The sequence below is a fragment of the Pituophis catenifer genome, unplaced genomic scaffold (genome assembly GCF_029215685.1).
Source record: "Pituophis catenifer annectens isolate HBS135680 unplaced genomic scaffold, rPitCat1.0.hap2 SCAF_1, whole genome shotgun sequence".
NCBI lineage: Eukaryota > Metazoa > Chordata > Lepidosauria > Squamata > Colubridae > Pituophis > Pituophis catenifer.
In genome coordinates, this window is record NW_027256881.1 from 21,041,722 (window position 1) to 21,185,900 (window position 144,179).

Sequence of the window (144,179 nt, forward strand, 5' to 3'; positions counted from 1 at the left end):
CTGAGACCCATGACTCCTGTGGGTTTAAATTTGGCAAAACAGTGACCAGTCCTGTGCTGTTGGGCTGCCAGGTCACTGTGCTGCCATGATCAGCCACAGCCACATAATCATCATTTCTAACACTCCCTATCAGTTTCCTGTAAGGAAAATCAGCGGGGAAGCCGGCAGGAAGTCAGAAATTACTCCTGTTTCCTATAAGGAAAATCAGTGGGGAAGTCTGCAGGAAGCCAGATGTTGCTCCTTTTTGTTCAGCCATGGTCGTTCTGTTTCTCTGTTTAGGTAAGGAAGCATTTCTGAAATGATGACCCAATGGGTCACAGATTGTCTTGTAATAAATAAAGTAATATTTGTCTTCTCCTGACACTCAGCTAATTTGATCCATTCTATTATTGAGCTCCTGATATGCTGTATTTCTGGGCCTCTACATTGCAGATGATCAATAGATGGATGCACAGAAATATAAGGAGGAAAAAATTGTTATCACCATCAAGCAGGCATTTGGGTGGTTTGAGTCCGGTTCTGTATTGTGGGATCTCAACTATTTCTGAAAGGGATGTCATAGGATGAAAGGGTTCAGGGAGTCAGACACATTTGGGCAGATAACTGGCATTCATTCTTGCTTCTGGGGAAGAACTGGATCCACAACTGAAAGATCCCTGAGCAGGAACAAGGAGGTTCAATGGTGTAAACTATTGACACCTACTTCAGCATTGATTATACTGGGGCTAGTTCTATTTACCACAATATCTTTTTAAAATATTCTAAAGAGAATGTCTATCCAGGAGGGAGATGGCCAAAGCATGTACATAATTACATGTCCATTTCAATACATCCTTTTCTATCCTTTTCTATAACCATATATTTTCTTATTCTCAAGTAGATGGGCAGTCATACTGATGTTACTGTATAAGTAAATCTTAAACTGTACAGTGTTTTTTTTTTAAATTAGGGCTGACAATCAATTTGTGGGCTGGAATGCAAAAATCAGAAATGTAACTTTTGTACATTGTACATTACAAATGATGTAATACAATAGTTCTAAAGACTAGGACTAATTATTTAACTTTATCATTGTTCTCCCAGCTCAGAAACCCAAAGTATTTCATATGTTGTGTCACTCTGTGTGTGTTTGTGCACGCACATACCTTTGTGTCAGTATTAACTGTTGGCACTTGCCTGAACGAGACTCTGCAATTTTTTATGCAAGATTTCAGAAGTATTTTGCCACTGCCATCTTCTTAGGGTGACTTGCCCAAGGTCACTTAACTGTCTTTGTGCATAAGGTGGAACCAGAACTCATGGTCTCCCAATTTCTAGCCCGATATCTTAACCACTACACCAATAGCAATAGCACTTAGGCCTATATACCACTTCATAGTGCTTTACAGTCCTCTCTAAGCAGTTTACAGAGCATATTTCCCCCAACAATCTGGGTCCCCATTTTACCGACTTTGGAAGGATGGAAGCTTGAGTGTACCTTGAGCTGGTCAGAATCGAACTGCTGGCAGTCAGCAGAATTAGCCTGCAATACTGCATTCTAACCACTGCACCACCACCAAACCAATTCTCTTTATGACATTATATTATATGAATTACATGATGATGTATATGACATTATTGTGGCTTATAAAAATTGTTTATGTTGGCATACTAGTAGTGAAGTTATAGACCTGGGAAGAAAGGGGCTTCAAGTACAAAAGCAGTTTCCAAAAATTTCTTGAAAGACGCTATTGTTTGCTGTGTGCAAGGATTAACGTTATTTTTCTTCTTACACAATCATTCAACAACATGATGCAATGAAGTTCACTGAGGCTAGAACTGGAAGAGTTGCCTTCATTCATAGACAGAAAAGAGTTTGAACAAACATTGCGTAAATAATTTATGTCTGCAGATTCTCCATTTATCACAGAAGAGATCTATCACACTATGTTTTATCTCAAGGAGTTGAGAACAAGAGATGGAAAGTCCCTGCCCCAGATTACACATAAATACCTTGGTACTAAACTGGCACTTCTGCGGTTTACTTGTATCAAATATTGCCTTCATCGCAATAAATTTGGCTGATGAGAACATTGCGAAATTCATACTTGGAAAAACCACTGTCAGCTCAGGTAGCTACCACGGTTTGACAGGAACTACAATAGATTTAAAGGTGTCCAAAGGCTTCAAACCTCCTATGTTGGCCCTAGAAGCTGTCCACACAAAATCTTTCCCTTATAATAGCAATAGCACTTAGACTTTCAGCCCTCTCTAAGTGGTTTATAGAGTCAGCATATTGCCCCCAACAATTTGGGTCCTCACTGACCTCGGAAGGATGGAAGGCTGAGTCAACCTTGAGCCTGGTGAGATTTGAACTGCTGAACTGCAGCTAGCAGTCAGCTGAAGTATCCTGAAGTACTGCACTCTAATCACTGCACCACCTCAGCGCCATATAAAACTATGATCTTCTTGAGAGTTAGTGATTTTCTAAGGGTTTCTTTACCTTTGAAATAGGTCATATTTGCTGATGGGGGAAAAGAAGACTGGTGGGTGGGTTATTGTGTGTGGGGTTTTTTTGGTTTACTTACATAATGGAACTTATAGTTTAGTGATATAAGTAAATAAAAAAACCCAATTTCTTTTCTCCCATCAGCAAAGATGACTGAGGGGACTCATACCAAAGGTAAGGAAACTTGTAAAAATACCTTACTTTCAGTGAATTCTATTCTACAGTATTTAAATGAGGCAAATATTGCAAATATCCTGTGGCTATTCAGAGTATTTTTCCCCAGAAGCCACAAATGGTAATTCTTGTCAGCTCAGGATGCAGAACAGGAAGACATCATCTCATCTCCTTCCTCTTTTCCTTCCTCTTCCTCTTTCCACCATCCGATTATGAGGCGCTCCCAAGTTTACATTTTGATTTCTGACATCTATGTCATATTCGCTTGTTCAGCACAATATCACATGAGTGTTGACAACTCTATATTGCATATCAGTGGAAGCCTTGAGTCACAATGAAGGAAAATTTTGCTCATATATCTATTATCATCATTAGCAAGAAGAGGGAATGGGTGAAATCAAGAAACAGATTTGTGGTAAATATGATTCAATATGTTTTAGGTTGGATGTGTCACTTAAAAAATTATTTATAGTAATATATATGTATATATATACACAATTTTGGGGCACGATGGTCTAAAGGTTTAATGTCTAAAGGTTAAGACATTAGGCTTGTTGGCAAGCAGTTCAAGACCCAAGTACCATGTAACAGGATATTCCGTACACCTCGGTCAGTGGAGGGTTGCCCCGGTTCGCACCGGTTCTATAGAACCGGTAGTAAAACCGGCGGGAGGCTCCACCTATCGACCCTGACATCATCTTCTATGCATGTGCAAAAGAGCGCGTGTAGTAAAGGTAAGTAGAACCCACCACTGACTTCAGTGTATAGTCATGCTGGCCACATGACCATGGAAGTGTCTTCAGACAATGCTGGCTCCCTTGGGTAGGAAATGGAGATGAGCACTGCCCCTAAAGTCCAATACAACTGGGTAGGGGAAAACTTTACCTTTTAAAATTATTTATTTATTTATTTATTTATTTATTTATTTATTTATTTATTTATTATTCAACAGTATAAAATCTTATAGTATTATTGTAGGAGCTCTTTCCTATTTTTGGTTTTTAATATTATAGTATTTCCTTTGTTTCTCATTTTCTTTTGTCTTTTGTTTTATTTTTGGTGTTGCTTCTTTAGCATTCCTTTTAAGTCAAGGGTTGGGGACAATGGCTGAGGAATTCTGGGAGATGAAGGCCACAAGTTATAAAGGGGCTATTGTTCCCCACCTCTGCTTGAAGTATATAGTTTGCTACTGAATAGCTTGAAATGTAATTAGTAACTCCTGATTTCGGCACTTATTATCCCTACTCTTTATAAAGTTCAATAACAATTATATTAAAAAAGGCATTGTTTTTACTGTAACAATCTGTTATGTAAGTGATCTGGGATTAGACCCATCCTAACCTGTCTTTTCCTCAACAATACCATCCTTGTCTTTTAGGAAACTCCTAGGGTCAATAGCAATAGCAATAGCAATAGCACTTAGACTTATATATTGCTTCATAGTGCTTTACAGTCCTCTCTAAGGGGTTTACAGAGTCAGCATATTGCCCGCAACAATCTGGGTCCTCATTTTACCGAGCTCGGAAGGATGGAAGGCTGAGTCAACCTTGAGCCAGTGAGATTTGAACTGCTGAACTGCAGCTAGCAGTCAGCTGAAGCCTGCAGTGCTGCACTCTAACCACTGCACCACCTATATATTCTATACAGCAAGAAGATCAATAGTGATCTTCCTGCTGAAGGTGAGCCTTCATAGGTATCCAATAGACCAACATAAGTCCTCGTTATCGATTGCTTTTCCTTTCATAAAATGCATTTAGAACAGATACATGGGTCACACTTGACTGATGTATAAGTGTTTATGTTAAATGCCAATTCATTCAGCAGTCATAGACATATTAGCAACCTCTGGTGGAAACTCCATAGCAACACTGTCTTCATGCCAATGCCAGCTATTTCTTTTTTTTTTTTTCCACTTTGGAAAAAAAATAATTTACTGGGCCTGGTATTATCTATCTATCTATTATGGTGATAAATAGATAGATGATAGAGATGACAGAGCACAAGTTTGCCAGCTTGTATTTGGGTTGTTGCATTCTGATGCAACAATCCAAATCTGATGCACTGACTGATATTTGCCAGTATCATCTTCCTTATAAAATATATTGTAGTAGCCCAGATGCTTGGCTAGAGAGTTGGCAGGAAAATTTCCAAACAACATGAATGGTAGGGAAAGCATCAAAATGACCATCAGAGTCTTTGTAACGTTTTCCTTCTTGCCTAAAGAGCATCCAATCTACAACTACAAGTATCATCATGTTTCCCTACTGGAGGAAGTGAAAAGAGGGAAGAGGAAATAATTTTTATCCTGAAATGCAATAGAGACAACATGAATTTCCTACATAAGGAAAGCTGATGTTCTCCAGACAAGGTTGGAAAATCAAAACAGCACCAAAGAACAGTGGGGAAAAACATTGGCAGAGCAAATACATGAGATACAGTATTTGAGATCACAGTGGAACTGAAGAACCAATTTCCAGATCTCTCTTTAGAGAATGATGGACTGACAGCTGAAGGACATGGATTGTTGTAGAAACCACTTGGGTCCCAATGGATCAAGGAAATCCAAGAAACACTTGGAGAAAGAAGAGGTATACAATGGTGGTCGTTGTTTTTCTGTTAAGAGAACTGAAATCGCTATGTGCAAATCCAGTATGACACTGCAGGAAGTGTCCTGCCTACCAGGCGTATAGGTTCTAAGTGCATGCCCACTGTAGGACATGATGAAGAAGTGATCAAGACTATTCAAACCTACCAAATTATCCTTTCCTTTTGTGCCATGTGGAAATAAATGATACTCACAGAAAAATCATAGTAACATTCTCTGGAGACTATGAGATCTTGGACCAAAACATGAGGCAGTTGAAAGCACAGGTAGTTTAAAGAAAATTCTTCCAATGGAGGGTCATAAGGCAAAAAGACAACCAAGTTCCACAAGTCAAAACATGGCCATGCAAATGGTGTCACCGAAAAAGGTTGGATATTATGACCATCCCCGCTATACATTCATGGAGGACTACTGGGAAGAGAAGAGAAATGTCTTACACACACTGGGAAGGCAGTGCTGACAGGAATCTCACCAATCTCATTAGCAGAGTATTATAACAAAAGGGGAAAGGAGGCAAAACCCCAGAACCACATATGGAGCCAAGAACTGAGGCCAAGAAAGCAGAACTTTAAGGAAGAAGCATGAGGTCAGGATGGGGACTCAAGAGTTTTATTGGACTTTACAACAGAATGTCAACAGGAGGTACAGTACTCAGAACTTCAGATGTTTCTACACCAACCTACAGAGTAGGGGAAATAAATAGGAAGAACTAGAATTGTTAATTCAGAGAGACAAATTATATGTGATAAGCATCAATGAAAGTTGGTGGAAAAATACTCATGATTGGAACACAGCAATGCAATGCTATTAGGTGTTCCCCCCCCCAAAGGAGCAGATTGAAGAAAAAGGGGGAAGGGGTATTTCACCATGCAAAGAGAAAGAAAATTTACACACACAAAAATCTAGGAATCTGAACATGGACCTCCTATTGGAAGTATTTTGGTAAGGTTAAAAGGAGAGAGAAATAAGGCAGAAGATATAGTTGAGGACTTTCCACATCAAATAACCAATGTTTTAGAGAGGGTTGCAATTGCAGTAGTTATTGTGGCATCTTGATATCCACCCAAAAGCTCATCCCTGTTTCACTGATGCCAGTCTTGAAAACCTATACTAGTATATCTTGACCTCTGTGGAAATCTGCTAAGAGTGAGTGGATCAATAATTTCTTGTCTTCTCAAAAAATGGAAGGCAGGACAAGGGGGCATGTTAGCCTGAACCCAATCCTCACCAAAAGGAAGGAAAAGCCATACATGCACATGGTCACCATGAGGTCATGAATTTCTCCATTCACCTGTTCTTATAAACATGGAAAATGAAGTTGCCCAAAGGCAAAAGAACTGTAACATCAATCTTGAGTATACAGAGAGCAGTTCAGGAAGGATGCTACTGGACAACTCAGCTGCCAGGTCACCAGTAGGATGACTAACTTGCCTTTATAAACTGTTTTGCCAAGATTGCTTATGCAGAGATAAGTGCCATTCATTTCTCGACATTTGTTAAGGCTCTAAGTCTGTTTTTGACCCAGTTGGGCAAGAGTAGAGGTCCCTGACTCATTGCCTTGCTCTTTCCTCAGACAAGATAGGAAAAGTAGAAGGTCCTTTCTGGGCTTCTGGGTTTCCTCTTCAACTCTAACTCTTGAACTCTTAACAATTGATAGTTTTCCTTGCTATCTGATTCATGTTCTCTATGACCCAAAAGTTCCTTGTCCTCAAATGTTCTCCTTTTCACTAGTTGGGTGGAGAACTGGAAGTCCCATTCACCTGATAAAACTCTACATTCTAAAGAAACATTCCAAATAAAAGAAACAAAAAATAGTTGAGCATTTTCATCATAGATTAGAATTTGCTTTTTTACTTCTCCTTCTGTTCTCAATATCAAATTTTTATTACTGTCCTATAGATCAATGTATCTCTTCCCAGGAGATTGAGTTGGATGCAAACAGAAATCACTCATCTCAGAGATCTCTCAATAGAAAGAGAGACGGTTGATCTGTTGGATTCTATAGAAGCCAGTAGGGTCTTTCTTTCTGCCAAGGAGAACCATGCTGAACTAACATTTGTGTCAAGAGAAGTATTCTGTGTCTTTCATATTGCAAACATATTACTATTAACCTTTGTTTTTGTTTTTTTAAAATAATTTTTATTCAGCATTTACATCTTTGTTACATTTTTACAGCTTTCCGATACCGGCATCTTTGGTAATATCTGTTTTATCTTTTGACCAACTATATACACATACATTTTATATATTACTTATTAATTCCTATATTCACTACAATATATACCTATCTATTACACATAAACTGTTTCATTCCTCTATAATATCTTCTCTTACATTTATACATTGATTTTAGATTCTTTCTCCAACCAGCTATACCGTCTATTCCATGTTTCGTAATAAACCGTTTCCTCTCGGTCTTTTAGTTCCATTGTTAATTTATCTGCTTCTGCACATTCTAGCACCTTCTTTATAATCATCGTATTTGATGGAGCAAATCTTTGTTTCCAATTTTGTGCAAATGAAATTCTGGCAGCCATAATTATGTGAAGTATGAGGTAATAAATTTTTTTTCTAATCTTCTCTTTTATAAATCACAACAAAAATAGTTCGGGTTTCATAGTAATTTTTTCCCATCATTTCCTCTAGCCATTTTTTAATTTTTAACCAGTATGTCTTTGCTTTGGGGCATATCCACCACATGTGGAAATATGTCCCGTGTTGATGGTTGCATTTTCAACAATTTGGTGAATTTTTTTGGGATATCTTGGCCAATCTTGCCGGGGGTAAATTCCACCTATAAAACATTTTGTAAATATTTTCTTTATAAGTGGCCAACAACGTCATCTTATAATTTGTTTCCCATAATTTTTCCCAATACTCTAATTCAATATTATACTCAAAATTTTTTGCCCAAATTATTATTATTAACCTTTGATGTATCCTTTCCCTGCTGGAATATTTGCCAAGGGGAATCCAAAACATCTTCTGAAAAGGAAAGACCTATTCTGGCAAATGTTCAGTGCTCCTTGGGGGTTTAATCTGTTTGATATCATTTCAGCATTGACATTATTTGAAAGAACATTTCAAGTTCCTATAAATGAGAAATCCTGACATTTTTAATTATTCATATCATTTATTAATGACAGATGACAAATTACATTTTGGTCATTACTCATTTAAGGAAGGGACTGAGTGAAATTTGCAAAAGCCAGAAAGCTTTTTATGTAGAAAGAAAACAGTGACGTGTTCATATATCAGGCCAAGGAATAATGTGGTCTATTTGATTTTGCTTAATCAGTTATGTGAATCTAGCTATTGCGGTTGCTTAATTATGTTTTATAATTTAGTGATTTATTTAGGTTACTACATTTTGTTCAACAAATCATGTCTTCATGTGTTCATAGGTATGTTCATCCGATGAGCTCTGAGAAGAACTTTGAGAAACAGGAGAAAGAGCTGCAGACTAGACAGCAATCAGGCAAAAGATATCTTACTCCACAGAAGAAATGAAGTATGGGAAGTGTCTCAGAAGGGACCCTCCCTAGTTCTCTAGACAGCAAAGGTGGAGCGGGAAGACTTTCAGACTTGCAAAATACTGTAACCTTCCATAAAGGTAGTGTTAGTACTAATGGTTTTAGCTTCTTGTCTGGACCGCCTCAAAGGGCTGGCAGTTCATGAAGTCACCTGGAGTTAAGCTCAACTCAAAGAAGATCTTTTTGTCACCAAACCAGGGGCAAAATACAACAAGTTCTGACAGGTTCTCAATTTCCTTATTGGAAATTTTGAGCAGTTCAGAGAACTGGCAAATAACACCTCTGGCTGGTCCCAGAGTGGGGTGGGAATGGAGATTTTGCAATATCCTTCTTCCAAAAGTGAGGAGGGAATGGGGATTTTGCAGTATCCTTCCCCTGGAGTGGGGTGGGAATGGAGATTTTGCAGTATCCTTCCCCTGTCACGCCCACCAAGCCACGCCCACAGAACCGGTAGTAAAAAAAAATTTGATTTCACCACTGCACCAAACCCAAAGGTTCTGGGTAGGTGATTGCCACTATTCACTTGCACACTTTCCTGAAATATTGGAGAAGAAAGTTCTGTATCTCTTGATGAAAGGGTTTTTTTCCCCCCTCCAATGAATAAATTCTTTCACTAGGGTCAATCATCTTGTTTCCCAACAGAGAAAATTGGTTTAGTTTCAAAGCATAGTCATACATTCTCTATAAAACAGTTAATGTGTTCGAAGGAAGATCATTTCCATTGGAAATAAAAATTTGAACTTGAGAATAACATCATGTCAGCACACACTAACAGTAAATTATTTGTTTCATTTGCTTCTAAAAACAAACTTGTACTGAGTCCAGCACATGTGTGTTGTATTTTTTTGACAAGTAAATTTGTTAACTGTAAGAATGAGAAACACAATTTAATGTTTTACAAATTTATGACATTTTTCTGTATGAGGGGTTTTAGTTTATGTAAAGCATATGAGCTATTTTTCTGTACAAATCTCAAATGACACATAAAATGGTGTATATTCTTGTTCACATTTCTCCCTGTTGGCAGATTTGCCTTTAGTACAGTTTTTGCCAGCAATTTTCCTAAATACACCAAAAGGAAACAAGAGAAACAAACACTTAAACAGCATTATTAGATTCAAAGCAATCCAAATGTAGCAGGCATTAAACTAGGGGTGAAATGCTCCCGGTTCGGACTGGATCGCCCGATCCGGTAGCGATGGAGACGGGTGGTTCGGAGAACCAGCAGCAAAAATCCCTGCCCCCCACATTGCCCAGCTGAGCCGCGCAATCATCAGAGGCTTTTTAAAAATTATTTTTAAAAGCTTTTTTTTCTACAACCTCTTTGGCCGAAAAAATGCTTTTAAAAGTAAAAAGCACCACATCTTCTCCAGCCTCCTCATTGTCCGACTCGAGTGCCAGTTGCACAGGCTGCTGGTGCAGCACCACAGCAGCCTCCTCACTGTCTGAATCAGCTACTAGCTGCACAGGCTGCGTACGGGCCACAACAGTTCCATTGTAACTTTGAACAGTCACTAAATGAAATGTTGTAAGTTGAGGACTATCTGTCTACAGTTCAGGATCAGGTTTACATCTAAGGAACTCACTTGTATTTCAAAGAAAATAGAGTATCTTTAAATAGCGGGTTGATAGTTTTACCCATTGGAAGTCATAAATTAGCAATAATAGCCTCCTTTATGAAAGTTATCATGATTCAGTTTAAGTAGAAATAGTTGGCAGCCTTCCACACAGCTGTTTTGGTCTTGGTGGCTCCTCTTCAATATGCGAATACATTTGTTGTTCTGGGACTTATGCTCAGAGAATTAACCAATTTTTAACCTGGTTCTGAATGTTAATAAAACAAAGGAGATCATTACTGATTTTAGAAAGAGCCGGCATAGTCATTCTCCATTTTGTATCAAGGCTTCAGCTGTGTCAATAGCATTAAGTATATGGGGGTGCAGATAACTAATAATCCGACTTGGTCTCTCCACATCAAGTGAAGCGTGCAAACCAGTTTTTGCATTTACTGCGTCGGATGAGTAGAACACATCTTTCTCCTTCTATCCTGGCCACTTTTTACCGAGGCATGATTGAGAGCATTTTAACAAACCGCCTTACTGTTTGGTTTGGTGGCAGCAGTGCCTCAGATAGAAGGATCATACAGAGAGTGGTAAGGACAGCTAAGAAAACCATAGGAAGCTCACTTCCCGTTATTCAGGATATTGCTAATAAGCACTTATGTGCTTAGAGCTCAAAGCATTGTTAGAGACCCCACACACTTACTTCACAGCCTGTTTCTGTTGCTCCCCTCTGGGACGAGGTTTCGAAGTATCTATAGCAGGACTGGTAGATTCTATAACGGCTTTGTTCCTTTTGCCATCCGTCTTGTAAATTCGCAGGATTCTTTTCCCCCCCCCCACGGTATACATTTGAATTCCTGTGATGTTTCTCTGTGTCGTATATGTGTGTGTGTGTGGTATATGCATAATGGTTAACTTTTGAGAGCTGAACACAATGAAATTTTGTTTTAATGTATGCTGATTAATGGATGATTATTGACAAAGATTATTGTCATTTAAAGTGACAATAGACATATTCTATTCTATTCTGTTCTGTTCTGTTCTGTTCTGTTCTGTTCTGTTCTGTTCTGTTCTGTTCTGTTCTGATATGTTACGTTACGTTACGTTACGTTGCGTTGCGTTGCGTTGCGTTGCGTTGCGTTGCGTTGCGTTACGTTACGTTATGTTACGTTATGTTACGTTACATTCTGTTCCATTACCCAGGAACTGCAGGGAACTCTGCTTTTCCAGCCTCTCCGAGTGACAGCTGTGCTAACAGCCTCTGCTGTGAAAGGCAAAGAAGAAACAGGAACAGGATCGCTGATCTCAGGTGGACCTTTGGATTGAGACCAGGGCCAAACTCAAGCAAAGAGCAAGTTTATTTATTTATTTATTTATTTATTTATTTATTTATTTATTCATTTATTTATTTATTTGGTCAAATTTATATGCCGCCCTTCTCCCGAAGGACTCGAGGCGGTTCACAAAGGATTAAAACCGTAGAACAGTAAAAAGAAATTAATCTAGATTAATTAAAAATACAACAATTAAAACCCATATTAAAACCAAACTAAAAACACCCCGTAGGTCAGGCAATTTGTTTAAAAAGCCACATCTTTAGGTCCTTGAGGAAGGAGCGGAAGTCGGGAGCCGTGCGGAGCCCGGTGGGTAAACCATTCCAGAGGGTTGGCGCGCTCACAGAGAACGCCCTCATCCTGGGCGCCATCAGCCGACATTGCCTGGCCGTTGGCACCCAGAGAGGGCTGCCCTATGCGAGCGCACTGGTCGGTGAGAGGCTGGCTCCTGCAAGTTTTCCACCATTGTTCCCCCATTTCTTTGCAAATCAGTGCTCTCAGAAATCCCCAAAGTCTTGCACCATTTTCAGATTCTGAGGCCCTAATTGAGATAAAAGTATATTTAAAAGTCTATAAACGATAAATGCTGCATACCTATCAGCTTATTTAAAAAGTGAGATATCTGTGTGAGACCAGACCTCAGAGGGCCCCTGCTTGATTTCCTACTTCCTTGCTCCTCACTCACTCACACCTTGCCAGAAAAAGCTATTCTGCTCTTCTAGCACCATTCCCATTCCCCCCCCCTGCCAGGAATGTTATTTCCAAAATCCCTGGCTCAGATGGCTTAACCGGCACTCGCTTTGTAAAGTTAAAATTCCATTTCTCTGGCAATATTTGCTTCCTCTTTCGTCCAGAGAACTGATTGTAGCAGACTTTTTTACTGTTATGTCATCATTTCTCAGATATGAAGCGTGGATTTATTCCCAGCAAATCTCCACCCTCTCTTCAACCAGTCTATATAAACATGAGAAGTTCTGCCTCTCACCATGGAGCTAGGGAGGTGCACAAGCTACCCCAACTACTATTTCTTCTCTCGTTTGATCCAAGAGCAAAGATGAACAGCTCCCTGGCTACCCTTGCCGTCTTCCTGGTTGCTGCTATGTTCTTATCCCAAGCTCAGGCTCAGTTTGGTAAGACTGCATTTTCTTCTCTTTTTCAGCATCCCAGCTGCTGGGGATTCTGAGGGCGGTTAGGTGGCTCATGGTTAAAATGCTCGACTTGTCAGCTGAAAAGCTGGCAGCTTAGGTTCAAGACCTGAGCACCAAGTGATGGGATGAGCTCCCGCCCTTGCCTCAGCTCTTGTCAACCTAGCATGAGAGCATGCAAATGCGAGTAAATAAATAGGTAAAACTTTGGTGGGAAGGTAATAGCACTCTGGGATGTCATGTTGGCCCCATGATTGCAGAAATGTCTTCTGATTGTGCTGGCTCAATGGCTTTGAATTGGAGATGAGTAGCTCCCCTATAGTTGCCAATGACTAGCAGAGTTAAATCCTCAGCGACTCCTTTACCTTTTATCTACATTCAGAATTATAACCCTTGCCATCTTGACATGGGTTCTAGATTTTGCTCAACCATCTCTCTTGAAAGTGCTGGTCATACAACAAACAACAAGGATAGTTAGGGACAGGCAATGCTGCTCAGGGTGTAAGTACAACCTCATCTGAAAAGGGAAGATCTGCAGAAGAATTAAGCCACTTGCTTGGAGCTGAATTTGAGATGAGAAGGAGAGAGCAGCACTCTATCCAACCCTTCAGAAGATGTATGTGGAGAGAATGAGCTCTTCCTTTCAGGTTTCAAAAGAGGATAGGGTAGATGAATATATGACATTTATCCTTTTTATTCTGAAACGCTTTTATAATTATCAGAAGCCATTTCAAGGATTTGTAGGAAGGGGGAATTCAGTATGAGTTGTATTAATGCATGCAAAAAGAATTATTTTCCATATTGAACATTGTCTATTGAGTGGACAAAAGAAAGTGGATTCCCTATGTAAGAGAAATCTAAAGTTCCTCTCCAAAATAAGCTTGTTTTTCTCTAGTGCCAGGTAGAATTTTTAGGAGTTAGTGCTTTGGGGCTCACATAGTCACTATCTAGCTGTAATAGATACATGCTACCCTGTTTCCCCAAAAATAAGACATCCCCTGATAATAAGCCCAATCGGGCTTTTGAGCACATGGCAATAAGGCCAAGCGCTTATTTCAGGGTTCAAAAAAATATAAGACAGGGTCATATTTTCAGGGAACACAGTAATAAGAATCCATTCCATCGTGAAGGAAGGAAGGAAGGAAGGAAGGAAGGAAGGAAGGAAGGAGGGAAGGATTCTGCCTGAGTGAGACAATTCCTGCATTTTTAATTTCTGCAGAATTCATTGTTGAATTTGCCTCTGAAATTTTCACAACTAGAAGTAAAAAAACAAATCTCCACCTCTTAAACATATGGTTTAAAAGACTTTGGCCCAAAGTTCAGCCTATCTCTAGGGCTGTGTTTGTGGGGAATATAGGAAGATAAAGCATTAGCTATGTATGCTACCTTGAGTTGTACCAAATAAAGTTGGATATAAATCTAACAACAACAACAACAACAACAACAACAACAACAACAACAACAACAATATGATCCATGGTAAGGTCAGTCCAGGGAAAATCTGCCCATATTATATGAGGGGGAATGGTAGATATTCTAAACTAGCAGGTGAGAAGTTCAGGTTCAAGACTCAATGATTGGGGAAGGGAAACCATTAAAATGACACAAGTCTCTTTTCCTGTTGTTCAGACGCCACGGTCTGTTGTTTTGACTATGTAACCAAGCCTATTCCACGGAGGAACCTGAAGTCCTATGAACATGCAAATGCCAGGTGTTCCATGCAAGCTGTCATGTAAGTATTAAAAAAAATCTATCAACTCCTAAGCGATTCCTAAATATGTTAAATGTGATGTTGGCTGCTCTTGAAACATCTACCGTGTTTCCCCGAAAATAAGACCCTATCTTATATTTTTTTGAGCCCTTGAGTGCTTTATTATTTTATTATTTATTTTATTAATTCAATTTGTATGCCGCCCCTCTCCGAACACTCAGGGCGGCTCACAATGCATTTAAAATCATTATAAAAAACATTTAAAAATTAAAAACATTAAAAACATTAAAACTCATTCACACCATTCATGGACGGATCTCCTTGGATCGCAAGAGCGTGATCCCAGGCCTGCCGGAAAAGCCAGGTCTTCACCGCTTTTCGGAAGGCCGATAGGGTGGGGATAGTCTGGACCTCAGGAGGTAACTGGTTCCAGAGAGCTGGGGCAGCCCCAGAGAAGGCCCTCCCTCACGGGCCCACCAGCTGGCATTGTTTAGCTTGACGGGACCTGGAGGAGACCAACTCTGTGGGATCTTACTGGTCGTTGGGAGTTATGCGGTAGAAGGCAGTCTCGAAGATACCCTGGCCATGAGCCATGTAGGGCTTTAAAAGTAATAACCAACACCTTGAATTGTGACCGGAGACCAATAGGGAGCCAGTGCAGCTCGTGGAGAATTGGTGTAATGTGGGTGTACCTAGGTGCACCCACGACAGCTCGCGCGGCTGCGTTCTGGACCAACTGTAGTCTCCGAACACTTTTCAAGGGTAGCCCCATGTAGAGCGCATTGCAATAATCTAACCGTGAGGTGACAAGGGCATGAGTGACCGTGAGGAGAGCTTCCCGATCCAAGTAGGGTCGCAATTGGTGCACCAGGCGAACCTGTGCAAAAGTGCCCCTAGCCACAACTGTCAGATGTTGCTCTAATCTTAGCTGTGAGTCTAGGAGGACACCCAAATTGCGAACCCGTTCTGAGGGGGACAATTTCTCCCCCCCCCCAGAACCAAGGATGGACAATCAACATGCTTGGCCTTATTTTTGGGGAGGTCTTATTATTTTGGGGTGCATGGAGGAAACCAGAGGAAATGGCAGGGACTGGCTGCACATGCATTTTCAGGGAGGGCTTATTTTGGTGCATGTGCTCAAAAGCCCAATTGGGCTTATTATCAGGGAATGTTTTATTTTAGGGGAAAGAGGGTAGTTTCTTTGTGTGACCTTTATGTAAAAGTGCACCAGCCATAATCATCATATTTTCCTACATTGACTTTATGTGAATTTGATTTAAATGTAAAATTAGTTGCATTCCCATCCAACATATCACAATGAGGCCAGAGAGTTCTTTACTCAGAAAAAAAAATATCTATTCATTTTTTGCAATAAACATTAACAAAGAGGTGGGGTTTCAATGGCAAGACCCTTGGCTGCTGTCTTGATTTATCTGTCACCCCATCTGCAGATATCCTCATACCAAAATCTAAATTTATCTCCCTCTTGCAAGGGCCTGTGTGCAGGTTTAGTTCAACATTTCGAGTCACAGTTTTCAGGCAAATCAGCCCTTTAGCTTAAATAATTAAATTAATTGAAAGATTTAGTGGACGTCTGCCCATGCACCCCCTTTCATGAAATCAATTTGGAACAGGAGCCTCTTGAGGGTAACTGATGGGAGGGGCTCTGCCCCCTTGAAAACTGTGTGTGGTGCCAATTGTAGAGAATTGCTTTCTTGCCAGCTTGTGACGAAATATGCATGTGTATGTCTCTTCTGCAGATTTATCACACATAAGAACCGACGGATATGTGCAGATCCCAATGCACCATGGGCCCAGGATCGTGTAAAATATTTGTCCAAAAACTGACAACCTACCACTTCCTTCATATTCACCTGGAGAAGCCCAAGAAGTGAAAGCTTTTAAAATGCTTCGGATGTTGGGGAAAAGAAGAACATGCGTGACTATTATTCTGACCTTGCACACTCCTAATTTAAACTTCATTGATGGAAGCTGAAATAATGTATTTTATTTAAATTATGGGCAAATATATTTTGTATTTTATATTATTATTTTTAAAAAGAAGTAGTTCCTTTTGTCTAAAGGTTCTGAAAAATATTTGAGAGAAACGTAATGTATGAATAAACCTCAGGGTTATGGAATCCATACATGTCTCTGCTTGTCTATGTTTGAAATATTTTCCGAGAGCTCCTTCAGGTTACACAACAATTCTTATTTCATTGAAAGATCGACTAGGACTCTGTCTGGGATCTGGTTCTTCTCCTTCCCTGGGAGTGGGGATTCTTGGGACCCTCCATCTGTTCCTGCACCACCATTCATAACATCCCTCCTTTTCAGACTTGAAAGATGGGTGTCAACCTTGCAAGGTAGACTAGACAGGAAACATAGTGAGATGAACTATTTTTACTTTATTGTAAGGTTCCATTAACAGAATCTTGCAAGTCTGAAAATACCTTCATCTTCCATCCCCTTATACAGCCCAAGAAACTAGGGATGGTCCCTCCTGAGTCTCTTGCCCTACTCACATTCCTGCTGCAGGCTAAATTGCCTCTTATCTGCCTCTGCCTGCCCTGACTCCCAAGGTCATTCCCAGGGGTGGGCTTCAAAAATTTAAGCAAGGAGTTCTTTGCCCGGTTGCTGGGTGGGCATGGCCATGGTGGGTGTGGCCTAGTTGGCCTCCTGCACCATAGTGGGGGGGTGCTTTTTTGCCCTCCCCAGGCTTCGGAGGCTTTTCTCGAGCCTCCGGGAGGATGAAAACGGCCTCCTCAGACTCCCGAGTCCCTCCGGAGGCCAGAAACGGGAGCATTTCCTGAACTCCCAGTAGGCCTATTTTTCACCCTCCCTGAGCCTCCGTGCACGCCCTGCACTTACCTGCATCCAAAACGGGCTGCGTGGGGACTCCTGGCAGGGGTGGGGTGGGGCCACTCAGGAGTGGGATTTGGGGGTTCTCCGAACTGCATAGAATCTTAGCTAGAGATTCTCCCAAACCCCTGCGAACCCCCAGCAGCCCACCCCTGGTCATTCCCACAGAACATTGTACCCTCCGTTGACTGTGCTGCTGGCGCGCTGGAACTTATGAGACAGGGAAGCAGCAGCATGCAAGGCAGTGGAGATACTCTGTATTCAGAGCAAAGCCTTCGAAAGCAATGAGGAAGTAGGAGTGAAAGCTATTGAAATCATCCATTGGGGCTATTTCTTTTGTCTGTTCATTATACTCACATAAGACGTGGCTCCATTCTAAAACGGCTATACTCTTGTTGGTTTTCTCTTCATTTCCAGCACTCTTATTCTTAAAAAAAAACGAAAACCGACCTTATACTGCTGTTTACGTGGTTGCATGTAGTAGGGATTTTGATGCAAGATGGATGCTGCTTTAACATTGAATGCTTACAGGTCGTCTTAGTTTGCAAGGAAGAGATAAGGGGGGGGAGGGGAGGGGAGGCTGAGGGGTTGTTTATAAGTAATCAAGAGCTTGCTTATCACAAACAGCATCTTAGCCCAGGTGACAAGAAACCTGGGAAGGAGTGTTTAAAGTCATTTAAAGAGACTGCACTTTAATTAACTCAGTACAAATGAAAATAGGAAATTCCTCTTAGCTTTGGCATTTAGCCAAGAAAAGCATTAAAGACACTGATGAAACCTCGATTGGTCTTGCACAGCTGTGTCGGGCTTAGCTGTCTTCCTGCACTATTAACACGAGTATCAACCATGTGGCATTGTAACTAATACAGGTGGGAGTTTCTGCAGATCTGGGATTTCCAAAATGAAAGCATGTGATTATTACCACCCCTACTTCGTGGACAGGAACTCTTTTCTTTTAAAATATGCCACTGAATCTGTGCACAATACTGTGATTTAAACATCGTTGGACTGAGCTGTGCAGATGTGAAAAAAGCTTGTGTGAACCTGGGGTCAGATTCTGTTTTTCTAATGCTTAAATCTGCCTGTGCTATTCTGTAGATGAGGCTCACGTTACTATAATTACTAGGATATTTTGAAACACATCCTTTAATGGATACTGTTTGTTATGGTTATTTTATGGGACATTTGCTATCGACTTTTGGCTAACAGCCCACAATTCTCTCTTTCCTTCTTTTTCATTTTAATCTATAATTTTTATTAAAACTTTTAAATAAGAAGATAAAAATTAACAAATTAAGGGAGAAAAAGAAATAAAAGGAAAACGAAAAGGGCAAGAAAAAAAAAGTTAAAGAAAGTTATAAGCACAGATATATTTTAACCTCTCTGTAAATTTACATCATAGAATAGAATAGAATAGAATTCTTTATTGGCCAAGTGTGATTGGACACACAAGGAATTTGTCTTGGGGCATACGCTCTCGGAGTACGTAAAAGAAAAGATACATTCATCAAGAATCATACGATACAACACTTAATGATAGTCATAGGGAAACAGTCAATATAAATCTTAAGGATACCAGCAACAAGGTTACAGTCATACAGTCATAAGTGGGAGGAGATGGGTGATAGGAACGATGAGAAGATTAATAGTAGTGCAGACTTAGTAAATAGTTTGACAGTGTTGAGGGAATTATTTGTTTAGCAGAGTGATGGCATTCGGGAAAAACCTGTTCTGATGTGCAGTGCTTTATAGCATTGTTTGGAGTTGAAACCGTTTATGTCCAGGATGTGAGGGGTCTGTAAATATTTTCACAGCCCTCTTTTTGACTCGTGCAGTATACAGGTCCTCAATGGAAGGCAGGTTGGTAGTAATAGTTTTTTCTGCAGTTCTAATTATCCTCTGAAGCAGTGGTGGGTTTCAAAATTGTTTACTACCGGTTCTGTGGGTGTGGCTTGGTGGGCGTTGCAGGGGAAGGATACTGTAAAATCTCCATTCCCTCCCCACTCCAGGGGAAGGTTACTGCAAAATCCCCACTTCCTCCCGATCAGCTGGGACTTGGGAGGCAGAGAATAGATGGGGGCAGGGCCAGTCAGAATTTTTACTACCTGTTCTCCAAACTACTCAAAATTTCTGCTACCGGTTCTCCAGAACTGGTCAGAACCTGTTGAAACCCACCTCTGGTGAAATGTCTGTGTCTGTCTTGTTGTGTTGTGGAACCAAACCAGACATGTATCATGTTACAATACTCTTTCTTTCTTGGTTGAGGAAAGGACAGGCCCAAAGTGACCTCAGGGAAGCAACACGCCTTTCTAGTCCAGCATTAACAATTACATATACTGCTGTCATCCCAAGTGTACATAAAAAAAACACAATGTCACACTTATATTTTTCCCCCAAAGGACATTTGTTCCTTCAATTATACTTGGGCATGCTTATGTTAAGATAACCTGTATTGCCACTTTTCTGTGTACACACTGGCACACATTGAAATTCTGATGCTCTCAAAAGAGAGAGAGAGTGAGTGTGTGTGTGTGTATGTGTGCATATAATAATAATAATAATAATAATTATATATATATATATATATATATATATATATATATAGGTCTTTGGTTATTCGGGTCTTCTCCCACGTAAAATTGGAAGTGTCTTGGCGACGTTTCGACAAAGTCTCATTCGTCATCTTCAGGCTGGTGTTCTCGGCTTCGTGCTTCCAGGAGCAAGCCGAGAACACCAGCCTGAAGATGACGAATGAGACTTCGTCGAAACGTCGCCAAGACACTTCCAATTTTACGTGGGAGAAGACCCGAATAACCAAAGACCTACATACAAACACCCGCGAAAACCTGAGAAAACATATATATATATATATATATATATATATATATATATATATATATATATAATTTTATATATATTAATCACAATCTATTTTGAACATAGCAGAATTTTTTTTAGAAATTATTAATTTTTAATTTAATTATTAAACTACCAGTAAATAAGAGTCTAGAAAATATTAAACAAGGGTTAAAGTACGGTAATCAGTATTTGCTTTACCTTTTTTTTTTCTTTTTTAAAGAGCACTAAGGGGAATTCCTCCATTGAATTTCCTTCTCTTGTTTCCTCTCTGCATAACTTTCTAAAAAATCACTAATTTCTAATCATGCCATGCTATTCAAGTGAGTCTCCCTATACAAAATAAATAAAAAACCATGAGTCAAATGAGGTTATGGACACAGCAGGGGAAAATACGCACAAAATAATTTTATTAAGGAGAGGCAAACAGCCAGCACATCATCTGGCATCTCAATTATGACTTCCAAATGACTAGCAGCAATCTTTGGAGTGGAAATTGATGATCCTGTTCTCACTTCGTTGAAAACAAAATGATTATGTCAGGCTGATTTTTAGCAACCGCATTGTTAGATCTTCTTCAGCATGATTTGTCCCAATGTGGTCCTTCAGGATTCCCAATGATGGAGCTAATAATGAACCTTCCTAGATTTAAAAACTTGGAATCCTGCTTCCAGGGCAAAAGTGTTAGATTGAAAACTACTATCAAGACTCTTGAGTAGCTGTACTGGCCAGTTATAGATTTCTATAATGGATCCTTCTCCTTAGAATAACAGAGTTGGAAGGGACCTTGGAGGTCTTCTAGTCCAACCCCCTGCTTAGGCAGGAAATCCTACACCATTTCAGACAAATGGTTATCCAATCTCTTCTTAAAAACTTCCAATGTTGGAGCATTTACAACTTTTGTAAATGCTGAGGTGGCACAGTGATTAGAGTGCAGTACTGCAGGCTACTTCAGCTGACTGCTAGCTGCAGTTCAGCAGTTCAAATCTCACCAGGCTCAAGATTGATTCAGCCTTCCATCCTTCCGAGGTGGGTAAAATGAGGACCCAGATTGTTGGGGGCAATATGCTGACTCTGTAAACCGCTTAGAGAGGGCTGTAAAAGCACTATAAAGCAGTATATAAGTGCTATTGCTATTCTGGAGGCAAGTTGTTCCACTGATTAATTGTTCTAACGCAGGAATTTTCTCCTTAGTTCTAGGTTGCTTTTCTCCTTGATTAGTTTCCACCCATTGCTTCTTGTCCTACCCTCAGGTGCTTTGGAGAATAGTTTGACTCCCTCTTCTTTGTGGCAGCCCCTGAGATATTGGAACACTGCTATCATGTCTTCCCTAGTCCTTCTTTTCATCAAACGAGACATACCCAGCTCCTGCAACCGTTCTTCATATGTTTTAGCTTCCAGTCCCCTAATCATCTTTGTTGCTCTTCTCTGCACTCTTTCTAGTCTCAACATCTTTTTTTACATCGTGGCGACCAAAACTGAATACAGTATTCCAAGTGTGGCCTTACCAAGGCCTTATAAAGTGGTATTAACATTTCACGTGATCTTGATTCCTCTTTTAATTTGATGCACTAATACAGTGCTACAGATAATCCTCAATATACAACCATTCATTTAATGACTGTTCAAGGCCACAATGGCACTAAAAAAAGTGGTTTAAAAAACCGGTTCTCACACTTTAACTGTTGCAGCATCCCCACAGTCACATGATCAAAATTCAAGCACTTGTCAAACGTGAGTTCACGTGATTACCATTTACAAGCTTCCCAGGTGGCTTCCGACAAGCAAAGTTAATGGGGGAAACTGGATTTGCTTAGTGACCATGTGATTCACTTAAGAAATATAGCTAAAAGGTCATAAAATAAGGCATGTCTCACTTAATGGTTGCATTGCTTAATGATGCCCATTCTGATCCCAAATGTGGTTGTAAATTCAAGACTACTTGAATGTATATGCATTGGAGAGGCATTCTATCCTGCTGTGAGCACAAAGTCATCTGGGTGACACAAGGCCAGTCACTTGCTCTCAGCCCTGGGAATTAAGCAATGACAAGTCACTTCCAAGCATGTTACCAAAAGAATCGCAGAGACCTGTCTAGACAATTATCAGGAGCAAAGATCCACTCCAAGAGAGACACACCTCTTTCCCACATAATCTACTGTCTTACTTCCAAAACAGCCCTGTTCAGTTTCTCGGGCTGGCTGGTCATCAAGAAATGAGTAATTAATAAGGGATAATCCCTTTCTACCTTGCATGCTGCTTAAATATATTTAAGTTGTAAAATCAAACTGACAGAACAATTAATCACAGCTTGCCTCCAAAAGTTGGGAATGCTCCCAACACTGGAAGTTTTTAAGAAGAGATTGGATAACCATTTGTCTGAAATGGTATAGGGCAGGGCTGTCAAAACTCTTGGCCCACGGGCCAGATGTGTCATGCGCTGGCCACACCCATGCCCGGTTTAGTGAAGGGGAAAAGAGCCACGATACATCACGTGACACCATTGTGACATGAGTTTGACACCCCTGGTATAGGTTTTCCTGACTGAAAATGGGTTGGATTAGAAGACCTCCAAGGTCCCTTCTAATCTGTTATTCTATTCTGTTTTGTTCAGAGGTGGCATTCAGCAGGTTCTGACCAGTTCTGGAGAACCGGTAGCGGAAATTTTGAATAGTTCTGAGAACCGCGAAATACCACCTCTGACTGGCCCTGCCCCCATCTATTCTCTGCCTCCGGAGTCCCAGCTGATCGGGAGGAAATGAAGATTTTGCAGTATCCTTCCCCTGGAGTGGGGAGAGAATGGAGATTTTACAGTATCCTTCCCCTGCCACGCCCATCAAGCCACGCCCACCAAGCCACACTATTCTATTCTATTCTAAATTCTACTCTACTCAATTCATTATCACCTCTTGCTTATTCATGGGCTTGATTTTACGTTCTTAGCTACTTGGCATAGAAAAGCAGCCCTGAAAATTTTTATGATATGAGAAGCCTAAAGCTCTCAAATATAGTGAATGTGATAGATAGGCACTAACCTCAACAAGCAACAATCATTCCTGGAAATCCAAAATGAGATTGTGTTGTTGTTGTTTTTACTCAGGAATAGGTAACTATACTCTCTCTTTATTCAGTCTCAGAATGGTTTATTTTTCCTGTATTCAAGCTTTATTGGAAACAGTAATCCCACTCTGCCATTCAATAAGCCAATGTTATTTCCCTCGTTGGTGGAAACAGTAGGCTAAAAAAGCTTGTAAGAAATACAGATAGTCCTTGACTTACAACAGTTCATTCAGTGACCGTTCAAAGTGCAAGAGCACTGAAAAAAGTGACTTATGACCAGTGGTGGAATTCAAATTGTTTTACTACCGGTTCTGTGGGCGTGGCCTGGTGGGCGTGGCAGGGGAAGGATACTGCAAAATCTCCATTGCCTCCCCACTCCTGGGGGAAGGATATTGCAAAATCTCCATTCCCACCCCACTCTGGGGCCAGCCAAAGGTGGTATTTGCCAGTTCTCCGATCTACGCAAAATTTCCGGTACCGGTTCTCCGAACTACTCAAAATTTCCGCTACCGGTTCTCCAGAACCTGTCAGAATCTGCTGAATAGCACCCCTGCTTATGACCATTTGTCACACAACCACTGCAGCATCCCCATGGTTACATGATCAAAATTCAGATGCTTAGCAATTGACTCATATTTATAATGGGTGCTATGTTCCAGGGTCATGTGAGCACCTTTTGTGACCTTCTGACTAGCAAAGTCAATGGGGAATCCAGATTCACTTAACAACGGAATTACTAACTTAACTGCAGTGAAACAACGGAGTTACTAACTTAACTACAGTGATTCACTTAACAACTGTGGCAAGAAGGGTCATAAAAGGGAGCAAAACTCACTTAACTAATGAAATTTCATTAGTGACAGAAAATTTGGACTCACTTGTAAGTTGAAGAGTGCCTGTAGTTATTTTTTTTTCTAATTTAATTGTTTCTGTTGTTTGCAATTTAAAATAAGTTGTGGGTTTATCACATTATAGAGAGTTTGTTGAACAAACTGCAGTTGACAGAATGTACACATTTCACTCTTGCGCTTAAAAGTACTTAAAGTCCTGGTGGCGCAGCAGACTAAAGCATTGTTATTAACACCAGCTGCCTGCAATTACCGCAAGTTCAAATCTCACCAGGCTCAAGGTTGACACGGCCTTCTGTACTTTCTAAGGTAGGTAAAATGAGGACCCAGATTGTGGGGGCAATAAGCTGACTTTGTATAAAATATACAAAAGTATGAAGGCTATTGCTTAACGCATTGTAAGCTGCCCTGAGTCTCCGGAGAAGGGCGGCATATAAATAATAATTTTTTAAAAAGCAGCATTTTGGCTTCGGAGGACCATAAGGGGCAGATCTAATGAAGGAAGTTAAAAGTGTACATTTTGAAAGGAGTTTGGAAATTTTAAGAGTAAAAATGGGAGCATAAGGCTCAGAGGCTCAGCACTTCAATTTCCATTTTTAATTCGATGTAAAAATCTCTAAAATGCCATTGAGAATCTGCCATTTTGTCATGGAATGTCGGTGCCATGAGGATTTTCTACCCTGTTGATTAGCCATAAAGAAAGGTTTATGAACCCCAATGAATTAATTCCCATAGCATGAAGAACACAATGAGTGAATATGGTTAATTAACTTTCGCCTTGAATGGCTGCTTGGCTAATTATTCCCCACTTAAGATCGGCATTCCCTATTTACAAATTTCAGTCCACATACCTCCCTCATCTGCAGGTTATTCCACAAAATGGAATACAGGTCAAGCCTCCATTCCCCTATCTGTTCACCCAAAACCGTGCAAGGCAGGGTGTCCGGCTCAAGGGCTTAAATCTGGCCCATGGGGCCATCCTGGAAACAGCAGAGGACCAGCCCGCGGTGCCTCTGCCAGCGAAAACAGAGCTCCATTTTTGCTGGCAGAGGGCGCACGAGGCCATTGGGGCTGAAAACGGGGCCCAGGGGGGCACGCGTAGCCCACCCAAGCTCCATTTTTGCTGACAGAGGGCTGCAGGAGGCCGTCGCAGCCAAAAACTGAGCTCAGGAGCACCGTTTTGCTGGCAGAGGGCTTGGGCCGCCACAGGCGCCCCGATGACATCACGAATGACGTCAAGCTGGCCACACCCGCCCTGGCCCCTGAGGTGAAAAACAACCCTGATCTGCACCTCAATGAAATCGAGTTTGACGTCCAATATAAGGGATTTGAAGCACATGTGGTAGCAGACAGTAAAGACTCAGTTTGATTTAGAAGTTACATTACTTTATTTCGTCTTCTGCTTGTGTACAGTCATGGTTTTGTAGAATGTATAGTGTAGGAATAGATACATTTTTTTTTCTGCATGAACCAAAGATGCACTCATGGAAACAGTAAGAATCACTAGTTTCAAACAAGAAGGTCTGGTGCTTTATTTCATCAGAGTGTTAAAACTGAGTGTTAAAACAATTAATCAAAAATCGTGGGTCCGAGCAACAGAAAAAAATACTCCCACATCAAAGAAAGAATTTAAAAAGATACATACTGAAAGGCAAAGAAAGTGCGATACTTGACATTAAGTCACATTAAGTCACTTAACTAATGAAATTTCATTAGTGACAGAAAATTTGGACTCACTTGTAAGTCGAAGAGTGCCTGTAGTTATTTTTTTTTCTAATTTAATTGTTTCTGTTGCTTGCAATTTAAAATAAGTTGTGGGTTTATCACATTATAGAGAGTTTGTTGAACAAACTGCAGTTGACAGAATGTACACATTTCAGTCTTGCGCTTAAAAGCAGCATTTTGCTTTCGAGGACCACAAGGGGCAGATCTAATGAAGGAGGTTAAAAATGTACATTTTAAAAGGAGTTTGGCAGTTTTAAGAGTAAAAATGGGTGCTTAAAGCTCAGAGGCTCAGAACCACAATTTCCATTTTTAATTTGATGTAAAAATCTAAAATGCCATTGAGAATCTGCCAAATAATGTAGGCTGGTGGCCCCCAGGGGGAGGGCCTTCTCTGTGGGGGCTCCCACCCTCTGGAATCAGTTGCCCCCGGAGATAAGGAGAATCCATGACCTCAATGCCTTCCGTCGTTCCCTGAAAACCCATCTTTTCCAGTAAGCCGGGTTGGCTTAAGAAGAAATTTTTAAATTCTTTTAATCAGTCTGTGATTTTTTAACTTTCGGGCCAAAATTTATATATATTTTTAAATGTTTTAATATTTCTATTCTATATTTTTTATCTTGGCTGTACACTGCCCTGAGTCCTCAGGGAGAAGGGCGGTATATAAATTGGAAATTAAATTAAATTTTGTCATGGATTGTCGGTGCCATGAGGATTTTCTACCCTGTTGATTAGCCATAAAGAAAGGTTTATGAATCCCAATGAATTAATTCCCATAGCATGAAGAACACAATGAGTGAATATGGTTAATTAACTTTCGCCTTGAATGGCTGCTTGGCTAATTATTCCCCACTTAAGATCTGAATTCCCTATTTACAAATTTCAGTCCACATACCTCCCTCATCTGCAGGTTATTCCACAAAATGGAATACAGGTCAAGCCTCCATTCCCCTATCTGTTCATCCAAAACCGTGCAAGGCAGGGGTGTCCAGCTCAAGGGCTTAAATCTGGCCCATGGGGCCATCCTGGAAACAGCAGAGGACCAGCCCACAGTGCCTCTGCCAGCGAAAACAGAGCTCCATTTTTGCTAGCAGAGGGCACAGGAGGCCATTGGGGCTGAAAACGGGGCCCAGAGGGGCACGCGTAGCCCACCCAAGCTCCATTTTTGCTGACAGAGGGCTGCAGGAGGCCGTTGCAGCCGAAAACAGAGCTCAGGAGCCCCTTTTTGCTGGCAGAGGGCTTGGGCCGCCACAGGCGCCCCGATGACATCACGACTGACATCAAGCTGGCCACACCCGCCCTGGCCCCTGAGGTGAAAAACAACCCTGATCTGCACCTCAATGAAATCGAGTTTGACGTCCCTAATATAAGGGATTTGAAGGACATGTGGTAGCAGACAGTAAAGACTCAGCTTGATTTAGAAGTTACATTGCTTTATTTCCTCTTCTGCTTGTGTACAGTCATGGTTTTGTAGAATGTATAGAGTAGGAATAGATACATTTTGTTTTGTTCCTGAACCAAAGATGCACACGTGGAAACAGTAAGAATCACTAGTCTCAAACAAGAAGGTCTGGTGCTTTATTTCATCAGAGTGTTAAAACTGAGTGTTAAAACAATTAATCAAAAATCGTGGGTCCGAGCAACAGAAAAAAACACTCCCACATCAAAGAAAGAATTTAAAAAGATAGATACTGAAAGGCAAAGAAAGTGCGATACTTGACATTAAGTCACATTAAGTCACTTAACTAATGAAATTTCATTAGTGACAGAAAATTTGGACTCACTTGTAAGTCGAGGACTGCCTGTAGTTATTTTTTTTTCTAATTTAATTGTTTCTGTTGTTTGCAATTTAAAATAAATTGTGGGTTTATCACATTATACAGAGTTTGTTGAACAAACTGCAGTTGACAGAATGTACACATTTCACTCTTGCGCTTAAAAGTACTTAAGAGTCCTGGTGGCGCAGCAGACTAAAGCACTGTTATTAACACCAGCTGCCTGCAATTACTGCAAGTTCAAATCTCACCAGGCTCAAGGTTGACTCAGCCTTCCATCCTTTCTAAGGTAGGTAAAATGAGGACCCAGATTGTGGGGGCAATAAGCTGACTTTGTATAAAATATACAAAAGTATGAAGGCTATTGCTTAACGCATTGTAAGCCGCCCTGAGTCTCCGGAGAAGGACGGCATATAAATAATAATAATAAAAAAAGCAGCATTTTGGCTTCCGAGGACCATAAGGGGCAGATCTAATGAAGGAGGTTAAAAGTGTACATTTTGAAAGGAGTTTGGAAATTTTAAGAGTAAAAATGGGAGCATAAGGCTCAGAGGCTCAGCACTTCAATTTCCATTTTTAATTGGATGTAAAAATTTCTAAAATGCCATTGAGAATCTGCCATTTTGTCATGGAATGTCGGTGCCAGGAGTATTTTCTACCCTGTTGATTAGCCGTAAAGAAAGGTTTATGAATCCCAATGAATTAATTCCCATAGCATGAAGAACACAATGAGTGAATATGGTTAATTAACTTTTGCCTTGAATGGCTGCTTGGCTAATTATTCCCCACTTAAGATCGGCATTCCCTATTTGCAAATTTCAGTCCACATACCTCCCTCATCTGCAGGCTATCCCACAAAATGGAGTACAGGTCAAGCCTCCATTCCCCTATCTGTTCACCCAAAACCGTGCAAGGCAGGGGTGTCCAACTCAAGGGCTTAAATCTGGCCCATGGGGCCATCCTGGAAACAGCAGAGGACCAGCCCACGGTGCCTCTGCCAGCGAAAACAGAGCTCCATTTTTGCTGGCAGAGGGCGCAGGAGGCCATTGGGGCTGAAAACGGGGCCCAGGGGGGCACGCGCAGCCCACCCAAGCTCCATTTTTGCTGGCAGAGGGCTGCAGGAGGCCGTTGCAGCCGAAAAGAGAGCTAAGGAGCCCCTTTTTCCTGGCAGAGGGCTTGGGCCGCCACAGGCGCCCCGATGACATCACAGATGACGTCAAGCTGGCCACACCCACCCTGGCCCCTGAGGTCAAACACAAACCTGATCTGCCCCTCAATGAAATCGAGTTTGACATCCCTGATATAAGGGATTTGAAGGACATGTGGTAGCAGACAGGAAAGACTCAGCTTGATTTAGAAGTTACATTGCTTTATTTCCTCTTCTGCTTGTGTACAGTCATGGTTTTGTAGAATGTATAGAGTAGGAATAGATACATTTTTTTTCTGCACGAACCAAAGATGCACTCGTGGAAACAGTAAGAATCACTAGTCTCAAACAAGAAGGTCTGGTGCTTTATTTCATCAGAGTGTTAAAACTGAGTGTTAAAACAATTAATCAGAAATCGTGGGTCCGAGTAACAGAAAAATACTCCCACCTCAAAGAAAGAATTTAAAAAGATACATACTGAAAGGCAAAGAAAGTGCGATATTTGACATTAAGTCACGTTATGTTAGAAGATTTTAAAAACTAGCTGAAAATAAAATAAAATACCATTTGGAAAAACGTTAACACTTCTGCCCCTCCCCCAATCATCTTTTTAAGCTTCTCTGTAAGAAATTCATTAGCTGTACACTGGAAATGGTTATGTGATTAAAATATTCTGACAACCTCTCTCTCTGCTGCTGGAATTTATCCAAAATTCAAAATACCACATATTCTCATATGTAGACTCGTAACAAACAATTTTTCAGTTCAAAGCTCACATTCTTTGGCATCTCAGTGTTAAAAAGTCATTCAGTGAAGGAAATGGGTAATCTCCAAATTGGATACATAAATAAAATAATCATAGAAATAAAAGTATAAATATATGGCAGCCTTCAAATCCAAGCTGTTAAAAAAAAAAAACTCCAAATATAATAAATAACAAGGCCAATTTGGTATGCTGCTTTGAGAGGCAGAGTAGAATTATTTACTTTTTACCGTAGTCTCTGCTGTTCCATAAATATTTAGCTGGCTATCCATCATCATTATATACTTGATAATCCTCTGTATTGTTTATACTTACTCTACATTTACCAATTCAAAGTTTAATTCTTGAAGTACCTCAGTCTTTCCAATTACACCCTTCAACTATTCCATTGATCTCTAAATCTCACCCTAAAGTGTTTTCCAAGAGCCACAGAGCCATACAAATCTTGAGTTTGAAAACAACATCTTGAGGCCAATTCAGGGAAGCATGGTCTACTCTAGGAATCCCAGGGCTGAGAACCTAAAACGCCTTGAAAGTAGCTTATTTGTAGTACACAGAACCAATCCAATGATTAATCACATTTGGAAGCGCTGATAACTAGATCTGAAATCAATATTCATAATTAACCCAGAAAACAAAATAGGTTTTTAATTTTGCCATTTCACCTCTCGATGGAGAAAGATCAAAGCTGTTTTGTATTTTATAATTATGGATGTAAAGAGTAACACTGATAAGGCAGGAAGCCAGAGTTCCTGGAAGAATAACTATGTCACTATCTCCCAAGGCTATAAGAAAACAGGGTAATATATGCTGATTTGGAAAGGTGGCCGGGGAAAAAATGGAATCTTGTAAATAAGCATTGATTTCTCCATACTTCAAAAGGGGTCTCTTTTGCTCAGCTGTGTCTATTGACTAAACCAAGATTTGTACAAATCTTGTCTAGAGATGAATCAGCATACCTGGCCTCGCCAATGGAAATTTCATCTCAAAAAATAAAAATATGAAAATATTTAGGATTATTAGTGCCTCAGATTATTTTGATTTGGGCCCTTTTAACATGAAGTCTACCCTGTTTTCCCCAAAATAAGACATCCCCTGATAATAAGCCCAATCGGGCTTTTGAGCTCATGGCAATAAAGCCAAGTGCTTATTTCAGGGTTCAAAAAAAAATATAAGACAGGATCTTATTTTCAGGGAAACACTGTAATAAGCCAATAACTTCATGTCATCTTTCCAAGATATTTTTTTTTTAAAATAAAAAGAAGTATTAAATACTTTTGCAGATTAGTATTAAACATTTTGAACAGCAAATGATATCAAATATGGTGCACAAATGGTTTTTATCCTGCTTTCTGGGGAATTTGGTTCTTTGGAAGGTTGCAGAACCCTTTAGAATTTGGAAATTCATCTACCTGTTTGTGATGAAGAAATTTAGGGTCCAAATGTGTTCCAGCTTTACAACAGGAATAGGAGAAACTGTGTTTTTAGCATTTTGCTGTCTGAAGGATTCATTCTATTGGCAGTAATAATCAGTGCACGTCATGGGAGCAGAAAAAAATGTGAAATAGTTAATCTCTACCAGCACGGAGCTTTTATGAGCTCAACTTTCAGCCTTCAAATGACCCTTAATCAACCTGCATTGCTACCTGATATTGTTGCAAAACTGTTTTGTCTTACTTTGCAAGAGGATCCCTTTGTAGAAGATATTCACCACTTACAATAATGGTTCTGGTAATTGACAGGAGACACTGCAAGGCACAAGTGCCTTGTGTAGAAAAAAGGCAAAACTCACATCTAGCCTCCTTTGAATATCATTTTCCATTCTTCTTCTCCCTCCCTCCCTCGCCACCTTGGTCCAACACAGAAGATGCTGCATTCAAATGATGGGGTGAATGATGTGGTTTTCCACCTAGTAAGGTCATAAAAAATAAGAGTTGATCTGTAAATGCCAATGAATGAGAAGAAACCTCTTATCTTTGAACATTCAAGAGGACTCAAAGACTACTTCAGAAAAAAGACACACCACAGAATATGTGGATCAAGCAGCAGAGGCCACCAGCCCAACATTTCCTTTAGTGCTACTTAAATGTAAAAGCTCAGATTTGTATGAACAATGCTACTCATACCTGGAACGGAGTCGAAGGTCTTTTCACAATGCTACAACGGAACAGCCAAACTTTGAACAAAACATGTAATATAAAAGTTAACTTCTGCTATGCAAAGTTAGCAATGGCACTGATGTGAAACACTGTACACACATGTATGCGCACACACAGCACAACCATATATGTACATGTCGCCTCGTAACAACACACATTTTAACAAGCCACCATTGTTATTCACTGGCTTTTTTTTTAAAAAGAACAAGTTCTTAAATATGAGGGAGCAGCATAAAGGGAACTGTTAACAAGGCATTTAAGAACATTAAGGTTGTCCCAGTCCTGGATGGGGAGAAAGATGATGATGCATTGGTTAACTGGATACTCCTTTCTATTTATCTTCAGAAAGAGACACACTGGTAGATGGAAGTAACTTTGGGGAATCCAACAGATCATTCCTCACAGATTGAATCCAAGACCCACAAAGTGATCAATCCTAGTTAGGATCAGTCCTAACATGTAGGTTCAAACATCCATTTATCCCAATACCAAGACTGCTATTCCAAGATAGTCCACAAGTGTTCCTTCTTCTTGACTGTAATGTTTTAGAATTATCCAGATCTTCAGTTTTCCTACGAATTTCCCATCTGAATGCACTTGATGCTATTTGCTTCCAACAAAACAGAACATAACCTTGTTTAAGCAACCTTTCCTATCTATGTTGTCTAGTTGCTTGTTCCAGTCTTCATTTTTTTCCAGGTGAATTCCGAAGCATCAGAAAAACACGGTACTCTCCTATAAAACTACAGCGAAAAGTAACAGGATGTGGGTGCAGCCCACATGGGAATGGAAAATGTCAGCCAACACAATACATTCTTGGTTTTAGTGCCAGCATTTCCATATCTTAAAGCTTCAAGCCTAAAATGAGACTACAGGGAACTCTTTGGTAGAGATTCCTAAATTGTCATGTCTGAACATTCTTGTTTGTCCCACTTTTGGATAGCAAAGCTTACAGTATGTTGAGTCACATAAATAGCCTGGAAGTACTTACTGAGGCAATAATTAAGTCAGTGGAAGGAGAAGCATTATTAAATGTGGAGGTCCGAGATGAATTAAGAGAAGAGTGTATTTTTAAATAAACAGTACTTTAAGAATACCAGCAGATAATCCTAGGGCCAACAAATTTGTTTTGCTAAAATCTCTCAGGTGCCAATAGATCTGACCTTACAAAACCATTTCTTGTAACATGTTATATTTAAATTGAGTTACAAACCTGTTTGCACTTTATGGATTTTCCACATATCGAGATGCAATTATTCTGTCCCATTCCTACAAACATGGAGGATTACAACACATTCAAGCATACAGTTTGGGGGATATAGTCCCTTACTGTAACCATGAGCTAAAGTTGATGTGTTTAACTCTGAATTATCTGGTATATAGGACTCTGTTACAACACCCTGAGGACACTCTATTTTTCTCCAGGTAGGGTGGTAGCAAAATCTCTCAATAATGTCACCCATAATGCACTGTTGCAAAATATGATTGGGAATTCTTCTTCAACCTTAACTTGCTTCATTAACTAGATGTGATGTCAGTTAAGTCATGTAGAAGCATTTATATTAGTCCAGGCCCCTGGACAAAGGGAAAGTGCCTCTCTGTTTCCCAAGATGCATCCTCAATTGCTTGGAGAAGATGGCCTATGCCTATCTCTTTTTTAAAAATAGCAAATTTACTCGCTAGATTACATCTAATTTAGTTTTTAAGCCCATGCTATCTGATTCAATCTTGGTGTAAGGGATGCTTATTATTCACTGGGTTTACTAAAACCACTAAACGCAGCTTACAAAAACACTATCTTGAGACATTACTATACCTAAAGAAAGAAACCATGTTAACATTATGGTCAAATTCTCACCACTTGTTACAACTAATGGCTGGATTCTCACAAAGGCCTGAATCACCAATTACCCATTTTAGCATTACCTACCAACTTGAGGATATGCAGTTATTATCAATCAAAACCATGTACTGTATGAACTTGAGCAGTTTAACAATTCTGGCAGATATGCTATCCCTATCTATGCAAGAACCAGAAAAAGACCAATAAAAAGAATGATTAAAGAAGCATTCTTTATATGAAGGAGAACAAGAGATAAAATGAAGGAACAGCACAGTAAGAGATTCAAAGCTTTTGAGTGGTGTGGTGAGATAAGAGAGCCAAAAAGAGAACGCCTGCACTTTCTGTATTCAAAAATCAATCAAGGTCAACAACTTGGAAGGTTGGTGTTTCAGTTTCATTGCCTGCTCCTTCTTTTCTTTCGTCATCTTTGCTGTTCAGCATATGATAGATAAATGGACCAATGTGATGCACACTTGGCTGGAAATAGTAGAGTTGTGGTCCCATGTTGTCAAAATCATGAAGGTTAAATAGACACTCAATCAGAAAGCAGCTTCAGATTTATGGATATTCTCTTGGGAAACTAATGTATAACTATGGCAGAATAAGGAGGAGACCATTTGAACATCGGAAGAAGCAAGAGATGTTATTAAATGCGTCTGATGCTCAGAATCAACCCATATTTGAAAAGGTTAAAAATGTCCCCGTCTGTCATCCTGTCATTTTTTTTTTTTTTTTTGATTTATATGCCGCCCTTCTCCGGAGACTCAGGGCGGCTTACAATGCGTTAAGCAATAGCCTTCATTCTTTTGTATATTTTATACAAAGTCAGCTTATTGCCCCCACAAACTGGGTCCTCATTTCACCTACCTTAGAAAGGATGGAAGGCTGAGTCAACCTTGAGCCTTGGAGAGATTCGAACCAGCAGAAATTGCAGGCAGCTGTGTTAATAACAGGGTGCACTAAACCCCTGTACTATCAAGGCTCTTACTTAATATAATTACTTGGATACTCCATCTGTACTTCAAGCCGATAACCTGACTCTGAGAAGAATTGGAGAAGCAGATAGTTTGAAAATATAGTGTCCTATGGGGAAGAGAAGCCAAAGGGGGCTAAGAGGCTGGTAAAATGTTAGAACTGTTGGAGTCTAAGACTACAGGAGAAGAAGAAGAAGAAATGGTTATCAGGCAGAGATGGAACTAGCAGTCTTAGGCCGCCAAACAGATGTAGATTCAAGAGTGATCCAAAATCTCTGAAGAGCAGTTGCAACAGAAATCATTATGAAAAGAGAATAATGCAACTGGTGCAGATGCCCATAGGGAGAAAAGGCTTTGAAGATACAGGAAAAATCAAGATTGCATTAGCTATGAGACACTGACAGCTAATTTTTTTTTACAAAGCCCTTAACTGTCTGAGGAAATTTTGTTGCTGCAGCTTAGGAAAGGTATACTGTTGTATTACCTGAAGCAGAATTATTAAAGGCAAGGAAATAGTTAATCTCAGGATTGTACAGCAATTAAGCTATGAAGCAATTTGCCATATTTCATTCTCCTTTCATTATCGTAGGCACCATCTGCTTTCTAATATCCATCTTTGATATACTTCACATAAAGATAAAAAGCTCAATCTATTGATGGGTAAGATTCTTGAATGCTGTTATCTTGTCTGGTCAATCCTAAGAACTGATGATAAGACATGTTTTGCCTATTATTTCTGCTATAAAATATGGGCTATTGTACTCTACTCCAATATTTAGTAGTACAATATAATTTGCTGTCTCATGACTCATTCCCTTTGCAGTTCTTCCATTGTACTTTCTTGTGATAGGAATAGCAATAGCATTTAAATTTATATACCGCTTTACAGTGCTTTTCAGCTCTCTCTAAGCGGTTTACAGAATCAGCATATTGCCCCCAACAATCTGGGTCCTCATTTTACCCACCTTGGAAGGATGGAAGGCTGAGTCAACCTTGAGCCTGGTGAGATTCGATCTGCCAAACTGCTGGCAGCCGGTGATCAGCAGAAGTAGCCTGCAGTACTGCACTCTAACCACTGTGCCACCATGGCTCATTCTTGTGATGGGGTAATGCTTGATTGGGGTTGCTCAAATTCTACCAAGGTCAGGTAGATAGGGCCCAGAACAGAGTTCTCAGTCTCTTTCTCAAGCGTTGCATGGAAGTTTCATTTACTGTGTATTTTCTATAGTTACACTGCATCTGATGGTGGGAAAAACAGGTGAGAGACTCCTGAAAAGCATGTATGCTATTGCATACATATTTACCTTATAGGAACAAAATAAACTCCCTTATTTTGAATCAGTTCACTAGTTTATTAACTCATTTTATATCTAAATCGACTAGGATTTACCAGCCCTAACTGGAGATATCAGGTTTTGTCATGGGATCCTTTCCTATGGAAAACCGATACCTTATCACTGAGTATTTGGGATACATATTTTATTCAGAAATGGCAACAGATGGATCTCTTAAAGCATTGGCGATATGGCACAGAAAATTTGTCTCTTGAAGCTCAACAGTGTGTTCAACACATAGGATAGGACACTGAGTAGCAGGAGTGAAGGTTGCTTCAGTGGGATTATGATGATGGTGGCAGAAGGATGCAGACAATCCCTTTAGTCTCTTTAGAAGTTATGGTTTTCTGCAAAAATAGCAAAAAATGCTATTGTGTGGCCACAGAAGATGGGTGCCACATCTAAAAAACAGTAGGCCTACATTGAATCCAGGGTTCAATTTTTTCACCACTGGTTTCCATGTTCATGTGTTGCCTCTATTGAAGTCTCTGATAAATAAGTAAAATTGAGACCTACTCTGGTGATGAGCCAGTGATAAGAGCTGTCTGGATGAAAAGATATTGGGCTTAAGGCACCCAAGAGATTCCCCAGTGCACAGCTATGGGCTCCTCCCTTTGATTCTCATTTGCCCCAAGAACTGCAGATGTTGCTGCTGCCACATCAGAAGGCTGCCTTTTCGAGAAGCAGATGTGGTTGCTGTCAGTGAGGCCCTTTCTCACTGAGATAAGCTGGAGCTTCCCCGCTCTGCTTTATTGCACATTTTTGTTACGAAGTAAACATTAAGACACAAGCTCATTTTCCTGTCCAGTGTCACCCCCGCAAGAGATTGCGGTTGGTACAAATGGTTTCTCTACTTTCAATGTTTCATGAGTGGATACAAACAAGAGGAACGAACAGAAAGTTCCCCTGGGGAGACAGAAGCTGCCAGAGCTTTGTGAATTCCAATCCTCTCCATCACTTTGAACCATGAAGCTGCCAAGTGCAACTCAAAGAGCAAATGCCTACAAGCTCTTTGCGGGATGCCAGAGGCCTGGTGGTGCAATCCCAACTCTTGTTATGGGACAGACTCAAACTTATGAACCCCCCCTCTCATCCACACTATGGAGGGCAGATGCCGGTCATGGTCTTTATCTGATTCGGGCTGGCTTTGGGCACGCTCTGGCTTGGGGGTCAAGGATGGTGGGTCAGGCTGCTGGACAGACATAGTTCTCCGGAGGTGATTCCTCTTGCGCAGGAAATCAGGTTGAGAATGAAGACCAAAGCTGCCTTTCCTTAGGATCATGCGGGAGTTGTTCTTCTTAGGCCGGGAACGGAGGCTGAACTCCAGGGAAGCCAAGTGGGCTGCATAACCTTCGCTGATAAACTGGAGGAGAGAAGGAGAACAAAGATGACAAACATTTAGCATCATCTGTGGCATGGAGGACAAGGATAAGGATAATTTTATTTCTATACCGCCCCTCTCCTGAAGGACTCGGGGCGGTGTATAGCCAGGTAAAAACACAATACAAATATCACAATTTAAATTTAAAAAATTATTAAAAGTATTACATTTAAGGCCAAAATTAACTAAAAAACCCAAAAATTTAAGAACTCCGAATTTAAAACTCAATTATGAAGCTAGCCCTGCCTGTCGGAAGAGCAGGGTCTTAAAAGCACAGAGGAAAACTCGGAGGTCAGAAATCTTGCGTATGTCCGGGGGCAGTTCATTCCAAAATGAATGGGGCTCCCACAGAGAAGGCTCTCCCCTTGGGTGTCGCCAGCCGACATAATTTGGCCAACGGCACCCTGAGGAGTCCCTCTCTGTGGGAGCGGACTGGTCAGTGGGAGGCTATTGGTGGCAGAAGGCGGTCTCGTAGGTACCCAGGTCCTACGAGAGGGAGGAAGGGAGTAATGTATTACAGACGTTTCACTGCTCTTCTTTCTCCCAAAACACCAACCAACCAGACTAAAGCTGACAAAGGACAAGTGAATCAAGCATAGACCAATCATCTGGCTTCTTCCTTGCGGCCACCTGTATGGATTAAGACAGAATTTGTTCCAAGGAATTGGCCAAGGAAGTGAATTCTCCAATGGAGGGTAATGTTTGCCTACATTTGTAGTAAGAAATGCAAAGAACGTAGGGACTTTACAGCCTCCACAGACGGATGAGTGGGTGGGCAAGAAACATTAAGCTGGTTTTGGATTAGCTAGAAGAAAATGTGGAAACACATTAGGCTACCCGAATCTGTTTATATACTGAAAATGCTTAACTATTAGAATTGATCAATTGACCTAATTGACTGCAAACCTGTTTAAAATGCAGGACCTGGAAATCAGCAAACATTAGCAGGCTTAATCCAAACCATAGAGTGCACAACAGAATAAACTAGAAGTCTTGTGAAGAAGATAGGGTGCACCAAGCATTCTCTGGCAGGGAAGAGAATAAATGCGACATACAGGCTCTGAACAAGATTAGAAACAAACTCCCTTCATTTAATATACTGCCTTGTCGAATTGCTAGAGATAGCAGCAAATTAGAAATAACTATGTGTGGTCAAAGAGTAGGCTGTTCCTTTCCTAAACCAATTACTGTTTGTTCTTAATAAAATAGAGAAGAAGATGACATATGAAATCGGCTTGATAAATGTGCCTGTAAATTTTGTCTTCCACTGAGAACAAACACCCTGTGACAGATCAATAAAAAAACACTGGAGTACTTTTCAGCTGTTTGGTTTTGTTGGCTTAAATTAGGAAAAAGGGGATTTTTTTTCATGGAACAATAGAACATAATCTTTCGCCATGTCACCTGCCAACAGGAGCTGCTGCTGAATTCCTGAATGGGAGGGATGAACAATTTGTTGTTTGAACTGCTTGAAATTGTCTTCCCTGCTATGGAGTCTAGGCTTTTATTTGCCCAATTTTCAAGTTCCTTTCCAAGTAGAACATAAAATATCAAATAAAGGCAATTTCATTTAAGCATGACTTTGAAACAGATTTCTTTCTTTCTTTTTCTTTCTTTCTTTCTTTCTATATATATATGTGTGTGTGTGTGTGTGTGTGTGTGTGTGTGCGCGCGCGCATGCGCGTGTGTCTTCTTAAGTTTTCCTGGGTGTGTATATGCAAAAAATTAAAATCTCAGGTGTTTACCCGCGGGGAAAGGATGCCAGAATTCTTCCTTCTTTGCAGAGGGTGGCTAGCAATAGAGAGAGAGAGAGAGGATCGAGCCAGAAGACAGGCTGAGATCTCAATTAACAATCAAGGGTGCTGTGATGCCTACCAGAATCCTTTCCCCTCTACAGCAGACAGATAATAATAGAGAACCTGAGAAAGTTAGGCCGGTAACACATAGCCAAACAACCAGAATGAGGAAGCAGGAAGAAAAACTGCTGTCCTCCAATCACAACACAGAGTTACAGGCTAACCAGCATAGATCAGCAGCAGCAAACATAGAAAAGCGACAGCTCCGACCTCGCAACACACCCACAGCTTCTAAACTAGATAAGAGCCTGAAGATGACAGGGTTGTGAGCCTGTCGAAACGTTGCTATAAAGAAAAACTTCTAAGGTTCTGGTAGGATTTTAGCTAAGGTTTTAAAGGACCTTGCAGAGTGCTCTGTAAGGATTTTTAGAAGATTTTAAGCTAGGATTTTAACCAGAATTTTAAACATTTTAATTAACTTATTTAACATGACGCGGGAAAACACCAGAGATTTTAATTTTTTGCCTATATATATATATATATATAATTCCTGACAGCTCCTAATAGATTTTTGCTTTTTTATATTCTTCTTAGTTTGTATTAATTTTCTCTCTTTGCAGTTGTAAAATTTAATAAAAATTATAAAAAAGAAAATTAATCAGATCTGCCATATTTAATGTTTAAAACAAAGCAGGTATAAATCAGAGCAATGCAACATAAGATAAGTAAGAAAAAAATGCTGATGGCCATTGCAGGTTTTATTCTGCTGGCATAGAAATCATAGATATAACACTTAAGTAGATTAGAAGTTTTACGGCTTGGAAGCATTACATGGGAAAAGGTCTTAGATGTAGTCATTGACAATATGAGGCAGCTAGACAGCTGGTAGAAGAAGCACTATCATAGTTCTGGGCTACATTAGGAGGAATACTGAATCAAAAAGAAGTGAAATTCTTATTCCCCTCTACGCAGGGGTGAAATCTACTTACCTCTCTTACTGGTTCGGAAGTGCACGTGCCGCGTGTGTCACCTTCTGCGCATGCGCAGAAGGTAAAAAAACATTACTTCCTGGTTAAAACCAGGTTAAAACCAGGAAGTAAGGACACCTGGGCGGCTATCGCTTACTGGATCGCCAAACCACAGGGAAAAATCACTACCCCTGCCTCTACACCTGGAACATCTATAATTTTGGCAGCCCATTTCTAGAGGTATGAGGCAACTTAGAGCAGGTTCCATGGAGGGTAACACAGATGATGCTATGACTTGAGAACGTGCTCTATAATGCTCTTTTTAATGTTGTAAACCACCAGAGTTGCCTCGCAGTGAGATGGGCAGCAAACAAATTTAATAAATAATGAAAAGATTGAAGGAACGTGGGAGATTCAGTCTGAACAAAACTGGGGAGACACATCAGTTGCACAAGAGAGCCATACTCTTTCGATCAAGAAATGTTTTCCATAGGGTCAGAAAAAATGGGCATAATACAGAGTTCTCAAATTATGACCCTTTTGTTTAACAACTATTCAAAGCTCAATGGCACTGAAAAAAGTGATTTATGACTCGTCTTTGCATTTAAGACTGTCACAGTGCCCTCAGAGCCATGTGATCAAAATTCAGTTGTTCGGTAACCAGCATGTACTGTATATATGACGGCTGCAGTCATCTGCACCCTTCTCAAGGGGCTTCCAACAAAGTCAACGGAGAAAGCTGGACTCACTTAAGAATTGTGTGATTTGTTTAATGACCTTGGCCAAAAAAAAAAAAAAAAAAAAAGTGAGCATGACTCATTTAACAATCGCATCACTTAGCAATGGAAGTTCTGGTCACAATTGTGGTTCTAAATCAAGGACTACCTGTAGAAGAAAGAATCTGTAGTTTGGGATTGATCTGTTGAGTTCTTGGTGCTCTCTGAGCTTCATTGTTTCCATGCAGACATTTCATTATTCAGTGAAAGTTATACAGATGTTACCTGAGGATGTTATCTAGTTGGGTAATGAAGTTCTGCTAACAAGCAAACAAGCTCGGACAGCACCAAAGACTCCAGAATGGGAATATGTTGCAGCTACCTAGGTTTTATTTAAATATAATGGCGATCTGTTCAACAGTGGAAATTTCTACTTAGGAAGCTTTAGAATTCTCTGGAGTTTTTTTTTAAAAAGAAATAGCATCTTTCAAGGATGGTTTTATTAGTTTTCTTATACACTATAGGGCAGTGATGGCTAACCTTTTTGCCATCGCGTGCCAAAAGCAGGGGGAGCGCGGGAGGGTCGCACGCGTGTGTGCCCACACCCATAATTCAATGCCCCCCTGCACCCGCCCCCCGCTCCCCCACCGCTTTTGGCACGTAATGGCATGGTGGGCCCAATAGACTTTTTTTTTTTTTGCTCTTCCCAGTGCCCAGAGGCTTCCTTGGAGCCTGGGGAGGGCAAAAACAGCCTTTCCCACCGTCCTGGAGGTCCTCCGGAGGCCAGAAACAGCCCATTTTCCGACTTCCAGCAGTTCCCGGAAGGCCTGAAAATCAGCTGGCACACTGGAGCTGAGCTATGGCAACGCTCATGTGCCCACAGATGTGGCTCCGCGTGTCACCTGTGGCACGCGTGCCATAGGTTCGCCATCACGGCTATAGGGGGTAGGAGTAAATCAGTGTTTCTCAACCTCATCAGATTTAAAATGTATGGACATTAACTTCCAGAATTCCTCAACCCGTATGAAGAAACACTGTACGAGATTATCCATGCAATTCTTTCCAGTTCCACAATTCTATGATTCGAAGACTTACAATTAAGACTTAAATAAGGAGAGTGTGTATATCCTTTAGTATATTTTTATATACTAAACGTAAGACTAAGCTAAGTGCTCTGGTTTGCTGTTGCTGCAGACAAATTCCATCTCATAAGGGTTAATTGTACAATGCCCCCAAAACCTTCATATTTTCCAGGGCCCTTAAATCTTCCAGAAAAAGAAAAAAAAAATCACCTGGCACAGAGTCTGATATTTCTTTGCTGGTCGTCCAACAATGTAAATCTGAGAGGGGGAAAGACCCAGGACATTATACACAGAAATGTCCTTCATGGAGCCATATGCAGCACAAATTTTGATGTGGCACTGGAGGGAGAAATGTCAAAGGTTAGCCATGAAAATGTGATACCAATCAGAGCCAATAGCTCCCCAATTAATACCCCAATTGACTCATGTCATCAGTCTGGGTCACTAGCAATCATGAATTTGAACTATGAAGTATATGGATTAATGGGAGTCTTAGCTCACACGTGATGGCTGTTTCTGGCCATGAATCTGATCTAATTACTCAGGAAAATTAGTGTCTAATTAACCAAACTTCAAAACTTCCCCATTCAATGCTCCTGAAAGGCAAGGAGGAAGGCTATCAACTATTACCTCTTGCACAAGATTCCGGAGAAAAATGGTTTTCTGCCTTAAAGGATCATGGACAAGACCATCAGAGAAGAAAATCATTCCTTGAGGGAAGTTGTGCTGAGACAGCCAGGAGACAACACGTTGCTTCTGCATGTCGGGACGTCCTGTGATATAGATAATCAGGTAGCCAAGATCTTGCCAATGCCTGTGTTAGAGAGAAGAGAAAAGCAACTGGGATCATCAAACAGTTTATGACTATTCTGTCTGGTAGAGGGGAGGGGTTGAATGGGAGAATACCAGAAGGTGGGAAGGTAACTACAGAGGTGTCTATGGAGATTCTTGGTCATCCAGGTCATGGCTGTCTCAAAGGTGCCTTTTCAAAAGGCAACTGGACTTCCTTGGTTTTTCCTTGAAGAGGTTTTGTTTCTCATCCAAGAAGCTTCTTCAGTTCATGTCTTCAAGGAAAAACCAAGAAAGACCACTTGCCTTTTGAAAAAGCGCTTTTGGGACAATCATGACCTGGATGACAGAGAATCTCCATAGACATTTATTCGGTCTGATAGAATCCCAGAGGGGAGAGTGAGAATGGGAGAGTACCAAAAGGTGAGAAAGTAACCATAAGGAAAAACAGATGGTTAGGAAGAGGGAAGGGATGGAATTGTACATGATGGTTGTGAAAGTGAAATTGTAAGGAGCTGAGGTCCCATGGTTATTAGCATGCTATAACAGTCAGAGATAGGGGGATAAAATTATTTAGCTTACAATTGAATGCAAATGTGTAGCACTTTAAAAATACTTCTGAAACCAGTAAATAAGCATGAATTATCCTTCAAAATTTTCATTTCTCTGTATTATTTAACACAGTCTTCTTAATAATAAGTTCCCTCTTTTACCTCCGTATCAATTACTTTCAATTTCAACTTTCTTTCTCATCCAGTGTTTCTCAACCTTGATAAACTTTTATAGTGCATGGACTTCAATTCCCAGAATTCCCCAGTCACTGCTGACATCTTTTTCCTCCTTAGATAAAAGTTTATAAATTATGCATATTAATGAAAAAAGTAAAAAATGCATATTAAACATGGTTTGCAAAAGTTGTAGAGTGATCCGAAATACAAGAAGAAAAGCAATGAAGTTTCCCCCTCTGTCCCCACATACCGTATTTTTCAGAGTATAAGATGCACCTTTTCCCCCAAAAAAGAGGGTGAAAATCTGGGTGCATTTTATATTCCAAATGAAGCCCCTCCCAGCCTCACAAACAGAGATTTCAGAGCTGAAAGAAGCCTCTGAAAGAAGCTTCAGAAAAAAAGCCTCCAAACAGAGCTTCAGAAAAAAAGCCTCTGAAAGGCTTTTATCTAAAATAATATGGCAAGCAACAAAAGAAGAATCAGTAAAGATTCTAACCAAACTATGCTAACACATCTGGAGAATGACACAATAACCAACAGATCGGAAGAGGTTAATCTATATACCAATACCAAAGGAAGGAGATTGAACAGAGTACAGATAGTCCTTCAAAATAAAAGCCTCTGAAAGAAACTCTGTTTCAGAGGCTTTCAGAGGCAGAAAAAAAAGCAAGGTACAGAGCTCACAACCAACGAACCTGTTGCTAAAATTCACCTCTGGGAACAGCTGATTGGGGGTATTCCGAGAGGCCATCCACCCACCAATCAACTTTTTCTTATTTTCCTCCCCAAAAACTAAGGTGCGTCTTATAGTCCGAAAAATACGGTATATTGCATCTACCAATAAACCTGGTCTGAGTTCTCTTTCCTTCTCCCACAGTTCTACTATAGAAACTTCAGAGACACTTTAAATTAGGGAGTTTTTACAGATAAATTATTTTACATTTGGGGCTATCTGAATACTGTATTTTTTATCAGAGAGTTAACTATGAGGGTTGAATTGGATCAACCCCAATTTGCAATACATGAGAAAGTAGATAGCATGTTGGCAACAATATTTTTATATCCTTGCACAACCTGGCTTCCAACTTCTAGCCAAGAGGATGTTAGTAATTACATATTACTTAAAATTAGGCATGCCTTTCTGAGGGAAGGCCAAATGCCTCTTTATTTAAAAAGGATAGATCTCTTCTTAAGGAGCTTTCCACTTCTTAAGAAGACAGGCAGTTAAAAGCTAGTCTCTAATCTACCATGCTTGATAAGGGGATTGTGAGACTGCTGTCTTGTCAATTGTAGCCAGTCCTGGATGAAGCAGATTATTCTAATGATACTGCCAAAAGTTTTCCAGTTTGTGGCAATATAACAATGTGATAGATAAAATCCAATAAAATAATGACACATTTCAAACTGGCTTCAGGGTAGGCTGTGGGTTGGCTGGCCTGATGGTCTTTGTTTGGGCAAGAACAGAGGGTGTAGATCAGGGCAGGGTGTCAAACTCATGTTATCACAGCGGCGTCACATGGCGTATCGGGATTTCCCCCTTTCACTAAACCGGGGGTGGGCGTGGCCAGCATGTGACACATCTGGCTGTGAGTTTCACACCTCCGGTGTAGATTGTGTTCTCTCTTTGGCTATAGGTAAAGGTAAAGATTCCCCTCGGACATATGTGCTAGTCGTTCCCGACTCTAGGGGGTGGTACTCATCTCTGTTTGAAAGCCGAAGAGCCAGCTGTCAGAAAACGTCATCCGTGGTCATGTGGCCGGCATGTCTAAACGCCAAAGGCGCACGGAACGCTGTTACCTTCCTACCAAAGATGGTTCCTATTTTTCTACTTGCATTTTTTATGTGCTTTCGAATTGCTAGGTTGACAGAAGCTGGGATAAGTAACTGGAGCTCACCCCATTACACGGCACTAGGGATTCGAACCGCTGAACTGCCGACCTTTCGATCGACAAGCTCAGTGTTTTAGCCCCCGAGCCACTGTGTCCCTTATCTCTTTGGCTACAGATATTATCAATTTTGGTATACTAGATAACTGAGATTTAAAAATAGGAGCCACAGATCCAATAATGGTTCCATCTCTAGCTTGGACAGAATTGCTCAGAGTTGTCTGTCAGTCAAGGGAAGGTCAGTGATTGGAAGCTGAGTCATGGGTTCTTCCTTTTCTATATGCAGTGGAAGATTGCATATCCTCCTAAAAGGGAAGCAGCTTGCAGCATGAAGCTATTCTCATCCTTCCGATGAAAGCACTGAGGGCCTATGAGTGCACTGCAGTTGTTAAATCAAATAGGAGCTCTTGGAATTCTGTTTGGTCTCTGAGGCTTATCAATATCTACATTGAAACTGCTAAACACCATATCAAAGATTTGGAGCGAGATGACATTAGTATATTGAGGACACCCTACTTCTCTGTTACATCTTCAGGAAATGGCAAGGTTTTCCTGCAGAGTTTCCTGCCTACAGCCAGTAATGGGCTGAGTGAGAGAAAAATGAACTAAAACTGCATCTGGAGAAAATGAATGTATTTATTGTAGGAGACCCTAATTCAAGAGATGGTAGTTTTCTCTAGGATTACATTCTCCCAGAAGGAGCAGGTAAGAGCTGAGGTGGCACAGTGGTTAGGGTGCAGTACTGCAGCTACTTCAGCTGACTGCTAGTTCAGCAGATCAGCGGATCAAATCTCACCAGCTCAAGGTTAACTCAGCCTTCCATCCTTCCGAGGTGGGTAAAATGAGGACCCAGATTGTTGGGGGCAATATGCTATTTAGTATACTGTCTTTGATGTAAGCCGCCCAGAGTCCTCGGAGAGTGGGAGGCATAGAAATATGAATAATAAAAATAAAATAAATAAAATAGGCAGCCTGGAGCAGCTTCTGGACAAATCTAATTTCTAGACTGAAGAGAGAGAAAAAAACAGGACTGCCATAAAATTTTGTTTGTGACCTCAACTGTCCCCCTTTCTGGAAGAGAATAACTTAATAGTGTGGTGCACACAATGGTAAAATCCAGGCCATGACCACGTTAACGTGTTCTATGTGGCATTGCCTGTGAGTCTTAAGCACCTGGAAGTTTTAATTGTTACATAACTAAACAGCCAGGTGAGTCTAGGAAACAATGCTAAGAGACCAGATTACACCTGTGCTTAAAGCATTGCACTAGATGCCAATTTGTTTCCAGGCAAAATGCAAATTTCTGCCTTTAAAGCACTATGATGCTTAACTCTGGACTGTTTGAGAAAACTCCAGTCTGACTGAACGCATCTGAGGAAATCTGCCTACAACGGTGAACTTGACTAAACCTTCTCTGAGGGGCCTGACATCTTTACAAGCTTTAAAAAGGCCCTTGGGGCAATTTTTTTTTTTCATGCAGGCTTCCACCGGCGGTTCCTTTTACAGTTAGTCCTTGACTTACAACCACAATTGAGCCTGAAATTGTGGGGGGATGAATGGAAACCTGCTTTCAACTGCCCCCTAGGCAGCTTTCTATTCAGAGTCATGCTGTTTGGATTACAAGGGGCCCCAGGGCAGGGGTGAAATGCTCCCAGTTCAGACCGGATCACCTGATCCAGTAGCAATGGAGGCGGGTGGTTCGGAGAACCGGTAGCAAAAATCCGTGCCCCTCCCCCCCCCCATGCCCAGCTGAGCCGCGCGATCATCAGAGGTTTTTTTTTTTTTTTTTTTTTTTTTACTTTTAAAAGCATTTTTTCTACAACCTCTTCGGCCGAAAAAATGCTTTTAAAAGTTAAAAAAAAAAAAGCCTCTGATGATCGTGCGGCTGAGCTGGGCTCGTCAGAGACTTCTAAAAGCATTTTTTTCTGCAACCTCTTCGGCCGAAGAGGTTGTAGGAAAAAAAATGCGAGCTGAGTTGCCTGATCGTCCGAGGCTTCTAAAAGCATGTTTTTTCCTGCAACTTCTTAAGATTGTAGAAAAAATGCTTTTAAAAGAAAAAAAAAAAAGTTGGCCATGCCCACCAAGTCACATAAGCCCCCCACCAAGCCACACCCACAGAACCAGTAGTAACCAATTTTACATTTCACCACTGCCCCAGGGGTTTTCATGCAGCTGACAAACGAGGTCCTATTTGGGTGACATCCTTATTTACAATGAAACCCTAGAAGAGCACATCAAATTAGTGCGAAAAGTATTAAAAAAATTACGCAAAGCTATATGTAAAGTTGTCCAAATGTGAATTCCATAAGGATACCCTAGATTATCTTGGCTACCGCATTTCAAACCAGGGGATAGAGATGGATCCAGCAAAAGTGAAAGCAGTACTGGATTGGCAGCCCCCACGAACTCGCAAACAACTGCAAAGCTTCCTGGGGTTTGCAAACTTTTACTGGCAATTTATTCCCTCATTTACTGAAATTGCACTTCCAATAACTGAATTATTAAAAATGGGGGGTCGGGAGGGTGGGAACCAACCAAGCCAAAACCTGGACAACTCCTGAAATGGACTTTATAATGTCAAAAAGCCTTTGAATTGTTGAAAAATACATTTCGCACAAGAACCCATCCTAAAATACCCAGACCTAGACCTCCCTTTTGTAGTGCAAGCTGATGCTAGTGACGTAGCAGTGGCAGCGGTGCTTTTCCAGAAAAACGCAAAGGGAGACCTGCAACCCTGCACATATACGTCCAAAAAACTTACAGAAACTGAAAGGAGGTGGGTGGTATGGGAGAAGGAGGCTTATGCAGTCCGTTGGGCTTTACTGACTTGGACACAGTTTTTAGAGGGCAGCAATAACCCCTTCGAGGTATGGACAGACCATATGAATTTAGAAGCCCTAAAAACTCCCAGGAAACTCTCTCTAAAACAAGTTAGATGGGCACAGTACTTCAAAATATTCAATTTCCAATTGAAGTACCTCCCAGGGGGAAAAAAACTATTAGCAAATGGGCTGTCAAGAAAACCCCAATTTAACAGCAAACGAGAAGAAGTGATTCACCCAATAATTCCACCTTCCCCCGAGGAGACGGCTCAGGTGATCACTTGGGCACAAGCCAAATGACCAGAAATCAAAGATAAATCAGAAATGACCAAAAAATTACAAAACAAATTAAGAACGGACCCTTGGTACCAAGAAAATAAAGCCCTGTTAACTATTAGAGATAGCGTAGCATGGAAAGGATCCAAGTTATATGTCCCCAAAACCTTACATCTCCATGTACTTCAAAAAAGCCACAATTCAAAACAGGGAGGACATTTTGGTTATTTAAAAACCCTACAAATGGTCAGGAGACAGTTTTGAGGACTATGTAAAAAGTTTTGCCACTTGTGCTACCGTGAAGACCAGACCAGGAAAATCTCCAGGACTGTGGCAGACCCATCGCGACCCTGGGAGGAAATAGGAATGGATTTTATAGTGGATCTGCTGGAGAATGGGGGAAATACAGTCATCTGGAACGTAGTGGATTTATTCTCCAAACAGGCTCATTTTGTCGCGTATCCAGGATTGCCATCAGCCAGGAAATTATCCAATCTGTTTGTTAACCATATCTATCGATTACATGGAGTACCACGCAGGATAATTTCAGACAGAGGGGTGCAGTTCACCGTAAAGTTCTGGAGGGAGTTTATAAAAGCTATTGGGTCATCTCAAGGTTTAAGCTCATCTTTCCATGATCGGCGGAACAATCTAATGCGATGACTGGTCAATATTTAAGGTGTTATGTAAATTACCAACAGTCCAACTGGGCTGATTTATTGCCTTTTACTGAGGTAGTTTATAGCAGCATGGGGTTAACCCCATTCCAGATTAGTACTGGACTGGAATTTGTCCCCATGCCAGAGTTGCCAAGGGACCCCCCTCCATCCATGTCAGTAAAAGAATGGATAGACTCCTTAAAGGAATACAAAAAAGGCTTTTGAGTGCAGCAGCAGAAATGCACAAGAAGCAAGCTGATAGACATCATTTGCAGCAATCTCTTTTCAAAGTAGGAGATAACATTTATCTGTCAATTAAACACGTGAAATTACAGTTACCTTCTAGGAAACTGAGTCCAAAGTTCTTGGGACCCGTTCAAATAAACAAAGTAATAAATCACGTAACTGTACAACTAAAATTCCCTCGCTTGTTTGGGAAAATACATCCGGTTTTCCACAGTAGTTTGTTAAAGCCGTTATTACTTCTTCATTGCGGCCAGCAGACCGTGCTGCTCCCAAGCCTTTAATCATTGCTGGCCATGAACATTATGAAGTTAAAAGAATATTGGATTCTAGAATTTACAGAGGGCAGTTACAATATTTAATTCACTGGAAGGGGTATCTCATTTCAGAAGCCACCTGGGTAAACCTTCCTGTTAATCTGAAAAAGCTGGAAAGTTAATGCTGATAGATTGGTTCGGAAATGTCATTAAAGTATCCACACAAACCCAAAGAGGATCTTGCAGCTGGCAGGAGCGGTTAAGTTTTATATGCATGTGTGTTGTTATATTTAACCTAAAAGCAATCTTTTTGTATTCTGTATCGTTGCAGGAGTTTCTTTTCAATTGAGGGTGGGCAGCCTGTCGAGCCTGAATTTGACATGTATGTAGCCATTTTATTTAGCTCTCTAGTATACTCATTTATTCCTTTTCTTTCTCTTTCCTATGTAAGGGTTTTTTTTGGGCTCGCCACATTCTAAAGATGGGGGGAAGGAGCGAATAGTGAGGATTGTTTTGGCTAGTGGAAGGTGGACTTTGAAGACATTGGGAAATGTGGATTGAATGTTTATTGGAGAATGTGACTTTTGAGGGGTGTTTCTAACTTGCAATATTAAGGGTCGTAATTCTGGTTTGTGTCAGATCCGGAATTACAACAGACTTTGCCAATTTGATGAGTACCTAAATAAAAGGAATTTGTTTTGGAAGATGGATTTTGCCTATTTCTTTTTTGAATGGGTTTCATCACTTGGAGACCTGACATTTCTATTGCTAAGTGAGACATTTGTTAAGTGACTTTTGCTCCATTTTATGATCTTTCTTGCCACAGTTGTTAAGTGAATCAGTTGTTAAGTTAGTAACATGGTTGTTAAGTGAATCTGGCTTCCTCACTGATTTTGCTAGTCAGAAGGTTGCAAAAAGTGATCACATGACCCCAGAACACTGCAAACATCATCAATATGAACCAGTTGCCAAGCATCCAAATTCTGATCACGTGACTGTGCTGTAACGATCAAAAGTGTGAAAAATGGTCATAAGTTCCTTTTTTCAATGCCATTGTAACTTTGGTCACTAAATGAATGGTTGTAAGTCGAGGTTGTAAGTTGTTAATATTATTAATTCTTCTTGTTTTATGCATTTGTTTTCATTGCTACTTTAACCATTCTTAAGATTTTGATTTTAAATTTGTTCACTCCTGTTGTGACCACTTGGTGGCAGGAGAATCACAAGAAAAAGTAGGGAGGGGTCAGGGGACATATGATGGAGACAGGAAACACAATTTTCTTCAAAAAGTTGAAGAGTAGTTTCAGAGTTTAATATTTCATGGCGCCTGGAAGTTTTGCCTGGGGATATTTCGCTAAGCACTCCTGCCACCAAGTGGTAAAAATGTAACAAGGTTATTCCCAAACAGAGTATCGGTATTTCCAAGGTGCAACTAACAGGAATATGCCAACGCATATTTTATTTCAGGAATGATTATCACTTGACTGCTTTATCAGAAGACAAAAGGGGCTGCCTTTATAGGGAAGGTCAGGAATTCTGTCTGGAAGCCATTGGCTATTTTCACTTGGATTGGCTAATTTGCTCTTGCACAGATATGTCTTATGTGGCAGTTGTGCTCTTTCCTCGCCCAGGAGGCAGTGCCAGCCTCACAACTGGACTACTGTCCTGTACTCTACCTGGGGCTGCCCTTGAAGACCAGACAGAAGCTACAGCTAGTTCAAAATGCAGCAGTGCGAGCAATAATGGGCACTCCTCATTGTGCCCATGTATCACCACTGCTACACTAGCTGTCATTTGGCTTCTGGGTATGATTCAAGGTGCTGATTGATACCTTTAAACCCGTTCATGGAATAGGACTTGGTTATCTGAAGGATCACCTTTCTCAGGTACATTCTGGAGAACCAGTAGCGGAAATTTTGAGTAGTTCAGAGAACCGGCAAATACCACTTCTGACTGGTCCCGCCCCTCCTCTACTCACTGCCTCCCAAGTCCCAGCTGATCGAGTCCCAGCTGATTGGCTAGGTCTTCTTTTGTTGCCCTGCACATGGAGCTGAAAAGCAGGTGAGTGGGGTGGGGAGGTAATGGAGATTTTACAGTATCCTTTCCAGGGGTGAAATATACTTACTTTTCCTACCGGCTCGCTGATGTCCATGCTCTGTATGTCATCTGCGCGCGCCGTCATCTGCGCATGCGCAGATGGTTAAAACCGGGACGTGATAACGTCCTGGTTTGGGGGGGGGAGGAGTTTACCACCGCCGGCGCTACCAGCTCTCCAAACTACCTGCAGCCGGCGCTACTGGCTTCTGCAAGCCGGATACAGCCGGCAGCATTTCACCTCTGATCCTTCCCCTGGAGTGGGGTGGAAATAGAGATTTTACAGTATCCTTCCCCTGCCATGCCCACCAAGCCATGCCCATCAAGCCATGCTATGCCCATCAAGCCACGCCTACAGAACCGGTAGTAAAAAATTTTGAATACCACCACTGCTGAGTTGGGTGTACTCCAGGTCCCTTCTATTAAAGGCTGCTATCTTGTGGGATCAAGGAAGTATGCCTTCTCTCTTGTGATCCCCATCCTCTAGAACAACATCCCCCCTCCCAAGATACAGACAACACCCTCTCTCTTGGGGTTCTGAAAAGTCCTTAAAACCTGGCTGATGCTAATGTGTTGGGCATGGTGATTTGCACTGTTATGCTTTTTAATAATGATTGTTTTAGCTGGCTTGTTTTAATTTGGTATTATTTTGTAAGCCATCCAGAATCTCCTGGAACAGGAGGCTATAATAAATCTAATAAAATAAACAAAAAATAAAACTTAATGGAATTGTGAGGTGCCCTTTACCTGACAACATCAACTGCTCCGGCTCTGACTTTAGGGTCACTGCCCATGATGGAGACGCTGGCAGCAAAGGACCCATCAATGCTGAAGACGACACACTCCATTCCTCGAGGAAGGACAGTCAAGTAGCTTATGGCACTACTCTGATCTCCCCTGATGACCATGAAGGAACATAGAAAACAATTATAACAGAAAGCCATCATACCTTGGCCTTATATTGAGATCAGAAGAAAAAAAACCCTTCAGCTTTTCATATGATGGTCATAGCTTACTTAAATGATATAGAAATTCCAAGAAAGGTATTAGTAGAGAGGAAGACTATCAAACTGTATCTTCCTTTTGTGAACACATAGCTTTGCATGTCCCATTACTGGGGAACAGCTATTAAGAGGGAGACATGCGTATGGACTACGTCAGATTGCAGTGATCTGTCAATGTGTTCATTCTGCAAGTGAATCAGCCCAAGGACATGCATAACGAAGGACATTTTTACTGCCAAATTCCAATAGCAAAATTCTTGCTTTCTGTGGCTCATGGTGATATTTATCTTTATAATAGTAACTGGCACTGAGTGATAAGGATTCTAAAATAGTGTAATAAAAATGCTGTATTCATTACAACAGCAATGGGCAATTTGTGACCCAAGCTACAAGAAGCATCATTTAGTCCCTTATTTGCAGCTCTTGGACCGTAACTGTAAAACTGGAAGCCAAAGCTTCCTGCCATGATATGGTATGGTATGAAAATAGATGAAAATTGGAGCGTGATCCCTAAAATAAGTATATTATAATTGAAAATAAATAATCTGGCAGGATTCAATCTGGACCGGTCATCAGGACCAGAGGTTTTGTTTTATGAGCATTTGGACTTGTGCTGGAGCCCATCTTCAGAGAACATCTAAAAAGCTACATACAACAGGCACCATATAAATACCACACACAGAGCACCCCAAAATACAGTCTGCTAGAGAGAAGTTCCCGGAAGATGAGCTCCAGCACGAGTCTGAAGGCTTGGAAGACAAAACCTCTGGTCCTGTTGACTCACCCAAATTGGATCCTACAACATTATTCTGGGACACATATTTTTTTTTTTTAAAAAAAATTGATTTATATGCCGCCCTTCTCCAGAGACTCAGGGTGGCTTACAATGCGCTAAGCAATAGCCTTCATTCTTTTGTATATTTATACAAAGTCAGCTTATTGCCCCCACAACTGGGTCCTCAATTTACCTACCTTAGAAAGGATGGAAGGCTGAGTCAACCTTGAGCCTTGGCGAGATTCGAACCTGCAGTAATTGCAGGCAGCTGGTCTTAATAACCAGCTTAATAACAGGGTGCCTTAGACCACTGTACTACCAAGGCTCTTCGTTTTTTTCTTCGTATTTGCCTTCGTTCGTGATAAATAATTCCCCCCATCAACTCCCAGCCTCAAGCACATGTGTTGTAGAAAACTCTAACACTAGAATTTGATTAACATTTTATGAGAGTAGGACATAATCCTCAATCTCTCAACAATTTAAGGATGTATTCATATCCTTCCAGACTTACCTGACCACCATTTTAATAGGATAGACGCCAACAGCAAGTCTTTTGTCTTTGGGGACGTTGTATGAGATTCTACCACTACTATTGGTGATTTCTGTATCAAAATAGACCCAACGTCCAGAGGAAGGTTCGGTCACAATGAAGATGTCAACCTGAAAGATGAAAAAAGAACATGTGGTAAAATTCCTTTATGGAATTAAAATGCAGGAATAGAGAAGTTCAGGTTAGGCAAACAAATTCCTGTCGACACACATACACAGTTAACACCAAAGTTCATGAAGGATATTATATTAGTCTCTCAAAGAAAAACTAGTTTTGCAGCATCTTAAAGCCTAAAACATTGTGGCAAAAGCTTTGAGGATTAGTAGCTATTTCAGCAGTATGACATCACTGACAATTTTTAGTCGGTTTTAATAGAAGCACAAGAAAAGCTCGCTGCTCTGTACTGTTCAGTCTGCAGCTAAAGCATGTGTCCAATTCTAGGTGCCACATTTTAAGAAAGACAGTGCCAGATGAGGACAATCCAGATGGTGAGGGGCCTTGAAACCAAGTCCAATGAGAAATAGCTGAAAGAGCACAGCATGTTTATCCTGAAGAAGAAACAATAAAGGGAAAATAATAGTAACTTTCAAACATCTGTAGGACTATCTCATAAAAGACAGAGCAAAATATGAATCACCAGTTAAAGATCTTGCAAAGAGTAGAGCATGAGCTTGGTCCCTCCTATATTTTTAAATTACATACTTTGCTTGTGAGATTCACACTCTAACTAAAATATCTCCAACAGGCAGATCAAAAGAAATAAATACTTTGCTGCCTGAAACTCTGTGGACTGTTTCTAAGCAGAGTTGACACAAAGAACAAGGTTCTGATTCAGAACAAGCCAGCTTCCTACAAGCATCCTCTCATACAGGGAAGGGCATAATTAAATGCTATAGAAATATTTGTCTTCAGAAAACTGCAGGCCATGGGATCAGAAGAAGCAATAGAGATGAAGTATTGAACTCATATCTAGTTTACAAGTTTGGAATATGGTCAGCTGATATGAAAATGCAAAATAGAAGAGCTTTTGGCAGTGGTGAAATCCAATTTTTTTTATTACCAGTTCTGTGGGCGTGATGTGGCTTGGTGGGTGTGGCAGGGGAAGGATACTGTAAACTCTCCATTCGCACCTCACTACAGAAGAAGGATACTGCAAAATCCCCATTCGCTCCCCACTCCTGGGGGAAGGATATTGCAAAATTTCCATTCCCACCCCACTTTGGGGCCAGCCAGAGGTGGTGTTTGCTGGTTCTCCAAAGTACTCAAAATTTCCGCTACTGGTTCTCTGAACTGCTCAAAATTTCTGATACCAGTTCTCCAGAACCTGTCAGAACCTGCTGGATTTCACCCCTGGCTTTTGGTCTAATCAGCTACAGGGCTCTTTTCGTGTTCTTAAGGGCTTACATGTCTTCAATGGCTTAACAGGGAAGGAGGGAGAGAGGGAAGGATGTCCTTGGAATGTTACCTTTTCTCCTGTTAAAGCCACCATGTCAAGTGGTCCATACATGAACCGGCCAACTAGCAACTGAGGGCCATCTTCTGCAACAATGACATCATTCGATCTGTGGTTTGAAGTTACATTCTGAAAGGGAAACAAGGAAGGGAATGAAGTGACTGGATCATCCCAACCACTATCCAACCTAGAAAAAAGATATTTGTTTTTGAACATCTGAGATTAGGAGAAACAACCCAAAGTCAGCCCTTACATGTTGATATGTGGATACGCCTTCTTGATCTTTTCCTTAACTCTGCATGTGTATGTTTGTGTCAATGCTGACTTTTAGGCAAGTTCCTGCAATTCGGCAAGACTTTGGAAGTGCTTTGCCATTGCCTGCTTTCTAGGACTGAGAGCTAGTAGCCCAAAGGACACTCAGTTAGCTTTTTGCCTAAGGTGGGACAAACTGATGGTCTCATGGCTAGCCTTGTGCCTTCATCACTACACCTAACTGGACCTCTTTCCTTAATTAGACCTTTGACAAATTAAAATAAAATTCCACTGAGATTCATATGCACCCATTTCAGGCTTTGAGTGCCACTTTTATATTTTAAACAAGACAGGATGATCAGAAATCCTTCTGGCTTTCTTGCCATCTTTGAAAAAGTACCTGGCCACAAAAAGTATTTCATCACTTCCTATCTTTCAAATGCTGATCCAACTGCTATTGTTATTATTAAACTTTATTACAGCCCTCTATTTCCATAGACTACTTGGACAAATACAAGATAAGAAAAGCAATTAAAAAGATATAACCCTAAAGGCAGCCCTGTCTAAAAAAAAATCAAGCGGTAACAAATTGAATCAAATCTAAAATGCATCAACTCATTTTGGTGGCGCAACCACTGCTTCTCTTGTTTTCTTTTTCTTTTAAAAACTGGTTTAAAATGGCTTCGGTTCCTTTGAAACATGCTAAGTTATAGAGCTGTGATGGCGAACCTATGGCATGCATGCCAGAGGTGGCATGCAGCGTCCTCTCTGATGGCACACGAGCTGTCACCCCAGTTTAGCTCCGCTGCGCATGTGTGCACACCACCCGCCCGGCCAGCTGCTCTTCGGGTATATGCTGCGCATGCGTGGGGTATGTGTGTGTGTGCGGGGGTCCTCCACATGCACGGGGGGGCAGGGGCATGTGGCAGGTGCATGCATGTTGATGGGGGGGCAGGGCGCATGCAGGGGCACACTTTGGGCACTCGGTCCGGAAAAGATTAGCCATCACTGTTATAGAGGGATTGGATAAAAGGCAATCCTGTACCCTTAGCTTGACTTGGGTTCTTTTGCGCAGCCATTTCTCTCGGGGATTTGAAGGGCTGAGAGTCACTGGATCCAAACTGTTGCTTTCCTTGACATTGATGGTTTCAAATCTCATCACCTGAAACGAGACATAAACATGGGAACGGCACTCAGCATAGTCATTCTGCCAAAGAAGTTCAAAATAATGAATGAATCTTGGTACACCACAGGTTTAGAACAACGGCTTACTGCTTGCAAGAAGTTCTTGTCTACGGGAAAATTTGCATAAATCTTTTTGGCATTTCATTAGTTTAACTGCATTTTTATCTTCTCTTACACAGTTTGGTGAAAAGAAGGACTAGGGGTGACATGATCGCAGTGTTCCGATATCTCAGGGGCTGCCAGAAAGAAGAGGGAGTCAAACTATTCTCCAAAGCATCCGAGGGCAGGACGAGAAGCAATGGGTGGAAACTAATCAAGGAGAGAAGCAACTTAGAACTAAGGAGAAATTTCCTGACAGAACAATTAATCAGTGGAACAACATGCCTCCAGAGGTTGTGAATGCTCCAACACTGGAAATTTTAAAGAAGATGTTGGATAACCATTTGTCTGAAGTGGTGTAGGGTTTCCTGCCTAAGCAGGGGTTTGGATTAGAAGACCTCCAAGGTCCCTTTGAACTATGTTATTCTATTCTATTCTACACTGAAAGGGTGGCTTGCCGATTTTATCCACGCAGCAACTGAATTAGTTAAATGAGGCAGAGATTTCCTGCAAGGCCATCAATTCAGTTTTGTGGCCAAGATGCACACTGTATTTGTGATCCACGGATATAGACAGAGGGAGAGCACACAAGGAAGGCATTGTTACCTGTCTCAGAATGAAAGCAACCACATCTGTTGATTCCCAGTAGCTGGCATGGAAGAGATGTGGCAAAGCCACTGTAGGAAAGGCTGTGAGGACATCCGGACAATACAAAACATAATCTATTCGCTTGGCTCCCCACCATTTGGAAGTTACTGTGGAAAACAAACAGGCATTTCATTTGTCTATTCCACATCACAGAAGCGCCACAGATCCTACCTGAGAATAACATCAGCCGGAAGGAGCAGGGTGAACTCCTCAGAAGAGAGATCCAGGGGCAAAAGCTAAGTGTAGCTGTTGACAAAGGCTTCTCTTGAGTTATTCCACCAAATTGCCAACGGTAAGCCAACCCAAAACAGGCAGGGCTTCCCAAGGAGAAAGTTACCAATAACTACTAGTCCAAAATGACTTTCTAGTGTTAATTGCACTAGGCTAATTGCACTCACTGTTTGCTATGTTGCTGGACAATAAGCTCTCTGTTGACCCAGAGCTCTCACTGTTGCTGCTGCCCAGGCTCCCTCTTCGCATTTTCCCTTGTACAGCATTGGGAAGTGCTAAAGTCTCTTGCATGAAGGATGACTTTGCAGAACTGTCTTCAGCAAACAGGCTGCTATGATACTGGAGTGTATCAGCTGTAAGGTGGGAAAGAGCTGAATCAGATAAGGGAGAAATCTTTTTGCAAGTAAAGTTTCTGAAAAATAGTACCAGACATATTGATCAGGATAAGCATTCGGGCATGGAAGGACCACTAAGCTCTATGAAGCCATTTAGATACCGGTAATTTTCCCCTATCTTATTTGTTATTTCAGCCATGTATGTTTTCTAATGGGCATAGATATCATATGGGCAAAGCCAGGAAGGAAGAACCACACAGATTTCAGAAAGCCAGGCCAATGAATAGGGAGTATGAAACATTCCTTTCCTTATCAAAACAATAACAAGTGGAGTTTGCTATCATAATTTTGGGATACATGACATAGAAACACAATCTTGGTGAAACACAGGGCCTGCAAGTAAAGGGGGAGGGGGGAAAGGCTCACCCCAGAGTCTAATAATTAGGGTATTATGAGAATTAAACTCCACATCTGGAAGACAATGAGTTTCTAATATGTATGGATGTATGTATACACTGTATGTTGTCTAGAGGCAAGCTTGGATGATAAGGTGCATGGGTTGAAAAAAAATCATAAGATGTCATCTTCTGGGCAAACCATGAGACGGTGCCTTGAAACTCCACAGACAGCATAAGCCAATTCTTGGCAGAGAATTATTATTCATTCATCTCTGTAAAGATCATTTTACATAATAGTCTAGACGGCTGAGGCATGCAGAAGTACTTGGAAGACAGGGTACATGACTACAACAGGTTGTGAACTGTACAAGCCAAAGACATAAATACCTAAGAGGTGGGATCTTCCATCTCCCAAGGGATATCTCTGGTACCTTGGTACAGTACAGGGAGGCAGAAGATGGAATTTATTCTCTAATAATGGCTCCAGTCTGGAGGCGGAAGGGTCAGCTGAGTGGAAGAGGCTGTAAACTTGACTGCAGGCTGGATGTACTTGGCAGACTAAACACAGGGAGAAAGGATGACTCACAGTCATCATGAACTATTTAGATATATCTTCAGAGTACAAAAAGAAAATACAAGGAGTTACAGACTTGTCATTAGATTTCCAAAGATGTAAAATTCCCATGGAAGAAGAGTCAAGTACTTTGGAAACAATGGAGTCAATTCTGAGCTATGTCCTGCCTTCTGCCTTCCAATCCATCCCCATGGTTTAAGCAAATATATGTTAATGAATAACAATACTTTCCACTTGCTAAATGAGAATTCTGTGTTCTTTCTTCCTATAAACAAAGTAATTTTTTTAAAAACAAATTCAATCACTTTAGTAAGCCATCTCTGAATCAAATTGTTTCTTAAGATTAAAAAATATTCTTTAAATCAGAGTCCAGTGTACCCAAACAAGCCACCACCTGATATGCTGGATTTCACAGAAAGTGGGCACCTGAGTGAATACAATTTGATGGGTGTGATACTTAGAACACATATCAAATAAAATTCCATACTTTCAGAAAACATATAATGGTCCCATTCAAATTCCAGTCCAACAAATTAAAAACCTCAATACTGTTTTCTTTCTGCACATAAGCTTGCTAGAGAGGACTTCAACCATATTTCTAATCAAACTTTTAAGATGGAGTCACCGTATCTCCTTTATACAATTGTATAGAGATGACAACCAATGTTGTTGTCTAGCTCCAGTTTTTCTCTATTTTTAATTTGCTTCTTCCATCTTTTTTTTCTTTACCCGAATAACTGGGCAAGAAATGAGCAGACAATTGCAGAATAGTAGCATAATAATTGTGAGGTTGGGGAGAGGGATCCATGCAGTTAAGGAAATGCACATTCTTGGAGAAGCTGGGTAGAAAGTATGATTCTCCTTTTTCTATTCTTTGATTTGCATTTTTTTATGGTTGCAAAGCTAGTTCACCTCCTAGGGCAAGGGGTTAAGACCCTGGCCTCCTTACCACTTGCCTTTCTTTGAAGCAATGTAAATGGAAGGCATTTGAATAGTTTTAAGCTTGTAATTCTTCCTACAGAATTCTTAACAACCTTAATTAATTGCTTTCTGAAGCACTGTTCTTTTTTAGAGTAAAGGAATTGTTCTACCTCTCTCACATCCTGCTGATATTAGCTACTTAATCAACATGCTTTATTATGCTATATTCTTCTCTTTAAATGATTGTTCATTTACACAATAACAAAATGAAAATATTGGATTTCTAAAAATGGAACTGCTAAGAGACCTGAATAAGGCGAGGTGCTGAATTGCTGATAAAAGCGAGTTTTAAGGACAAATAATCAGCAAGAAAATTAAGCTTACAAGGAACCTATCTATTCTGTGAAACTGATAAAACTGGAGTTGTTCATAACAATGAAGATATATAAACATGATGAATTAGAAAAGGTTTATCAAAATGCTTTATCATTCTCTAACGTCTCTTTTTTGTTCCAAAAACAAATTATTTCTAGCCTAGACTGGCTTTACAAGACAAAGTTGTCATTACTCAACATTCACAAAGAGACAATTCCAGCACCTGCCTATCTGTGTTTCATCACTAATCAAAGCTGTTATAGCAAACTAAATAGGAAACTGCGCTTTGAAAATCAGATTAGAATTTCCCCAGGGCTAAGCAAAGAACAATCCAATGGTATTAATTGCTGTAGTAAGCCTGGCATTTTACACCAAATGTCTGCTCTGTCAGACCTGATTAATAAATCAAATAAAACTTCAGTGTTTAAAGCACAGATTGGTCCACAGATGAATAATTTCCACCGGCAATGGATTGATTCTTGTTATACAATTGAAAAGACCTCTTAAAACTGATATTCAGCTTGAATGACAAGAACCCACAAAATGGATTATTTCAGAAATCTTGATACTGAACACAATGTTTGCAATGGTCTCAGCTGCCGTAAATAAAAATCTAGTCTTTAACAAGTGGGGAAAAGTGGAAAGAAAAGCATCATCACGAGAAGGACCTTCACTGTTTTGAAAATTGGTTAAGCTTTGTGGATTTTGAGATGTTGGAACTACTACTTTTTATGGGAAAATCCCTTTTCAAAAATAATTTTCGAAAAATAGCACTGAACCTCCTATAGTCTGCCCAAAGAAGTTTGTGCTCTTCAGAGGACAAAAGTTTGGCCAAAAGTAGCCAAGAGTAGCTATCTGTCAGCTGACAGATAACTACTCACTTACCTTCCAGACTGGGCAGGACTGTCCTCCGCATAGCCAGCACCAAACCGAGAGGTGAACCAAAGAGGAAGAAATCAGACACTTCAAATTCAAATCGCCCCAAATTAACATCCAATGTGCTTGAAGTGTTTGTTGGGGGAAACTCTGCATCTTCATTCAACATCGTTGAGTGGATGCTGGGAAAGAGAATAAGAAGAGTGAAACAAAGTGGCTCCATTCCACAATGATGATAGACTTGAGGCTGAAATCAATTAGACAAAGACTAAAGGTGTCAGGTTTCGTTGCTAGCTTAAATAAACTTCATTCTCAAACGCAAAGTCTCTAATGAATCTCTTTTATTTAAGAATAGAAAAAACGACATGCCTGAACTCTGTTGCAGCCAAGATTGGCACCTCCTTCCAACCCCTCCCTTTCCGTTCTTCAACCCCAATGTCTCATTGGCCACCATCCAGATCCATCTCTTCGTCTCATACACTTTCTTTTCACAGGAATTCCCCCCCTCCCTCTGTTGCCCAAGTAACGCTATCTGCTGAAGAGCCAGGAACTAGGTGAAAGTTCATCTCAGCATTAAAGCAAGCCCTTCTGTGATTTTATGTCAGCGCTGAAAGAGATCATAATTTGGAACGCTGACAAAAGGTAGTCCACGACTTACAACAATTCCCTTAATGACCATTCGAAGTTACAATGGCACTAAAAAAGTGACTTATGACCATTTTTCACACCTATGACCGTTGCAGCATCCCCGTGGTCATATTTATTTTATTTATTTATTTGTTTAAATTTCTATACCGCCCTTCTCCAAATAGGACTCAGGGCGGTGCACAGCCTAAGTAAAAACAAAGCATACAAAATTTAAAAAACAGTATTAAAATAATTAAATATTCTGGCCGCAAATTAAAACAACCCAATTTAAAATCAATTTAAAATTTAGCTCAAGCCAGCCCAGCTAGTTGAAATAAATAGGTTTTCAGGGCCCGACGAAAAATCCGGAGGTCTGTTATTATACGTAACTCTGGGGGAAGGTTATTCCAGAGGGTGGGCGCCGTCACAGAGAAGGCTCTCCCCCTGGGGGTATGATTTACATTTGAATGCTCGACAACTGACTCACATTTATGATGGTTGCAGTGTGCTGGGATGCATGTGTTTCCCTTTTGCAACCTTCTGACAAGCAAAGTCAGCAGAGATATCAGATTCACTTAACAACAGTGTTACTAATTTGACAACTGCAGTGATTCACTTAACATATGTGGCAAGAAAAGACCTAAAATGGGGCAAAATTCTCTTAACAAATTCTCACTTAGCAACATAAATTTTGGGCTCAATTGTGATCATAGGTTGAGGACGACCATACCTGTAATATGTTTAAGGGTTGCAAATATATTGGTAAGTGAATCAATGTATAAAATTGGGAATGGGTGCATTTCTGGACAAAATTTCAACACAGGAGGCAGAGAGAAGTAGGTTTACTTTCACCAACCAGGAGAACAATTTAGCTTCTGGGAGGGCTTTGGACTATTTATTTTGGAAGCAGGCAAAATATTTTTATTTATGTTTGTGAGCGTGCACTTTTGTGAGTGTGTGATGTCAGTCATTTCCTTTATCTAATCTATTCCAAATAAACAAGAATGAAAGAAGACTTTATATTTGCAAATACAAAATTCAGTTTATGAATAAACATAAAGGCAGCAACCAGAGTTTTTGAATGCAGAACTATCAGCACTAAAAACCTATAGACTTTCTAATACCTATTTTTCCATCAGTTATGAGGTTTGCGCCCTCTGTACAATTTTTTAAAATCTACAATATTATGATATACTATCTGAGAAGTAATTGGAAAACCTACTTTCATGATGGTGTCTCTCATATGGAAGGGGCTCCAGAGTATACCTGTGTGTTTTTCAAAAGCTCTCTTTGGCAACCTGAATGACAAAGTAGGTAAATACCAAGTCCAGGCCATACAGCCAACCTGACATTATCTACTCATTGCTTAGTTCACACTAAGTCTTGCTCCTGTTTGCTTGAACTAACACTTTCTTCATGAAGGTTTTTAGTTACCTGGATAGGAAAGCATGATGGTTTGTTATGCTATCACAGTCATAGTTGGAGCAGTCACTTTGTTTCCGAGGCAATGGTTGTCTGGGCTCTTCATTCTCCATTATTCCTGAGATATCAATATTACTTTTGCTGAGGCGCTTGAGGTCTTCTAGATTTGAATCTTCAGCTGAAACAGGTTTATCCTAGAGAAAATTTATTTATATGTCTGTTTATTTTAAAGGGGAAAATTACTCTGATGATACACATGAAGGGGCTGTAGTGTTGATACAATTTTCATTCCCAAAGTTTACTGCAATCAACAACATGAAGTTAGTTTTTAAAACTAACATATATGTGTGGCAAAATTTAGGATCTTTGGACAATGAGAGAAAAACAACAACAGAACAGATTCCAGAATAACAGAGTTGGAAGGGACATTGGAAGTCACTAGTCCAACCCCCTAACCCTAACCCTAACCCTCTACTATTTCAGATATCTGTCCAGTCTCTTCTTAAAAGCCTCCAGTGATGGATCACCCACAAATTTTGAAGGCAAGGTGTTCCCCTGGTTTATTGTTCTCATGGTCAGGAAATTTCTCTTTAGTTCTACGTTGGTCTTCTCTTTGATTAGTTTCCATCCATTGTTTCATGTCTTGCCTTCAGGTGATTTGGGAAATAGGTTGATCCCTTCTTCTTTCAGGTAGCCCCTCAAATATTGGAACACTGCTATCATGTCACCCCTAGTCCTTTTTCTCACTAGACTAGACAAACCCAGTTCTGGCAACTGTCCTTTAGCCTCCAACCCCTTAATCATCTTTGTTGCTCTTTTTTGCACTCTTTCCAGAGTCTCAACGACTATTTTATAATGTGGCGACCAAAACTGGATGCAGTGTTCCAGGTATGGTCTAAGTTTTTATAAAGCGGTACTAATATTTCACCTGATCTTGATTCTATCCCTATGTTTATGCAAATTAGGATTGCATTGGCTTTTTTGGCTGCTGCCACACACTGCTAGCTCAAATTTCATATCAATCATACGAGATTGCTATGCACCTGTATTGGTGCATAGTGTACATATACAGTAAGCTCACAGGAGTTTTATACCATTTCACTGTCATGGCATTTCAAATAGTTCACAGCTTTCCAGTTAGCAAAACTCCTATTGTAGATGATAAGCTATGCAGTGGCTGCCTTCTCTGACATTCTCCCATGCATACCTGAACACTGCTGCTGCTGCCTCTTCTGCTGCTGAGTTGGCTTTCATCTGCTAGTCCCGTGCTATAGCAAATGGCATCAAAGCCCAACATTCCTCCTACACAGTCCCCCACAAGGCACACCTGGAAGACCAAGAAGAAGCACCAAGTTTGTGATTTGGCCCAATCAGAGAAGTTCACTTTGAGCCCTATGTCATTACAGTCACATACCATACAGTATTATGATTAACCAAATAAATATTTCATGGCTATTTTTATAGCTTACAGGATTGCCTGGTTCACACAGCATCATGGTGATACCTTGAACTGCAAACTTTTACTTACTTTTACTTTACTTTTTTTTTTACTTTTATTTGATTTATATACCGCCCTACTCCTGAAGGACTCAGGGTGGTGAAGAGCCAACAATAAAATACATATATACAAAATTTAAAAAGCAGAAATAAAATCAAATTAAATAGTTTGGCCCAGACAAATTAAAACCCCAATCAATTTAAAACAAATTTAAATTTTGAGTATTAAAAATATTAAAAATATTAAAATTATTAAAATTGTTTAAAAAGAGGGAGAAAGTTAGGCCAGGCCCGCCTGGTGAAATAAAAAGGTCTTTAGAGCGCGGCAGAAGGTGCGCAGATCCGGGATCCTCCGTATCTCCGGGCGGAGCTCGTTCCAGATAGTAGGTGCCCCCACAGAGAAGGCTCTCCCCCTGGAGGCCGCCAGTCGACATTGTTTGGCCAACGGCACCCGGAGGAGCCCCTCTCTATGAGAGCGTACCGGCCGGTGGGAGGCTACTGGTGGTAGTAGGCGGTCCCGCAAGTACCCAGGTCCTGAGCCATGGAGCGCTTTAAAGGTGGTAACCAAAACCTTGAAGCGCACCCGGAAGACCACTGGGAGCCAGTGCAGCTCGCGCAGGAGGGGTGTTACATGGGAGCGCCATGTCGCTCCCATTACCACCCGCGCGGCAGCACTCTGCGCCAGTTGGAGCCTCCGGGTGCTCCTCAAGGGAAGCCCCATGTAGAGAGCGTTACAACAGTCCAGGTGGGAGGTGACGAGGGCATGAGTGACTGTGCGTAAGGAGTCCTGATCCAGAAAGGGACACAACTGGCGAATCAGGCGAACCTGATAAAAAATCCTCCCAGTCACGGCCGTCAAGTGCTCTTCTAAAGACAGCCGTGAATCCAGGAGGACGCCCAAGTTGCGCGCCCTCTTCGTGGGGGCCAATGATTCGCCCCCAATAGTCAGTGATGGCACCAACTGACTATATCGGGACATCGGAAACCACAGCCACTCGGTCTTGGATGGGTTGAGCCTAAGCCTATTCCTCTTTCTAATGTTTTAGCATTGTGTAATGTGTGGTGAGAATCCAAAGCCAGACACAGGTGAGTCATAAATCTTCCAGTCACACAGCAAAGACATGAACGCAGGAAGGAATTTACAATAGAGTATGGCTCTTTACAGAGAGAAAATATTTCTTGTAGTTACCATACTGGAAATAATAAAATAAGTTTTCAAAATGTGAATTCACTTACATCAGCTGCATCGATAAAATAAGCTGATATAGCAAGTTTGCACATAATCAGTATCACATAAATGAGACATAAAATACAGAGAAATTAAATTAAGGTGTTCACATTACTATGAAAATCAGGATAGGGATCATCCAAAATTGCACTGGATTGTAGCAATCTTAAGAAAGGTTAATTCTCCAAGCCATTTCCCTGGATATAAACATGCTTACTTCAACTATAGTTTACTTATTATAAAAGAACCTAGTATTGGTTCAGGACTACACCTTCTCAAGTCTAAAGAAGCAGGCTTCCACTACACCATTATGCTAATTTATCCTCTTGTTTCTAATTCCCCAGGCACTGTTTTTTCTATTGCTTTCCTTCCAAAGTTCTGTGAGAACTCAACCAGTTCAATCCGCAGTCCAGTCTGGTATGAAAAGCAGTATGATATGAAAAAGAAAATCTGGAGACCACAACTACTAAGCTTTTATTTAGCGCCAGTACTGTGCAAAGTACATCACTACTCATTAGTAGAACAGAAGAGTAGAAAAAAGAATGTTTTTTCCCCTTCCTTGTGGGGTTTTGAAGGAAGTTAAGGAGATTTTTTCTTCTCATAAATTTTATCTCCTCTTCCACATATTTTTTCCATGGAAATGATTTTTATTGCATTTTTTGAGGATCAATAGTGGAGGAGAGGAAAGTTATGTCAAGGTGAGGCTTGGGAGGAATGGCTGATGTTGTAAGAAAACTAAAATGGGTGATTTTTATAGGAATCCTTAAGTTAGAATTTCAGGGACGATGTTCTTCATTCCTACTTAACAGAAAAAAACGAGATGCTGAAAAACCCACTCCAATAGACTGCCCCTCTCTTCCCGAATTGCACCTATCTGACCACAAAATAACTATTTATCAAATAAGAACTGATTTTTCCTCTGTTCTCTCTATTTTTCGATATCACATCCTCTACAGTTTCCATTTCAGAGTTATTTGTTAGTTGAAACATGAAATAAACATAGGATAAACTTTAAAAAGTCAATGAGCCAGTATAAGTAACTACAAATGGTCCATCAACATGTCTCTAGAATTCTCCAAAGTTGAGCCAGCATCCCAGAGTTATTACTTATGCAAATAACTCAAGGAGGCAAACATATCCAACACACCTTCCTCCTCTTATTTACTCCACAAGAACAACACTGTGAGGTGGGTTGGGCTGTGAGTTACTGGCCTAAAGTCACCCAGATGGCTTTCATGACTAAGGAAGGACTTGAACTCATGGTCTCCCACTTTCTAGCCTAGTGCCTTTACCACTAGACTAAATTGGTGACATGATATTTCCTTTTTTTAATTTCACAATTATGTAGAAAGTTACGCCTGTTAAAAATTTTAACAGACAACACTTATTTCCTGAAACTTTCCAAGCACCAATATTTGCAAGGTGAAATGGGAAGAGGGAGAAATCCACTCCACTCTCTCAAATGATAGCACTCTATTACTATCATGCCTCTGTAGCCCTCAGAAACTGAAAATAAGTGTGGTCTCTGCCTGAAACGTAGATTTCCTTTCCATTTAGATCAGTCCACAAGCGTCATACCATCTATTTCAAATACCAAGATTTCAGGAAGCAAATTATACATGGAACAAAAGTACAAGGGCTAGGAGCCTGATATATTGTTTAATTTCTTATTTTGTTACTAGTAGCGGTGGAGTATTTTCTGATTAAAGAAATAAAGAATGAAGTATATACCTTCTGCACAAAAGAAATTTTATCAGTTTCAGTGTACTGATATGATGTCTTTTAGATTTTCCAGCAGGAAGAAGAGTGGTCATACCTGCCCATTAAAGCCTGCCCCATCAGGAGATCCAAGAAATTCATTATAAACTTGGTTGGCTCTGCTGATCACCATGGCAACCGCATTCTGGTACTGAGGAGAAGAGATCGCCAACAAGGGCAAGGCGGCCAGCGGGATGTGATCTTCACTGCTACTTAGAGATGTCTCATCATAACTGTAAGGATTCAGGCTAAATGGAGAGAAGGGGATGGCAATGCAGATTATCCACAATTAAGAACAGGAGCATTATAAATATTGGGTTACATTGAGGATGGAGAAAAGATATGGCAATTTAAGATGAACCAGGACACAATCAACTGAACTGACATTAGTCACCCCCAGTAGTCCAATTTTTAAAGGTTTTGCCGCCATTATCATGATTTTCCCGGGAAATATATAGTAGTCTTCCCTTTGCTTTCTGCACCGCTGTGCACCACACCATGTGCTGTTCTTCTGAAGCCGTTCCGACCAATATGGCCTCCTCCTTCAGTCGATACTGATGAGCCAGCTGCCACACACCAGGCCTGTTGGTCCACGGGAGGTATTTGATTCCCTCCAACCCGCCGTTACAGCATAAAGCCATACTGGGTAGGGCCCCACAATCTGCCACCCGGGGACGTGCTCTGTGGGGGTTCCAGGCTCCCCCTGAAATGCCATGGCTTCATCGCTTCAAAATCTAAGGGACTGGTTTGGATAAGCTCAACAGCACTTTTTCATGCGGCTCTTGATAAAAATAGGATCGCCAACATGATCACCAATGTCCGATGACGGATATGGCACAAGAAGAAGTAGTCCAATTCTTCAAAAGTATTTTGAAGACCATCTATTTCCTGGTAACAAGAAATTTTACTTTTTGTGGGTAAAAATTTGCATAAATATGTTGTTAAGCACCTATTTGTTTTTAAAAATACAAACTCAAGTAAGTTGGCCATCCTCTCATGACACTCTCTTATCACTGCCATTTTCTCTATGGCCCTCTATGGCAGGGAAGGAATTATCTTTAAAAGACCAGGTAGTTTCCTTGGGTCTTTCTCCTTGAACTTTCTGGCAGTCTAAACAGTCTTTACCTGTTTCTGCTTTAGAGCTTGCCTACTTTTCATACATACCATCCTGCCTGCATCTTACATACTAATGGAGAAGGTCTTCCTAGGGCTGGTTGAGATGAACAGTATCCTGACCCATGTGAATAAGATTTGTCATGCCACAAACTCAACTTGCTTGATATTCCTAATGCACTTTGCCCTATTAACCTGCAGTTGGCAATACGTGGTCAGGAGCACATGATCCTCAGCTGAACACAAGATGGAAGGAAACAGTACACCAGGAAGTTAGCTTCTCCAGCTTAAAAATGAAGGAGAGAGACCCAAGCATTTCTCTGGATGTAGAGAGATGGGGAAGAAAAGTCATATTCCTGAGATCTCAAGGGAACTGGCATTTTGGACAGAAAAACACCAGCACTGGCTTGATGTTATCACCATGCAAGTGTCCAACACAGAACTTCGATATAGTCCCATGCAGTACAGTTTGAGAGGCCTTTTTTTATGATCACACCAAAACATGGGATTGACTGTTTGGAGAGACTCTCCTTATAGTCTTTCACTAGTTGATGAAAGCCTTAATTAGGAAGAGGAAGACATTTGTTTTAACAGCATGTAAAATTTAATTGCTGTCTTTTGTTTGCTACTGTCAGTCTGTTTTTTTCATTAATGCATATTATTTCTCTTGGAATGATCACTCCAACTGGTTTCAATTGTCAGCTATTCCAAGAAAAGTGTCAGCCCCACTTAATAAGGGGAGAGGAATTAGTGAATTGCTAAATAAGAAAATTTAAATGGTGGGAGAACAAAAAATAAAAATGAAAGCTTGATGGTGAAGTTCAACTTTGGGTAAAATGAGAAGGGAAGCAATGGCTGCAGCAGCCATTACAACTTCCGTCTCCTTATTTTGGTAAACCTGATTAGGGAGAAAAGATGTTTACTCTTGTGTGAATAATTTTTGGAGACTACCGGTAGTTGCTAAACTTTTTGACAAAACATTGCTAAATAACACACATGCATACACACACACAAAGGGAAAGGTGAAGGAATATGGAGGCATGGGCAAATGAACAGTTTAGAAGTTTCCATAGTTGTGAAATAAACGTGCTAATTGCACACTCTTTTGTGCCTTGCTCTTCACACATCTTGTACATTCTGCTTTTCAGCACAATGCAAATTCCAGGTGAAAAAAAGGATGGGAGCAATCCTGCCCATATGGCTGTGCAAAACTCACCAATAAAAATATGGGTCCTCTAAGACAGCAGTCACCAATTGGTGGTCCGTGAGAAAATTTTGGTGGTCCACAGAAAAATTATTTGCATTTTTCATATTGCACTAAATCGGGGTCCTCAAACTACGGTCTCTGGGCCGAATACGTGCAATGAACGTTTGTGTTGCTGCAGAGTCTCCCCCTTCGGGGTCTTTTTGTTCAGGGCAGAGGGGGACAGAAATTCCGACTTGGGGTCTGCTTCAGCCTCCTGGTGCAGGGCTTTGGTGAAGGCTGGAGGGAAGCGCCACTGGTGGCAAAGAGAAGAGGGCCTTGTTCCGGTGGGACTGCATCATGGCCTGGAACTGGCTGACCATCTCCACCCGCTATGTCTCCAGGCGCCTGTACCTGGCCTTGCACCCCTGTAGGTCTTCCCTCTGTTTGGAAAGCCTATGCTCATAGTCCTCAGTGAGGTGCTTCAGCTGAGCTTCCTTCTCGGTCAGATCCAATTTGAACTGAGCCAGCTGTTTTGCCAACTCTTTCTCATGGTGACTGCTTAGCTCCAACAATTGCTTCCTGTTGGGGCCCTAAGGAGCCCAGGCGGGAAAGGGAGGGGTGGCTGAGAGGGGAGGGGCGAGTAGAGGCTGGCAAGGCGCCCCTTGATGTGAGTGACATCGAGTTGGCCATGCCCACCCAGTCACATGACCACCTAGCCACGCCAACTCAGCCGGTCATTATGCTGATCATATTAGTAGTCGGTGGGATTTAAAATTATGAATTTAGTGGTCCCTGAGGTCCAAAAGGTTGGTGACCCCTGATCTAAGAAGCACCACATCAACATCATGGAGATACTGAGCCATCAGTTCTCAGCAATCATGATAAGACAGGGGTCTCTGTGAAAGAGGTCCTGGAATACCCCCCCTACTCCCCCCCCCCCCCCGCAAAAATCAATGAGGAAGAGAAGCATTTTACAGGCTGCTCAGCTTTGCAAGTATTAAAGGTTTTTCTTTGGTTCAATTTACAGCTTTGGCTTCACCGTTATTCCCTGGAAAAGCATTTCCATTTCTCTTCTACTATTCTGTGAATGACCAATTAGATGCCACAAGGAGGCAGTATGGACCAGCACTTGTATAGGCTGGAGGATAATTTTGGCTTCTGGGTGTCCAAACAGAGCCTACAGCAATAGAGAAAGCTGCCTAATACTAATCCAGACAATTTATCTTAGCTTAGCACTAGCTACACTGGCTGGCTGCTGCTATACAAGACTGCAAGATTTCCAAGCTCTATCTTGGACAGTGGGATTGAATTGAATTCATGTGAAGTATTAGTACCACTCTACAGAGCCTAGGGACGTGGTGGCCCAGTGGCTAAGACGCTGAGTTTGTGGAACAGAAAGGTCAGTGGTTCGAATCCCTAGTGCTGCATAACGGGGTGAGCTCCCGTTACTTGTCCCAGCTTCTGCCAACCTAGCAGTTCGAAAGCACATAAAAAATGCAAGTAGAAAAATAGGGACCACCTTTGGTGGGAAGGTAACAGCGTTCTGTGTGGCTTTGGCGTTTAGTCATGCCGGCCACATGACCATGGAGATGTCTTTGGACTGCGCTGGTTCTTTGGCTTTGAAACGGAGATGAGCACCGCCTCCTAGAGTCAGGAATAACTAGCACATATGTGCAAGGGGAACCTTTACCTTTACCTTACAGAGCCTTAGTGTAATACTGCATCCAGTTTTGGTCACTATAAAAAAGATGTTCAGATTCTGGAAAGAGTGAAGAGAAGAGCAACAAAGATGATTAGGGGGCTGGAGGCTAAAACATGAAGAAAGGTTGCAGGAATCGGGTATGTCTAGTCTAGTGAAAAGAAGGGTGAGGGGAGACATGATAGCAGTGTTCCAATATTTGAGGGGTTGCCACAAAATGAGGGGGTCAACCTATTTTCCAAAGCACAGAAGGCAAGACAAGAAACAATGGATGAAAACTGATCAAAGAGAGAAGCAGCCTAGAACTAAGGAGAAATTTCCTACTGGTGAGAACAATAAACCAGTGGAACAGCTTGCCTTCAAAAGTTGTAGATGCTCCATCACTGGAGGCTTTTAAGAAGAGACTGGACAGCCATCTGTCTGAAATGCTATAGGGTCTCCTGCCTGAACAGCTGGTTGGACTAGAACACTTCCAAGGTCCCTTCTGACTCTGTTATTCTATGTTCTATGTTTTAATTGGGAGCTTCTGAATACAACACAGATGCTGGATTCTGAGCTGCATCCCTTCCCATTCCAAATTGAAGCTCTGGAGAGTACACAATCATCTGCCTTCAGCTGGAAAGGATACCGAAGGTTCCAGAAAAATGCTCTTTTGAGCTCAGCCACTCAAATTACTCCTCTCCATCTAAAATAGCCAAACAGCTGCAGGGCTTGGAACTTGGGAAAAGTTTTACAGAGCCTGAAAGAAGAACTTTAAATTACGGTTCAAAGAAGGATGTAGATCAAGATAGGACAGCTCAGAAAAATAGCCATCAACTCCAGCTTTCAGATCAGGATCCTCTAAAGCAGCGGTGGCCCACAGGGTGCTTAGATCTGGCCTGTGGGTCTGGCCTGGAAACAGCAAAGGATCGGCCCGCGGTGCCTCTGCTAGCAAAAATAGAGCTTGGGTGTGTGTGTGCGTGTGGCCTCTCCATACCCCATTTTTGGCTGCAACAGCCTCCTGCAGCCCTCTGCCAGTGAAAATGGAGCTCAGGGGGCCATGTGCGGCCCCGGGGATCCATTTTCGCTGGCCATGGGCTGCAGAAGGCCGTCGCTGCTGAAAATGGGTCATGAGGGCACACGCGCTGGCTCCCTTGGGCTCTGTTTTCGCTGGCAGAGGGCTAGCAAAACGAACTAAAAACAAAACAAAAGGAGAAATGATTCCCCTTTTGCATTTGAGCATGCAAGAACGGACAGGAAATAGGAAAGGGAAAGAGGAAAGACAAAGAAAAAGAAGGGAAGATGGGAAGAGAGCAAGGAAGGAAAAATAAGGAAAGTGGGGAAGGAAGAAGAAAGGAGAATGAAGAGGGAAGGAAAAAGAAGAAAAGGGAGGGAGGGAGGGGATTATGAGAGTGAGGGAGGGTCTCAGGGAAGCCCTGCCTTAGCACTTGACCACCACAAGTGCCCGCCGACACGAGTGATGTTGAGCCACCCCCACCATGGCCATGCCTACCACCCCCCTCCCCCGGCCCTCTGAAGTCAAACACAATCCTGATGCGTCCCTCAATGAAATCAAGTTTGACACACCTGCTCTAAAGCAAAAATGTAGAGCAGCAAGATTGGGAAAAGTTGGTCAGGCACCTTGTCAGGAACTCTCTGTCTTCCATGCTGCTGCCACAGGTTCGCAGAAACAGCTACAAATTGAGAAAATGAGCTCCAAGTGACTGAAGCAAGGAGACCTATAAAAAACTATATCAAGCTTTTTATAGGGGAAATTAACCTCTGTCCAATGTAGACTGCAAGCAAACTCCATCCTGCTCATAAACACTGGGCACTGTTTCTTACAGCACTATCTTAAAGGTTAAACAAGAGCCATTATAATTGTAGTGTGCCAGATTGACTTGCTTATTTCAGGAAACAATGTGAATTTCAGCCTTCTTCAACTCTGCAGCTCTTAGTGCTTTCCCCTGTTTTGCTCCATTCCAACCCTTTCAAGCCTGCTGCTTTACTGTTCCTGTCTTCTCCATTTTATTTCCCTTCCCTCCCACTTCTTTTAGTCTTCTGTCCTTCCTGTCTTTGACTTTCCTCCGCCCTATAATCAAGGGGCTTAACCGATGTCAGCAGGACATTGTTCCATTAAAAGCTTAATTACTGCTACAACATCTCTTTGCTGCTTTCTATCAATAAATTGATAGCCTGTGTTGTAATTCTGATTATCTCTCAATGATTAGTGGACTGTGAGATATCATCTGTTGTTCAAGGCATGTACCAGCTGAAATCTAACTCACTGAGATCTTTTTCAAGAAGCAAAATATCCCTACAGTAACGTTGACTAGGCAATAGCTCAAGACCCTGCAAAGATTTGATGGGATAACTGCATTATTTAAAACATATTTATTCTAGAAATGAGTCAGGTTAATAGTTAGCAATTAAACTTCCAGTTAGACATTGCGGGGTGGGAAAAATGCAGTCCTTCCTGGCAATAACACTCCTTCCCAAATACAGGTTCTAACCTAACTCCTCTTAATCAGAAATGGGCTGGAAATGTGAGAGTTGCAGCCACACAAGAGCATCAAAAACTGCCATTCTAGGAAAGCTATTCCAATTCAACTAAGACCTTCTCACTTGCACTGAGCCACAGCACAATCATTACCTGACTATTGTTTTTGTGCCCCCACAATGTTGTCTTCATTTTGTCCCCAGTCTATGAGCGAGAGCCTCAATTTGTCCTCTGCTATTCTAGGGTCAAAAGTAGCATTTCCATCCTTATTTTGAAATAACCAAGGGCTGCCTTGAAGTGTGAAGGCCTGGTAGGGGGCAGAGGGAAAGATGTGCCCAGCAGGGAGGAAAGGAAGTGAAAACTAGAGCGAGCATCCAAGGATATGATAGGTTCAAGAGGATACAGGCTCTCTGAATGCCTTATGATTACAGGTAGGAAGAAAAGGGAAAGAAGAGCTCTGTTGATGAGACCTGTAGTATCAGGCCCAGACTTCCTTCTTCCATGCTGCAAAAGAATGGCAAAAATTGCTAAGTCGTTTTCCACCTGGTTATACAGTATTATGCCAACTCACAAGGGAAATGGCTCAGTTAGGAGCACATGCAAATCCACTGTTTCGCTTCATCAGAAAAACTCTTCAAGACATCAGCCAGGCTTTCCAGGAAGTCATGTGAGGCAGAGGTGGGTTTCAGCAGGTTCTGACCAGTTCTAGAGAACCAGTAGTGGAAATTTTGAGTAATTCGGAGAACCAGTAGTAAAAATTTTGACTGGCCCTGCTCCCATCTATTCTCTGCCTCCCAAGTCCCAGCTGATCGGAAGGAAGTGGGGATTTTGCAGTAACCGTCCCCTGGATTGGGGATGGAATCAGGGGTGAAATGCTCCCGGTTCGGACCGGATCGGGCGAGTAGGTAGCGATGATGGCTGGTGGTTCAGAGAACCTGTAGCAATGGAAGCTGGAGGCTCCGCCCACCCGCCCACCCGCCCCATTCCCCGGAGTCGGGGAATGCACCATTCTACTGCCCATCTTTCTCCCGCGTCTGGCTGTCAGGGAAGGCAAGCGCCTGAAAGGTACCGGAGTCGCTCACTCTCCTTCTTGAATGAGCTGCTCTGGTCCACGCGCTGGCTGCGCAAGCACACACTGTTTATCTAATTCAGCGGCAGGTTGGATGTGCGCTTGCGCAGCTGGCGCATGGACCAGAGCGGCTCATTCAAGAAGGAGAGTGAGCAACTCCGGTACCTTTCGGGTGCTTGCCTTCCCTGACAGCCAGCCGCGGGAGAAAGGTGGGCAGTAGGAGTCGGGGAATGGTGCATTCCCTGACTCCAGGGAATGGGGCGGGTGGGCGGAGCTGCGTGGCAAAGGGCGAGTGGCAGCGGCTCTGCGGCAAGGCCGGCGTCAGGGAATGGTGCATTCCCCGACTCTTACTGCTCACCTTTCTCCTGTGGCTGGCTGTCAGGGAAGGCAAGTGCCTGAAAGATACCAGAGTGGGGCGGGTGGGCAGAGCCGCAGAAGAAAGGTAACGACACGCCGGCAGAATAGAAATTTTAAAACTTCCTACTGGGTTCTGTGGGCGTGGCTTGGTGGGAGTGGGTCTTGTGACTGAGTGGGCGTGGCTGTGAGTGACTGAGTTGGCCATGCCCACTCAGTCACAGGACACCCCCCCCACCAAGCCACGCCCACAGAACCGGTAGGGAAAAAATTTAGATTTCACCCCTGGACGGAATGGAGATTTTACAGTATCCTTCCCCTGCCATGCCACACCCACAGAAACGGTAGTAAAAAAATTTTGAAACCCACCACTGATGTGAGGGCTGGAGCAGAAGTTCCCAAATTTAATTCTACAGGGTTAAATGAATACACACATCTACTGCTTAAGATGTGGTGAGAAACACTAATGTAGGGAGCTTTGAAAAGGGGCTTCCAAAAACTCACACAGAGAAGAGTCTGAGCTATGAACATCTATCCACAAAAGCTAAGTTAGAAGATTCAGAAGCAATCTTCAGAAAATCTGAATGCTTACATTAATAAGTAAGAAAAGATGGGCAAAGACACTGAATTGACTAATGTTAGAAAGAGAGTCCTTGGATTTTGTTGGAGCACAGCCTATGCTATCTCCTCTAGGTAGCACATTTTTTCTATGGAAAACAACAAAAAGGAACTCTGGGATAGTCTGGAAATTATTTTGACTCTAAATATCTCATGGGGCAGTGTGATGATTCAGCAGTTAAGACACTGGGCTTGTCAGCTAGCAAACTGATAGCCTGGGTTTGAGACCTGAGTGTTGCGTAATGAGTTAGTCTCGTTCATGACCACCCAGTAATTAGAAAGCATGCAAATATAAGTAGATCAATAGATACCTAGGTGGCTCAGTGGCTAAGACGCTGAACTTGTCGATCAGAAAGGTCGGCAGTTCGGCGGTTCGAATCCCTAGTATAGGTCTCCTGCGTGAGCAGGGGTTTGGACTAGATGATCTCCAAGGTCCCTTCCAACTCTGTTACTGTTACTGAAACAGTGTTCTGCAATGTCATGCTGGCCAAATGACTGCGAAAACATCTTCAGAAAGCACTGGCTGATGGTCTCAAAATGGAGAGGAGCACCGCCCCGTAGAGTTGACAACAACTAGCAAAGTAAAAACTACACAGATTGCTTTCCTTTCCTGAATATCCTGTATGTAAATGACAGAGGCTTAAAGACAGAAAGATTCAAAGAAATTTAAAGCCTAATAGCTCTTTTCAATCTGACATACTCCAGGAAAGTTGGACTGAAGTTTCCATTTAACCTGGACAGTATTTCCAGATGTAGGGGAATATAACAACATCAATAATAATTTATTAAATTTATATGCTCTGTGACTGCTAGCGTATGAGCCTCCTTATCCAAGAACTTTCCTCTGATGATACTCCCCATTCAAGGCAACCTGCTCATTTTAATCATATGTACAGTATAGCTATGCTGAAGATTGTCTCATTTAAACTGAAGGATGAACATTAATTTTTCAAAGGAGAGGAAAGGTTGTTTTGTTTTGTTCAACATCCTGTTAATTATTTCTGTATTTTTCTGTATTAGCTGGTGCAGGATCAATTCTTCCTTCTATTCTCTGCCCCCCCCCCCCATTCCTGGAATAATCACCAGGTGATGTCACAGAGACAAACAACAAAATGAATTTGACTACATGAGGCTGATAGTCGACTGCAAACAAAGCCAGATTGAAAGACAAATGCAAGCGAAAGACAGTGCCAATGAAACAGGCAAAAACAGAAAGAGCAGTTTTGGTTCAGTTCCAGTTAAATGTCAGCCTTCCTTGACCTCAGCCTTATAATTTTTAGAACATAAATGCTGCCTCTCACCTCTGAAGATAGCAGAGCATCATTTTCTCTAGGCCTCTGGTCAAACTGACTTGGAATATAATACTGACCGCTTTACAATCTCTGAACACAGAGGAACTCCAGAATGACATGTTGAAATCTAATTATTTACAATGCTATTTAACTAAATTAATGTCTCTAAAGGCACAGAAGAAAACAGCAATTAGGGCAGGAGCAATATTTTGACAGAGGAACCAGCTCACTTAGTGCCAATTATATTGTTGTAACTAATGAAATGAAGGTAGGAGAATAGAAAGTTTTCATTCTGCTTCTGAATTCATTTCATAGTTGATGCAAAAACCAACACACTGATCGTTTTGAAGATTCTAATTATATCTGATATTTTATATATTTAATCAGCAGAACTTTCATATGAACCAAAGTAGGAGGAAATATTTATCGCCCAGCAAAGAAACGCAATGTGCAACCACCAAGCTTTCAATTTTCAAGTAGGCCATTCAGCATGCAAGGAATTAATGAACAAGAGATTTTCTACCATCTGCTGAGAATCACTTATGTTGTCAGCTTTCCGGAAAATCAGCAGGGAGAAGGCTTCTTCTTCTTCTTGTGCCATATCAGTCATCAGACGTTGGCGATCATGTTGGCGATCCTATTTTTATCAACAGCTGCATGAAAAAGTGCTGTTGAGTTTTGTCCAAACCAGTCCCTTAGATTTTGAAGCCATGATGTTATTCTTCTGCCTGGACATCGTTTGCCTTCAATCTTTCCTTGGAGGATTAAGTGAAGTATGACGTATTTTTCTGAGTGACGCATCACATGTCCAAAATATTCTAACATTCGCTTTTTTATGATTTTGATTATTTCCCTTGGTTTTCCCCAGGCAGCTTATCACCTCCTCATTTCTGATTTTGTCAACCCAACCTATACGTAACGACTGCCTGTAAATCCATATTTCAAATGCTTCTAGCCTCTTCAAGTGGCTTTCTGTCAGAGACCAACTCTCTACTCCGTAGAGCAGGATAGAAAAGACGTAGCATCTGACAAGCCTGATTTTCAATCTTAGGCTTATGTCGTGACTGCAGAAGACCTTTTTCATTTTTGAGGAATAGGGAGAGGGCACTTGACTTATTTCTTAGCCCCTTGCATTCATGGGGCCATCAGTCTCTCTCCTCTAGCTTTTTTCTCCCCTGAGCAATTAACACATTTCCATGCTTCTCTCATGAGTTCATTGTTCAGATGTCATAGAGTTCAATTGGTAAGTTGGCAATAGGTACATAAGCAAATATCTTGGTGGAAACACGGTCAGCCCTTGCTACAGAATGTAAAGTAACTTTAATAATCTGCATGACAAAAACAGATTGTCTACAATTATCCAGGATACTGAAAGATGGCCATAAATTTTATTTCTATGGCTATAGGGTTTTATTACATATGGCTAATTTCTGGGAGCTTATTGTCTATGTGCAGCCTTTGGCAGCTGATTAGTTAGTGCATACTACTTATCCACCTTTTCTTTGAAGGCACAAGTCAACGTATGTGGAGATCTCCGCTATGTTTATCCCCAGAACAGTTTTGTTTGCCATGGCGAGAGTAGGAAGAAAAAAAAATATTCTTAATGTTTAGATTTGCAGAGTTGGAGAGGCATTCTGAGAACTGGGTACCAATTCCAATTGTTGTCCATCTCCATGATATATGCTCCTCATTCTGTCTCTGAAAAAGAGGGAGAGGGAAGAATCTAAACTACCAATTAGCCGAGGGTCTTTGGCCCCCCTTTGCTGAGCTGAAGTTAGAATACTCTTACCACGAGAGAAGACAATGGAAGGGATTCTTTTGCAATTAGAAAGAGGCATTTGGCTCTCCCTGTTCCAAAGAGTGAAGAACTTCACTACCATATTTTCCCTTTGGAGGGGAAGTGAAAATCCTGATTGAAACTGAGTCTTTTACGGGAAGAGACGGGACCCCACAAGAAAAGGGATCCCATCTAAAATATGGGTTGGTATATAAAATGATCAGATACAATTAATGTATAGTTGCAAGAATTATTCCAGTACCTTAAGTTTCTCCCATGTTCATGCTGTTTGTTGAAAGCACACAAACGGAGTTTTTAAAGAGAGGGAGGGAGCACAAAGAACACTCAAGAACAAGAGGCTTAAAAGCTCAGTGCTTCTCTTCCAAATGATCTGACACTCCAGATGAAACGGAACCGAATCCTTTGCTAAGTTCCTTCTTTTCTCCAAAAAGGATTTATCAGTGTATATCAATCCCCTGGACTGACCCCACCACTCTCACCTGGTGGCTTCATGTTAAGAAGGTGGGTTTTTTCCTAGTTTCCCGCAGAACAAAATAAATATTGCCTAAACCAATCTCAAAAGTGCACCATTCAGGAATTTTATTCTCAGCAGTGGAATTGGAGGTTTATGTTTTATTTCAAGCGCTCAGCTCATAGCTTGAGGTACATGTAACTGTACTGAGAAAATTCCCTGTAGGAATCTCAAAAAGCTAGAGGCACTAAAAAAAGAATCAACCAATACAGCCTGAGCCACCTGTGGCCACAGCTGAAAACAGAACTTTTCTTACATTCCCATTTGTGTACAATGTCACTATTTAGTATTATTGCTATTTCTTCTGTTTATTAACCTGTCATTTCTAATCCAGCAATACTTCACAATTCGTACTTCTTCCACAATAACAGTTTACAAGGCAAGCTACTATTATTCCCCACTTCTCAGATGGAAATGCACATGGAGGAAGAAGAGTTTATCAAAAGGTGTATCTCATTTCCTTTCCCACAAAATTGCCATAGAAAGCCTATTTACAGACCCCTCGCATCCTGGACATAAATGGTTTCAACTCCTACCCTCAAAACGACGCTATAGAGCACTGCACACCAGAACAGATTTTTCCCAAACACAATTACATCGCTAAACAAATAATTCCCTCAAGGCTGGCATGCTTATTTGTGGAATATTGGAAACAAAACATACAAACATTTCAAAAACCATATAATAAGAAACTCACTAATTGGCACCTGGTTGGAAATTAAACGTAAGCACTATATGAAAGTCCCAGGCTGGATATCTACATTAGAGGCAACAATGCACCCCAACACATCAGCTACTCAAAAAATTATATGATACAAAGAAGTTCTGGACATAAATGGAAGACTAAAATCACGGCAAGAGCTCAGGGACCAGGGTATGGAAATGGACTGGTGGCCGTACTTATTAATACAAACCAGATACAAAAAAAGACAGTGAAGAAGGAGGAGTTGAAATAAAATCTAACCAATTAGATAAATTATTAGAAACCAAAGAGGGAAAATTAATCTCAAAGATTTACAAATACTTACTAGAGTTCGATTTGGCAGAAAATATAGTTAAAGGTCAAATGATAGCTTGGGCTAGGAACATTGGAAGAAATATACAATTGGAAGAGTGGGAAATGATATGGGAAAATAATTGCAGAATAACAAAGGCAACAACATATAAAGAGAACCATTACAAGATGTGGTATAGGTGGTACCTAGCCCCTGCTAGATTGGCAAAAATGTACGCAAATTTTAACCCAATATGTTGGAAATGCAAACACTGGGAACCTTTTATCATCTTTGGTGGCTCTGCCCAAAAATTAAAAAATTTTGGATGAAAATTAGAACCTGGGTAATAGAAATAACAGAAGAAGAGATTGACCTAAAACCTGAAATTTTCTTATTAGGTATACTTAAAAAAAGCAGTAGAAAAGAAATAAAATACATCACGTTACACATAATCACGGCGGCTAGAGTAACCCTAGCCCAATCCTGGAAATTAGAACAGTTGCCAACAGAACAACAAATAATCCAAAAAATATTTATATGTGCAGAAATGGATAGATTAACTTTAAAATTAAACGATAAGGAAGACTCACAGTATTTCCAAATATGGGACAGATGGTATGAATGGATTAATCGATGGAAAAAAAGTAAAGTCAAATATAGTAAGAAATTAAAGGTAACAAATATACACCATCATTAAGAAATTAAAGTTAATGTATATATATATTCACATGTTTAAATATTATAGATAGATAATCCTGTTTATTAGTTTTAGTATGTATGTATTTTAGAATTGTATTTTTTAGAGTTAAGAACGTTTTGTACAATTTTTATCTTTTTATATTGAATAAAGTTTGTTTTTAAAATTAAAAAAAAATAATTCCCTCAACACTGTCAAACTAGTTATTAAGTCTGCATTACTATTAATCTTCTCATCGTTCCTATCACCAATCTCCTATCACTTATGACTGTATGACTGTAACCTTATTGCTGGTATCCTTACAATTTATATTGACTGTTTCCTAATATGATTTGATTGCTTATTTGTTCCCTATGACTACCATTAAGTGTTGTACCTTATGATTCTTGACGAATGTATCTTTTCTGAGAGCGTATGCACCAAAGACAAATTCCTTGTGTGTCCAATCACACTTGGCCAATAAAGAATTCAATTCTATTCTATTCTATTCTATTCTATTCTATTCTATTCTATTCTATTCTATTCTATTCTATTCTATTCTATTCTATTCTATTCTACTCTACTCTACTCTACTCTACTCTACTCTACTCTACTCTACTCTACTCTATTCTATTTCCTAGTTCACTGAAATATGTAATATGATAGTTAAGAGCAGGGGTGAAATTCAGCAGATTCTGACAGGTTCTGCAGAACCGATAGCGGAAATTTTGAGTAGTTCGGAGAACCGGCAAATACCACCCTCTGGCTGGTCCCAGTGGGGAGGGAATGGGGATTTTGCAGTATCCTTCCCCTGCCACACCCAACAAGCCATGCCCACAGAACTGGTAGAGAAAAATTTTGAATTTCACCCCTGGAAAGAATAGAACTCACTTTGCCATGAGGGAGAAGGCTTCAGAGCAGACGGCTGGACAGGGAACAAGTCTGATTACAATATGGCCGAGTGAGGAAGGGAAATGGGCCTGGGTCACTTTCTCAAATACAGAGGTGAAGGTGTTGACGTCAGCCATCTTGCTGCTGGGCTCCCCTGCTCCTGTATCTAGGATGTTGCCCCCATGAAGGACGAGAATCAGGACACGTGTTCTGCAGTTGCGCAACTGACTTCCTTCCTGGAGAGGGAAAGAAAAAGAAACCAAATGATTTGTGGAGAAAGCAGCCTTGTTTTATGCTACATTTACTGTATGAGAAAAACAGCAAAGCTCAGATATTATTATTATACTTTGTCATTGAACCTCGTACAGCAAAATTAAATGTCACCCTCAGTGTACATTATACATAAAAAATAAAACCAAAACACACATCCTTCACATGAATTGAAAACCCCTGATATTGCATTAATATTGCACTATACAGTAGAATTCAATATAGCTACTGCCCTGGGATAGAAGCTGTTTTTTAGACTATTTGCCCTTGTTTTTATTGTCCTGTACCATCTGCCAGATGGTAATAGTTCAAAAAAAGGGTGCCCAGGATGAGTTGGATCTTTAATAATGTTTTGAACTTTCTTAAGGCAGCAGGAGCTACAAAGCTATTCCAAAGAGGGGAGAGGGCAATCAATGATCCTTTGGGCAATGACGTTAACCCTCTGGACTGCTGTCCTATCTGCCACTGTGCAATTGGCAAACCATACACAGGTGCAGTAAGTTAAAATACTCTCTATGGTGCAGTGGTGAAGATCATCATATATCAGGAATCAGTAGTCCTAGATCAGTGGCCCTCAACCTTTTGGGCACCAGAGACCAGTATCATGGAGAAAGATTTTCCGCAGACCAGAGGTGACATTGGTTTTGAGTGCTGCTTGCATCCTGCAGATGGGGCTTTGCTTCTTTGTGCAGCCTGTTCCTGGTCCACGCACTGGGGGTTGGTGGCCCCTGTCCTAAATTATTCACAGGCTCTCACTCAAGAGAAAGTAGAGGGTGGAAAATATGATCACTGCAGAGAGTAATTTATTATTTTCTAGTGCATTTTGCCATATTAGAAAAAGCTCAAGTCTGCAGAGTAAAATATAACTTGAAACCATCATTAACATCTTTATTGTGTGCTTCTTAGAATCGCTTTTTTATGAGATGGATGGTTATATGACTGATTGATTGATAAATAAATAAAATGTTTAAAATTAAAAATAACAGAGCCAGGGATGTCTCTCTATCTTGCTTCCTCAGTAACAGAATCAAATCCCAATACATGGATGAAGATTGTGATTTACAGTAGTTAGCTAAATAACAGCCCAGCAAATGTAATTTTGGAGTCAAAGACAGTTTTGACTGCTGAGAATCAAAAGACTTTCCCCCTGATGCATTGTAACATCTGAGATTTTGGAGCATGTTTGTAGCAAAATCCTAAGAGTCACTTAAGTGAGATGGGAGGTATAAAAATATGATGATTAAAATAAACATTCTAAAAATCTGAGTAATGTATTGCTATAAATCAGTGGTGTCCAACTTTAGCAACTTTAGGACCTGTGGATTTCAATTACCAGAAACCCCCAGCCAATATTCTGGGAGTTGAAGTCCACAGGTCTTAAAGTTGCTAAAGTTGGATAGCTGAAGCTGCCTGAAGCATGATTCAGGTAGTAATTCACCTCAGTGTCCTCATGGATTTCAATGCTGCCCTGTGCAGGATAGCGATGTTTCCTCAGAGAGGCTCTGTACAACTCCCCTGAAAGACAAAAGAAGAGGAATATTATCTTTTTGCTTTCAATATTCCAATTACCAAAAGCTGTGAAACGGATTGCTGTGTTATTGATATGAATCTTCAGCCAAGATCTAAACAGCCATGGTTTTGTAATTCTGACACCTCAGCCAGTGAATTGACTGTACTTCAAAGGCACCCATTTCCAGTCAACAGTAATTATTTTGTCTTGTCCTCAACTGAGTTCTTGTAAAAAAAACAAAAACAACAACAACCCCAACAACAACTGGAAAATGCTACTGGTTATCGAGGGGAAGATTTTCTTTGGCTATTCATGAGTGCCTACATTATGGAACAGTGTTTTATTTATCCGTTAAATATACCTGTATATCCTGTCTTTTCTCCAGGAGATCAAGGTAGTATGTATAGCATTTTCTCACTTAATTTTATCCTCACTAGCTACAAAGTAGGTTAGAAAGAATGACCACCAAAAGTCAAGCAATGAACTTAGCTAAATGCAGTCTGAATTGGACTTCCCTTGCTTTGATAGTATTGTTGTTAACTACCTTTCTTCACAATCATCTGAAAGCATCAGTTGTCACCAGTTCAATTTATGACCAAAACAACATAGCATTGTTTGCTTTATTGTTTCAAACCAACAAATGACCTTACTTAGTTCATGTAGATGTTGAATAACATAGGATAGAGAGTTGTGATCTGTGGCATCCCACAAAAGAAGGATCTAAGAAGCAACCTCTCCTCAACCAACACTGGTTGAGTCCCAAGGAAATAATAGAACTATCATAAAATAGTACCCCTACCATAAAATGATACCCCAACGTCTAGAACTAGTCCCAAAGGATATTATAGTTAACAGTATCTAAAGCTGCTGAGAAATCAAGGAGCACAAGGATGGATGCACCATCTCCATCCTGATTCTACCACAGGTAATCTACAAGCTTAACCAAGTCTGTCTCCATACTAAATTCCATCCTGAAACTCAACTCAGTACAGATAATCTGCTTCCTCCAGAGTTTCCATCAACTGCATATCAAGTGCAGTTTTCAACAATCTTCCTTTAAAAGAGAGACGTTATTTAAAATCATTGGGTTAAAATATGGCCTCTTGAGAAGGGGATGCACTATTGCTTTCTTCAAGGAGGGGATACTACCCCTTCCTCAGAAACGCTGACACGATAGAAAGCATTGATAGATCCCCTCCTTGGCTGCTTTCAAACCTAGGAGGATCCTCGGTTCAATAACTAGGTGGCTAAACTGACAGCACAGAGAACCCTGTACATTTTCTCAGGAGTCACTGGTTCAAACGCATCCAAAATCACATCACAAGACTGGGCTTTAGCTTCCATGGCCAGATCTGCCCGTTGGAGTTGATCTCTTTATTCACCAAGTAGCCAGAACAGTTCTGAAGATATATTTCTGCCACTTCTATCCCTCCCTACCCAGAAGAGACTGGGTCACTCTGAATAGGGCTTTCAGTCTGATCCCCTAGGTCTTTCTTATTTATTTATTAATTCAATTTATTAATTCAATTTGTATGCCGCCCCTCTCCAAAGACTCAGGGCGGCTCTTGATGATTCGATGCCAACTGGTGCCAATTTTTTGGAGATATCTATAACAATTATTGGAAAAATACATTTACTCACATACTTATCAGCTCTCCACTCATGTAAATTAGGGAGTGACCCTAATGGTTTGAGATTATGTATTTTCATAACAGGGATGTTATTATTCATGATTAATGTCAGTATTATTTTTAATTTATTGTATGTCTATTGCTGGTCGATGACAGTAATAAAGATTACTGTACTAAAAGATTAGATTTTTTTTTTAAAAAAAGAAAGCAGATGATGTCCTTTTTTTAGAATCAGTCTACAAATGTGACAAAAGTGAGAGATAAACTCAAATTGTCCCAGACACAGATGGCAGTGTAATCAAAGAAAGCCATTGAAAGGGCTAGTACATGGGGGGTGGCGGGGTGGGGGAAGAGCAGGAGTGTAAAGAAAATAGGAAAATTTCATTACCTGCTGAAATGTAGCTGATTATATGGCAAATTATGTTTTTCTATTTGCAAGAAAAGCTTTAATGAGGAAAAATTATAACCGAGGCTTAGCGGGATTCAAAAGAACTTCTCAGGTGAGGTTTCAGATTTTTACCAGTTTTCCATGGCAATCTTATTTATACTGCTATTACTGCAATTCATGCTAATTACATCATTAAGCAAACTATGGGAACAAAGGAGGTAAAAATCAAATCTTGCACAGAAGGTGACATTCAGCATACATAATGGCTTACTATTCAAACAGCAAGGGGTGGGTGGGTGTTGATTGGTTGTATAATTTAACAATATAGATTTGAGAAAAATCTGCATGAAAATTGGACATATTTTGAAACAAGTTAGAAATGGCAAGATGACAGAAAATCCTATCCACCAAGAATTCTCCTATCTATATTTACCACCAAGAATCTTGTGATATTTTGAAATCTAAGCCACATACTAGGATCACAACGTTCATGGATCTAGAAAAACTTATGACGTATCAAATCTGTTACTCTTTAAAATGGCATAAAACTCCTGTTTTACTCCTACCTCTCCTAAAATTTCTTTGCAATTCTTTGACTTTCTGCTCTGCCCCAGCTTCGGATTCCCAGAGACTGTGACACACACCAAGCTTCGCAAACACTGTTTAATTCCAAACAAACTCCTTTCAAGAATGCAGGCTTCCCGTGCAAAGGGTCCTTATCAAAGTTATTAAGAACAAAGTCCAACAAAGGTTGGCAACCAGCCCAGAAAACCAGATATGAGAAGTCACTCGCTCTCCAAGATGCTCTGTAGTAATGAGACGTTGTTTCTAGCAAGAAAGCACTAGCTGCGTGCAACTTAAATAGGCTAAGGGAGTGGCCAATTATCCTCAAGCCCTAATCTCGAGCCCTAGCCTCCTCCTGAGTAGCCACTCCTGCCTTTTGGCAGCCCTGCGTGCCCAAGCATTGAGGAGAGGCTCCTCAACTTCGCTCTCTCCACTGGAAGGAGCCTCTGGAGGTTCTGAAGGCCCTGGCTGAGTCTCTGCCTCTGGCATCACATCCTCTTTGGCCTCCTCACTGTCCGACGCGAGCGCCGGCTGTGCTGGCTGCTGGCGCAACACTACACCAGCTTCCTCGTCGGGATCAGCCACGATCCGCACAGGCCGTTGGCAGGCCACAACACTTTCCAAATGGGTTCTACAATATGAAAATTTGAAGGGGAAAAAAAGCACCAAAGGTTTTGAAAAGCAAAGCGTAGGGTAGGGGTAGGGACTCTTGAAGGGGTATGGGGTAGGGTTAGGGTTTTCTTTTTTTAAATAAGGACTAATGTTATGAACTCCAAATGAAGATTGAGCTGTAGAAATCCCTTAAAATTGCCTTGTTTGGAAAGTACATATTAATACTAACACTGCCCGGTTCTTCATCAAGTAGGGGAAAAATCTCATTCGTTTTTGCAAATTAGAAGAATCTGCTTGGTTAATCTAACCTTCATGAATATCATTTAAAAAAACAAAACATCCCTACATCCCTACATCCCAAAGAGCCCTACATCCTCTTTTGTCCAAGTAGCTAGCTAACAACCCTCAGAGAAACCCCCAAGCAGGATATGAGAGCAATAACTTCTTCCAGTGTTCTTTACTAAAATATGTCTCTGATACTATATGATGACTGGCAGCTACTGACAGCTCTTTCTGCTATGAATACAAATGACTATAGAGTAGGTGGCTATTACCACATATTGTGCAGTGAATTACATAGATTGCACACTGTATGAAAAAGTTCCTTTTTTCTTATACCTTTCATTCAGGTTCACTACATAAATTCTTTTATTAATACTTACAGTGTTCTGGCCAATCAAGGTGGAACACTTAGTCCAAGGTACAACTACTCTATCAGAGAGTTAAGTTTGTCCTAAGGTCCAATCGCAACCGTTTTTGGCTCAAGCGTCAGCTCCTTATCTCATTTCTGTCAAAAAAGAAAGAATCTAAACAATCAGATGAGCACTAGCATGCATACTACAATATGAAACCAATGTGATTACTTCTGGATCGAATGTGTTCACTTGTCCTTAGCCTGTCCAAAAGACCAGATGATTAAATTGCAGGGGCATTAAAAAAAGAGGGATTAGATATCCTGAATCAGAAAGTGGAGATCCAAATTAATATTACAGGGTGAAATTAGATACTCCAACTTCTAATGCAACTATAGATGACCAAGCATTCCATTACTAACATTACCAGAAAAGATCTCTGATATGGAGAAGAAGTGTAAGATGCCCAGAGTCACTTGGCTATAAAAGATGAATGAATGAATTAATGAATGAACGAATGAATGAAAGATCTAAGCTGCTGAAAGGTAGCATACTTCCATTATTGAAAAGGCTTTTTAGGACTGACAAAGCCACAGGCAACAAAATTGTCCTATGGGTTTCTGCCTCAATAAAATCCTCCAGTTATTTGGATGAATTTTAATTGAGTAAAAGCAAGGGGATCCATGGAAGAAAAGGTAAACAGCCATTCACTCTCTGATTAAACGAGACTAATCTGTGCTACAAAGGAACAAATGACTGAACCAATGCCCAACATGAAAAACTGTTCAGACTCTGATGCATTTCCCTATTTTACATTATCTGGAAGGAACAATTTAGCACTGGCTATGATTATTTACTGAAAAAGAAGATTCAAACTGGAAAGCTTCTACCTACTATGAATGCCATAAAACCCCATAGAAGTTATTCTTAATTGGTTGTATGTTTTGATCACTATGGGAAATCTTGTTTGGAACTTTTAGAAAACAAGACTGTATATATTAGATTATATACTTAATTTCCAATTTTTTCCTATTATTAAATAAACAGACAAATTTTAACAATTATATAAGAACTGTATGATACAAATATAAGATTTATTATAGGAGTGCATAAAAGATGCATATTCCTTCCTATATTCATTTTTTAAATGAATATTTTAAAAAAATACAGTATGCATCTGTTCAGATTTTTTTTTTCCAGTAAGTGGATGGTAGCTCAATCCCAATTGAGACTATTATATGCAGAGGCGATGGGGCAATGTGCGCTCCATAAAAATTCATGTTATGTAGTTCAGCTCTGCAGTCCTTAAAGAAAGAAGTGGTCTGGAGCCATGCATGTACTTACTCTACTCCCTTGTTATTTCCTAGTTCTCTCATTCTGTATGCAAGACAACAGCCACTGGGGAATAAGAGAAACCTGGCATTGTAGGACTTGATGGAAATACTGTACCCTAAGAGGTATTTTCATTATTCTGGTTCAGAACTCTCTAATTAAAGGAACTCTCAACTTGCTATGTTTCATAGCAAAAATAACTTGCAATCTGAAGATACATATTTGAAAAGCTAGTTTTAGTAGGCCCAAGAGATTGAGGCTGAGACATTTTTCTCTGTCTGCTTTGAAGCACAAATTACATTTTGAGAGCTGTCCCTCCTGTTTGAAAATCAGTTATTAGAGAATGCTGGAGTGATAGGGTTTCTGTTTAAGAAATTTGAACTGATTTCATTCCAGATTATATCATATCCCAACTACAGAGTGGAATGTTTTCTGGAGAATGCTCAGGAGAATCCTCTCCGTTTTGCTTATGCCAATCAAACATTCAACAAGAAGAGCTTTTAAAGGCATTTGAATACAATTGCTGGAGATCAGAAGAAATTGTTTTTTTCAATACAGGAGGCAGTGTGAACAAAAAATAGCCTGTTTTCCTTGAGATAGGCACATGTTTAGATTGTGTTTTCAACAGATTCTCCTTAAAGCCTAAATGTCTGTAAGCCACCTAGTATCACCTCTGGTGAGATGGGTTAGCATAATACAAGTTTAATAAATAAACAAAATAACTCAGATAGCCCTTGGCATCGCAGTTACTAATACAAAAAGGATTTTCCAGGACAGCGTCCATTATCAGCCATGAGATGGAGAACATTTTAATGCTTCTTTGACATATATGTTTCTACAATGTCCTATACTTACCAAATTTTGGGAGAAAATAGTGGATTATATAAATAAGATTGTGCAACAAAAACTAACATTTTTAGATAGTTTAGGCAAAAGGCAAAAATAAGGTGGGTTCTTCTTTAGAGAAGGATATGGGTCGTTTCAGAAACCTATCAAGTATTTACTGGCCTGGTTTCATGCAATATACAGTCATGGCTAAAATTGTGGAAACCTTTTGGGAAAAGTGTATTTTCTAAAACTAGCAAATAACACCACTTTTTTTGGGAGTAGTACCATAAAATTATATATTTATTTATTTATTTATTTTATTCGGCTTATATGCCGCCCTATCTCACAATGGACTCAGGGCGGCTCACAACAATAAAACACAAGCCGCAATAAAAATAAAGACTAAAATCTAAAAAAAAAAATTAAAATTAACCCATTAAAACCCTTAAAACCCCGTCATCAGACCAGGTCAAGGGATTTGAAAAGCCAAGTTTTTAATTCCCAGCAGAAGGTGCGAAGGTCAGGCGCTAGTCGGAGCTCCAAGGGGAGTTGATTCCAGAGGGTGGGCGCCCCAACCGAGAAGGCTCTACCCCTTTCAATAGAAAGATAATTTAATTCAAGTATGTAATGCAATAATGTTTATGAAGGATTTGCTATTAGAATAGCAGTTACAGTATAAAGAAGAAAAGTGAAACAGATAGAAAAAACGAGATATACAGAAATTATCACGTCAGTTTAATACTTAGTTGGGTAACCATGAATTATGAAGCATGAATTATGGCCTTACAATGTCTTCCCATGGAGTGAACCAAGTCTTTTAGTTCTACAGCTGTTATAATGTGAAACCAAGATTGAATGATTACTTCTATTAACTGGGTTTTATTGCTGGGTCGCTTCTGACCAGAGGTGGTATTCAGCTGGTTCAGACCAGTTCGGGCGAACTGGTAGTGGCCTGCCCACCCGCCCCGGCTCTATGCCATCCTATTTAGGCAGGTTTTGAGGCTAGGTGCATGCGCGGAAGGCTGGGCGCATGCGTGGAAGCGGAAGCCCGAGCGCATGCGCACTCACATTTACGAACCAGTAGGGAAAGTAAGTGAATACCACCCCTGCTTCTGACTAGCAAGTTTCTTTAGTCGCCTCCATAGATTTTTAATTGGGTTAAGGTCTGGGCTATTCCCAGGCCATACCAGCAGTGGAATATGATTATCTTGAAACCCCCCAAAAAAGTTAGCCATCAAACCTCAAAAATACACTTTTCCCAAAAGGTTTCCAAAATTTTGGCCACTACTGTAATAAGCAAGATATAATAGCGTAGGTTATTTTGTATGAAGACAACCAATTGTACTTCATTTAATGAATCACAATTAAACAAGTTATACTTTAATGCAATATGTAGGCCCAGTCATTGCATCTGAGAAGGATAAAGATCGCTTTCTATCCTTGCTTACATTTGGCACGGAGTAGCAAGAGATAATGGCTGAGAAAGCGTATGCTGCCTACTGTAAAAGGCTACAGAATGACGGAGTCCATAAGTAGTTCTGGAAAATGACAGATGTGCTTATCTTTCATCCCTGAAGAATTTGCCAAGATGCCTTATTTGATCAGAGCAACTAAGTACATTCAGGCTCACATGGGAACGAAAAATTGGGCCTCAACACCTGAATAATCTCTTTCAGATTTGTTTTTTTAAATGCCAGCATCTGAGGAAGTGCCATCTCAGTAAAAGGAGAGAAAGAAAAGAGACACAGTTCCCATTTTCACATTCCCATAAAAAGTTGTCAGTTTTTATGCCATCTGTTGCACTGTTGCTAGCTGTTTATAATAACAAATCTGTTACAGAGAAATAAACTTAGGCATGGCTGCTGGCATATGCTTCCTATTAGCAAGTGATCACAAAAGTATTTTAAACTAGAAAAGGATTGAGATCCTAGTAAGTTTTGTAAAAAAAGAAAATGCCATACAAGAGGGCAATATATTTTAATGAGTATTAGGGCAGAGTTAAGTTTACCTATTATTTGCACTTTTAGACAGTACAATAAACCTTAAATATGGAAATACATTTTAAAAGCTCCAGGACTCACGTTGTTTTTCATGTAGAACACCGGATGAGCAAAAAGTGGGGTCTTCACCTGTCAAAGACAGGAATAAAGGTGTTAGATTTTATTCATAAATACCTATGTTTTCTATAGATTCATTCAACTGTTACATCAACAATCAGTACCCAACCCCAAGACTCAAATTCATCCATGCAGCTCACATTAAAGATGGACCATTGTGGCTTCCTCTAATTTCATCCATCTGTCCTCCATCTCTGCTTCCTTTCAGCAGCATCAATATATGGATAATGGCTTTAAAATTATGTTTACTTTGCTGGCATAACTACGATAAGTTTTATAGTGAACCAAGGGCAAGCACAGGAAAGCATTTCTGCTTCTTCTCTCCTGATGTTAAAATTCAAGTTGCATTATAGAGCTTGTTGGAATCAGCTATGATATCTGAACTAACAAGAAGAAGAATAGCTTTCTACCATGTCTAATTAAATGTAATTCAGACACAAAACACCAATCCTTGGCTAGTAGATCTTTAAAAAACAAATACACAGAAAATAGGATGATTAATGGTATTAGTCACAATGGCACCTCTCAGTACAGAAGCAGCATATCACTGAACATCAATTTATAAATGATGTGGATTAAGAGCATGTTATTTCCCCAAATTTCTTGGGTGTTTTTATAGCAAGACTACAAAAATACAGAGTGCACAAATACAGAAATAAACAAAAAGGGCCTGGTGGCTCAGCAGACTAAAAGCATTGTGATTAACACCAGCTGTCTGGTGTAAGTTCGAATCTCACCAGGCTCAAGGTTGACTCAGCCTTCCATCCTTTCTAAGGTAGGTTAAATGAGGGCAATGATGAGGGTAGGTTTGTGAGGGCAATAAGCTGACTTTGTATAAATATACAAAAAGTATGAAGTCTCCAGAGAAGGGCGGCATATAAATCAAATTAAAAATAAACAAACAAACAAACAAATAAACAAAGACAATAAATTACAAAACAACCCCAAACCAAACCTGAGGGGAAAAAAAGGGGGGGGGGGAATTCCAAAGGTACCAATATAAAACATCTAATATATATCCTGTGTATATTAAGCATATAGAAATCATTGCTTATTCAAACATCTCATTGTAATAATATATTGCTATCAAATAGAAAGAATAAAAGTTACCCGCTCTATTGTTGTAAAATATAAAATGTGAATCACAGAAGAACATATTTCCATAATTCCATAATTTCCAGATTTCCAAAAGCTGTAATTAATATCTGGAATAATATCACTATTCAAATTTCTCCAGTAACCCATCTAGTCCTTCTGTATCCTGCAAGTGCTAGACCAATGTGTTCAGAGAAGCTCCCAAATATTTACAGGAGGGAAAAATTCTAGTGCTTTTCACTGTTGCATTCCAGAAGTTATTACTTAAGATATGCTACCTCGGATTTAATCATGAAGATTTCTGGGCACTGATGGCACAATCCTCCATGTCTTTGTCCAGTCCCCCTTTAAAATAATCAGAACTGGTACCAACTTCCAAATACATTTCTAATATATTTCGAATACAGCTCGTCTGCCTGGAATCCACACTGTATATCAGACATTAATACGATTGAGCGGGTCCAGAGCTATTTCACGAGAAGAGTACTCCACTTCTCTACTTACAATAGAATCCCTTATGCTACCAGGCTTGAAATTTTGGGCTTGGACAATCTGGAACTGCGCCACCTGTGGTCTGATCTAAGCATAGTAAAATTGTCTGCTATGTCTTACGTGTCAATGACTTGTTTAGCTTCAACCTCAATAGTACACAGGCAAACAATCGATACAAACCAAAGGTAAACCACTCCAAACTCGATTGCAGAAAATATGACTTCAGCAACAGAGTGGTCAGCGCCTGGAATGGTCTACCCGACTCCATTGTTACATCCTCAAACCCCCACAGCTTCAACCTTAAACTGTCTATCGTGGACCTCACCCCATTCCTAAGAGGTCCATAAAGCAGGCGTGCATAAGCGCACCAGCGTGCCTACCGTCCCTCTCCTACTGTCCCCATTTATTTGTATTCATTTCCTTCATTCATGTCCATGTCCATATTCATATTCATACCTGCTATCTTGTACATGTTTGACAAATAAAATAAATAAATAAAAAATAAATATTGGAAGCAAACTCCCCAGCTTAACCATGCATTAATATTGCTACCATACTCTGCTCTGTCATAATATACACATATTGTTGAGTGCACTACTCTATACTTATATAGAATATTGAATTGCCAGGTGAAATAGTTTGGTCCATTATATTAAAAAGATTCCTCTTTTTTTTCCAAATGACAATTTAAAAACTGCAGTGTAAATACAGAAGATTCCACGAAAACACAAACATTCAAACTGAAAAGCAGATTGAACACTAAAGCAAATTAATTTTGTTCAGGGGATTAAAAAGGTTTTCAGTGTAAGTATTTGTGGCAACTACAGCAAGCTGGGGGGGAAATGTAAAGACTACTAAATGCAAAGATCATCATTAATTGGTCTTTCAAGTTCAGACTAATCAAAATGATCAACCAGATTTTCAGATAAAGCTCACAGACTATGAGACCAGATATCCTTCATTATTTCCAGTATGTGGGAACAAAAAATATATAAATTTGTATCAAGAAAGTTCCACTTCTAGTTAATCATGTTAATACAGTCAAAAATGTACTAATTTGACTAAAAAACCCTGCTTCCTAACAACTGATTGGTGAACAACCTATGAAATAAGCAGTAATCTCTAGCAGCAATTCAGCCAGCTGTTGATGAATAGCATTAAAAGATATAGGGCCCACTTTGGACAAATAGTTTCTTAAAAGTCTCCACTGAGAAAATAGTGTCTTTTCCAATTGTTAAATTGATCCATTGTTAAATAAATACCGTTAGCAAGTACTTCTAAAAGTTTACAGCTTTTATCCATTGGTTTTAGTCTTGGCTTCTGCAGGAATGGGAAATGCAGGAACAGGAAATGAATATGCTCCATATTTTGCATAAAAAGATTCTTTCTTGCAGTCTCATTGGCTACAAATCCTACAACTACTTTTTAGTGGATTGGTTTCAAGATCTCTCATTATTAACACTAGTTTTCTCACTGTCCTTCTATACATACTGCTGTCATGTATGGCTGCCAAGATAGTCGCTCCATATTTAGGACTTTAATATATATTATTTGTACCTCTTCAATTCACAATAGTCACTCATCTTATCCATATGGCCAACTGGGTTTATTGCTCTGAAAATGCCTTCATGTGAAAGGATTATATGTATGTTGTGGAACAATTTGCATCCAGAAGTTATGAATGCTCCAACACTGGAGATTTTTAAGAAGATGTTGGATAACCATTTGTCTGAAGTGGTGTAGGGTTTCCTGCCTAAGCAGGGGGTTGGACTAGAAGACTTCCAAGGTCCCTTCCAACTCTGTTATTTTATTCTATTCTACCGTGTTTTCCCAAAAATAAGACCCTGTTTTATATTTTTTTGAACCCTGAAATAAGCGCTTGGCCTTATTGCCATGCGCTCAAAAGCCCGATTGGGCTTATTATCAGGTGATGCCTTATTTTGGGGGAAACAGGGTATGTTGTCCACTTCCCAATGAAATATGTAGACCTCTCTAGCTGCTTTTCATCTATAATGTACACAAAGGTCCTTCTCACCTTCAGGAGATCAAACTGTACATCTGGTTCTCAGAACAGATACTATAACTATGCAGAGATCTTGATTTGAAAGGCAAGAATATCTTTTCCTGGGCTCTCATGAGAAACTAAAATAATCCCGTGATTCTACAGCAGGAATCACATAACCAGGAAAAAGTATCATTGTTTTAAGGTATGCTCAACAAGAGCTACATCTGTACCTATATATACTCTGAAAGAAATGTTGCCATTAAATTCAGATCTCTGCATTGTACTGTATTGTACAGTACAGTATTGGACAAATTACACCAATCAATTATCCAACAGAAGATGACAGAATTTCAATTCTTCAGGTGGGGATAGAAGCAAGGGAGCTGTCCAAGGTCCCTCTTTCTCCAACAAAGAATCTATCTAAAGCACGAATGTCAAACTCGATCTCATCACGTGACGTATCACAATGTTTTTTGCCTTTGCGGAGCTGGGATGGGCGTAGCCTGCGCGTGATGCATCCGGCCCATAGGCCGCCAGTTTGACACCCCTGATAAAGCAACAAAAATATTACTGTACTGCTGAAATGAATATAGAAAAGCAAGAACTTTGCATTTTCGATTATTGGTGAGGAGCAACTGGATAAATATAATCCTTGCACTCTATGTTGACTCTATGCTATTAGCCTTGATAGCAATGTAACAGTCTCTGAATGCCATCTTCTGGGAAACTAGCCATTTCCTTCTGCAATTGGTTGGTCACTGTGAAAACAGACTAGTGGATTAGGTGGGCTGGAAGTCTGATCAGGCAAAGGCACTGCATATGTTCTTAACTATGCATACAGATAGCATCAAATCAATAATCCTGATACTACTCTAATCATAAATACTTGATTACTTTTAACAAAGTATTCTGCCCCTAAAATATGCTACAATCTTTAAAGCTCTAAGTACCTTTATTCTGAATAGTTTTTATCCCAGAGCTATAATTGCACTCAACAATGAACTAAAGGGCCACCATCAGTGAGCTGTTGGACAGCATTACTTGGTCTGTTGTGTGGATATTTGGGTGGTTTAGGAGTGGGGAATTTGTGGTGGGTGGGAGTGTGTTTGGGGATTGTTATGTGTGTTAGATCTGGTCTTTGGGTGTTAAATGAATTTTGTTGTATGGGTATACTGTGTATATGCGTACAATGACAATAAAGTTATTATTATTAATCTTACCCTTCTGCTCTTCCTATTATCTTTCCTTCCAGAATTTGTAGCTAGCAAGCAGAGTTCTCTACTAAAATAACACCATCTTCAAATAATACTTTAAGCCTTAATATTGCCTTCATTTCTCTGCAGTTTTCTGGAAAAGATTTTCACAAGTGGTTTGCCCTTGCCTTCTTCCTATGGATGAGAAAGTGACTGGCTCAAGGTCACCCAGTTGATTTTATGCCCAAGGCAGAACTATAATTTGCCATCCCCTAATTTTTACTCTGGTGCCTTAACACTGCATCAAACTAACTCTTATGGACACAGAAAACTGGAAAGGAAAATTTATGTGTCACAAGCAGATCAATAAAACTGCAGCTGACTATATTTTAACATACTGCCATTCCCTGCAAGGAAGAACCAGTTCTGTCAATTCCATTTGAACTTTGATAAATCAAATACAACACAAGATTTATGAGACACAATGTTAAAAATCAATTTTAAATATTTTTTAATGTCCCATGAACGTACATTGAAATTACATGATTCCTCAGAGAACTCAGATGTAAAATCTCTTTTCAGAACTGTCTATTCATTTCCCATAGAATAGTTCAGCTCCCTGTCAGATTAAATGCATTTTCCTACTCATTGTCAAGAGAAGACATGCTCAGAATGCAGACAGCATCTTTCTCAACTCCCCCTGAATCATTGGCTGTTGACTGACATAAATTAGCAGGGAGCACAAGGCAGTCCTTCATATCACTGTCAAGAGCAGCTGTAAAACATGTTGCCGGCCTTCAAAGCCCACCCACTAATTATCTGTTTTGCGGTCTTTGAAACACTGTTTGGGTATGTGGCCACTGCATCACTCAGCTTATCAGTGGTGTAGAAAAAAAAATTCTATGTGTGCACAGAATATCAACTTTAAAAAAAAACCAATTAAATGAACCACCAAGACAAAAACTAACAAATTAGAAATCAGATAATAAACAAAAAAGTAAAAAAAATACAGACTCAGAAAAAAATACAGAACCTTTGCACAGACAAGGATAACTTAGTAGAATGAAGATTCATTTAGCTGGAAAACAGTGTATTTGAATTAATCTAATTGTGGGTATTTTCATAGCAATTTGGGCTTGTGTGAACTTTTTAACCAAAGCAATTTCCCAAATTTTTAAGCACCACTGAACCACAGAAGCTGTTTAGTTTCCTAGTGATTTGCAATAGTGAACTTAGCGGTTTACAAAACCTGATTTAATTTGTCATGTTGCTTCGGTTTAGGAAAAACTGTACGTTCATGGGACATTAAAAAGGGCAAGATTCCTGAATAAAGATTGGTTTTCCCAATTTCTATAAAAAATATTCAAAAGTTTTGCATTTTCTTTTCCTTTGTAATTTTGTTTAAAGAAATAAAATTATATTTTATATTGTAAAATTACCAATTATTGTAATGTATACCAGTCTATTTATAAACAGCAATAATATTTATCTAATATAACTTCAGCAGGTAAATTCATTCTTCCAACAATTTAATGTGTATGTGTGTGTAAACGATTGCACAAGCCAACTGAGCTTTTTCTCATCCTAACCATCGCTACTTCAAATAGATTTAGTGGAAATGGTCACCCTTGAGAATGAATAAAGAAATCCATTAAGGAAGGATAGAGTTCTGCCTTCTATTTCAAGAACAGAAAAGAGTGCTGGAAAAATTACGGTGAACAAGTAAGAGGCTGGGTATAATTTGTATTTCCCTCAAACTGTGGTTAGCCAGATGCTTTGAAGGAGCACTAAAGAAGCACCTTAGAAGACAAACATATTATTTGGTAGCATTCCTCAACATTTGCTTAAAATCTTTCCCAACCAATTTGCACACATTTCTACAGATTTAGAGACTGGAAAATCTGAAGAGATGAACAATTTAAAGGAGTAAATAGCTTTAAAATATGTCAATTCAGACAAAAAATTATATTCCTACTATCCTGGATATTTTTTCTCAATTTCTTTTTCTAAAACTCTTATTTCTAAATAAGTAAAATATTACTTAGAAAAATTGCACAAGACATGTTTAAACGTTCAGAGGATTTGACTGAAAGGCAATGCAAAACGTGTTTTCCCTCTTTTTATTTAAACTAATGATAAAACATAGCACAAGTACAGCTAATTGAGGCAGCGATATAAGCTCTACAGTAGAACATAAAAATACCAGTCTTAGGTGGTATTTTGCATCAGCTTTATTAGCAAAAGGCACACAATCTGAAGTGAAATAATTAAGGAAGTTGGTTTATATCTTTGTGACTCATTGGCAGCAAACTGTGAAAATCTCTCCAGACTTAGCATGCGTCCCCCTCTCCAATATTTTTTTGGAATATTTTTTTCTGAACTCCAGTTTTCAGTTCTAGTCAATGTGCAAATTATACAAATTTGCCATATATTTGCTCTCTTTTAGTTCTGCACTTACCTTCTCTTCTTAATTCTAGAACCAAGGAAGTGTTTATAGGCATTGGTGGCAAGATTTTCTCTTTTTCTGATTTAATGATATGGACTGAAAACAGACCTTGATCTAGCATGTAATCCTATGACAAAAACACTTTATCTGTTTTCATACTTCATCTTCAAACACACCTCAAGGCTCCTTTGCAATGAATAGATAAGGCCCCATGCCAGTTCTCTTATTCTTTAGCGCTCTTTCCCCAGACTGTGTCCTTGAATGCTTATGGATTTTGTATAAATTGTGGACAAATGAGATTCAGCACTGCAATACTGTCTATTCCATTTTAAATTACTAGATTCCCTTCTGGGTTAAAACCAACAACTACAATCGTCTAATTCAAAGTTAGTCATTGCAGCTGATAGTCATACATTTCTAAGCTTCTTCTGATAGTCAAGCTGTTTTCAAGAGTTTCCCCTTTGCTGCCTTCAGCCTTCTTTCTCCTGTGAAAACTATTTTCTATTAAAATTTAAACTAACACCTACTTTGAACTTATCAGCAAAATGAATACAAAACCACTTTGTTTGCACAGATACACTGACAGCCAGTTAATCTCACAGTTGATCCATGTGTTTCAGGGTGACATGGAGAAGGACTCACTTCGGATATCCCCAAGGTTGTATACAAATCCTTTTTTAAAAACCAGTGGAAATCTGGGACCTGATCTATGAGAATCTCATCCCCGCCTAACTGAACAGTTTAAGACATTCATTTGGCAACAACATTTGCTATGATTGTAAACAAGAAAACTGCTTCTGAATGCCTTGTGGAATAACTGCAAATCACAAGGATACACTTATTTTCTTTTGCTGACCTCAGCATTGGACTAGCTATATATAATACAATTCGATAAAATGGAAGAGGGATCAAAGGAATTCTTTCCATGGGTGCCTTGTCTTGTTTTCCCTTGATATACTGATATGTATTTTGAGCAGGACTGACAGTTTCTCCATAATTGACCAATCTGTTTCTAAACCTCATTTAAATCAGAAGTGTAAATCGATCCCCTTCCTTTTCCCAAAGTTTTCTTCAGCCTTAGGGTAAGCAGTGCCCATTGGCAATATAATCTAATATATAAATGAATATGAATTCTCACTGAAAATACATGGAAAGGCATGCCAGAGCTAGCCATTTCTTCTCCTAGTGTGCATATGGACTGGTTCCTTAAAATAGAGGCCTGTTAATAGTTCCATGGAAGAGACGGCTGGATTTTTTTCTCTGTAAGGTTGTCCTATCTTTTTCAGAAGGCCATCAAAAACATTCCTGCCAAGTGCTATAGGTTATCTGATCAAAGGCTGTGGACAGGATTGCTATAATAAGAGCTGTGAGAGTACAATAGTTAGAATGCAGTACTGCAGGCTAACTCACTGCTCACTGTCAGGTGTTTGATCCTGACCGGCTGAAGATTGACTCAAGAAAGCCCCATTTGTGCGCTTTCAACAAACAGCAAGAACATGGGAGAAACTTAAGGTACTGCAGTAACTCTTGCAACTATACATTAATTGTATCTGATCATTTTAAATACCAACCCATATTTTAGATGGGATCCCTTTGCCTTTGCTCCCATCTCCTCCTATAAAAGACTCCGTTTAATTCATGATTTTCACTTCCACGTGGTGGCGCAGTGGTTAGAGTGCAGTACTGCAGGTTACTTCTGCTGACTGCTGATTGCTAGCAGTTTGGCAGTTCAAGTCCCACCAGCCCAAGGTTAACTCAGCCTTCCATCCTTCTGAGGTCGGTAAAATGAGGATCCAGATTGTTGTTGGCAATATGCTGACTCTGTAAACTGCTTAGAGAGGGCTGTAAAGCACTATGAAGAGGTATATCAGTCTAAATGCTATTGCTATATATCAGTCTCAAATTTTGCTGCACTCATAATAAAAATCAGATAGCACTCATTCATTTGGACACAGGTTAAACCAAAATTGTACCTTGATTTTCATCCAGCTTTCCAATTGTCTCGATCTGCTCCACCAAGTCATTGGAATTCCACTGACTCATCCCCAGAAGGATGGCATTCTTCCCTTCGGCCACCTCCTCTGCAAAAGAGAAAAAAAACAACCATGTAATTTCAGTGATGGCCTAGAAAGCAGAGGCAGGATTACTTCATTGACAATCAACAGAAAGCAAAATCAGCCTAAGTGGAAAATACCCAGGTTTTCCAGAGGGCTTTGCAAGGACATATTCCCCATATAATATGCCTGCCTGTAGAAATCAAGAAGGCCTAGAATTTGAATCATCTCTTTTATTTCCAGTAGTTATCAGTATATCAAATTCTAGGCAGAGCACAATGATAAAACTTAAAGGGTAGATATCACAAGTGAATAGTGAACATTTATATGGGTGCCATTTTTGAATGACACAGCACCATCCTTGCTGATCTCCTGATACTAAAAGTATAACCCTAGCTGTTGCCAGCAATTGCTTCCCACTCACAATATGACCTCACATATTATTTATCATACCTCCTTTTCTTACCTAGACTTGGCTGTCCCCCACTTCAGTGGGAGAGGCTGGGCTAAGTACAGTTGCCATCTAGCTTAACTAATGACCTACTCAGGGGACTACATAGCAGCCTTCAGCAACTAAGACTCATTAGCACTTGTTGTGTGCTTATAGAAGGCAGAGGTAAATTGTCTATCCCTAAAGGGTTTGGATTATTGATGCAATGACTCCAAACAGGGAAACAATTTAATAAAGCAAGTTCAAATGCTTATAAGGAGTTCAGTTGCTACAAAATGTAGAGAGAGTTCAATGGCTACTACCTGGGAAATAGGAATTCCCACATATGTACACTTTAAACAGGAAGGTATTGAATTTAGGCAAATGGATGGCATGGGCTACATGTCCCACTATCTTCAGGACAAACCCATGAATGTAGCCTACGTTGTAAAACAAGTAGAGATATGGATAATGATGGGAGAAGAGAAGAATAATCTCCTTTGAGTTGTCTAGAGTAGGCCATATATAATGGAACCTTTACATGTTAATCATTTGAGTTGAGCACAGAAAAAAGTGAAATAAATTTATAGTCAACAAAACAGTTGTGAGATAGTCAGGTATATGTGCCTAGACAGTATCCTGTAATTATTTGCATTTGTGGAAATTTTTGGAAGCTTGTTCGGACAAGGCCATTTTTACAAGCTGTAGTATGATTATAGTACAATAATTTAGTGGTTGGACTAGAAAACCTCCAAGGCCCTTTCCAACTCTATTATTCTATGTTCTACTCTGCAAACAACTAAGGCATAGATGGAGGTAAGATCTGGATTTATTAGTTATTAATAGAGGCCCAACAAAAGCTGGAAAAAGCTTTGTTTTTACCGTCTTTGTCATCCAGGAGAACCAATTTGCATTCCCACACTGTTAACATAAACTTCCAATAGGACTGCAGCCTCATCCATGACAGGCTGCATAATTATACCTGAGTCAAATTACTCATCCATCAAAAGTTGTTTGTTTGTTTGTTTGTTTGTTTGTTTGTTTGTTTGGATTAAGCTGCAGTTTATTTTTTCCCATTAAACCTGTCACAGGTGATAAATAGTGGTTGACTGCTTCTACTGCTCCCTGAAATCAGGTAGAAGCTTGAACATTTTTGTTGACAAAGATGCGAACTATCCAGAGCAAATCATCTGATCTGCAACTAAATATGGCACCCATTTCAAACGTGGAACCTAGTTTTGTTCCAATTTAGGAATTCCAACTTCATGAGACCTGACTACAAGGCTGCCCTCCTTTAAATCCTCAACAGGATTTGTAAAGCACAGTGTAGAGAGGAACCTGTAAGGCTCCCTTCTTTTCTTTTAGAATAACCAAGGGAAGAAAAATTCTGCAATGAAGGTATTTACATTGAGTTCCTAAACAAAGCCTTTCTGTTTATCAAGCACACTGCCATTCGTTGTGTATAAAATATATCAAACTGAAATCAAATCAAGGGGAGCCATCTGCTGTCAATTCATTCATTCACTGAGGAAACATATTCATAAAATTCCTGTGTTCCATGCTTCAATAATTTACAATTTACTGGGATTGATTCTCCCTTCCAGGCAGGGGTGGGCTTCAAAAAGTTTAGCAAGGGGTTCTCTGCCCGGTTGCTGGGTGGGCATGGCCATGGTGGGCATGGCCTAGTCAGCCTCCTGCTCCATGGTGGGGAGGGGCTTTTTACCCTCCCCGGGCTCAGGAAGCTTTCCTCAAGCCTCTGGGAGGGCAAAAACGGCCTCCCCAGGCTCCAGAGGCCCTCTGGAGGCTGGAAACAGGCCCATTTCTGGCCTTCCCAAACTTCCGGTAGGCTCGTTTTTTTGCCCTTCCCGAGCCTCCGCATGCGCCCTGCACTTACCTGCATCCAAAACAGGCCAAATGGGGACTCCTGGGAGGGGAGTAGTGGGCGGAGCCAACCAGGAATGGGATTTGGGGGTTCTCCGAACTGCACAGAATCTTAGCTAGAGGTTCTCCTGAACCCCTGCGAACCTCCAGCAGCCCACCCCTGCTTCCAGGCATTTCATCACCATATGAACAGCCCTGAAGATCAGGTCAAGATAGATCCTCTTGGAGTAATCAACTGGGTGCCCTTCAGATAGTTTCAATTCCTATAAACCTCAGTCTGTATGATCAGTAGACAGCAATTAAAGGGATTGTTGTCAAAATATATGTAGGATACCAACTTGCCCAATCCCCTTTAAACCAGAATCTCTCTTCTCACAAGGGTTAAGTAGATGGTTCTAAAAATCCCAGAAGTCTCCTGAAAATCTCATATCTGTCTCAGACTTTGGGAGTACCATAGGATCATTACAACCGATAACCACTGATGGACAAATTTATTGAAAGAGACTTACCATGAAAGCAATTGTCTGTCTTCAACTGTGCTCCAGTAAACTCCATAAACTGATTTACAAATTGCATAAAATTGTGCACTGTTTTTGCTGTCTTAAATTTCATACCTTATATTCTTGATATACTCAAAATCTATGCATATACTGACATCAGTATTAAAAAAAAATACAGCCATATGTAACTATTGTTTTGGCAAGATCAGGGCATTTTGTAAAGATAATTTAACTCTAGCTTCACTGTACCCATGAACCATAAGTGCTCAATTCTGCAAAGATCCTTTGCCACCAGATATCCTTTTGAAATTGGTACAAAATATGAAACCGCAATAGCTTTGATTTTTAAGTGTCAACATTAGGAAATTTATTTTTAAAAGTATATACTTTTTAAATAAAAGAAGCAATACGATCTATATTAAGAACATTTGCAGACAATGTAGTGTATGCCAGTTGTTATCAAGATATGATGAAACCGCAAAACTAATTTAGAAGATGTGCATTTACTACATACATATCTATTACACTATTCCCTTTGGGGGAAAACAATATTATCCACATAAAAAGGAATAAAAAACACTGAGACAAAGAAATTAGGGATGAGAGAAGAAAACGAAAAGGAAACATGAGAAAACTAGTTTACATCAACATTATTCTACTGTACACTGCAACACACCTTTTTATCTTTGCAAATCATCCTACTACTCCCCATGCCCATGTACCACTTCATATACTGTTCTTAACATTTTTTTCAAAATCATGTCAATTTCATCAATTATTTTCTCTACCTATCCTCTCCTGTAAATCCATTCATTTTTCTTTCATATATTTGTTTTGTAATTTGATCGTCATACACTCTCTATCACAACTTACTTCTCTTTCATATTCAATCCACTTTCATTCTTGGCCCAGAGTTTCTTTTGTTTAATAAATAGAAAATCTTGCTTTTTACTATAGAATTTTCTTAAGTACTACATTCAATTTACTCATTTTATATATGCATTTTCTGCAGACAAATAGCAGTGATATGTTCTACAGGTTGTTTTTAAACCTGCCAGGCTGGAATTCCACCTAATAATGTAGGCACTAAAATAAGCTGGATTTAAAAAAAAAAAATCATGCATGTTTACTCAAAAATTGACATTTGCACTTTAAGAGAAGCTCCTGCTTGTTCCTGTGGCAGCTTCCTTTAAAGTTCACATTATAATTTTCAAGAAGTACATTTATCAGGAGGAAAAAGAAGGCTTCTTATTGTGTCTTCTCTATTGAAGATTTTAATCTAATGCTGTAGGTGTTTGTGCATTTTGTTTCTGCTGCGTGTTGCACATTTAATGCTCTAGATTCTCATTGATTTAATGCTCTAATAGATAGTACATATATATTAGAGCATTAAATCATTGAGAATCTAGACCAACCCAGGTTTTACTAATACTGTTTTTTTAATAAGAGTCTTTGAATATAACAATATTGACTTTGGTCCTGTTACTACGTACCTGTGGTTGCTATGGAGAATCTGCATCTCTCTTAAAACGTATGTCTGAGGACACATACCATTCATGCTTTAAATGACAGATCTAGCTGAGCAACCCCAAAAATAGCAGCTGTCCATTTTTTCAGCAGTGGTATCAAAGAAGAGAACAGTGATCAGAAAAGTCACAAAAAGATGTTTATTTAAAAAAAGAAAAATAGAAAAGCTTTGGCAGATCATTTTTCCACTCCCACTTCCAAAGAGTAAAGACAGTGTGCCAATATATTTCAGGTTAAAACTAGATCTATATTATTATCTGTCATCCAGGGGTGAAATGTAAAATTTGTTACTACCAGTTCTGTGGGCGTGGCTTGGTGGGGGGAGATAATGTGACTGGGTGGGTGTGGCCAACCTTTTTTTTTTTTTAACTTTTCAAAGCATTTTTTCTAATGCTTTGAAAAGCCTCTGCCGATCAGGCAACTCAGCTGGGATCGTCAGAGAGGCTTTTTAAAAAATGCTTTGAAAAGCCTCTCTGACATCAGGCAACTCAGCTGGGGTGATCAGAAACTTTTCAAAGCATTTTTTTTACCACCTCTTCGGCCAAGAGGTTGCAGGAAAAATGCTTTGAAAAATCTCTGACGATCCCAGCTGAGCCACACAATCATCAGAGACGTGGGTTTTTTTACTTTTAAAAGCATTTTTTCGTCGGAAGAGGTTGTAGAAAAAAATGCTTTTAAAAGTAAAAAACAAAAAAAAAGCCTCTGATGATCGTGCGGCTCAGCTGGGCATGGTGGGGGGGGGGGGGCGCAGGGATTTTTGCTACTGGTTCTCCGAACCACTCGCCACCATCGCTACCGGATCGGGCGATCCGGTCCAAACCGGGAGCATTTCACCCCTGCTGTCATCAATATTTGCAGCATATCAATCAGAACAGAATTGGAAGGGACCTTATAGGTCTTCTACTCCAACCCCTTGCTCAAGCAAGAGACCTATACCATTTCAGACAGGTGGCTGTCCAGTTTTTTCTTAAAAACTTCCAGTGATGAAGCACCCACAACTTCTGAAGGCCAGCTGTTCCACTGGTTAATGGCCCTCACTGTTGGGAAGTTTCTCCTTAATTCCAGGTTGCTTCTCTCCTAGATTAGTTTTCATTCATTGCTTCTCATCACTCCCATCACCCATCCCCTCCCACTTATGACTGTATGATTGTAACGTTGATGTTATATATATATATATATATATATATATATATATATATATATATATATATATATATATATATATATTTGTTTATTTATTGGTTCAATTTATATGCTGTCCTTCTCCAGAGACTCAGGGCGGCTTACAATGCGTTAAGCAATAGCCTTCATACTTTTGTATATACCTGCTTAGTAGGGCTTTCGGGACCCCCCCCCCCCAGCGGTGTTCTTTTTTATACAAAGTCAGCTTATTGCCCCCACAAACCGGGTCCTCATTTTACCTACCTCGAAAGGATGGAAGGCTGAGTCAACCTTGAGCCTGGTGAGATTTGAACTTGCAGTAATTGCAGGCAGCTGGCGTTACTTAACAGTGCTTTAGTCTGCTGCGCCACCAAGGCTCATATATGTTGATGGCAACAAGATTATTTTATGCACAAAAATGGAAGGATGCTTTCCTCCCTACAAATGGATGAATGGTTACAAAAGCTGATGGAATTAGCAGAGATGGCTCAATGGACTGCATTGATAAAAGAAAAAAATACAAGTGCTTTTGTTTCTACTTGGAAACCGCTTCCGGACTTTGTGCTTGAGGTGTGGAAAAAATGAAATTTTGATTTTGGGTTTTACTGATTAGATAGATTGGTTATTATAGAAATGGCTAGTTTATACTATTATGTAAAGGTAAAAAGTTGAGGTTCGATGTTCTTTCTTATTCTACTGCACCAAAGGGAGTCGGAAGTCAATGCCTTTTCTTTCTTTTTCTCTTCTTCTCTTCACTTTTCTCTTCCCTTTTCCCTCCCCTAATTTTCCTATTAAAATGCTTTTGTATTTTCTTTTTATATTATAACTAATAAAAATAAAATAAATACAAGAAATCTAAAAAGAAAAAAGTTTGAAAACAAGCAAACAAATGTCACCCTAGTCCTTCATTTCTCTAGAATGGCCATACCAATTCCTGCAACGCTTCTTCATATGTTTTTGTCTTTAATCATCCTAGTTTTTCTTCTCTGCACTTTTCCAAAGTCTCAACATCTTTTTTGTAATGTGGTAATCAAAACTGGATTCCAGGTGTGGTCTTACGTAGGATATATAAAGCGGTACTAATACTTTACGTGATTTTGATTCTATGACTCTGTTTATACACCAAGGATTGTATTAGCTTTTTTGGCTGCTGCCAGACGCTGCTGGCTTATGATTTTAGTTTATTATGAGCTTTTCATCTCTGCAATGGTCTGCTAAAGCCCATAGATTCTCTAAGGCCAGCCTCAATTAAGGAGAGTTAAATTTAGAGGATCCAAAATTAATCAGAAGGATTAACTGGAACTAAGTTTAATTGGACCATGCCATTTGCATGCAGGAAGTCAGGAAATAAATAGGTCCTAAAGCAGATAAATGAAAAAAAAAAACAATCCATAAAAGTTGTTTTGGTTGCAGATATCGATCATCTTTGGGTACAGTTTGCTGTTATAAAATTTGCTATTATAAAAGTTCCAAAATGAGTTCCAAGTCACAATATTTGAGCAAGCAATTAATTTGGCAATTTCTAAGATCTGGAGACAAATCTGAGGGGGAAAAATCTCATTTTTTCCCATGCCATACCTTCACTAAGATTATTCGTAGTCCAACCAAACCAAAATGCTACCTCCATTCACACACAGTTGATCATACAGTAATAAATTCCCTCACAAATCCCACTTAAATTAATGCAAGCAGCAGAAAAGTTAATTTAAAGAGATATACACAAAACCTTTGATAAATGATGTAACCCGACATTGTGCGTCATCCCAAAGCATTCCAAAATACTAGGTTTTAAGCAGAAGGACCTTTTACATATATGGCAGAAAATTGAAGTAAAGCAATTTGTTAAATGTCCAAAAAAGCTTTCTTCTAACAAAGCAGTGGCATATTTTTTTGAGTAAGTTGAGAAGTTCCAGAGCAGGACTTTGATCTAAGAGCTTATGCCTGCTTTGAAAAGGGCATTTTTGTTTCTCTGTCAAGCAAAAACAAAATTGCAGAGAAGGATGGATTGTAATTTTCTCCTCACTTTATTTTTAGCTAACCTAAACTATGGTATGTGAGCCATCCACAGAGTCCACAGTCTAGTTTTGGCACAACATCAAATCTCAGTCCCTGAGCAAATAGATCAAGAAGGGAAAGCCATAACAAGCACAAGCAAAAATGTACCCAACCTCTTTCAATAAATGTGTATACTGTATGACATAAAATCTGCATTAACTTGCTCTTAATTGGAGAAACATACCCAGCGTATTTTAACTTTAGATAGAAATATTCAGCTATTCCATGCAGATAGACAATCCTCTCCAAAATGAAAAACCCCAATTACTCAATTTCAGATCACCAGTGGCTACAGCACCTTCCTTTCCCCTTCTTAAAAAAAACAAATTAGCCATAAATTACCCTCCGTGGAGAAATTCTCCAAGTACATTACAAATTCTTTTCTGCAAAGCCGATCTACAGGAATAGTTTTCAATAAAGCCCTAAAAGGAGAATACAACTGTAGACTTTTTCATTTTAAGAAAGCTAAACATAAATGTAAATCTTACACATAAACCATGCTTGTTAAACTCCCTGAAAACCTGACAGCTCAGAACCAATGAAGAAGGATTACAAACCTCGTGCATCGAAGAATTCATCATCAGAGCTTTCCACTGAGTCGATGCCTTCCATGAGCCACTGGGAGCCAAACTGGTGCAATCCAACTGAAAAAGGGGAGAAATGCAATATTAGCAAACAGAGGATTACAAGATGGAATCCAATCAAACATTCTGCGTATTTAAAACCTTCCATCATTCAGTCAGCAACTTTAAAATATATATTATTAAGCATATGCGAGTCTACTGAAGTTAGAATTTATTAAATAAATTCAAATAGATACATACATACATACCGGTATACACATTTTTAAAAACTGCTGCTGTAATCTATAATTTAATGGCGTAAAAACATGCTTCTTTCTTCTATGCAATTTTGATGCAGACATAACCAATTAATCAATGACTAGATATAACAATTTCCTAAGTAACTAAATAATCATAAGGGCTTTGGCAGTAGTCATGGGATTTTGAGGATCTCTGTGAAGCATCAAACAAAGATTTTTATGTTTGGGAACTTCTTCGTTGCTATTGTGTCTCTGTAATCAGAAATCCAATGACACCGGAGATAAAGGACATTAAACATCAAGAGGGATTTGGAGGGGACAAGTTAAGAGAAACTCTGAATGATCCACCCTGGAACAGGGGGAAAATGGAACTGACCTATTTTATTACCCTGCCATTGGGAGCTACAGAAAGGAAAAGCTGTTCATTTTCCCTTGCTGGCAGAAGCCTTAGGATTTGACCCTATCAGATTGCATTTAATTCAGATGATAGCACTTAAATTGAGGGCAAGTCCAATATGCTTTAACTTTAGCCCTGGGAAATCATCATATTGGCTGACATATCTCCCTTGTTTAGATAAGGGACTGCCCAGATCACTTGCAGATTTAGGATGCCATGCTACATTACGGATTTGCTTCTCAGACACATAGCATTCTGAAGAAACCTCAAACACTGACATATTGTTCATTTTATGTCCTGTTTTTCAATTAGTTTTGTCTGCCAAAATAACTCAAGTCATAAAAAATATATAGACTGAGCTGAACGTGCCCTGAGGCTGAAAGTCAAAAAGGACAAGACACATGGGATAATGAGAAACAGTAGGAAAAGAAGAGGAGTCAGATTGACTGTTCGAGACCAAAATGAAGTGGTAAGCGGCAAGATGGCGTTTATACAGTACATAGTTCAGTCTGGGCTGGTTTTAATTTACTGAAGCTCTTGCTTAAATAGAAAGTTGTGACCGTTGTTCCTTTGGATAATAGATGGGGCCAGATTTGCTAGGGCAGATGGATAGAGGTGCAGTGAGGCTCTCCAGTTCCAGGGCAACTGGAAACAGCAAAGTGTGAAACAGATTCTTTGCATCTGCCCTTTTCTTACCACTGTAAACATGTAGACAACAACACATATGTATACCTATCCTTTGTGCCCTGATCAGTGTACACTTGGATTCATTGCAGCACAACAATACAATTAACGTTGCTAGTTTCTGGAAAGATTTGTTTGGCTTGTATGTATTTTAATCTTGTATTTTATATTTTATGTTGTATAGCGTGCTTTATTTCAATTGTGATGCTTTGGATGCAAATAAACAAAAGACCACTGTAAACAAGCCAAATGTCCTTTTCCCATTATATATTTTCTGGAAAACCTGGATGCAATCTCCCAAGAGTTCTTGACCCATTGATGGATGGATGAAAATGGAGTGTGTGTCTCTTCCCCATTCCAAGAAGTATACCTTTCTCAATGAAATTCAACAACAGAACATCAGAGACACTGACAGAACGGTACAGTAATACTTCAAGTAGACTGATGTGAGATGGCACTAAGGAAAGGACTTACGACATATTGTAAATCAGGGATGTCAAACTCGCGGCATCACGGCATCACGACTTTTCCCCCCTTCGCTAAACCAAGTGTGAGCATGGCCAGTGAGTGACGTATCTGGCCTGCGGGCCATGAGTTTGACAGCCCTGTCCTAAAGTCTCTCAGCCCAAATGCTTGGGTAATGTTCTGCTGATACAAGAGGCCCAAAGCGGAAGTTCATGGCCAAATGTATTCTTTCCTCTTTGCTTAGGTTAGGATTTTTCTTTTTCCATTTCAAAATTGCGTCAATTTGTTAAGAAATGCTATTTCTTCTTGATGTTGCCTCAAACAGCTAGGCCAAGGTGACCTAACCTATACCAACAGCCTGTGAATAAGTACAGGAAAAGAAAGGGACCTGCCATCTTTTCTCTATACTGATGTTTTGAGCTAAACTGGGCTCTTAGATCACTCTGAACTGGTGCCTAATTTATCTCTGTTTTAGTTTTCTCAACACTTCACTTTTTCCTTTGGTGTCATATCTTTTTAGTTCTCATTTTCATTAGTCTATAATTACAGTGCAGCAACATCTGTAACAAGTAACAATGACATTAAAATGGCAATACATGCATCATTATTGCATGAATTATTGGAATGACATCACAAAGTTGATATAAGTATTACGTGCTGTCATTTATGTCATGCCATTATGTATCATTTTGCCTTCTCCTTCATTGAGCCCTCAGATGCTTATACTATGGGAGCCTTTCAAACTGATGAGGACAAACTACATAATTAACAATCAAGTGTATAACAGGACAGGAGTCACACTCTGGGTGAAGATGACTTCTAAAGAGGTGTTTATATCCTGTTCAGGATATTACAGGTCACAGGCTGCTGTTGTAAGTTTATTTTAAATTTGTGTGACTCTTGTGGGCCTCTTCCTCTAATAATTAATTGTAGTTCTGTCCAAAGATCTTAACTCAATGAAAAAACACATCTCTTCTTTCTAAAGATCTTAGTGATAGATGGCTTCTCAGCCAAGATAACCCTTAATAATAGATTCCAGTCAGAGTACAGAGTAGCTATTATTTTTTAAATTATATTAAGCTGATTATTCCAAAATTTTACTACACTCCCAATTCCCCAAATACAGTGAAGAAACTCATGAGTCAAACTGGGTTGACATGCTGGTAGGTTAATACTAATCATTTGCTGTTTTCTTCTGCTTTTCATACCCAAACAATGTGTTGGTATATACATGCAAAGATCAATCATTCAGCCACATTTTGCTATCAACCAAATCCTCTCTATTTCACCTGCAGAATCCATTTGATATAAATACAGTAGGCTATGTTTTTATAAATTTAAGATATCCAACTAAAACTAATAATGTTGCAGTTATGAAACCAGTATCTTGATGGCTTTGAAGACACAGAACCTGGAAAATGCTAACAGCTTGGCTATGTTAAATAAAATCAACTTAATGCTAAGTGTTCTCAGACAAATAGTCTTTCAAATTAAACTACAAAAGTGACAAAAACTTGCTAATTGAGCCTAGGTATTATTATGATAAATGTTTAGGGCTTGAAGGACATTCTTTTACATGTCATCTTTACCTTAAAGGAAGCAATTTTGCAGGCTTTTATTTTCAAGCTGCAAACAGACTGTAATATCACTCAGGCAACAATAGTGAAGGATCAATTTACTTAACACACTATTTTTTTAAAAAAAATACAGTATGGACATAGCTGAAACTTACTGGGATTTAACATTTTCCTCCCTGCTTAAATCCTGAGGAAAATCTGCATCTAAAAATGTTTTTTGTTTAGATTCCACTAGCCCTGATGTGACCCACCCCCAAAGCAAACACCATCTATAGAATAATTATTTCTTCAGGACGTGAGCAGGGAAGAAAAAAAATAAAATCCTCCTCTATGCTTACTCAAGTCTCAATAATCATCCACAGCTGGGATTAATTGCAGTTAGGCTTCACATCTGGTTGTGAAAATGGGCTGATCAGATCCTGTTAACCTGGAATCTCCTATTTTGCTATTCTTATCCAAGCTTTCTAAACCCAGTGGTTCCATGTAATAAAATTCTCTTTTTTAAAAAAATCACAGTACTTGAGGACATACAGTTGAATAAATAGCTATATGTTGCTATGCTATTGGTTTTCCGATAGCTTTACTGAACTTCATTTTACCTTCTCCCTTTTTCAAATGTTAGGTTATAAGCTTTTCATGGGACATGGTAAAGCTCCATGAATACAGAAGGTGCTATATAAATAATTATTCAAAAGACCTGGTTCACACAAGAACATATTCGTGACAGAAGCACTCATGATGCTAGCAAAGTTTGGTATATCCAAAAATAGATCCAATTCTTCTCTGCAGAAGATCAAAACAAGCAATCTTTGCCCTTGATGCTGAAATTGGAAATAACTTGGAGAAGGGGGGATCATTTGCCTTTTTCAGTTTCCTTTTATATAATATGTGCATCTGATGGGATTTCTCAATGTTATTTCATATTTCATTTGCATTTTCCCTAAGTCTTTTATCTCCTCCTGGGAAGTCATGATGGCTTCACAGGACAAATGTCTCTTGGTTCATTTTCATGAATGGTATCTACTATTTATAGGCAAAGAATGGGCCCATCATTATTTTCTCATGATAACAGCTTGCTTTTGCAAAATATTGCAGCCATTTGGCCAAACACTACGTTATCAAAATTCACCCATGACAAGGATGAACAACATGCAAACTTGGACTTCTTCAGACTCGCTGATTTGTAGACAATTTGGCTTCCTAAATAGGGAAGGAACTGGTAGCAGCAGGATGCCCCCACTATACAAAGGTTTCTGTCTCAGAAAAACTGCCAAAGAAGGGAGAAATGTGCAAATCAAGTTGGCATAAGGCTCGTATATGTCCATCTGTCTTAAAGAGAGGCTGCCTGTTGTAGAGACAAAATGCTAACGTTTCTAATTATCTTTCTTAATGAGAGTGACATTGTCATCAATGTGAAGGGTAGGGCTAACTGTGAATGTTATAACACCAAATAAAGACTCTCAGAAATCCTGAAGCCTTAGAGATGAATTCCTGCAGGGAACTGACCCTTTTTGTTAGTATTCTGGAGAGTGGGAAGCATTCTCCTGAGAAGCATATATGTGTTTCTCTCCCATCTGTTTCCAAAGATACATAAACATTTTATTATTGTGCATAAATTTTCAATACTAACATTAAATCAACCAAAATGTCTTTGGGTACTTTGCTTTTTTTACTGTGATTTTTAGAATTGAAGTTGCTTTGTTTCATATTAATCTAAAAGCATAAATATTGCAAACAAAAGAAAATAATACAATATGATATGCATAAAGAGACCAAGAGGTCCTTGGTCTTCTCTGAGTTTCCTTGTAGATGTTTCATTACCCTAACTAGGTAACAGCATCAGTTATCAGGACTAGCACTGATATTGTTACCCAGTTAGAGTAATGAACCGTCTGCAAGAAAACAAGCAAGCTCAGAGAGCACCAAGCACCCTTCATGTCAACCCTAAGCTACAAATATTCTCCTTTACTGGTACATAAAGAGACTTTATATAAAGAGACTGATGGTGTCAATCATTCAAAAGTGGAGAAACAGGAAAGGATGTCATGTGACTAAGAAACCCCACACTTGGAAGACCTTTGTCTAATCCAGGGATCTGCAACTTTAAACACTCAAAAGAGTCATTTGGACCATTTTCCACAGAAAAGAAAACACCAGGAGCCACAAAACCTTTCCCGTGCCTGACTATTTCTTGAGCAGCCACAAAATTAGCATATATAGTTGAATTAAACGTCCTGTTTTCTTCTGAAACTTTTCTTTTCTTGGATTTATCCATGGTTGGCATACTGGGGATTGAAAAACTCAATAAATCGCATGCCGGCAGGTTTCGCACATTGACGGTTGTGACGCATATTTTGAGTGACAGGGAGCTGCAGCAGATGGGTGAAAGAGCCACATGCGGCTCCAGAGCCGCAGATTGCTGATCCCTGATCTAATCTGACAGCCATTTTCAAACCACTTTTATTGAGATCCTAGCACTTTCACTGAGAAAAGAGGAAACAGCAATTAAGAAGCACATCTTATTTGCTAAACACACATATATACCTAGTAGACATCCCCCAATGCAAGACTTAACAAAAAAAGTATTTAATCTCTTCCATGTGCTAAAATAGCATACCGGCCATCTTTGTGGATAGACTGGCAGCCATTCCAAGCATCAAATGCCTCTCCCCTTTTTTTAAAAAAAGAAAAGTGGAGGGGGAGCAAAACACCTTATTAATTTATAAAAATTAAATCAGCTACAAATGGGTTATTGAAAGGAAAGCCAGACTTTGATTTTAATTAAGCCAAACTGAGGAACACCTGGGAAGAACTGGCAGCCGGAAGGAAAAGCAAGATAAAAGCAGCCAAAGGGAATAATGAGAGGGTGGGAAGGCAGAATGGATTGCACACAAAGAAGGGAGGAAAGCCTCTGGCTTTGAATTTTAATGCCAGTCCCTCAATTCCACTTCCCCCAAATGCCAAGTGACTATGTCCTTGAGGTAAGGAGAAGCCAGTTCCATGTAGTGGTTAAGGTGCTTGGCTAGAAATCAGGAGCCAGTGAATTCCAGCCTTCCTCTCTTAGGAATCAAAACCACTGGGTGATTTTGGGCTAGTCACACTCTCTCAGCCCTATCCACTCAGAGGATTGCTGTTGTGGGGAAAATAGATTTCATAGATTTGATATTGTAGGTCTGACATCAAGAGACTGTCTGAGAAAAGTAGAAATTGATTTTGCAAGAGGAGATCTCTTGAATTTATAGCACCGTTCTCAAGGCCACTAACAATCTCCATCCTCCTTTAGAGCCGTTTTTCTTAAAGTGTGGTCCTAAGACCCCTGGGGGACCCCCAAGAGCCTCTTGGGAGTCCATGAAATCAAAATTATTTGACAGCCTATGTGGAAAACTAATACATTAGTGCATTAAACATTAGTAAATATAATGAAAATATATACGAAGTGAGAAGGAGGCATGACAGAGAAAAACGTTTAAGAAACACAGCTTTAGAGCAAATTAGGAGATCTAAACTAGTGGGGGAAAATACCACACTGAAAGAAGGAATGCGTATTAATGGCAGGACTGAAAAGTATAATGAAGCCTGGCATCTCCACCCTATTTTTAGCCTCAAGTTGCTGTACAAAAGAATCCTTAACACTGCTTCAGGATGGAGTAGTCCTATCCCTGCCATGAGTGAAGAAAAAAAAAACAGGAAAAAAGGAATGAAACAGTACTAAACTCCTTATCTTCCCACCGTTCAGAGAGTCAAAATAACACAAATTGAGCCCCCGTCTCACAGAGGAAGCTAAAGCTAAAAAATTCAACTTCCTCTCCCAAGCTCTTATCTCCAGACCTATTAGATATGGCAGTGTTTCTCAACCTTGGCTACTTTAAGGTATATGGAGTTCAACTCCCAGAATTCCCCAGCCAGCATAGCATAGCATAGCATAGCATATCATAGCATAGCTGGCTGAGAAATTCTGGGAGTTGAAGCCCACATATCTTCAAGTAGCCAAGGTTGAAAACAACAGAGATATGGCATTTCTCCCTGCTCTACTCTCTTGTTATCGTTGGCTTTTAAAACATTTTTAAAATTGCGATAAATTAACTCTTCTGCAGCAAAAACAACCAGTTGTATTTTGGTGGCTGCGAATTTATTGAATATTATATTTTTAAGCTGACGTGACATTACCATGTTTCCCCGAAAATAAGACCCTGTCTTATATTTGTTTGAACTCCGAAATAAGTGCTTGGCCTTATTTTCGGGAAGGTCTTATTATTTTGGGGCACGTGGAGCAAGACAGGCTCCTCTGGCTGTTTTACCTGATTTCCAGCTCTGTCTACCTAACCCTAACTAGAGGAAATGGCTGGGACCGGCTATGCATACGTGTAAATATTTTCAGGGAGGGCTTATTTTCCGAGGGGGGCTTATTTTAGCACATGCGCTCAAAAGCCCGATTGGGCTTATTATCAGGGGATGTCTTATTTTCGGGGAAATAGGGTAAATAGGAGACAACTAGAATTTTTTTCTATACAGCACTGCAGAATTGGTCACGTTTTCTTATGTAGAAACAGAAAACTCCAAATGGGGCTTCACTCCCCCTGTCCCCATCACTCCATTTCTCTCCCCAAAACACATTCTTGTTCTGAAAAGGAAGAGGACACTGTTCTCAAACTTGATTCAGCATGCTCTGCAATGGTGAGGCATATCATTTAACCAGCTTCACTGTAAAATAGGTGGTAAAAATAAATTAAGAGAACAGAACAGTGGTGGGTTTCACATTTTGTTGCCACCAGTTTGCCCTGCGCGCGCACCTTCCGTGCACGCACTCAGCCTTCCGCACATGCGCTTTGCTCGTGCGCACACCTTCCGTGCATGCACCCACCCTCAAAACTGTGACTAAATAGGATGGCATAGAGCCGAGGCAAGACCACCCGCTATCTCCGCTACCGGTTCACCCGAACTGGTATGAACGAGCTGAATACCACATCTGGAACCCCATTTTAATTGGTTGCAGAGGATGTAGTCTGAAATTATAGCGGGCAGGGTATCTTTACTGAAAGAATGCCAAGCTTAGGTGTCATTTATCACTGGAAATTTTGGATTCCAAAAATGTCCTGGCCTATGCAAACCTGCATGAAGATGGCCATTCACCTAAGCACCAGATCCACAAGACTGATTGGAAGAAAAAGTACAGGTAGTCCTTAACTTACAACCATAACGGAGCCCAAAATTTCTGTGGTTAATTGAGACATTTGTTAAGTGAGTTTTGCCCCATTTTACCACCTTTCTTGTCACACTTGTTAAGTGAATCTCTGCACTAGATAAATTGGTAAACTGGTTGTTAAGTGAATCTGGCTTCCCCTTTGACTTTGCTTGTGAGAAGGTCGCAAAAGGTGATCGCATGACTTTGGGACACGGCAATGATCATAAATATGAACCAGTTGCCAAGCTTCTGGATTTTGATCACATGATCATGCGGATGCTACCAAAGTCGTAAATGTGAAAAACTGTTGTAAATCATACTTTTCAATCCTGTTGTAACTTTGAATGGTCACTAAATGAACTGTTGTAAGTTGAGGAGTACCTGTTTCTGTTTCCTAGATTGCAGCTGCAACCTCAAGCATGCTCTGATCAAGGTGCATGAGTAAAATATTCCTTCAATAATATGCCCATTCCATCTCTGCCAAGTCAAGCACAATCCCTCCCTCCCTCTCACTTTTTCTCTTTAGTGATAGTCATCCTACTCAGCCCAATTACTGAAAATCAATTATTGCCCTCAGATCCCACAGGGAGATGTCTATCAAAGAGTTCTCACTTCACAGGCACATTACAGTATCATGCTGCCACAGTAGAAGGCAAAAGAGTTGTTCTCATCCCATTCAGAGAGAAAAACACTTCTTAAAAACATGAAAAGAATGGGAAAGGACCTTTTTTCAGATACCTGGGTTTAACAGCAGGCATTGGACTGGGGACTAATATAGTCCCCAGAATTTGTCTACAGAATATAATCTACAGAATTTGTATTTATTAATCAGGAATAGTTAACTCACCCATGGGTTGCAAGTAGCCCTCTGTGAACTTTCTGTTCCTTGGCAAACTCACTTATTTTCAGCAAAATATACTTTAATTAAATGGGCTCAATTTGCATTACATGCTACAACATAAAAACATGACCAAATTTAACATTAAAGGAGCTTGGCATTTTTGTATTAATGTGTGTGAATACATTTTATGTACTTCCCCCAACTAAATAGGGCTCTCTTTATCATTAGCAAGGAATGTTGCATATTGCACAGATAAAATAAGACATCCCCTGATAATAAGCCCAATTGGGCTTTTGAGCGCATGGCAATAAGGCCAAGCACTTATTTCAGGGTTCAAAAAAATATAAGATAGGGTCTTATTTTCGGGGAAACACGGTAGTTTCCTAATATGCTCTTTTTCTTATCAAGAAATCTTGATTGATCAAAAACATAGTAGATTGTAGCACTCATATCTACAGGCCTATCTGGTAAGTTATATTTTCTTTTCTCTTTTCTTAATATTTTTATTACTTGTTCCTTTCCCATGCTTATTATTCCATTTTCAACATATTATTAACTTGAAAATAAACAGTGTAATCAGGTATGTATGGATATATGTATAACATATTCAGCTACTGCTTAATTGATAAAATAAATCCTGTTGTCTGAAAAAAGCCCCATGAGTTAAATAATTATCTCCACTGTTCTCAGGACTGAAATATTTGTCATTCCCCTCACAGACACCACATCCCAGCTAACATTCTCTTTGGTCTGAGAAAGAAAAACAACAAATTTGTAGCTACCAACCTTTGTAGAAGCAAAGGTTGGATTTTGAAGAAGCAGAATGTCAAGTGTAGTGATGCTTCTGAACTTTAATGTTAGAGAAGACTCCTGAAAATATCACAAATGGTCCTTAAGCAAATCAACCCAGAGCTCTCACTCAAATGATCTCAATAATTTGCACAAATGATCAGCTCATTTTATCATAATTTGGACATACTTTTCTCTCTCGGAAAATCTGTAATGCTGGGAAAGATGGAAGGAAAAAGACACCAGCAGTATTGTAAACTGAATGGATTAAATTACAGTGGTGACAGAAACACCAATGAAAAAGGACCAGATTGGAAATAAATCCATCTATGTAGTCACTAAGAGTTGAGACCAACTTGATGGCACATAATTAATTAATCACCATCAAAAAATTGTCTAAGTACTGTAGACTGATTGTGTTTTGTTTCACTTTCATTGAAATTAGATAGCTTTGTTGCATTTTTTTGATAGTCTACATTCAGTTCTGAAGATACTACTGGTGTGGAATAGGAGTCATGGGTCATCTGTCCAAATTTTACTAAAGATCAGAAAAAGTTTCTGTAGTTGAATCCTAGGCTTTTAAGGCTAAATAATGCTGTTCCATGGTCCCAATGACCTCCAGCAATTCTTCCCCAAATTTAGAGGTAGTTTGTGCTAAGTCATGGTTTGTTTAACCATGGTTTACTTTGAGAAGCTAGCCAAAGATGAAAACATGGGTACCATGTCAGTGAATCACAGAACAGAGGACACTATTCTGGAAACTGTCTAGAGCAGGGATACTCAAGGCCCGGGGCCCAGATCTGGCCAGCGGGGTACAAACTCAAGGCCCAGGGCCCAGATCCGGCCAGCGGGGTACTTAGATCTGGCCAGCGGTGCCACCCTGGAAACAGCTAAGGATTGCCCCCGCGGTGCCTCTGCCAGTGAAAACAGAGCTTGTGAGGGCTGCGGGTGGCCTTCACGAGCTCCGTTTTTGCTGGCAGAGGGTTGCAGGAGTCTGTCACAGCTGAAAATGGAGCTTGGGTGTCCGTTTTCTCTGGCAGAGCGCTTGGGCCACCACAGACGCCCCTGACATGAGTGATGATGAGCTGGCCACGGGCCCCCCTGGCCACGCCCCACAAACCCTCGAGGTCAAACACAACCCTGATGTGGCCCTCAATGAAATCAAGTTTGACACCCCTGGTCTAGAGTGTTGACTGTTAGCAACAAATTTCTTCAAAGAGCACTATGAAATTTAAGCAATATGGCCAGAGAACTGGGCCTACTTCTGACTTTCAAACAAGACCACCAGTTTTTCCCTCCACAGAAGGTACTTTAAAGGCACCTTTTAACTCCACTTTAGTTCCAGTGAAATATAGTTTCCTAGCCTACCAGTTGCTAGGCTACCACAACATTCTCCTTTGCCTGCAACTAACCACAAGCCAGAGCTAAAGAGAATGAACACTGAGGACAATTACTGGTCTGCAAGAGCATCACTCAAAGTTTTGGCAACCTGAACTGTGTGATGGAAAATGTATCTGCAAAAAAACTGGAACAATATTCATATTCATGTTCATATTCTCTCTCTCTCCCTCCTTCTCTCCCTCTCTCTCTCACACACAAAACATCGCAAAACATCTCATGTAAGTCATTCCAGCTGCACAGCCCAGCTGTACACACACATACACTATCTCTTACTCATTCACACACACTTACAAAGAGACAGAACCCATTAGAAGCTTTCTTGAGGATCACATCACTGTTTGGTGAAATGAAATCTTTTATCAGGCACTCAAGAGTTGTTTTCTCCTTCAACAAGCATTCATTTCATGGAAATCTTAGATGCACTTGCTTTTCCCTTCCAGAGAGAGAGAAGAATAAAAACAAGGCATTTTTCTAATATTGCATCTTTTCCCCTGGTTAGCGTCAAAAGACGACCTTCCTATTAGGTTTCACTCAAATTCAAAGTTCAGTTTTTAATACACTAAGGTTTTTATAGCAGCCATGGGGATCAGATATGTGCGGGGAGGCAGGGGGTGGAAGAGAAAAAGTTTTTCATATTAAATTATATCTATAACCTGCGCTTTTCTAGCTAGACAATACCCAAAACTACTGTACATGAAGCCTGGCAGGAATGCCTCTTGATGAGCTGCCTCCTGGTGCCTTGGATATGCTATACAAGAAAAATTACATAGGACTGACCATTTCAGCTGTTGCAAGGGATGCTTTATTTCTTGAATAACATTTTTGAATAATTATGAAAGAATATAGTATTGATAGAATAAATGTAATACAGTGTTACTCAGAGATGAGTATTGAGGATACCAAGATGTGTTCTATGTCTTCATAAGGTGTACAGTATAATAATTTATGCAAGGTATAGAGCCATTTCTCTTTGTTGGAAAACCTGTGCTTGTTTTCCAGATGTATTGTAAGATGTTGGCACTACTTAGTAACCCAAGGTCAGCAAAAGATGTAATCTTCCTTTCAGAAATCTGTTCATGAGTCATATGATTTCAAACTTTGGAATGCAATCTTTAATTGCACAACTCTCTCTGCTTTGTTTGTACATGTTTAGTATTCACCCAGGCTAGATATTTTTGTGGTTTGGAATATTGTTGAAATCTTAAAAAAGGAAATTTAGTAACCAAATTAAACCTTGCACACACAGCCATTGAGGTTGGAAAAGATGAAAAAATAGAGATGACTAACTGATTTTGCCACAATCTCTCAACCTAGGGAAGGACGTGCATATAGAAGCTGTTAGATGAACTCCTATGTACAGAGCTAATATTAAAATAGGAAAAACATGCATTCAACTCTTATAGTATATATTCTTACATCTCTCCATTTATAGAGCCTCTCGTATCCATCCATCCATTTTCTCTGTCTGTGTGTTATATACATTCATCCAGTAGTGAAATCTTCCAAGGTCTGCTACCAGTTAGCTGCACGCATGCACAGTGCATGCTAAATGTGCAGTTCGCACACATGAGCACCACAGGTACTACCACGCAGGACCGTGCAAGATCCTGGTTTTGTCACCTGTCTCTAGATTTAATCAGACTCTTGATCCGGGAAGATCAAAGCAATTAAAAATGTTTTTCTAGCACAATAGGATTATCATATGTGCTCAGTATTGCCAATATTGCTCAGTATTGCTCAATATTGCCAGAGAAAGTTGGATGTTAGACTCTGAATGTCCTCATCTAGCCAAATTTTATTTTTTATTTTTATTTTATTTTGAATTTGTATACCGCCCTTCTCCCTGAGGACTCAGGGCGGTGAACAGCCAAGTAAAAACATCAAGTACAAATATTAAAATACAGTTAAAATATACATATATAAATTTGGCCCCATTAATTAAAAACAATAAACAAAACACTTAAAAACACTTAAAAAATTAGGCCAGCCCGGCTTGCTGGAAAAGGAAGGTTTTAAGGGCACGGTGGAAGGCACCGAGGTCTTGGATTCTCCTTATCTCTGGAGGCAATTGATTCCAGAGGGTAGGTGCCCCCACAGAGAAGGCCCTCCCCCTGGGGGTCACCAGCCTGCACTGTTTGGCTGATGGCACCCCGAGGAGGCCCTCTCTGTGGGAGCGCACGGGTCGATGGGAGATTGTCGGTGGCAGCAGGCGGTCTCGAAGATAGCTAGGCCCTATGCCATGGAGCGCTTTAAAGGTGATAACCAACACCTTGAAGCGCACCCGGAAGACCACTGGGAGCCAGTGCAGCTCGCGCAGGAGCGGTGTTACATGGGAGCGCCAGGCTGCTCCCGTCACTACCCGCGCTGCTGCATTCTGGACCAGTTGGAGCCTCCGGGTGCTCCTCAAGGGGAGCCCCATGTAGAGAGCGTTGCAGTAGTCAAGGCGAGAGGTGACGAGGGCATGAGTGACTGTGCACAGGGAATCCCGATCAAGAAAGGGCCGCAACTGGCGGATCAGGCGAACCTGACAAAAGGTCCCCCTGGTTACAGCCGTCAGATGTTCCTCCAAGGACAGCTGCCTATCCAGGAGGACTCCCAGATTGCGGGCCCTCTCTGTGGGGGCCAACGACTCGCCCCCAATAGTCAGTGATGGAGTCAACTGACTATATCGGGATGCCGGGAGCCACAGCCACTCAGTCTTGGAAGGGTTGAGCCTGAGCCTGTTCCTCCCCATCCAGGGGAATCTAAAATATCTAAAAGGAGCTAAAAGTTCAGGATTATTTATTTATTTATTGTTTATTTTATTTATTTCCAAAGATCCTTTACCACATTCCCCCACCTTCTGTGTCAGTGTATATCCTACGCTCTTATAAAAAGATAAGAAGAAACTTGCTGGATTGCCGTGGTGGCACAGTGGTTAAAATGTAGTACTGGAGGCTACTACTGAAGTTTGGCAATTCGAGTCTCACCAGCCAGGGGTGGGTTCTAAATTTTTTTACTACCGGTTCTGTGGGCATGGCTTATTTTGTGGGTGTGGCTTGGTGGGGGTAATGTGGGTGGGCGTGTCCAACCTTTTTTTAAAAAAACTTTTAAAAGCATTAAGAGGTTGCAGAAAAAAATGCTTTTAGAAGCCTTTGATGATCAGGCAACTCAGCTGGGATCACCAGAGGCTTTTAAAGGAATTTTTTTTTCCTACAACCTCTTCAGCCAAAGACGTTGCAGAAAAAAATGCTTTTAGAAGCCTCTGACAATCCCAGCTCAGACGAGCGATCCTCAGAGGCTTTTTTTTTTTTTTTACTTTTAAAAGCATTTTTTCGGCCGAAGAGATTATAGAAAAAATGCTTTTAAAAGTTAAAAAAAAAAGCCTCTGATGAGGTGGGCGGGGTAAGCGAGCAGCAACCGGGCCGGGACCGGTTTGGGGGTATGGCCAGCCAATGTTATTATCGGTTCTCCGAACTACTACAAATTTTTACTACCGGTTCTTGCGAACCGGTGCGAACCAGGAGCAACCCACCACTGTCACCAGCTCAAGGTTGACTTAGCCTTCCCTCCTTCCGAGGTCAGTAAAATGAGGGCCCAGATTGTTGGGGGCAATATGCTGACTCTGTAAACTGCTTAGAGAGGGCTGAAAAGCACTGTGAAGCAGAGTCTAAGTGCTATTGCTAAGTGCTATTAGCCCATAGACCTATATAGTCCACAATACTATGTCACATGACCAACAATTTTCTTTAGTCGGTTCCAAACAACAGATGATTAAGATATGCTGGTTGTGATCCAGAAGGTAAAAACAGTAATAAATAATACTAGCAATTTATTCATTTATTTAAATGATTTATAGAGCTGCTCCTCTCATAGCAGTGACACATGAGATAGGCAAAGACTAAAACCACCACGGCCACCATTTATATCCTGACCCTCCATGAACTTAAGGAATTTCTTATAATAACTTGCCATTGCCACAAGGGTTGACCATGAATTTAACTCTGCCTTGCATGTACAGGAATTTCTTGTGGTCAATCAACAGTCTGGTAGAAACAAATGTTGTTCAGAGTCATGAGCTCACTACATCAAGTCCTGTATCTCCCTATATTAAGATTTAATGGTGGTCTTGAGTTCTAATTTCATGAGAGAAGAAAAGAAACACCTTTCTCTCTTCCCCCACACCACCCATCTATACTGTGGATAATGTTATATTCTTCCCTCTTATTTTCCTGGCTCTCCAATTCTTTCCCAATGTCCCCACTTCTGATACTATTTCCACTTTTCCTTTGAATCCTTTGTATCCCTCTTCTGTATCTGTATTTGGTTGCTCTTGGACTCACCAGCAAATCTCAGCAGAGTTTTCCAAGATGCTTGGCTCATACTTGCCTTAAGTTTCTTCAGCACAACACACCATAAGTAGACAATAGCTTTTAAGCTGAATTTAAAAAGTTACTAAATATGGATATGCAATTTAATTTATACCCCCTGTAACTTAATTTTTGCCCTCCTTCATCCAGGCCTCCGACAGTTTAACTGATTTGTTGCCATGTCTTTATGAATTTAAAGTTTGATGATTCTTGGTTTTTAGCCCTGATTCCCACTTCCTTTCTCCCCTACTTCCTGTCCATCTTCCCATCGCTCTTTACATGGCCAGCCTCAATCTAGGAATCCAGCCCAGGATACTATGTTTGCTCTGCTTCTGACCTCCTTGTTCAGATCCAGCCCTTTTCTCTGTTCCACCAGCATCCTGGGAAAAACAACAACAAAAAATACATGAAGAAAAGAAAGAGTAATTGAGCAACGTGGTTTCTTATTTTTTTTTTAAGTGCTAAGTCTTTTCATGATCTAATGAATCTCTTTGTGGTCAGTACAAAAGAGCAGTAATTCAACCAAATTCATCCACATTTCCTTTCTTGATAACCAGATGCAAGTGTATGATGAGAAGAGAACGAGGACAAGAGCTTTTTTAAAAAATAAGCTACTCTGAAATAGAAAGAACAAAAAAGTGCACCCTTTTTCTGTGCATCCATCAGCTCAGTGCTCCTCTGTTCTCCACACTGATGGAAATAAAGTTTAAATACATTTACACCATTTGCCAACATACCAACAATGGATGGCACTATCTATATAAACCTAATTAATTAGATTGCTTTGCTAATTAATTGGGTAGCTGCCTCCACACAAAACTATTCAAAAAGTCATTTTTGGGATATTTGCCAAGGCATGCATATGCTACAACTATGTCTGCCTTGAGAAAGCTCTAAACATAATTTTAAAGAATTAGCAAGCACTATATATTCCTGGTACTATAAAGGTGACTTATGACAAAGTCCACATTCCATGTTTTCATTTTAAGGTTAAATGGTAGCTCAACTGGTCCTATTCTACACCCTGATCTGGACTTGCTAAGAGCAGAAGATATGCACCTAAGATTTTACAATCATCCAAACTTCTGTGACTCAAGTCCGTGCTTAACATTTCAAAAATCAATTCTTCATCCATTTATTCTTGGGTTTGAAGATAGAAATATATGTACTATTGATCGCAGAAACTGGTCCACTACATAGTCTTATGCCTGCTGTTTTTTGCTTTCCTCTGGGATAGCCTTTATAGTTTAAGAATTAAAATATCTTTGTTGCACTTTAATTCACAACTCAGTTTCTGATAAAATTCTGGTTCTTCTCTATTGCTCCCCTAGGAACTTACCATGACATTCCACTCTTTAGTTTAAGTGCTTTGAAGTTATTTATAATGTACCCCTTTGTATTCAAGGAAATAGCACCCTGTCAATCTAGCAGAGCGGAGTCTCGACCGCAAAGGGAAATGTACACTGGAGTAAATTTCCCCAAGTAATTTGAATTCCTGAAATGCTTTATTCTCTGAATGCAGCAAAGGAGATAATGCATACTGGCACATGTTTTTTCATAGTGGATTGAAGCTACATTCTGACAAAATCAGATTTATTAGTCAGCATCCTATAACTGTTCATCTTTTATCCATATCTATGAAATTGCTATAAAGGAAGGAAGGTATGTGTTAACGCAAACTGTTTTCTTTTATCAGAAAAAAAACTCATTTTTTTCAACTATGCCCAAAAAAGGAAAAATAAAATAAATTCACCCAAAACAGATTTAATAATTTGACTGATGAAACAATGGCCAAATACTTAAATAAGTAAATTATTGAAGCAAAGGAAGTTGTTTTATATTTAAAAAATCCTTTTGCTAAATTATAAAATGACTAAGTTGTTGAGACACATTATACATTATTATAATTGTATAGAAAAACATGAGGAATGTGGGATAAACTGGACAATCTTTCTTGATTTTTATCATGAAATTTCAAAATGTCTATGGAGATTGTCAATCATCCAGGTCATGGATGTCCCAAAGGTGCTTTTCAAAAGGCAACTGGACTTTCTTGGTTTTTTTCTTTGAAAATGTTTCAGTTCTCATCCAAGAAAGTGCAGCTGGCTTTTGAAAAGCACCTTTGGGATAACCATGACCTGAATGATCGAGAATCTCCATAGACATTTAGCTATGTGCTTTGGGATGAACACCCTTTGAATAGGACTGAAGAAGCTTCTTGGATGAGAAGTGAAACGTTTTCAAGGAAAAAAAACTACATGCAGGAAAAGAAAGACCCTCTTACAAAATGGGTTCCCTACTGTCAGGTCAAACAAGGCTTAAGAGAATGGACCCAATCCTTCCTCCAAGGACAAGCCAGCTTCAACCCCATTTCATTACTATAACCAACCTTCCCCAATTGTATACCCCCAACTCTATATTCCCCAATATAAAGGTGTGACTCCAGATATGTGAACTTAAACTCTCAATTCTCAACTTAATATTGGTACTGTTAGGAATTACAGTAGTTTAAATGTACACATCACATCTGAAGAGGTCCCAGTTTTGTGAAATTGCATTAGATTTCTCTAGATTTCCTTAGAGTACAGATGAAACTCGAAAAATTAGAATATCGTGCAAAAGTTCATTTCTTTCAGGAATGCAACTTAAAAGGTGAAACTAATATATGAGATAGACTCATTACATGCAAAGCGAGATAGTTCAAGCCTTGATTTGTCACAATTTTGCACGCCAAAAGGAGGCATGCGGTAAGTAGAACAACGCACAAGGGGGGTATGTGATCAGCTGTGGCGCGCAATCTTTTTTTTTTTTTACTTTTAAAAGCATTGCTTTTAAAAGTAAAAAAAAAAGCCTCTGACGATCGCGCTGCTCAGCTGTGATCGTCAGAGGCTTTTTTTTACCTTTTCAAAAGCATTTGTTTTACAACCTCTTCAGCCGAAGAGGTTGTAGAAAAAATGCTTTTAAAAGTAAAAAAAAAAAGCCTCTGGTGATCGTGCGGCTCAGCTGGGCATGGGCGGGGGGCAGGGATTTTTGCTACCGGTTCTCCGAACCATCCGCTGCCATCGCTACCAGATTGGGCGATCCAGTCCGAACTGGGAGCATTTCACCCCTGGTCTGGATTCCCAGGAGGGAGGGAGTGCATTCCAAAAGACCAAGAGTAACTCAGTCAATTTGTGTGAGAGAAAGTGGGTGAAGACTATGCCTCCTTAATAGTTCCCAGAGTGTATGTTTTATGAGGGTAGTATCTTTGGCACAATTCTGTCTATAATTGAGGAACAATAAAGAAATCTGCTTAGAAGAATTACTGTATTCTTCTTAGTTTTTGAGGCCTGACAGTACATTTCCTTATACAGTAGCCACACAAGTTTCAGTAGCTCAGTCATGTGATCAAAATTTGGATGTTTGGCTACATGTATATCTGTGTATTTGCATGTATTACAAACCCTTGCAGCATCTTGGGATCATAAGTTTTTCATAAATTGTAGCATCCATGAACTCATTCATGAAATTTCACCTATGGATGGCTAGTATTCAGAGGACTTTCAGCGTCATAGGTTATGATAACAATTGTTCCAGGGGGAAAATTTGTTTTAATTGCTTTTCTTCTTTAATAACTATTTTTTATTCTTTGTAAATTTTTTTGTTTTGCATTCTTTGCATACCACTCTTGACTCTTTTGGGAGGAAAAACAGAATAAAAATATAAATAGCAGTTGGACAGGACCCTTTTCATTGCCATTGAAGTTAGTGGCTCTACAAAGGTCTCAACTCTCAGCTAAAATATACTAGTTTTCCATTACACTGGCTGAAAAAAACTTACACTGAAACAGTTCTATGGATTCACAAAAGGGAAAGATTCTCAAGCTGGAATCTGTGCTATAATTTTGCTTCACTGAAGGTCCTCAGCAGACGATGGCAGCATTTAACTGATTTGAGCTTGAAAGTTATGTAAAATTAGGATTGATTCATGCTCAAGTGGGAGAGCTCCAGGGAATAGTAGGGATGCTAAGTCTAGACTGGAGAATTTTAAAACATGTCTCAATAATAGATAAAAGCCATTTTTGGACTGCTGCCAACAAAACTACATGGATATATTCATAAAGTCACCAGAAATCAAACTCGGTAAAGGACCTTACTCAACTGCCCAGTTCTTCCCCATAAAACTAACAGCAGAAACTCAAAGCTGTATTCAAGGAAGCATAGTGGCTCATGGGCACACGGAAAAACAGAAGAGGATCTGGGAGCAACCCAGAATTTACTATATTCAAATCTCATTAACATCCATTGAAGCAAGCAGAGTTACAGGGAAATGGAGAATTTTCTTCTTTTTTTAATTTCCAGCTTTCTATGTGTGAAGCAGAAAAAGTAAGATATTCCTTGAGGAGATTGTGAAATTATGCCTCTTGAGACATCCTGAAACTTTTAACACATGACTAGTGAATTAATGTTGAAAAATATTTAAATTTCAGAGCGTTGATGTTTAATAACATATAATCTGTGATTCCAAGAGCTTTTTCACACATTGCAAATACCAAGTTGTAGTATTTGCTGTCATGGCGCCACAGACCAATACTACTTATGGATATTTTCAATTTAAGTGAACATTTACCAGTATATTGTAATCTCAACAATTTGGTCAGAAATTTGCCTCCAGAACTTCAGCTACTCAAATGAAAAATGAACAAAACCTTGAGTTAAATTTCCTCAAACATTGTGATGTCATCATGGCATAGTCATCTTCTTAGTGTAATAGTGATAAAAGAACTTTGTTCCCAATAAGTAATGGCTATACAGGCCTACACAATGCTAGAGAAAGATTGACTGAAGAGTTTTCCATTGTGCACAAGAGATTAATATTCAACAGCTACAAGGATACCTTTGCATACCTATATTCATTTGGACAATTTTCTTGACCAAAGATGAAGATCTTTAATGACTTCATGATCCGTTCCAAAGTTGTCAACTTTGGAACAGATCATGAAGTCATTAAAGATCTTCATCTTTTCTCCTATGATAAGGGTTTAAGGCTCTATTCTTAGCCCTAAATAGTACAATTTTCTGTGGCACACGTCAGAGGATCAATGCTTTGACAGTCCTATCTATTAAGAAATGAATGGTTCAGTAAGTTCCAAATTTCAGCTACTGGATAAACTAGGGGTGAAAACCAGCAGGTTCTGACAGGTTCCAGCAGGTTCTGACAAGTTCTGGAGAACCGGTGGCGGAAATTTTGAGTAGTTCAGAGAACCGGCAAATACCACCTCTGGCTGGCGCCTGAGTGGGGAGGGAGTGGAGATTTTGCAATATCCTTCCTCTAGAGTGGGGTGGGAATGCAGATTTTGCAGTATCCTTCCCCTGGAGTGGGGAGGAAATTCAGATTTTGCAGTATCCTTCCCCTGGAGTGGGATGGGAATGAAGATTTTGCAGTATCCTTCCCCTGCCATGCCCACCAAGCCACGCCCACCAAGCCACACCATGCCCACCAAGCCACACCCACAGAACCGGCAGTAAAAAAAAATTGGATTTCACCACTGGGATAAACCATTATAAAATAAAACATTCAGGACCTGTGGTGCAGCAGGAATGGATCCCAGGGCCAAAATCATGTGCCTCCCAAAAGCCCATCTTGAAAATGATGGAAAAGGTCACAGCAAACAAGGCTACCATCAGGCTCCTAATGGCAGGTTTGGATTAGGCTGAAGATTTCCAAACACTCAAAAACGGATGGCTAGTAAAGAATCTTATACACTAGGACTAAAGCCACTTTAAACAATTCACTGACTTTTCACAGTTAAAGCTGTTGTCTGCATCTTATACTTTCTTGAGTTTAAACTCAGTAAGTCCTCCCACTCTTTCCAAATCTTAATGGAAATACTGTTTTATGCTTCTCATGTGCTATGTAATCAGGTGTCTGTTGTTTCTTTACATTTCTAGCATTCCCCCTTTGGGAAACTCTACTTCTCAATATATATTCTACATCTAGCATCAATACATGGATTGTCACAGGTACCTAACGGAAATCACACTGGCTTGCTATTGCATATTTTCTTATGTTTTTTTTTTTTTAAAAAAAAAAACATGATATACTCAGGGGAGGAGCACTTCACATTGCACATAGAAAGAAATGCCCATTTTTAGATTCAGGGACTAAAGTAATTTAATAATAGCACCTCTATGATAAATTACTTGTATCTCTCACAGCCACAAAGACGCAAATTATATTTTCCACAATTACAATACAAGCAAGATCCTATTAAGGCCACAGGTCAGGAAAAGTTAATTACTGGAAACTCTTGCGCCCAGCTCATTGTTGAAGGAAAGGAAACTCTACCTAGATTACTGGAATTTATTTATATTTGTTACTAGTATTTCTATAGTGTTGTTCTCCAAAATGGCTCCAAGCAGCATGCAGCATAATAAAGCTTAGAAATATCAAAGCAATGACAATACATATTACCAAGTTAAAATTGGTGTACAAGATACACAGTACAATTCTGCAAAGGTTATAGTGGCCATGACTTCACCTGCTGAGGGTGTGACTCTAGTGAATCTCTAAATTGTGAGCAAGTTCCACCTAAAGGAGTGTATCTAGCAGTAAATATAGTACATTACTGGAGTCAGAAGGTTTATATATTCACAGCTTGCTGAACTCAACTTATGTCTGTTTTCCCTCCTCCAGATCCTAACAGCCCCTACAACTGAGAATGTCCCCCTATTACCTGTCTTGCCAGAACTGGAGAAACAGAATTGAATAACATCTGTATATTGATAATACCCCAAAACATGCTGACCTGTGGCATCATCCAGTGTCTTCATATAGTTATTAAATAGTATGAGGGAAAGGACTGAGCCATGCAGTTCAGAAGCCATGGGCTCAACATCTCCTTCCACTGTCTAGAACTGGCAACTCAAGGAAGAAAGCCACCAAAGCATCAGGGCTTCCCTCCTAAAATTTGCAGCTGCTCTAAAAGGATACCATGGTGGATGGCACCAAAGACTGCTAACAAGTCAAGCAAATTAGACTCTTCCTATTCCAATCTTGCTAGAGGCCATCAAGCTGGGAGATCAATGTGGTCTTGGTACTTTACTCAGACCTGAATCCTTATTGACAAGGATCAAGATAATCAATTTCTTCCAGAAGTCTCTGTAGCTGTGCACACATTATCTACTCTACCAGCTTTTTTAAAAAGAGAAGGTTAAACATAGGGCAGTTATCTGCAATTGCTGGACCAAGAGTTGGCCTCTTGAGAAAGGAATACATCGATGCCTCTTTCAAAGCTTTCAATGCCTATCACCCAAGGATGTGTTACTACTTCAAATACCCAGCCCCTATTACCTTCTTGGATACTTTTATTAGCCAGGAGGGACAGAGATCCAGTCCATACCATGCTGGACTTAAGGTACAGAAGCCTGCTTCCTCAGGCCTCACCGGCTCAAAACAATCACAGATAACTAAGCTATATGATGTCTCTGTCATCTCAGTTGGATCTGCTCCACAAATAATGCAACTGCATACAAACACAAGTTAATTTAATTTAATTTAATTTAATTAATTCAATTTATATGTCGCCCCTCTCCAAAGACTCAGGGCGGCTCACAATACATTTTAAAAAATCATTATAAAAAACATTTAAAAATTAAAAACATTAAAAACATTAAAAACTCATTCACGCCATTCATGGCCGGATCTCGCCAGATCACAAGAGCAAGATCAATGGCCCCAGGCCTGCCGGAAAAGCCAGGTCTTCACTGCTTTTCAGAAGGCCAATAGGGTGGGGATGGTCCAGACCTCAGGAGGTAACTGTTCCAGAGAGCTGGGGCAGCCACAGAGGCGGCCCTCCCCCGCAGGCCCGCCAGCCGGCATTGTTTAGCTGATGGGACCCAGAAGAGACCAATTCTGTGGGATCTTACCGGTCGCTGAGAGCTATGCAGCAGAAGGCGGTCTCGAAGATAACCTGGCCCTGAGCCATGTAGGGCTTTAAAGGTAATAACCAACACCTTGAATTGTGACCGGAGACCAATAGGGAGCCAATACAGCTTGCGGAGAATTGGTGTAATGTGGGTGTACCTAGGTGCATCCACGACAGCTCACGCGGCTACGTTCTGGACCAACTGTAGTCTCCAAACACTTTTCAAGGGTAGCCCCATGTAGAGCACGTTGCAATAATCTAACCATGAGGTGACAAAGGCATGAGTGACTGTGAGGAGAGCCTCCTGATCCAAGTAGGGTCGCAGTTGGTGCACCAGGCGAACCTGTGCAAAGGTCCTCCTAGCTACAGCTGTTAGATGTTGCTCTAATCTTAGCTGTGAGTCTAGGACACCCAAATTGCGAGCCCATTCTGAGGGGGACAATTTCTTCCCCCCCCCCAAGAACCAAGGATGGACAATCAACATAGTCTTTAGGAGGCAATACCCACAGCCACTCGGTCTTGTCTGGGTTAAGTCTGAGCCTGTTGACTCCCATCCAGGCCCTCACAGCCTCCAGGCACCGGCACATCACATCCACTGCATCACTGATATACAGATGCAGAATAAATTCCTTTCAATGGCCCAGGAACAATTTTGGAATCATGGTGAAGGAGTGGTACAGGCCAAATGCTTTTTCTTCCAGTACAGAACATTCAAACAAGTCAGAAGGATTAATTTTATTGGCAAGCTTGGTTTAATAGTTCAGATACTAAACTCCCTATGCTAGCATACCAACTTAGCAACAAAATGGAGAAGAGAAGTTAGCTTTCATTCTAGCCTGCCTAGAATTAAGAAGCGGTCGTCTGCCTCTTAATAAGACCAAATTTTAAAAAGATTTAGATAACCAATATGACTATAGCACCATCCACTTTTGAGAACTTTAAGAAAACGTTACATCTGCATTCACATTGAAGAGGTCAAGCTCTGTTTAGAATTGCCTAGAAAAACTGAAAATAACCCATGGAAAAATTGTTAATAACCCTCCGAAATACCTTCTTTCAACTATTTTTGTGACACGCAACAATAATCGCCATGAAGAGGTAATGGGCTTTGAAAACCTCTCAGAATGAGATTTCACAAAATTATGTCCCCTTTTATCAGATACTCAGAGGGAAGTAGCTGCCTGCCTGAATAATAAAAGATTATTATTTAAAAAGCTGTTATAACAATTGCATTGGCTCCTAGTTTTTTTTACCAACACATTTCAGAGTTCTGACACTCTTGAGCAAATCTTATCCTTAAAGGGCTATACAGCATATTGCAAAAATTCTACTACAATATTACAGAAAAACACCATAAATGGCATCATCATGACAGATAACCATGTACAGTTCAGCTATAAACACAATGAAACAGGATGGTGCTATGAAGAGTATGATTACACTATATCCTACATTCTTCTGGAATGCAATTGCAGGTCCCTTGTTGAACTTCATACCTTTCAACTCCTCCAGATTTGACATAAGAAAAATTTACCTCCCATTGACCGATTACTGATTAATTTATTTTTACCATTAAAAATTAAAGCAAAATGTAGGGAAACAATAAAATGTATTATAGATTTATTACTGACAGCTGTAAACAAATAAAAAGATACTGTATTTACCAAAGCTGTTTGACAGCTGGACATCTGATACTGATGGCCAGTGCAATGAAATTAGCAACTTGCTTGGAGATATCCAGTGACCTGTAGGCTAAGAGCACCTGGTGTAAGAGTAGGTTAGAAAATAAAATATTACTGGTAAGTTCACTGACCATGCTGAATCCAACAAACAGATGCAGTGTGTCCTTTGTGCAGGGATATTATATTCAATCTTTTAACAGTGAAAATGGCAAAATATTATAATCAACAGGTGAGAATGAAAATTCTTCTGTGGGATTGGCAAACAATATTTGCTAAATTCTTAGCATGGGAGAATAGCCTCTTGAACCAAGGAATGGGTTTTGCTCAATTAAATGTCTATGGAGATTCTCAGTCATCCAGTTCATGGTTGTCCCAAAGCTGCTTTTTCAAGAGGCACTGGACTTTCTGGGGTTTTTTGAAGACGTTTCTCTTCTCATCCAAGAAGCTTCTTCAGCTCTCAAATATTTTACTTGAGTTCTGCTATATAATGGCATCAAGATTCCACATGTAGATAATTTTAGTGAACTTAAAAGGAGAGGATTGACTAACAGGGAAATAGAAGGGACACTTTGCCCACAACGGAAAAACATTGCACAAGGGAAGGTGCAAGTCATCGCCACATGACTGATGGTTTGAAAACATGCCTTAACAGTTATTTTCCTAGAATCCTAATAGGCACCCTATGCAAAATATCTAGACACAAAAAGCCAACTTTAACCTCCACTTCACTCTAAAGCCATGTGAACCAGCATACAGTTCTTCAAAGAGCCAGACAGAAAAAAATTGCTCCAAAGAATTTCTAGTTGAGTGACCAGAGAAAGGCTGTATTTGGGGAACTCTTTTTTCTTACCTTTCCCCCTCCCCACCCACCCACCCACCCACACATATCCCCTCAGAAGACATTTAAAAAGTGTACAATTTTCTTCTGGGTGGGGCTCCAGGTTCCTGCTTCTCAAAACTTCATGCGCGGTGCATACCAAACTCGCGCTATGCACGCACATACACAGTGTGCACCAAATGCATGCTGTGCGCACGCATCCACAGTGTGTGTCAAATGCATGCTCACATGTGCATGCACAGTGCGCACCAAACGCACACTGTGCATGCATGTTCAGTGCACACCAAACGCACGTTTTGCCCTGAAAAAGGAGGCTTAAGAAGGTAAGTAGAACAGCGAGGGTGGGGGAACAGCTGTGCCGCGCGATTTAAATTCGCTAGAAAGCAATTTTTACTACTGGTTCTGTGGGCGTGGCTTGGATAGGATAAGGAAAAATCTTGAGGCAATCCCAAAGTCCTTCCAAGGTTGAACCTCTCTCCCCACCACCCCCAGTATAACCAATTTCTGAATCCTTTCCTCCAGAAAGGATCAAAGCCCAAGTCGAAAATCAACCGAGAAAGATACCATTGCCAACCATAGTAAAAACCATTCAAATGTTTTTCTATTCCTTTAAATTCCCCTACTAGGCTGACTAATTTTATTTTTATCACAAAACCAGGTTCAAAAGCATAGTACAGTTCATATAATTACTATGGTGTAAGGTAGCTGGAAGTGAGACAACATGACCTATAATCTTTCTGAAAGAAAAAAATAGAATCCAAAAGGTGAGGGATTACATACATCTTCAAGAATTCTGAAGAAGGTAAAGGCTACAGGATTACATCTCCAAATACTCAGGAAATGAATCCAAAGGTTTACAAGGATTTAAACCAATCTCTGAAGGCATTCTTCGGTTAAAGCTCTGTTCTCTTTCAATTCTTGCTAAACACAATCAATCTTCTATTGATCTTAGTGTTGGTTTTTTTCAAACATAGTAAATCAATTTTAGCTCTTGCCAACACCAATATAATTTGGGGGTGTGCTCTCTAGAGACAAGCAAGATGGTTTTTTGAGTATTATATTGCTATAGTTCAGAATAATAAACCTTTAGGAACTTGGATCATATCTACATATTACCTCTTACAGCAGCAGCTGTGGGACTCACATTTGAAATTGCCCACTCAAAGGTATTACCACACATTGGAAAAGAAAAGGCCAGGCTAGAACCATTTCTAATGCAATCATTTTCTGTGTGCAGGAGTTAGTTTGATCGCATAACTAGATTATATAAATAATATAGTCAAAAATATATTAAAGGTAATCAAATCTAGCCACAAACAGAATGCAAGCTTTGTAGTGCAGGATACAGTTATAATATCATACCAGAACTTTTTAAAGCAATTTGTTCCATTCACATACAATTCACACTGTTACAGAGTTTCCCATATCATTTAACGAGAAGCTGCTTGCTTATATTTTCCACCAAATATTTTCCTTATTTGTTTGTTTAATTTCTATGCTGCCCATCTCACTGATACAAGGATTCTTGGATGGCTCAGAATATAATAGAATATAAAAAATACTAGAAAATGGTTAAATAGAAAAGATTGAATAGAAAAGTTAAACACCAAGATGATGGGCAGTCTGGGTGTGGAGATTTTTTTCTACCTGGTAACTCCCAAAGGTGTTTTTTCAAGAGACAACTGGACTTTTTGGTTTTTCTTGGAAAGATTTATACTTCTTTCCATTCCCCGCCATCTAGTCAGAGCTGAAGAAGCTTCTTGGATGAGAAGCAAAACGTCTTCAAAGAAAAACCAAAAAGTCCAGTTGCCTTCTTGAAAAAGCACATTTGGGACAACCATGACCTGGATGACTGAGAATCTCCACAGACATTTTACCTGGTAAGCCACCCCCAACATAGAAGGCCCATGTTGGGGGCCCAGGCCAAGTGCAGAGCAAAGTCTTTAGACTCTTCTGGAAGGCTAGGAATATGGAGCTGGACCTCATTTTCAGCAAAAGACTTTTCCAGACAATGAGGGGCCATAGCAGAAAAGACTCTTCTCCTGGATCCTGCCAGCTGAAACCTTTTGTCCAATGGGATCCAAAGTAAGCCATTTTCATTGGAATGAGTGGGGCAGACTAATTTCATCAGGATGAAATGTTCCTCAGATACCCTGGATCCAGGTCATAAGGGGTTTTAAAAGTAATGACCAAAACCTTGAATTGGACCCGGAAGCAAGCTGGTAGAATTGGTTTGGGGAAGGGTAGCTGACTTTGGCTCATTTCAGAAGCTATGCAGTCAGCTTTGGTTGATATTGGGAAGAGGAACCAAAATGGAAAGTTACTGGCAACTACTGCCAAGAAAATCACATTACAATAATTAGGAATCAAGCTCAAGTTTTGCCTTTAGTTCATCACTAGGGTTGAAGTAGGATTCAATTACCAATTCAAATGGATTGAAATACTTGTTGGTTTCTTGTAAATTCTTTTTTTTAATTGGAAACCAATTGTTTGGAAACTAACAGGGGGACAATGAAATTACATATTTTATGGGTACAAAGATGTTGATTTTACAAGATTGGAAGGATTCTTATGCTCCATCAGGTATATAATGAGCTGAGGAGTCTATCTCTTTCTATATTTGATCAAGCACTTTATCCACTGAAAGGACAATTGTACTTAACAATCTGAACTGGAAATACTAACATCTTAATTTCCAGTTTTTCTCACTGTTAAAAGAACTTACAAAATTTAACATTTATTATACAGCATAATATCAATATACATGCATAATGAACTTGGTTTGTTTACAACAAATTAATGCCTTTGTACTTGTTTCCTATTCTTTCTTTTTTTAAATATAAATAATAATACCACAAGAATCAATCCAATTACTCCTGAAATTGAAATAAGAGATAACCCTGGTTATGTCCCAGTGTGTAACCTGTCAAGATCATTCTGAATCTTAATTCAGTATGCTACCAGGTTATCTGCCCTTGCACGTACCCTGTAGTTAGCATAAGCATCTCCCTTATAAAGTCATTTATAGAATTGCTGAATAACACATGGTTTAGGTACAACCTGTACCATTCAAATATTTTTCATGTGTTACTGAAAATGTTTTTACATTTTCAGCAGAACAGAATGTTTTTATAATAGGACAAGCCATTAGCTATTAAAATTATGTTAAGATGATATGATTTATTTTTGATAAACTCAAGCTGGCTCACAATAATCTAAGTATGCTTTGGTAGCTACTCACAAACCACTTGATAATAGCAATATCACTTAGATACCTCTTCAGAGTGGTTTACAGCACTTTCTAAGCGGTTTACAGAGTCAGCATATTGCTCCCAACAATCTGGGTCCTCATTTTACTGACTTGGAAGGATGGCAGGCTGAGTCAAACTTGAGCCGGTCAGGATCGAACACCCAGCAATGAGCAGAGTCAGCCTGCAATGCCACATTCTAACCACTGCGCCACTATGGCTCTAATCAATTCTATAATTTTTCCCAGAGTGATCCACACACTAACCCACGAGAGGAATGACTGCATTCCACAGATCAAAACCACAATCCTCCATTTTTTGATTCCAGGGATAAATCTTGCCCATCTCCAGACTATTAGTTCCTTGCTCATATCTACAATTTCTCAGGGATTAGAATAAACACCACTTCAGCACTGCATTGCAATGGGCTCCAGGAGAGATTCCCTGGGAAGATTATTCCACAATCTGGGAATAAACTCCCCATTGAAAGAATTTTTCCTTAATATTCACCTGCCTCTTCTCATTTGGACAGGAAGAAACAGTTTCTCTGTTCCATTCCAGAAGTTCCTTGCCTCTCCTTTCAAAACATTTTATTGACTTCAATAAACCAGAGTGTGAGAAAAAAAGCTTCAACTCCCTTCAACTTTCTGAATGGCAGAACTAGGATAGCATTTATTGACTGAGTCCAAAGGCAGGCTTTTTCCTTCACTTGCTACTTATAAGAACTACAAAACTCTTCCAGTAGTTTTTACAGTGTGGCTTCCTCTATTTGTAAAACAGACATTAGCCATATAGCTGGAATCATACTGTTGCGGCCCTTCAGCGGCCTGTGCAGCTAGTAGCTGATTCCGACAGCGAGGAGGCTGGTGTGGTGCTGCACCAGCAGCCTGTGCAGCTGGCACTCGAGTCAGACAATGAGGAGGCTGGAGAAGATGTGGTGCCAGAGGCGGGGATTCAGCCAGGGCCTTCAGAACCTCCAGAAACTCCCTTAAGTGAAGAGGACAAAGAGGAGAAGCCTCTTCTCGATGCACGGGCACGCAGAGCTGCCAAAAGGCAGGAGTGGTTCCTCAGGAGGAGGTCTCCTCGAGAGTAAGGCTTGGGGCTAATTGACCACTCCCTTAGCCTATTTAAGGAGGAATGCCGACTGAAGCAATTTGCAGGGAACAACTTCATTCAAATACCTTTGTGTCTTGTCTTGCTTATCTTATCAGCTTCCTGCAAATTGCTTCTGGGCATTCTGCCAACCACAATAAGCTTTCAGTATTATTCTTCGAATTCTTGGCAGCTGTTAATGCAGTTAATTAACAGCCGTTGTTGTAAAAAAATGGTTTATTTAGTAAACTAAGGTTTGAACGGACTTTGTATGTGCTGCGTTCTTTGGGGTCCATAGCTGGGGCAGAACACATACAAATACTGCTGTTTCCTCACACCAGGGGTGTCAAACTCAAGGCCCGCAGGCCAAATCCGGTCCGCAGGGTGCTTAGATCTGGCCTACAGGACTGCTCTGGAAACAGTGAAGGACCAGCCAGAGCCCTGTTTTCACTGGCAGAGGGCTGCAGGAGCCCATTGTGGCTGAAAATAGAGCCTTGACGAGTGATGTCGAGCTAGCCATGCCCACCCTGGCCCTCCTGAGGTCAAATACAATCCTGATACAGCCCTCAATGAAATAAGAGTTTGACACTCTTGCCTCAAACCGTAAAGCAGAATACAGCAATGTTTCTCAACCTCAGCGACTTTAAGATGTGTAGATTTCAACTCCTAGAATTCCACAGCCTGGGGAGTAGAGGAAAATAATAAATGCATACGGCCAGCACATTCTGTTTGGAGTAAACATGACAACATCTACAAGAGCCTTACATAAGATGAGAATGTTACCTCAGAAAAAGTGTGGCAATTTGTTGGGTGCTTCAACTATCCACTCAGTTTTTAGATAAAACAGCCACTTTGAGGAAAATTTTGCTCCTGGGTTCATTCCACCTGTTAATCCACCAGACTGTGCTCCTTAATCCTCCTTAATCCTCAACTCAACCAGTGAAAATCAACAATGCTGCCAATTGATACATGTTTTTTTAAAACCACAAGTTAGTAATTTGAAATTCCAAACATAGATTGAAGTGATTAATAGGACATGATCTCCCAGGATGTTTTTCAATGTATGACTGAACAAGATGAACAAGATATGTGCAAGATTACCATATTTTTTTTGTTCCTGTTCATTTCAGACTCTTTATTGGGCTGTGTCCATCTTTGTGATTCTGTCACATAATATGCTATATCTAAAACAGAGTTAACAAAACACAACTGAAATGCTCTCATAGTATTACTGCTAGATATACAGTACTATATAACAGCCTGGTCCTCAGAAGATATGAAAGTGGCTGGGATCCTATAACATGCTGGTTTTTACCTCATCTTATTGGTATAAATTGCATATTTCTAGAATCTTCCGGGAAGTGAGAAGGTTACTGCAAGCAGCAAAGAAGTAGGATTTTGTCTTAACAATCCTTAATAGATATCTCTCTACATGGAGCGGGAAATGCAATGGGAAATTTTGGATAATGTCCTGGGCCACCTTCTCTTCAATTCTTTATAAATGACTTAGACAAAGGAATAGAAAGGACATTCAATAAATCCGCAAATGTCACAAACTTGGTGGGGAGAATTATTAATACCCCAAAAGAGAAGCTCAAGGTTCAAAGGATCTTTATATTAGGCCCTATCCAGCCAAATGCAGTTAAAATGTTGAAAAATGAAAGGTTCTGCATTTCAGTATGAAAAACCAAATACACAAGTACAAGATAGGTAGGCAATACTTTTGAGAAGGATATGGGTGGCCTGACAGACCACAGCTTAAGCCTGAGCCAGCAGGAAACTACAACTGCTAAAAGAACCAGTGCAGTTTTGGGCCACACCAACAGAGGTATAAAGGTGAGATCACAGAAAATGACAGCTCCACTCTACATCGTATTGGTTAGATTGCACTGGGAATACAGGGTCCTAGTTTTGGTCCTCGCAATATAAGAAGGATGCTGAGCAACTGGAAAGAATGCAGAGAAAAGCAACAAAGATAGTGATGGCCTTGGATGCCAAACCTTATTAAGAATAGTTAAATGAATTATGCTCAGTCAAAATAGTAGAGGGCCAAGAGAAGACACAATAGCAGTTTTCTAATAATTGAAGGGCTATCACAGGGGAGAGGATGTAAATCAAAAACCAGTGGATAAAAATGTTACAAACAGTAGAGTGGAGTGGAGTGGAGTGGGGTGGGGGATGGGATGGGACGGGATGGGATCAGTGGTGGATTGCCCCCGGTTCGGACCTGTTCTGTAGAATCGGTAGTAAAACCGGCAGGAAGCTCCGCCCACTGACCCTGACATCATCAGAAGCGATCTGCGCATGTGAACCGGTAGTAAAGGTAAGTAGAACCCACCCCTAGATGGGATGGGATGGGATGGGATGGGATGGGATGGGATGGGATAGATGGCATGGCATGGCATGGCATGGCACGGCACGGCATAGCACAGCATAGCATAGCATAGCATAGCTTTATTGGCCAAGTGTGACTGAACACACAAGGAATTTGTCTCCGGTGCATAAGCTCTCACTTATTTTGAGGCTAAGGGACGCAATCTGAAAATAAGGGGGTATTTTCTGATGAGAGTTATTAAGCAATGGAATAATCTGGAATAATGGAATGAAGTTGTGGGTGCTCCATCACTGCTGATTTTTAAGCAAACAGCCATTTGTCTGGGATGGTTTGAGAATTATTGCTATGGGCAGGGTGTTGGACTAAAAGTCCTCCATTTCATTCAATTCTATGACAGTCTGATTGCAACTTTGCATAGCATGCTGTTCAAAACCATTTCTGGAGTGGGGATTGCCATTTGGCCTAGCCTATACCAAAATGGCACATTCACTCCTCCTGTTCCAAATACTTAAATGTTTGCAGAAGCTCAGTTGGATTGTTTTAATGAGTTGCTGCCTTCTCATGCTTCCTGTTTGCCACACGGGGTGCACTCTGCTTCTATCGAATGCTGCAAGATGATAAATGTCGAGCCTCAATCAGACAAAACCGACAAATGACAAAACAAGAAGCCTATTCACACCCAAACAGAGGGACAAGAAAGAATCATGCACGTCAGCTGTGCTCTCAGAAACCCCCGCAGAATTATTTCTAGAGACAAAAAGAGGCTCACAAGATTTGCATGTTTCTAGCCCTGCCATTGTGACCAGATAGCTAGTTAAAAGGCCCTGAAATAAAAGCCTAGCCAAAAACCTTTGAAAAATATTATTCCTGTAATCCTTCCATTATTTCCTCTGGACAGCATACAAAGCATTTGATACTTAGGGAAAAAATTAGCCAGATTAGTGATGTGGAACAAATACAATTTCAAAGCAATGGAAAAAGTTATCAAAGCAGGGATTGGGTGGTTATTGTGTTGGTAAGATTCTTAATAACAAGGTGTGGAAAAGCAGCACATTGTAAGTGAGACAATGTCTTTTGTTTGGACCTACTTGCATTAAAAAGGCACATTTATGGGAAGAAATGGATGAGTAACTGAAAGAAACACAGCTATCAAGCTACATGCATTTCATTTATTTTATTTAGAACCTTCCTGGTTCTAGCTATACAAATGAAATGTAAAAATCTATTGAATGAAGCAAGCATGTATTTTCCTATACATGCTATACCACCCCATTTCCACAAACTTAGACTTGAAATCCGTCTAGGTGACTTTGGGCCAGTCACTTTCTCTCAGCCCAACTCACTTCAAAGGATTGTTGTTGTGAGG

The 144,179-nt window shown here is 40.1% G+C and overlaps 2 protein-coding genes across 2 annotated transcripts; one reads left to right on the forward strand and one right to left on the reverse strand.

Annotated features, from left to right (window-relative positions):
* The first annotated feature begins 12,708 nt into the window (after nucleotides 1-12,708).
* Nucleotides 12,709-16,684, forward strand: LOC139318941 (C-C motif chemokine 5-like). The gene is made up of 3 exons (XM_070946580.1): nucleotides 12,709-12,826; nucleotides 14,471-14,573; nucleotides 16,313-16,684. Exons 1-3 carry the CDS (start codon nucleotides 12,751-12,753, stop codon nucleotides 16,398-16,400), a joined length of 267 nt encoding a protein of 88 aa, XP_070802681.1. The 5' UTR covers nucleotides 12,709-12,750; the 3' UTR covers nucleotides 16,401-16,684.
* A 20,098-nt stretch (nucleotides 16,685-36,782) lies between these two features.
* PITPNM3 (PITPNM family member 3) lies at nucleotides 36,783-110,704 on the reverse strand. The gene is made up of 20 exons (XM_070931975.1): nucleotides 110,653-110,704; nucleotides 109,762-109,848; nucleotides 101,570-101,677; nucleotides 92,330-92,377; nucleotides 84,190-84,266; nucleotides 82,482-82,717; nucleotides 67,859-68,048; nucleotides 64,525-64,644; nucleotides 63,330-63,511; nucleotides 61,278-61,450; nucleotides 58,910-59,080; nucleotides 57,957-58,142; nucleotides 57,517-57,665; nucleotides 56,672-56,788; nucleotides 55,387-55,503; nucleotides 53,883-54,031; nucleotides 52,340-52,489; nucleotides 42,469-42,652; nucleotides 42,049-42,177; nucleotides 36,783-37,258 (listed from the first exon to the last, which is right to left on the reverse strand). Exons 1-20 carry the CDS (start codon nucleotides 110,702-110,704, stop codon nucleotides 36,950-36,952), a joined length of 2,934 nt encoding a protein of 977 aa, XP_070788076.1. The 3' UTR covers nucleotides 36,783-36,949.
* Nucleotides 110,705-144,179: the final 33,475 nt, after the last annotated feature.

What these genes read in the sequence shown, in the direction of transcription:
- LOC139318941 (XM_070946580.1), top strand. Translation starts at nt 12,751, where the DNA reads ATGAACAGCTCCCTGGCTACCCTTGCCGTCTTCCTGGTTGCTGCTATG. An exon ending in CCAAGCTCAGGCTCAGTTTG is followed by an intron (nt 12,827 to 14,470) that starts GTAAGACTGCAT and finishes CCTGTTGTTCAG; the next exon opens with ACGCCACGGTCTGTTGTTTT. An exon ending in TGTTCCATGCAAGCTGTCAT is followed by an intron (nt 14,574 to 16,312) that starts GTAAGTATTAAA and finishes TCTCTTCTGCAG; the next exon opens with ATTTATCACACATAAGAACC.
- PITPNM3 (XM_070931975.1), bottom strand. Translation starts at nt 110,704, where the DNA reads ATGTCAGTGTTTGAGGTTTCTTCAGAATGCTATGTGTCTGAGAAGCAA. An exon ending in AGTCCTGCCCAGTCTGGAAG is followed by an intron (nt 59,081 to 61,277) that starts GTAAGTGAGTAG and finishes CCCTGTGTTTAG; the next exon opens with TCTGCCAAGTACATCCAGCC. An exon ending in GGAGCAGTTGATGTTGTCAG is followed by an intron (nt 42,653 to 52,339) that starts GTAAAGGGCACC and finishes TCTCTAACACAG; the next exon opens with GCATTGGCAAGATCTTGGCT.